We start from the raw sequence: 142,443 nt of genomic DNA on the forward strand, positions 1-142,443 counted from the left end.
GCGTTGCTTACCTAAGCCTTTCCACCAGGAACAGGGGTAGAAGGTTTGCAATTCTAAACAAATCACAGATAGACTCAAACAGACGCACAGTGACCTGGGTATTTTACATGCTGTTTTGGTCGTTGCTTTCTTAATGGACAGGATTTACATTCTTAACCTAGCAGCTTTTCTCACTCCCTCTTTTTCAAGCCATGACAACTCGGGCATCACATCACCACCTGGCTCCAGGTGCTGGGACTTGGCTAGCGGAGACATTTGTGACAAGTTTACCTAGTGTGGGCATGGCTGTCGTGTGGCAGACTGAAGGCTCACCTAACACAGCCTCTGGTTGCTCAAAAACCCCAGAATTTAAGGAACTGTGCAAAAGCAGCGGCAAGCAGTACTTCTCTGATAACCTCTTCCAGTGTGCAGCAAGCTGTGGGTGTGGCATTTCCTGAGTGACACACTGCCCCGGATGCTTGCAGGGGGATTATTTTCTTCCCTGAACTAGTCAGTTTAATTTCTGGGTAACCCTGAGCTGCTGGCTGCCACGCCACTGCCTGGCTGTTCAAGCACGGCGAGTGCAAGGTGCCCCGCTCCTGTGCACACTACTGGGTCTGTGTCAAACCTCCCGCTGACAGCAGCAGGGATCCCCTCTGGTCATCTCTTTTCGGGGTGAGGGATCTCAGCCAACACAGTCACTTTTTCTGCATTAGGCTCTGCCATATCTCTGGTCTCCACCACCTTCCCTGTGTGTTTTGTAAGGCAGCAGAGGCATTTAACCAGGGCTTGTGTTCTGGGCAACTCTCGCCTACCTCTTCCCTCTGCTTCCCCCCTCTGCTGCCTTCACTCAGCTTCCCCGTTTCCACCAACCTGTTGTTTTCACATAATGCTGGTATAACTTTACAGGGATGATGGCCTGGCTCCGCTTCCCCAGGCAAGCAAACTGCCCAAGACCCTGAAGTGGCTGCAAGCTGCAGAAAACCCTGCGCCCAGTCTGGTGTGGACATTTGCAGTCCAGTTACAAAAGCACAGTGCTTGCATTATGCTAATCCCCCGGCTTTGGCTAACGAAGGACCTCCACTGGCCGGGCAGGACCTATCATGGCATGGAGAATGACATCATTTGGAAAAAGGGCTGCTGTGCCAGGCTGCCAGTGATTGTGCAGCAGCCCTCCCCTCTCACAGGGGGAGGCCGCTCCATCTCTGTGTGCACAGGCACCGCTTTATAAATCGGAATAGTTTTAGTTACCACAGAAGTTGTAACTGGAGGGAGTGCAGGACGAGGAGACACGTGTGACCCCCCCCCTCCCCCCCCAACAGGCTGCAATAACGATATAATGCCATAAATCCAGCGATTTTTTCATTAAGCTCTGACATCTAGAGATTAGTTTCCTCTTAACACACGCATTGTTTTTACTTGCCCTAATTTGCCTTTTACAAATAATGGCAAGAAATGCTGGTACCAAGAAAGCATAACCGGTGTGATGCTGCATGCAGGCTCACCCACGTGCTGCTTGTGATCGGCGCAAGGAGCTGCGGAGAAATAAAATGCAAGATGACTGGGCTGCTTTGTGAAACCTTCCAGCTCAGCACTGCTGAAACGCCGTCGGGTGCCCCGCGCTCTGGGACCAGCACACCACCCTCAACATCGCCATTCTGCCCATTTCTTCCCTTATGGACGCGGTTATAATAAACGGCGGCTAAGCACAGATGCTTCCCTGGCATACCGTCAGGCAGCCTTGCTGGAGGAAATTTTTTTTCCCCCCTGCAAGCTGCCAAGGTGGACTCCTTAGCTCCTGCGATAAGACTGAATGAGACTGCAGTTCCCCCATCAGTTTCATAATACTCAGAAAGCATCCATTTACATCATTGTGTGCAGTGCAGGGCAGCAGCTGCCAGGAAATTTGAAACTATTTTGATTCCAGTTGACTAGAACAGCAGCAATTGAATTAGCTGGTATCGCTATAGATAAACTGATGAGCTGTGCATTTTATTTCTTTGACCAATGGGTAACTGCTGGAGCTACAGTAACCTCTGTGAGTAAGGAGACTGTTCAAGCAAATATATCTAATTTCTCGAGCTAGCTTATATATATATATATATATACTGTATAGAGAAAGACACTCACACCATTCTTTTGTAAAATGTACCTGTAAACAAAATGTCTGTCTATGCTTGTAACTTGTGTTTTGCTTCCTAGAATTTCCTTTTTATTATGCTGTAGACAAGCTTGCTTGACATGGAATGGTTATTTACCTATGAAATATCATATCTATGCCTAATTTAAGTCATGAATTCTTTCAACGTCTAGTCATCAGAAAGACTGCCAACTGCTGTTAGGTTATATTTGCCCGGTCTCAGTTTCCTAGCCAGTCACCCCCTTTCTATTTTAGCTTTTTCTCTCTCCGTTTAATTCTTTTTTTTTTTCTTTGTTGAAAGAAGCCACCTTCAATGCAAAGTAGAAATCGGTGTTACCTGAGAGTGTGTGTCCTTTCTTTGTTTGTTTGGTGAAGGGTATTTTTTTTCCCTGCTCATCTTCAGTGCGGTCCTTAAATTTTGTTGTTGCCTTTCTAGCCTTGTTTGTAATGCAGTCATATTGGGGGATGGGGTCGGACAGGATATGCCAGTAGCTGCAGCAAGACATGATGCTGTGGTGGTGGATGGGAATAAGGGAGGAGTTTCCCTTAAAGAGCTCAAGCTCCTGCAAGCTCTGGTACCTGAAAGAGGTCTCCAAGCAAAGGGAAAGGCTTTGCACCTTTTAGGAGCAGGGGGCAATTGGTGGTGGTTTACCGCAAAGAGCGGAGACCTCGGCAGCCGTGTGCATGGTGGTGCCTAATGAAATGGGGACAGACTGCTGCTTTGGTGCCATATGTGATTTTCTTTTTTTATCAGGCAGTGAATTAGGCAATGTTCCGTGAAGGCGAGAATCCTGCTGACTTGTGCTCGGACATGGCAGCGGCAGCAGCAGTCCTTCCAGGGCAGGGCTGCTGGTGCATCACTGTAGAAAAGGCCTTATATTTCTACTGTGAAAGCGCTCCTCTCTTGCCCAGGTGAAACATGGCTTGCTAGCGTGGCGGAGAGGAGTACCTGTGCGCGCGCTCCCTCCTGCACGTCTCTCTGTGCCCATATATGCGTGTATGTGCTCTGTACGTGTACCTCTTCTGGAGTCTGCCAGGCTTTCCAGAGGGTAAAGTTTACTTGGGATGAAGTTCAGGAGGAGAAGTAAATCAGAAACTTGCTCGGGATTGCTTGCTGCCGTCAGCAGCGGCTGTCTGTGGCAGATGGGGACACGCAGCAGTGCATTTAGCATTCACCACCAGATATAAGGTTGCCTCTGTTTCCCTCATGTCAGTTCAGAAGCTAAGATAGCAATTAGCAGAGACGAGCCTGGCGCCTTGGCAGGGTCTGCGTGCGGTGCCTTGGCAGGGCTTGGCCTCCAGCACACGTTGGCTGTATCCCAACCCCATGGGGGGTCAGCTGGAGGGGCGATGCTCTCTCTGGGCTTCCTTCCAACGAGGCGGGGTGTGTGGGTTGGAGGGAGGCACAGGGGGTCCCAGCTCCTGGGGCACTATGCGTTGCCTTCCTTTGGGATGTGGCCAGAGTGTGCGGCCTGGGCAGCAGCATGGCCAAGCGCTGCACCGTGATGCTGGGGGCTTGAGGTGATCCCAGCTGGGGCATGTCCCACTTGCAGGTCTGCAAGCTGAGATTTGCTGTAGGTGGAGCTGTGTCCACCGAGAAGGGTTTATGTTAGCATCTGTAGTGACAGGCTCCCTATCGGGAGTTCTTCTCTCTTAAAAAGATCCCATCTCTGGACATGTCCTGAGAGAGCAGCAAGCACTAACGCCGCTGCATTAGAGCAGACCAGGGCTGCGGGGTGGGGAGCTGGGGCATTTTGCTGGCTTGGGCTGGTCCCAGTGCAGGTGTAGGGATGTTGCAGCCAGACAGCATTGTTCTCATCCATGAGTCCGTCCTGGTGGAAGGGTGTCCCAGTGGCTACCTGGTGCCTGTGCCATGAAGTGGGGTGGTGTGGGATGCACCCAAGCACTGCGTGGCTGAATTGTTCACAAAGGGGGCTGTTTGTTTGGGGCTTCCGGCACTTAGAAAAAGCACCATGCCTGGAAACGCTCATGTGGGGAGAGGGACCTCACTCTCTTCTTCACACTCTCCCAGTGCACCTACACCTCTGTGCTGGAAAACCTGCCTTGAAGGCAGGCTGGTGATGGAGAAGTGGTCAGGGCATCCATGCTCCTCACAGCTCCCTGGGAACTTGCAGCAGGGAAGAGGTCCCTGCTTTGTCTAGTTGCTGTCCTCAACAGCAACCAAGTCATCTAGGTGAAACCTGACCCACTGAAGTTTTATTACGGAGTGATTAAATCAACAGCATGGAGGTATCTAGAGAACCTAGTGGGGAAGAGACTGTGGTTTGGCATGGTCCAAGTCTGTCTCTTTGATCCTGCACCACACACAACGTGTAGTAGTTACCCTGTGGCTAGATATACTGGACAGTGAGCTGGCAGGTGTGAGCTGCTGCTCGTCTTTACAAACCCTGGCAGATAGATAGCTGCATTAGTGCGGTGCTGAGCTTGCGTTAAATTGTCCTCCCTTTCACCTTGAACTCAGCCTGTCATTAACCTAGCAGCTACATGGCTTCCTCCTCAGAAATGGCTTGTGGCCAGCCTGCTCGGAGTGGAGGTGGGGATCGGTTTGCTACGCAGCACCTAGAGATGCGCCTCGAGTGGGGCAAAGTGTCCAAATGCAAGTTGGTGTCTGGTTTCAGAGCTGCCACCCCTGACATTTTTCAGAGTAGGTGTTTGGATCTGGCCCCCCCGGTTGTTTGTTGTAAAGCACTTTTATACTCCAGGCCAGTTTTTTCCAGGAGGGTACAGTGGATGCAGCTGTTGCTGGTTTCTTTGGTTTTTTTTTCTTTTTCAAAAGCTTAGTTCTTCCTTGGGCCATAATGTAAGGTGGCCAAGTGTCTGTCATTGTGTCATCCGTGAGGTCCCTCTGAGGACAGCTGGTTCTCTGTTACACCACAACAATGGGAGCCACTGGGTGCTCAGCGCTTGGAAAGTGGGGCGATCTGTTTTCGCTCCTGCTTTGTTTACATCAGTTGGAAAAGCAGCGCAAGGAGGGGAGGGGTAGCAAGCTTTTTGTGCAGCGGTGAATTGTCTGCAACAGAAAATGTGAAATGCTCGGTATGCGTACATCACTGCAACGTGACCTTCAGTTACCTGAGTTGTTAGAAGAAAAGGGTAGTGCTGGCAGAAGGTTGAATTGCTCATTAATTGCTTTGTAATTTAGCTAATTGGTTTTGTCAAGGCTGTGGAATATACATGGTGTGGCTGATTATCTTCCCAGTGTTTCATCTTTATGAGTTAAAATGACCTAAAACCATTTTTTTTAAATAAAACCAACATGTATGACGCATGCTGTGGATGGATTTCAGACCTCTGAATATCTGCTTTCTTCAGCCTTTGCGCCTGGCCTGTGGCCTCAGACTGTTCATGGGCCACTGAGACCCTTTCTGAAGTGTAGCAGACATTTCTGGCATTCCTTCCTCGGCAGTGCACACTCCCAAAGTAGGGCTGCCCAAAAACTCCTATGTAAAAGGACCAGCTCTGGATAAATGCAGTGTGAGAGCGTGCAGAAGTGAGTTAAACCAAACGGTATTTTCCCTGCAGGGGAGAGCGTAGTTACTCTGTTAGGAGAGGGCTTGGAAGGGAGGTCAGGCTTTTTGCTTATGCATGTGGTAGATAAAGGTACGCTCTCTTTTTTTTCTTTGCAGGTAGTGGCCGTGGAAGCAGCACTTTGCTCCCTCATACCATCATCAATGAATTTCCAGAGTACGGCGCCGTAGAGCCAAGCGGAGACGCGCCGAGGGCTTTGTCGCCGTGCCAGGCAGAGCCTGTGACACGCAGCCCAGAAAGACGGGACGGTCACCACTGGGTACCTGGCGGGCCCCTTCCTCAGCGTGCGGCTCCTGCAGACAGTTCGAGACCTGACGCTGGGGCAGCGCAGCTGCGCGCCCCAGAAGAAGGTTTGCAACCTGCGGGTAACCTGCCAGAGATTATGAAAATCTCTCGACGGCTGGAAGCAACAAAGGTGCAAGAGAGAGCAAATACTTCTCTTGATTCAGAGACGCAAATGGAAAAAAAGAGCGTTACTGGCAGCCAAAACGTGCAGGCAGCCAGAGAACCAGTTCCAGCAGGCCAAGAAAAACCCTCAGACATGCCTCTTCCATCTGAACGAACAGCTGAGGAAAAAATGTATTTGATTGTAGAGAAAGATCTGGCTGCAATATGGGCTGGAGTAAAGCAGTCCGAGTCCTTGCAAGCCATCGGTAATAAAGCCGAGGAGGTCCACGCAGTGCAGGAGACAAGCTGTCATAGACCATCTGTGACAAACCTGGAAGCAGCCAGAAGAGTGGAGGGGTGGGCGCATTTTGAGGAGTTTTCAGCATACAGTCAAGGCAAAATGCAAATGGGTCCTGAGAGGAGGCTCTCTAAAGAGGCAGCTGTGAGCAAACATGTAGAATTTCAAGGGGTGGAGATTTTATGGCTGCAAAAAGCCGAGGAGCAGAGAAGAAAGAAGCACTCGCTGCTGGAGACCGTGTCCGTGGAGAAGAAGGCGTTCCCCAAAACATCCAGCCACCCTGCACCACCGATGGTCTCCCCAGGCTTGGTCTCCTCGCCAGACAGCGCTTGGAGCGAGGTCTGTGAGGACCCGAGGCTGGGACCTGCTGCCTCTGGAGCCACTCCTCTGGCGCTGCTCGATGAAAGCGGGGAGGCTGAAGTTTTTGTGAAGGACAAGAAGAACAGTGGCGAGGAGGAGACGGTTGTGCTAGCGAGAGGCCCCAGCAGGTGAGACGGCGCTTGGGGGGGTGCACGGGGCAGGCGGGGTTTCCCTCATCCCCTTTAGGAGCTAATGACAAACGACGAATGTTTGTCTGCTGCCTGCGGTGTGGTGGCAATGGCAGCAGTTCATGCCTGGTGGTGGCTAGTGCATGAAGTTGGGACTGAACCCCATCCACACCACCCTGCTGAGGTTTGAAGTCCGTCTCAGGTTTGGAAACATAAAGGTGTCTCTTGCTGTTTGCAGAGTAATGGCTGCATGACGGAGCACCTGTAGCAGGTGTAGTTGGGATCTGGACATGGCATGTAATTAACCACAGGCAGCATGCAGGCCTGGCCGTATGTGCCTGGCCAGATTTTCTGGTTTTGGGCAGAGTTTGTGCAAGAATGGTGTGAGCACCTCGAGAGGTTGGGTAATAAAGATGTTTTACCCAGGGCCTTGCATGTTATAAGAGGGTAAATGCTGGGTAATGTGCTTTCCATATTAACTGCCTATCTGCATTTATAGAATTGTAGCTCTATCTATTGCAAAAATTGTGCTCTGCTTTTTACAAGAGCATCCCAATTTGCTCACTTTCTTTCTGGGTGCATGCCTGTAACAAAGCAAAGGGTCCACCGGAGCGCTCTGAGCGAACCATGCCCGCTCTGACCTGGCAGGCTGTTTCCACTGAAACAACAGGATCCCAGTGAGGGAGGCACTCCTGCTTCTGTGGAGTTTTGCTTTGGCTAGCATGTGGGATCGCTCGGGCGGGCAGCCCTGATGCCTGGCACGTGCTCTGAGAAGCCCCGCAGTAGTTGGTGCAGCAGAGGAGAAGATGCTCCGCAGGGGGATGCTACACCTTCCCCTGTGCATCTGCAAGCAGGCCGAATTTTCCCCCTTCAAATCTGGTTCTCCCAGCTCCAGGTTTTTAATTTTATTTGCTTCCCTTTGCGTTTTGGAGGGATTTCCTCCCACCTTTTGCCGAAGACCCCAGCCCTAGGACTGCAGAGCCAGCAAACTGTCCTCCGGGGGCAGAGGCCCCATCTGGGTGCACGTCTCCGAGCTGTGCAGCCTCTGGCATGGCGATGGTGCTAGCGGAGACCATAGGCATTTGTGAGTGCTCCTTTGCACATAACCGGCTGATGTTATCTGTTAGGCAATAGTAGGCTTTCCCTCCGCCCCCCTCTTCTACCCAGAAGACTGTTTCTTTTTATGTCCCTGGAGAGGGAGATGGTGCCAGTCGTGAACAGAGGTGGTGCAAGGAGAAACTAGCATTTTGCCCACAGCGTCCTCTCCTGCACAAAGCCATGTTGACCTTTCTGTTCGCAAAGGTGGAAGGTGAGGAGGTTCACCCAGAGATCTAAACCTTGCCCCTGAGCTGAAACGAGCTGTTTCTGATTAATTTCCAGGATGATGGAGGAGGGGGAAGCAGCCATAGGAGGATATGAAGATATCCTTGGGCAGAGGCACTCCGATGTCTCCACTGATCTGTACAGCTCACAGTTTGAAAACATCCTAGACAATGCATCTTTATACTACAGCGCGGAGTCGCTGGAGACATTGTACTCGGAGCCTGATAGCTACTTCAGCTTTGAGATGCCACTCACTCCCATGATCCAGCAGCGCATGAAGGAGGGAGGCCAGTTTTTAGATCGGACGTCAGCCTCGGGGCAGCCAGATGTCCTGCAGCTTCCCCCTGACGGGGAGGTGAAGGGCTGCGGTGAAGGCATCGCCAATGGCTTAAGGGATGTAAGTGAAACACTCTTCAGAGGAGACGTCACGGAAGTCCCTCGTTTGGAAAGGTAAAAGCAGTGGGTGAGCTTTCTGTGTGCCTGCTGATTTTTCCCCGATGTCTGTTTACTTCAGCGGACTGTTGCAGAGTGTAGTTGTGACTCTTTCAACACTGCATGTTTTCTACACAGAATAATTTCCAGTGTAACAGAGTGAGCTGCAGGAGAGAAGTGAGCTGTCCAAACCTGCCGTTCATTAGAAAAGCGCAGATTTACTTTACGAAGGTTTTGTAGGTGGTACTTGTGTCGATAAAAGGCTGGCCGGTATTGTCGCATCTCTGGGACCTGTCCCTGGAGGAGTTAGTTACCGGTTACAGACGATCCTTTTTCAGCTCTAGTTATACCTGAATTTGTTAGCAGCACTATTTTAGGAACAATAACACCCTGTGCACATGGACGAGTTGTCCAAATGCAGTTTGTGATTTGGATGTTAAAGGTGTGTCTCTGGGCATAGCTTCTCCTCTCTTGAGGTCAGTGGGAGTTTTGCTGTTTAATTCAGCTGGGACGAGGTTTTTCTCCCACCACATTCATGGGATTAGAGACTGTTCGCCGCTTCTTTCGTCTGTGCACTAGTTACTGATTGAGAGAGGAGGCAGCGTTGCAAAAATGTTAATAATTTCCGTTTAGGTAAAGGGAGAGATGAGAAAACGTATTAAGAGAAGAGTCATGTGAGAGGCAAAAACTAGGCTAAGTGGTCAGAAAATACTGTGTAATTGTAGAAACTCACTCTGTGAGCAAACTTTCCTCATCGTGTGTTGTCAGAGAGGGTGGGGAAAGGCAGCGACAGGCAAAGTGGGGGGCCGAGCCAAGAGCAGTGATCTGCAGTGGGATGAGGGACCTTGTTGAGTGACAAAGATGCCTCAGGTCCCCATGCTCCAGGGACAGGACATTATCAAAGAGTCCTTAGATTATTCCCTTAGATGGGACTAGTCTAGTCTGAGCTTTCCTGGGAGTCAGTGGTGGGGGGTCTTTTATCTGTTTTATTCTGTTTATGCTGTTGTGAAAGAAGTCCTCTGAGCTGAAGTAGTTTTGCTAACTTTATGGATTAAGGTACAGTTTGCCCTTAAAAGAACAGGCAGAAGGACTTAGTGGTTTTGAATGTTTTTTCCATCAATCCTACTGGAAAAAAAAGGTGTTTAAATCTTGTACGACCCGGGGCTGCTTGGTGCCAATAGGCAATAAGTGACTGCCAATCTGCTACAGACAGTGCAGAGCCAGAAACGGTCAGTCCTGACACTTGCAGCTCCTTACTTTTACTGAAACTAGAGATTGCCGTAAGTCTGGGCAGTGGAGGACAAGCAGCACATACAGACCCCAATCATGTTACCCCGTAGTTGCAGCATCTTGTATCTAGAAAGTACTGTCAAGTAAGGCCCACATTGGCTCATGAGGATGGAAGTTATCATGGAGACAAGGTGTGCTTAGATAATGCTTAGAGACACATTAGCTGCCTGCCTAGTGTCGATTTCATTAGGGATTAAGTTAATTTTAGTTTAAATTTGCAGCCATAGTGATAAACCAACAGAGGATTTTTAAATTATTCTTTTTTCCACCCTTAATAAAAAAAGAAGAAAGAAGTGTCCCCAACAGCGGGGTTGTTAGGAAGCTCTGCTGTTATAGTCTGCAGGGCTATAGCCCCCGAGGGCTCGCTCTGTTAAGGTGGGTGCCCATAAAGAGTGTAGCTGCAGCAGTGCAGCCAACCACGGATATGCCCAACAGGGTAATCCTCCAGACAATTATTAACCACCTTATTAACCCTCCCCCCCCGCAATGATAGTCTAATATCATGTTGTATTGCACCAGGGTCCAGGTGACTGACAGATTGTGTGTGCTATATTGTTGGAGCCAGGGATGAATCATGGTGTTACATTGTGGGGGTGAAGAGCACTATGTGCATGCTGGGGGCTGCATGGGATTTATTTGCAGAGGGGTCAAGACAGTGTGTCACTGTGATGCTCAGGTGAACCAGAAATAGCTGTCTGAGCTGTGGGTGCTATTTCTAAGAGTTTGCATGCGTGGTTGTGTTGCCTGAAGCAATCCCAGACTTGTTTTTTCAACCGAAAGCCCGCATGTATGGTAAGCGTGCAGTAGCCACTGCGGCACCTTTGTGCCTTCTGCTGTAAATCCTTGTTCCCCAGGGTGCCGCGAACCTGCGGTTGCATTGGGGCCGCAGCATCCCAGGCGCAGCGCCTGCCCGGGGCTGCGGAGCATCAGGGGGCACCGGGTGAAGCGGTCCAGCTCTCCCGGAGAACGAGATGGGGAAGGCAAGCCCACCGCCCTGCCAGATGCAGGCAGCGCTCCCTGCCCCTGCATCCCGCAACCAGCGGCCGGAGCTGGCAGGCAGCAGCTTGCCTGCGATATATCGCAGAGCCACCGGAGGTCTCTGTGCCCTCTGCGGAGCTGCCGGCGCTCCCTGAAGCCAGGGGCTCCCGTAGCTCCCTCTGCCCCCACCCATGACGTGAAGTCACTGGAGGGTGGGTGCAGGCGGGAGGGCAGCGGGAGGACCCCATCCTGTAGGGATGGAGCAGGCGTGGGGTCTCAGCCTGTGAACAGCGGCAAGTGCAAAGCGAAGTGGGGGAATTTGGGATGCCAGGGGCTTGGGAGCAAAGCAACGCAACATTGCTGTGCGGCACGACAAGAAGCATAGCCCCCCCTTTTCTAGAAACTGCGCTGCCAAGCCATGTGAACAAAAACCGAAACCAAAACCTCAGCAATTCCCTGTGCTGTGGTATTTTGGTGACATAAAAAACGCATGGGAAAGTGTGTCGGGAGAGAGTGCACTTCCACCTACCAGGACTAATGTATGGGGTTGTGAAATACTGGCAGTTCTTCAAGGCCCAGTACAGAAGGGGAGGGCAGATGTGAGAGCAAACAGTTAATGATTTACACCTGGAAATTGAAAGCTGTGTGCCAATTAGGAAAGGAGGAGCAGGTGCTCCCCACAGCCGTGCCCTCCAGACAGCAGGTAGATGAGCACCGCAGCACCTTTTGAATCTCTCTGGAGGGATCCTGAGCATAACTGACATGAGGACCCTAGATGGCGTGAGGTTTTAATGTGTAACAGCAAGGAAACCTAATCTTGTAATGAATAAGCGGGAGGGTAACATCCTTCTCCGCTCTTAGGAAATCGCTGGCTCTGGGAGGGGTCAGCTCTGGTATGTGAAGGCCAGTCACATGCCTTCAGAATTGAAAAAAAAAAAGGGAGGAAAAAAAATGATTAGAGGCTTGTAGGCTGCAAGTTTCTATGGGCTCCTGGGTGTCTGGATCTTTCGTCTCTGCTGCCCTCCCTATCAGCTGCTGGCCGTGGTTAAACGCGGTAAGTCCTGGCGAGAGCCGTGTGATGTGCCTGCTCTGACAGCTGCCTGCCGGGCTTCCTTAGGGCAGGGGGACGTCAGCTGGCCCCTGGGTTTTCCTGCAGGATGGGCTGGCTTGCTTTTGCAAGTAGTCCTTTCCTAGCACAGCTCAGGTCAGTGTCTGGCCAGTGGAGGAGGGATGCTTGGGGAGGAGGGCGTGCAGCTTGCCTTTCTTGGGGAATGGTTCCAGCTCTTGGTGTCTTTTGGGGGGTTTAATCTCTTTTCTAGGTATGTAATGATCATCCGTCTGGGGGAAAACAAATTTCTGCAGCTGAAGTAGCCTGAAGTTTCCCCAGGTTGGGGTGGGAGAACTGGAGGACACGAGGGGGAGTGTGTCAGGTTTCGGAGCTGAGGGACAGCCTCGCTGTGTATCGGGGCACCATGGGGTCCCCGTGAAACATGCTGAGCCACAGGTTGCCAGTATAATGAAGCTTTGCAGTGGCAATAGAGACATTGCATGTGGGCTGTGTTTGGTCCCCTTGCCTCCGTGTTACCCCTGGTAACTGCTTGCAAGGTGCTACCCAGATGTTGAGCCTGAGTTTGCATCACCTGAACCAGGTGTAATCATTTGCACCAAATTAGAGTGGGAGGAAGCGGACATATTTCCAAAGCAGCAACATATACCTGAGGGAAAAGTGAGTTATCTTTGCTATGTATACAGTGAGCAACAGAATATCAGTGTGTCTAAAAGTAAAGTATGAAGTTGTCTCGGTGATGATCCCTATCTTTCTTTTCTACTTTCACACTTTAAGAACAGAATTTCTTTTAATCTTTATTTTTTCTGCATTCTTTATAGCAGACTCCCATTCCCTCTTCCTTTGTATGCTACAGTCAGAACAAGAAATTAAACCAAAAAACGTCTGGCATTTCTTTTCCTGAGTTGTCTTGGAAGGTGTGGTCTCTGTTGGTAGGACATCGCCCAAGATTTTTCTAAATCTGGAGAGAAAATTAAAAAATCTGTATTGCAGCTCCTAATCCTCAAAAATGCTAAATATTTGCCACCTACCATCATCTTCAAAGGACTGCTGGTGTTCAGCAAATTCTGCAAATCCTGTTATTTTCTTTTTTTTCCCTAGAGATGCGAACACAAATTTAGTCACGTATATATTCTTTTGTAATTCAAGGGGGGAAGAAAACAAACTTCCTAAAGCAATGTGGTAGTTCTCAGAATAAGTGACAAAAACCTAGACTGCAGTTCCCAGTGACTGCCACGTTACTTTTAATGGTTTGGGCCTCTCATAGTAGTTCCCATAGTTGTTTTCTTTCTTCTGCATATGGGTCATTTCCAGCAGTTTCTTAGTTGGCACTCTGATTATTTTGTCTTTGAGACAATGGACTTTGTTGACAGATAAACCCCATTTTGATCCCTTTCTCCAGATTGATTCTCCAAGTCTCCTCCCAGTTTATCAGTATCCTGCATGCCAGTTCTACTGCTGTTTTTCAGTTCACACTCTGGTATTTTTGTCCAAGGTAGCTTGTATGTGATTTTTAATGTAGATATGAGACTCGGTACTTAAATATCTAACACATAACCTTTATTCATTGATTTTGTTAGTCTGTCCAACAGCAGTCTAATTTCATTATAAATAACCCAGCCACCAAGCCATTAATTGGTTTACTGGTAGATTTGGTAATGTTAGGTTAATGGTTGGACTGGATGATCTTAAAGGTCTTTTCCAACCTAAACGATTCTATGATTCTATGAACTTTTCTCCCCTTTGAAGACTCACCTGGTTGAATTTTTTCGTTTAGTGTGAAATCTGCCTGTGTTCTTAAGGGGACATTGTTTGGCCTTTGGACATGCCTCAGCTCGTGACAGACTTTGGGACCTAGGAGAGGTAGGGCTGTCAGAAGGTGGTACTTCGTATTTTCTGCCATCCATATGCCCAGGATAAGGAAAGTTATTCAGAGGAATGCCACTGGTTGTTGTCCTAGAAGACCGAATGTGTCAAATGCATCTGCAGCCGGTGAGGAAGCAAACACGTGCTGGAGCCCATTTGCCTGCACAGGGGCTACTGCATCTGTCAGTTGTTGAGCCACTAGTAAGCACAATATACTAGCATGGGTATGTTAAATCCAGGTAGAGATGAAGTAGCACAATCTGCAGGGGTAAATTTCTGAAACCAGTGGCATTTTGGCAGCTGAGGATTTTCCCCTTTATCGCACAGTTTAGTAACTTCAAAAATGTTAAGCTACACTGATCACCTTGGTATTCCCTGCAGGAAGGTGGCATCACTTTGTCAAGGTTCTGGAAATACAGCGTGCGAGTTTGCCTTTGTTCTGGCTAACAAGGTGCTTGCAACACCAGTTTAGTGAGAGTTTGTAGAACTGCCTCTAGTTCCTAAATAAACTGTTGGTTTAGGGAAAAAAGGGCTGCTGACTTTTCGCCTCTTCAGTTCCCAGCCTCCTCTGAAAATAAAACAAACAAACCAAAAATCCAGGAGCTGACAGAGACAGAAAAAGAGGAAAAAAGAAAAAAAGAAGTGGAGCAGCTGATCAGTTCGCTGCACAAAGCGCCTCAGTATAAAGCTGTCAGCAGCTCAGCTTCTAAGCTGGCATCTGTTGGCACATCTCCATTAAAGTCAAAGCCATTTAGGTCAGGAAGACTTCATTCACCAAAACTGAGGCATCTCTGCCAGCTCCGAGTGGGTCCCAAAGTGCAGCCTGCCATCTCATCCATTAGCCACGACTGGCTGCCGGTCAAGGCGCCCTCCACGTTATTGCTGGTTAACTCTCTTCTTCCTCCATCTGTCTGTCTGTCGGGATAGAGAGAGGCAGAGGCTGGCGGCTGGCAGGGTGGCGTAGAGGCATGTGTAGCATCGGATGTGATGCAGGAGCACCAGCGGAGAAGATCAGGGCATGTAGCATGCAGACTCCTTGCTAGCATAGCTGGGTGAGCTGTGGGTTGGTTGGTGGTTGTTTTTCCTTTATTGCAGAAGTCTGTCTTTTATTATTAGTAACTATTCTTTTTGAGGACAGGCGGGTCATTTTGCTGCATGTTTGCAACGTAAAGCTGCTGTGCGATACTACTGCCAGTGTTGAAATGCTCCACCGGCACGTCTGCAGGGGGGAGCCTTAACCAAAAGCCGTAAACACACGTATTTTTATGCATCTGTTTTGCTCCCTGCCAGGGAGGACCAGCTGGACCAGCTGCCCTATTAATATGCACTCCCTGGGCTAGTCTCCAAATAGTTAAACTGAGCCTGAGTGAGGGGGGATGTAGTCCGCTGGCTTCTCAGTTTTGCTCGGGTCCCGGAGGACCCTGTGGGAGCCTCGTGGGGAAATGTCACGCTGGCACTGAGCGCGGGGACAGCTCTTGGCACCTGCAGCACGGTGGGGGTGGGTGGGCCCGGGGAGAGCCGAGGGCTCCCGAAACACTCAGGGGCAAGGTTACAGGTGTGCAGTGTATTCTTTGGGTCTGTTTTTTGCTCATGTCTGGGGGCAGGCGGGCTGGATCCTGAGTGTGGGACTATCCTGATGTATCCAAGAGACTGGTCTACACGTCAGTGCCTCTGTCAGAAATACCCATTGCGGGGAGACCCCTTGGACGCCCTCTGTGGCGAGGGGCAGGTTTTTGCTTTCTAGGCATGGGGGCATTAATGTGGTGAGTCCCTTTGCGATTGCTAACCCCTGCCACGGTGCTGTAAGGAGCCTGAGGTCAAAAGGGAGTCAAACCTGAAGTATTTTTAGCAAAACATTTGTACTTCAGGTGGCAATGGGCCAGCGTGTCTGGGTAATAAAGGACACGCTGTCTCTCGGAAGGGCTGCAATCCTGTCCCTGCATGTGGCAGGACTTCTTGTCCTAATGCCGTGATCCCGTAACGATAGTGTTTGCATTTGCTGTAATGCAAGCCCACCAGAAATGGCATTTTCTGAGTGTTTTAGCTGTCAGCTCCCTACTTAGGATTGGCAGGAATTCTTTTAATTGAAGAAAAAGGCAGATGATTACGGGGGCAAGAGGTTATTTTTAAGCAGCAGCATGCACTTCAGCCCCTGAATTTGACTTTGGACGTGCATTTTATTGATAACCAATAGGAGATTGCAGGGGTGGTTTGTTTGTTTTTTACTTTGCTTCTCTCTGTGTGATAGGACAAGGCTGAGGTACCTTTTAATGGATCCTCAGTGGATACTATGGGTTGTGGAAACCATCCTCTCTTCATGTGTCCTGGCTGATGCTGTGCTGGTGAGACACCCACTGAACTGAGTTGCAGCGAAGTGCAGCTGTGTCAGTCCTCAAAGAAGAATCTACTTCAAAGCATGTCTTTGAAGAGAATCCATACGTAGGACTTCAAAGCTGATTAAACCATTCGGAGTAAAATAGCACAGTGAGTCATCTGCTAGGAAAGGGCATTATTTTTATTTTTATTATTTTTCTCCCCTTCCTACAGTTGTATCTTGGAAGAGCTCTGGAGCTGGAGGTAACTGGCAAAGTAAATTGTTGCTTGGCGTGATTTTGTACTCGCTATCTCCTGGCCCTGAAGAAACCGGTTCAGAGCTGCAACAAAGCTGCAGCAGAGCTGTTCCCAGCCTGTCTGTGTGGTCGGTCATTTGTAGCAGGAACTGACTCATCACGTCCCACTGCTGCTGGGATTTTTTCGCTTTCTTTGGTGGGGTTACTCCTTTCCAGATACAGGGTGTTCAAGCACGGCTTTTCAGCTTCCTTGAAACAAAATTCAACCTGTGCCACTGATCGTTTCTGGTCAGCTCTGAAATGCGGAAGGTTATCACTGGCTGAGCATCCACGTCTCTCTGAAAGGTTGTAGGGCAGAGATTCATTCCCTCAGGGCAGGACTTTTTGCAGAGGGAATTCTTCCCCGCACGGCTGCAGTCCAGGCTGGTGTCAGGGGCATCCGAGCGCTTCTGCTTTTCTGATATCCCTGCTATGCTGCGAGGTGAGGGCTTCTGCTGAGGGACTGTTGTTTTAGAAATAGAGTGCGCTTTTCACAGCCAGAGTTGATGGTTGTGATCGAGGGGATGGTGTCCTCCATTTCGGAACCAGGAGGAGAAGAAGGCTTGGAGCGAAGGCATTTAAAACAACAGGGCCAGCACAGTATTGAAGAAGGTGATTATCAGCCCCAGTGTGGTTCCCTGGTTGATACTGTACCTCTGCTGAAAACAACATTTGTTCTGGCCCTAGCTTAGTGCGCCAGAACACCTCTCCACCCTTCCTTATTTTTAATCATTGCTGTGTTTTGCTCTAATGGACTTTGCTGGCAAATGCCTGACTTAGCCTCCCTTGGAGTAAAGCTGATGTTAAAGGCGTGCAGATTTATTTGAGAGAAAAAGTTGTTTTTTCCTCCTGTTTCCTCCTCCTCTCTTTCCAAAAAAACCTGGGAGGGTCCCAGCTCTGCTCATCCAAGCTCCCCGTGAAATCGGTGCATCCAGTGCACTCCCTCTGGACATGCATGCTGGATGGATCAGCATTCCTCAGGGAACGGCCCCATGTGCATCCAGGGGAGATGGTGTGCCACAGAATGTATGCTACGCTTCAGTCCGGTAAGAGCTGCAGGCAGTAGCAAGCTGGGATTGCTGATGCGGCTGGGCTGAGGACAGCACTTAGGCTGAGTTATAGGCTCATACCCTGCTCCTCAGCATCAGCTCCGACATCTCTTTGGTAGCGGCTGGGGCAGTTGCTCCATGGTGGATCTGACCTCTTCTCCCATAAAGCAAAATGCTAACGCTCTTTTTTTCCTTGGGACAAAACAGAGAATTTTTTCCCCCATGGATTTGGTAAAAAATGAAGAGCATCCCAGGGCTTAAAGCACCTGAAACTGCAAGTGCTTATGCCAGGGTTTCCAGTTGCAGCCTAGTAGACTGGGAGAGTGGACTGCTGAGATGCCTGTATCCTTACCATTACGTTACTAGCCTTGCTCTGTTTTTGTCTGGAAGTTGCAGCCATTCCCCACCCATACGTTGCTGTGGAGGGTTTCAATTTTGGTGAAACCCAGGCTGGTGGGGCGGGGAGTACGTGAATCTAGTGTATTCTTAAACAAATCAAGTGTGCTAAGTGCTGAGCACAACATTATTGAGATACCTTGGTATTGGGAGCTAAATCACTGTAGACCTGGTCGATAATGGAATAAGTGAAGAAAACAGTATAAAATGTTTCAGGCTCTGCCTAGCTGTTACGGTGTGTTATGGGAAACCAGCTTTACAGATGTTGCATTCTGCCTGTGTTGCATCTGTGAGCGTGGAGGGATGGCTGCTGCTGTTAGAAGGTATTGAATTTGCCATAGCAGCTGTTTATTGAATTGCTGTAATTTCTGTTGGATGTGGTGGTCACAGCCTCTGTGCATTCACTGTGAATCTGGGGATGCTTTGGCAGAAGGAGGGAGGATGTGTCAGGAGTGCACTGCTGGGGACAGAAATAAGGTCTAAGGATGTGGTTTCTGGCCACCGCTCATGCACTGTGAGACCAAAGGGGTCTGGTTTTTTGTAGCTTCTGTTTTCTGTGTTTTCTGATAGCAGAGATTAATATAAGAGTCTCTGGATGAAAATCAGCAGCCGTTGCTGTACGGGCAATTACCAGTAGTATCGTTACAGTCCCTTTCGGCCCTCAGTCCAGGATTAGGGGCAGTATAATCTATTACATTTTCAGCCTACTTTTGTCAGTGGAGGTTTCTCATTTTTATGTGATAAAGAGTAAAGCTGCGTGAGAAATCCTTGTCCAGTCTTGCTCTGCTTAGCTGGTAATGCTGTGGACTCTTTATGGGTAGAAACTGTAGACTGCAGAAGACAGACCTATTTGCAGCCTTGGTCGCTCCCAGCCCTTCGTTAGAATCCATTATAAGCACTTTACAGAGGCAGGCAAGTATTATTTGTGTTCAGTAGCTGGGGAAGCTGAGGCACGGAAGGAAAATGGTGCACCCGGAGAGACTTGGAGGTAAGAAGAGATGTCAGCCTTTCTCCTGAGTAACACCCCCCACATCCTGCTAAAATGACCTGTCCAGGAGGCAGCTTGCAGTAGTCATGCACAGGGTGTTTGTCTTTGCTAAGCCTGGCACCGAGTCTTCTCACCACCTAAAAAACTTGAGAACTGAAGTCTCACTTTAATGATAACAGTCTAGCATTTTCCCTGAACAGGAGGCTTATGTTACAGACAACCTATACTGTTGATTTGATTGCCTTCTTGTACTTATTAAATAATAAGCTAATTAACTGTTGGAATAACTGAAGGAAGCATCCCTTATGCTTTGACCTGATACATGGGTGGGGACCCCTGTCAGGATGAAGTTTTAAATCAGGAAGGTTGGAAGGTAAGGTTTCTTATGCAGCGCCGCTGGCTAGTTTTGGTGAGCAGGGGAAAGAGCACGCTCTCCTTCTTGCTGGGTGTTCCTTCTTCACATCCCAGCCGCTGCTCTGAGAGGCAAAACAGAAGCTGGGACCTGCTATAGTGTTTATTTCACTAAGTGGCAGATGCTGGCACTTCCTTTCTTTCTAAACTTATGGTGGTTTGTGGTAATGTTGACTCTCGTAGTGCACTGGTTCCTAGCAGGGTGCAAATGTTTCTTGTCAGCTTTGGCCATCTTTCAGGGCTATAAATATTGCCTTTAATAAAGAGCAGTGGTGAAACAAGGCTGTGATTTATGAGCAAGGCTCTGCAAGTCGGCATGGCTTTCGAAGCAGCGTTTCTATGTGGAAGGCTCTGTAGATGTGTTAGCTCACCTGGTTATCCTTTGCTCTTGTCAGTTGTTAGAGCTGGGAGTTTGAAACCAGTCGTGCCTTATTTGAATGGACAAGGCTTGCTTGGGGCATGTGTCAGAGGACTCTGGAATTTGCTTTCTTCACAAGTTTGGAGTGGACCAAATTTAGAGAATTTCAGACATTGGCTAATGCTTTTGGAAAGGGCTGAGGAGGCATTTCCCACAACAACGGTATCAGGAGGGGCTTTTTTTGTTTTCTAGGGTAGCTGGCGGTCAGTGATGTTAATGCTGTTGGAATTGTATTTACAGTATTAATTCCTTACTAGAGTACTGAGGCTGAGCCCCGTTTGTTATAGCACCTTATTACTTACACTGAAATAAATGCAAAATCAGATCCCCAGCCCTTGTAGGAACAGGTTAGATGTCTGTTTTCCCTAGATACTTGATAAAAAAAAGTTGTACCCCCAGTGTGGATGTGTGATACTTTGGTGTTCTAGCAGCACTAGGAGGGTGGAAACAGGTGAAATGGGCAAGTCTCCTTCCTGTAGGAGCACCGCACACCTCCTTCTCTTAAACCATGCGTGGGAAGAGAGGTAGGGCACATGTGTGGAAGGAGGCATGCAGAATAGCAAAGATTTTTATTTTAAGCTCACAGTATCTGCAGATCTCATCTTTAAAGGGTTAAGAAGTGGCTAGCAGTCATTTCGGTAAATGGCTGGATAATTGTTACTGGAGCACAGCAATTGGTTGTTCTAACCATGGCTTGTCAAGCCCGAAGATTACAGTAGTATATGAAACTCTGGTATGTTGAAGTGTTGCGTTTAAAATTATTGTTAACTCATTCCACTCATATCTGCCCCGCGCATGACCCCTGCTGATCATTCATTAGTTCTGTGTAAACGAGGATTTCATGGAAAGAATTTCTGTATAGTATTTTTTTAAATAGAAATACTGTCATGCACACACACACAGAGCTGAGATTTTGCAAGAATTTTCATGCTAGTGTCACAGAAAAGCTTTTCCAAAGTTAAAAGCCTGCCTGTGTGCAGGGGTGTGTATGTGGGGCTGTGCTTTCTGGTGTGGAGGGCTGTTGCCTCTTTGAGGGGAGAAGCAAAGCAGGCACACAGCTCAGCCAGAGCTTTCCTACTGTAGTAGAGGTGGGAGGAATCTATAAATGCATGATTTATGTAAAGTGCCCTGGGATTGCCGTGCTGAACGTCCTGACTTTGAGCAGCTGGTGAGGGAAATTATTGCCACCACGAGGGAGCAGGAGGAAAGCAAGCAGCTCTCCAGGCTGGCCTGGGTGGCTTGTGTCTCTCCTGTTCCCCAGATTGGGTTACTTGCTCCAAGTCATGCTTTTTCTACGGTGCCTCCCCTTGGGATGCCCGCTGCTCATGGGCGGCACGGAAGCCGCTGAGACTTCTGTGGATGTTATTTTAGATTTGGGGAGTTGTATTGTTTCCAGGACAACTGGGGAAGAATGAGGAAGGGACTTGTGCCGAGTCAGCTTGGAGCTACTGAACACCCTGGCTTGCTCACTGCATTTTCCTCTGGAAAACAGCTAATGGCCTACTTTTAGAGGGACCCCTTCAAGCCAAGCAAGCGATTGGGTTAAAAAATACTAGTGCAAGAAGCAAATGAGGAGCCAAACTTGTCAGGTGCAGTTGTAGGCTGATAACAGCAAACAGCTCTCTGAAGTGAGCACAAGCTGTGGACACTCGGCACACTCAGAAGGTGAGTGCAGAGCAGAATGTGTTTCTGGGCTGGAAAGCCCATATTTGGGTCTCTGTATTTAACACTCTTAACCTCTGATGACTGCTAAATAAATGTCCCTGTTCTACACAGCTCCTTCAATTAAGTGGAATTTGCTATATTGTGTAATCTTGCCTCTGTGCTATTAATTGCCTTCTATTCTAAGAGGAATTAAATCCTTCTTGAAACTGTAATGTCATCTTATTTTTCTTCTTTCCATATTCTCCCTGTCTCATAGCAATGCTGAACTGCAGAATATGGTGTTAGACTCCGGTGCTGCCATGGGAAGCAATGAACTTCACGAGAAAGATGCCACCGGAGCCCTTGGCCACGATCTCAGCAATGGCAGCAGCAGCAATTTGGAAGCAGCCAGGCGCCTGGCTAAGCGCCTCTACCATCTGGACAGATTCAAACGCTCTGATGTGGCAAAGCATTTGGGTAAAAAGTACGCACTGATACGAGGCCTTTGGCCACATTGCTGTTCTTGCTGGTTCTGGAGGGGTTCACTCTCAAATGATAACCTTTACTTATTTGTTTGTTTGTTTAAAGCAATGAATTCAGCAAGCTTGTGGCCGAAGAGTACCTTAAGTTTTTTGACTTCACAGGCATGACGCTGGACTACTCGCTCAGGTACACGCCTGTTTGCAGACCTTACGTTCTTGTTTTAGTAGTGGTGCTCTTTGCTGTTTTGTTCTGATTGAAGCGGTTGCCCTGGGGGGCCTTAAGAGGGTGAAGAGAGGGATGTGATGCTTTTCTGGGACGGAGCTTTTCTTTTCTGTTTGGCTTGGTGTGCCGCCATACTCCAGAGTGCTACTGGAGTGGTGGCATTTCCTGGAAAGGGAAATCTTTGGGTGGACCTGCTTAGAGATGGTCCTTGATGCAGAGGAGGTGGAGAAAAATGACCAGTCACTCAGTAAACAAGGGATGTGTAGTCTGCCAGGTGCTGCTGGGGAATGAAGGTGTTGCTCACAGCTGAGCCGCACAGACTTTTTGGCTGATGCCTTTTGGAGCTTGCTCTGCCCAGCTGCAGTGCACAAAGCCAGGGATAGGGTTTGATGTGGCTCGGCAGCCGCCCTCGCCGCGGCCCTCTGAGGCACCCAAAAATGTGCAGAACAGCAAAAGCTTCCACGTGGAAAATGCCATTGAGAGTTTGGTAGCTGCCAGCGTGGGTGTTTGAAAACCCAGCCCTTCAATTTTCCTTCCTTTTAACACTGGAATTAGGCCTCAACAATGTTTGTTTTCAGTATTTTTTTTCTTAGGAGGCAAAACACCAAGTTCGTGTAGCAGTGGCCTGTTAGCACGGTTGCTGGTGTTCTGGTATTTAAAGGGATTTAAAATGAGTTTATATCATCTGGCTGAGGTTACTCAAGTGCGTTACTATATTTTTCTAATGATACAAAACTAGGAGGTCCGCAGGCACTTGCCAGTCCCCTTGCAAATGCATTTCCAGGGGGCTGACTGCAGGAGACCATGGTAGACCCCAGGGAAAGCCCAGAGCCCTGCCTGCCGAAGGTGGTGGAAAGGAAACGTGCCTGCGGAAAAGTGAACTGCCTGCTCCCACAGCAGGGGGATCGGAGCTGAGCCAGAGCACCAGCTTAGCACAGGGCGGGAGCAGCCAGGCTGGTGGGAGGTCTGCTGCTTGTTCCAGGTTTTAGCAGCCCTGTAGTGCAATGCTAAATATACCCGTCTTTTTAATTGTGAAATCCAACACCTAATTGCTTTGTGGCACATTTTTAGGAGGTCTCTGCTCCCGGTAGATCTCCTGTTAATATTAATAGTCATGACCTTCTCTAAAATATGCCCTGGCTCGTGTGGGACTTAGACACATCAGGAGTTTGCTGAGGTTTCAGGAGTAGCTGCAGTGACTGTCGGCTGCATGCCCCGAGCATGCAGCAGAAGCCAGGGACAGAGCATCATCCCGAAGCCTGGGGGAGCAGAGGCGTGCTGCCTCACGCTTGCAGAGAGCAAGAGGTAACCGCCCTGTTGCTGCTGGCTCACTGACAAGCTATGGTTTGTTAAGCATTTTGGAGCCTGTGGCAGCAGCCCAGACCCACACTACCCCTGGGCTGCGGGAGGCCGTTGTGCAGTGCATATCACCATCAGCAGCAAGCCTGGGATGTGGGGAGGGTTGTTCTTTCCTTTCTTGTCCTGCTTTGCTTCCACAGCCTGGACCTACGTCACCCATACCCCTCCTGAGTGGATCTCATGTCCTCTGCAGGACTGCAGGAGGGGAGGAGGTGGGACTGCTGCTCCAGCCCCTCTTAGAGTCCATCCTGGCCCTCCTGGTGGGCAGAAACTCACCCCCGCCCCATGGCCCAAGGCCGCAGCATCGTGCTCTGAGACAGAGGAACCTGCCTTGTTTATTTACCAAATGTTATTTCATCAGTTGCCTCTCTGAAGCAGCTTCCAGAGGGGTAAAGGTGCTGAAGAGGAGGATAGGGTGTAGGTCAGTGGTGCCTGCCATGGGCAGGGGGTGTTGCTGGAAAGAGCCCGAGGAGGAGGACGAAGGATGGCTAGTTGTCATAATGTCCTGTGGGGTCATGGAGTAGGAAGGGAAGAAAAACCCTGTGAAGACTCAGTTGTAACCACTTGTTAATTGGGTTATTTGCAATATATTACATGTGAAATTAAGTTATTACCAGGCAGATCACACTCTGTATGGGTGTGAGATCATTGCAAGTACAGCCTGTCTCTGACCTTACATCAAAGAGAAAAAATTAACGTTTCTTCGTCCAGGCTAGATAGATGTGAATGTTCCAGCAACATATTCCATGCCTCTCAGATTTGCTGTTAGTTTCAGTCTTACAGGATATTTAAAAATCGACTATTAGGCACTCATTTTGTACGCCGTCTTACTTCGGACCTGGAAGGTTTGTGTTTTCAGGCTTTTCTTAGAAGCATCCTGACAAATGAGCGTAGGCTGATACCGCTGAGGTCATCTCTTGGCTCCAGGATGTGGGGATTTTGGGAAGTGCAGAAGTTCTTTGGCTGCGAGGCGAGTTTTTCTAGCAGGAAGAATAGTGGGGTGGTTAAGTGTTGGATGAAGAGTAGAAGATGCGTGCGTGTCCCACATCTTTGCACAGGCTCACTGGCTGTGTCTAATGAGCCTGGGCTGTCACAAGCAGGAACCCAGGAGGGCCAGGTTGCTCCTCCTGCTATGGAAGTTCAGTGGGAGATGTTGTGACTCTTCTGCCCTCTTCCCCAGATGTTTTCTGCAGGTCAGGTAGTCATGCTGCACTCTGCAAGGTGACTGATGTGGCTCTGGCCGCTCTGATAGGCATCCCTCCAGAAGGAGGACCACACATTTGTGTGGGCTCTGAGTCTGCAGTGCACCTGCCTGACTTCACCGCCTGGGGTAGCTCCTTTGATTTGGATGAGAATACTAATAAGTGTAAAGTTAAAAGGTGCAGGGGTGACAGACAATTAGAAAAGGACAGAGAACACCCTGGATATCTGTCATGCATAAACAACACTTGCTCCAGTTCCTTCCCCAAAGAAAAGAAAAATATTAAAAATTAGAACATCTCTTTCAAATGGTGTAATTGCTTATTAGTTTGTATATTCCGTGGCTGAGACAAGTGGCAATTTAACTCCTGCTTCATTTATTATAATCTTGGGATTAACTGCACATGGGATAATAGCCCATTTTCCTAGAAAGGCTTCTTGGAACCAAATGTCTGGCATGTGCTTATGTACTTCTTGCTGTGAAGTATGCTTTGCTCTGTGCGCATGTGAGGCAGAAAGAGATTTATGACTTTAATTTCACCTTTTCTGCTCTTCTTCTAGGAGTTTCTTTAAAGCCTTTTCACTTATCGGAGAAACCCAGGAACGAGAGAGAGTTTTAATCCACTTCTCCAGCAGATACTACCAGTGTAACCCAAACACCATTTCTTCTCAAGGTAACTTTGTTTCTGATCTGAAGGTCTTTGGTTGTCTCCCTCTTCCTTCATATCTCCTTCAATAGCATGTAATTGTGCGTGCCTGGGAACTGAAGGTGTGTAATTGCCATACCACACTTCAGAGACTGCCTGTGGTGAGCATTGAAACCCTCCATGTTCTCCACACATAATTTTGGTAAGGCAGTGAAAAATCTGTATTCATCCCCAGTCAGGAAAGGTGTTTAGGCCTCCTCAGTGTAAATCCTCAGTTGTAGCATCACCAGATTTGAATGTCCTCAGTTGTGGTTTCTGGTCTCGCTGGCTTCCAGCGTGTGTGGGTACCCCTACTCTAGCTACACACATGTGGATGAGAATAGGTCCCATCTCAGGTGGAAGAGAAGCTGTTCGCTTTCCATGCTCCATTCAGTGCTTTTGTCTCTGCATGCACTGGCAGCAGGCATGCCAGTTCTTGCCAGTTGTGGGGGTGAATTTTGGGTGCTGTATCCAGATCCTGGCATGGTTTCATCTTGACTAGCTAACATCAGTCGGAGTGCTGCCTCCTTGCCAATGTTTTCAGTCATTTGGGAAATGGATGGGGGAAACAAACAAGCACACGGATCAAACCTGAGAAAGTTGGCATTGGAGAAGAGGACCAACTGTCCGCTGGCATAGCTGCTGTGTTCAGCCAGCCACACCGGCAGAGGCATGCAGCCCTGTGACTGCAGCGCGGGCTGATCACACACCGAGAAAGGGAGGAGGGTGAGAAAGAAAATAAGCACAGGCTAAGCTGTGCTTTTAGTCTCAAGTGTAAGTGAGAAGGAGCTGCTACGCTTGGAGGTACTTCCACACTTCCTTACCCCTTGCTTTGTGACCTGCCCCCATTGCAGTGAGGTGATGTTTGTCTACTTTCTGCCTGTTCAGCTTTACTGGCCGGCATGCCAGGGAGGGGAACGGGTAGCAGCAACACAGAATCTGCTCCCGTGCTATCTGTGTCCTCTTCCTAATGCCTTTCTTGTTTCAAGACACTGCAGGCAGTCAGGTAAAATAGGTGTGTTGTGTCCGGACTGAAATAATGACTTGCATGTTGATGTGGCGGCCTTACTCTAGTCCAGGGTGCAGGAGGGACAATGCCACTTCTGAGCCTGAGGCATTTAGCTTAAACTGAGTCCTGCAGACTTTGGCCAGGTTTCTACATAATATTGATGCTGTATTTCTGCTGTCAGTAGTCGAGTGCTACACTGCAGAAATCTGGTGGTTGTTCCTTTCAGTGGAAATCCAGGATTGCATTTGCCTTTCTCTTTTCCCTTTTCCATCCTCTGGTTGAATTTGTGGTTTGGAAATGAGACAGCAGGCTACTCTAGAGAAATGTGTAGACCTGAATTGGAGCACCACAGCCCCAGATTCTAGCTGCTTACTACTGCTAGTGATAATAATAATTCTCTCATTTCATGCTCTGCTACAGTTCGGCCGCATTGCTTGGGTGCCAGGGCCTGTACAAATGTCGTAAGAAAACATGGTCCTTACCTTGGGGAACATCTTTTTGTAATGGCTTCATCTTGCACAGGTTTAAGCCTGTGATAGTCACACTGAGTGTGAGATATGTTTATCCTCATCCCCCATTCCTCTTCCTTCACAGCACAGAGGGAACTGTGCATGGTCATTATCTGGACTCAGCTACAAAAGTTTTTACGTACATCTCCCTGCAGTGTGTGCATGTCTCTTAAATGACTCTGTGTCTTTATGACACCCCTGTGAGAAGGGAAGGTGGCACCATGTGTTTATGAACAAGAGAATGTGAAAATATTTTTCCTAATGTGTTTTTAATGTTTGGAAACCGACTAGAGGCATTTGGATTTGCAGAGGTGATAAATGGCACCATGGGCACTATCACCTTTGCCTGGATTTGTCCACAGCCAATACATTTTGGGTTTTGAAAGGGGTGCCTGGAAAATGAGGAATATGAAACTGGTGTCCACTTTTGCAAATGACAGTGTACACTGACTTTCCCAAGTCTGCCACAGTTGACTCCAGGGTTGGAGCTAGGGATAGACTCTGTCTCTTCTGGCTCATTGTTGAGGGCCTTTGCTACAGGACCACCTTAGAAATTGCTGGAGCACTCTCTACCCGATAGGGACCCAAGGCAGTGTAAATAGCTGACAGAAGTTCTCCACAGTTCAGTCTAATTGAGCCCTGAATGAGGAGGAGGCCAGAGGGGGAGGAAGACAGGATACCGTGCTGTATCCACTCTGCACACAAGAATGAGTGTATTTTACTCTTCCCTTTCTGCCCTGAAATAAATGAAGAAGAGGGAGCTGATTCAGGCTGTGGTATTGGTATTAGCAAGCAGAGGGTGACAGCATGGTTTCCTGTCTAGTTTGCCTCATCCATGGGTGCTGCAAGATAGTTTTGACAGTCATTAAAAGATGAAAGAAAGGCTCCTCTGGCTTGGCAGCTGTGGGATGACCTCACTGTTCATTTATTTAATTATGTGTATTGCTTGATAAAACAGATTCTCATTAAGGGAACAGACTCAATTAGGCTATAAGGCTCAGTTTCAGCTGTTCTTAAAGGTCCAGTTGTGGGCTTGCATGTGACTCTGGTTATGTCTCTTTCTGCAGATGGAGTTCACTGTCTCACGTGTGCCATGATGCTGCTGAACACAGACCTGCACGGCCACGTGAGTATGCGCAACTTTGTGTAGACTGCTCCTATTGACACTGCTTGGAGGGGGTGGTCTTCTGGCAGCAGAGTCCCCTGGCTGGTGGCCTGCTCCTAAAGCATCCCTGCAGACAGCAAACAGTGAGAAGGCTGCAATCTCAGGCTGTTGTCCTGGGCAGAGCTTTCCAGCATGCCCAGATCAGTCATGTGTAAGCCTGGCATTGTGCCTGGTTTTGCCATGATGTGTGAGGATACTCCTTGTCCTCAGGCCCCTGTCTGTCTGGTGTGCTTCTCAGCCTTCCCTGGTTACAGCAGCTGGCCCTGGCTGGGAAGCTGTGATAATAGTTGGGATTGGTTTCCCCTTTCCAGTATGCAAAAAAAAATTTGGGAAGGCAGAAGAAAGAAGGGATGTGAAGAGGTAGTGGGAAGGTCAAGAAGGGGAAGGTGTTGTTTGCAGGCATCCAGTTGCAGGGGGGAGATCTGGTGGAACCAGAGTTCTGCTCAGCCAGGGTTATGATGGATGTGCCCAGAACGGAGTGGGGACGTGGGCATCCTGAGTGGGAGCACTGTGTTCCCCCCCTACACACCTCTCCCACCTGCCTGCCTGGGAGGAAACAGTATTCCAGTTTGAGTCCTCTTAGTCACACTGGTACAGGGTGCAGCCCTAGGAGCCCTAGCAGCCCTAGGACATGTATTTCAGCACCTGTGGTGCAATGTGCCTGCTATGCGTGGTATTCCCATGCTGATGGGAAGTGGCTTCTGTCCTGGAGTCGGGAGGGAGATGGTGAAACACAAGGAGCATGGCATGATAGTGTGTAGGAACGGTGGCTTCAGCCAGGTGGCTTTGTGGCTTCCCTCTGGCTGAGACCCTCCACTGCATTGCCAAGGGCTCTTCCAGGACAGCCTCAGTTGGGAGCTCTTATGCAGCAAGGGTGGTGGGTCGGGCAGCAGGAGGTGGAGGCACCCTGGGTCTGTCTCCAAGGGCTGCTTGGCCCCTGTGGGTACAGCTCTGTGGTGGGTGCAGGTAATGAAGCCGACGCTTGTGTGTGCTTCCCCAGGGGTTTTGACGCCCACCTCCTGTTAACTAAATGCCTTTGTCTGAAAATTGTAGAAGTGGAAGGGAGAAGGGAGTTGTGAAGAATTTTTTTTCTCTGAAGGCTGAGCCTTCCCCGACTGAGGAGCACATCAGTCGCACGGGAGGGTAAGTGGAGGTACAGGAACATGTCCTGGTGTGCTTCTTAGCATACACCGCTTCTCTTGAGTGCACCTGAGATTGCCTGTGCAGGTATCCCACTCCCCAGAGCGATGAGCAGCCAGGGCACCTGCTCTCCAGCCTGCCTGGCCTTGCAGTCCAGGGAGGATACTAAATGGTTGTGCATCAGCCTGACAGCATTTCCCCTCACTCCCTGCAATATGTTAGTGGGCCCTACTGTTTTCATTAGGTACTGGAGTAAATGATTTGGCTGTGACCCATCGTTGCTGATGACTATTTGCAGCTGAAGCTAAGATGACTCTGGCTGTTGCAGTGTGTAACTTTGGAGGCTTATCCTACTGGCAGTTGTTGGTGGGTTGTTAAATGTACACAGCTGTAACGTTTGCAGATTCCTGCATGTCTTCTCTCTCTCTCTGCGTTTTCCTTCAATTTTGGTCTTCCTCTTATTGCTTTGCATTTTTCTACACAGGTGGTAAGTTGGGCATTTTTGACTTGGAATGCAGCCCCTTGCAGATATACACTAATTGCCTGTTTTCTAACAAAGATAGTGCTCTGCCCCATCCTTAGCATGATTCTCCTAGAGCAGGAAGCAAATGAGTCACAGGGCTTGTCTACACTGAGCTCCATTTGTTTCTGACATACTGATCATAAGTCTGGACTCTTATTTCACAATAAGCAAAACTGCTTGTAGGGCTGTAGTGCAGCTGCTCTGCCTTCAGTTCACACTTGCCCTTAACTCTTGTAGACAAACTCTTACTTATCCCTTTATTTATCCCTGTCTTGCCACATTTCATTCTCTTTGTAACTAAATCATTTTTGCTAACTGTGTCTTGGAGATGCATGCTTGCTTCTCTGCAGGGAGGTCATCACCCAGACTGTGATGCTAGAGACATTTAGGATATCTCTAGACTGCCAGGCACATCTTCTGGAACCTGTGTGGAGATGTTAGCTTTGGTTGTGGAGCAAAACAGCCATTCCTCTGCTATGCCAATTATCTCACTGGGTGAAATGAGCCACACTGCTATTGATTTTGGTCAGCATGGGGAAGCTGTGAACAAACAGAAGCAGGCTGAAGTCTGTTGCAGGGAGCAAGGGGAGCATTTGCAAGTCTAGTAGAAAAGCTCCAGCCTGCACCCAAAGACTGCAATTACGAGTTGTATTCTGCAAGCTTAGCAACCAGAGAGCCAGGGTTACAGCCAGACTGTGTTGGCGGGAGCCTTCCTTGTGTGGGAAGCAGTGCATTGTGTGTCCTTCCAGAAGTATCTCCTCTCTTGTGGAAGGCAGTTGCCTGCCTTCCTTCTTCTGGTCTGTGCTGACCACAGGCTGTGGGATCTTCCTTTGTGGCTCGATGAGGCTGATGGTCAAGGTTTGCTGGTTTTCCATCTCTCCCTGTTCGTACGTTACAGAAGGGAAGTAGGGGATGTGCAGTCCAAGCTGTCATGTAACTGTAACACAGAATGACCTGTATTACCAACTGGTGCCCTTCTTTGGGCTCCACTCCTGTGTTAATTTGGGCTCTTGCTCCTAACCCAAGTCACTGTGCACAAAGCTTTTCCACTTGTATTTCTGCAGCCATGGCATACCCTGACCATGGAGAAGTCATCTTCACACCCTTCTCCTGACTGGTAGCAGTGGCATCCCCAAAGACACCATGGTCATCAGATGGCCCTGTGTTTTCCCTCTGCCTTTATCATGTCTCACAACTCTTCCCAGGCTGTTTCCCTTTCCTCAGATCTCTCTGGGTTCCTTTTTCACCAACTCAGTGTTGTCATTGCTGCCCACTTACAAGGCTCCTCGCATGCCAGCATGGAACTTCTAGCACCCAGGGGACCAAGCACAGGCACTCTCTCTGAGGGGTGATGGAGACTGGGATCCAAGAACAGTTTAGGGCAGCCTCAAGCCTCCAAATGGAGCAGTTTGTGTCCTACATGAATATAGCTGTTCCTTTCCTGTTTATGGCTCAGTTGGGCAACTTCCAGTCTGAAAATTAGACAAAGCGAGAAAAGAGAGAAATCCCATGGAAATGTCAAGGCGGCCTCAGCCTGTGAATCAGAAAAGGTGATGGCTGCTCCTGGGCATCTTATTGCAACTCAGGGCAGTTGCTACTGGAAGGGAGCATTGGAAATCGTAAGAAAAAGGTCTGGGAAGGGCCTCAGTCGGCTGTTTCCTTATGCCCCACAGCAGGATGAAGTAGAGCTTTTCCATCAGAGGGTGGTAGAGCCTCTGGAGACATGAGGGTATAAGGCACCATGCAGATACCAGGGAGCTTTATCATCACCCTCTTCATTACCCTCCAGTGTTTAGCTGGTTTTCTTTTCGGATGGGAGTGTGGGATTTGGGGTCCAAATGGACCTTCCCTTTTCTAACTATATTCACACAACGATGCTTGTCTCCGAGTAATCTTGGGAATGCTGCCTTAGTGCTGCCTGCCTTGGGCTTAATTAAGAGCAGGGAGATGCAACTCATCTGATGTTGCTTATTTACATAATTTTGGAAAGGAGCTTGAATATGATGCTGTGTTTCTCTGCCATCCCTTTCAGAACATTGGGAAAAAGATGACCTGCCAAGAGTTCGTTGCTAACCTCCAGGGGATGAATGATGGCAAAGACTTCCCGAAAGGGTTGTTGAAGGTAAGGAATGAACTGCAGAACATGGGTTTCATTTTTAGTGAGAGGTTGTTCAAAACAGAACACCCTGCTTGCATTTTCTGAATCTTAATTGTCAAACAGGAGAAGTGATGGACGTTTCTCCTCTGTACAATGTTTATTCTGTTGTTTTCCCTCTTGCCTTCACTTGATTGTGATCAAGACTCTCTGCAGTGTGGAGAGATGAGACTGAACCCTGGGGTGGGCCAGCTCCAGAGCTGTGTGTCTTGTAAGCTCACATGACGCCATGCCAGAGTGCTGCCTCCTGATTAAAGCGGACAGAAGCAGGCAGTTGGTTCTGACTACTGAATACGTAAGAGCTAATCCTGAGCTTTGTGTATCTGGAAGGCGTGTTGTGTTTTTTTCATCAAAGGTGCTTTGGGGTTTTCACATTAGAGCAGGAGATGTAATTTCAGATTAGAATGTGTTGTCTGGCACAGGCTGCTTTGCTTCAGGTTTTCTTCATTAAGTTTGTGCCAGGAGTTAAATCTGAAGAACAGGGAAAGAGGCTGAGCAGGACAAATCTTGTTTCATTGTCAATAATAATGAGAATGTTTCATTTCTCTTTTGTCTGGTTGCTGGCATGAAACAGCAGTCTGTTTGAATGAAGAGAGGAGCGCATACACTAGAGTTCATAATTTTTTTTTTGGGCGATGGAAATAAAAATGAGAGGTTGCTGCATCTGAGAGCTGACCCAAAGCCTACCGAAGTAAATCAAAAGAATTGCTGTCTCTTCTGTGGGTTTTGTGTCAGGTCCATTGTGAAATGTGGATGTACCTGCATAGTTACAGGTAGCAGACTTGGTTTTCTAGTATTGGTAGTTTCTTCAGTTTCTCCAGCCTCTTCGGGGAGCTTTTTGCTGGGCCCTCCTGCCTCAGTTTTTCCTAAGGACTTAGGAATATAAACTCAACCCCCTTGTTTTTAGATTTAATGTCTTTATTTTTTAAATCTGGATACAGAGTATTCATCTGTCAGCAGCAACACTTAAATTTTTTTTTTTCCCAAGGAATCTCATTTCTTGCTCTGCCATAGAGAGATGTGTTGAGATTAATTTGCAGGCTAATTACAGCCCTTATTGAATAAATAGGTCTCCAGACTGTGTTTAAATAACCTTCTGAGTGTACTGATGAGAGAATTCCACTGGTGCTCACCTGCTGTTTATTTTCCTGCTGACAGAATTATGCAGTTGGGCTGTATCTTGGTGTTTAGTGCTGACCTGCTAATACTAAGGCTGCCTGGCTCTTTGCCAGCCCACCCAAAGCAAGGACTGGGGCTCAGGATTTTTTGGTTGTAGTAGGATAGAAGAAACCTGGTGTTGGTGTCCTGCCTCGTTTGAGGCTTTCTGCCCTTTTCTGTGCGCTGCCCTGATGTCTTGGGGACAGAGGTGGCACCCAGCCTCGGTCTCTCATCTGGCTTGTCTGTAGATTTGCTGATGGTCTGCCCCTTGTTGTTTTAATTTACCGGTGGAGGAGTGAGTAGCAGTAACTGTGTTTCTGTAGCTACATTGCTGTGCCCGCAAGCAGCCACCCTGCCACTACATAGGTGATTACAAAGACTTAGCAGAAATTAAATTTGCATTAGTCCCAATAAATTAAATTCACGGAGCCCTCCTGCAGCACAGCGCCAAAGCGTGTACGGCTTGCCGGTGCATTAGCAGTGTAACTAATGCGTGTTGGTGAGGCTGCGAGCCATCTCCCCGCATCCTCCCCAGCCGCCGGGAGCAGAAGGCCTGTTTCCACAGGGTGGCAGTGTCCCCCCGTGGGAGCGAGGTCCTGAGCACCCACTGGTGAACAGTGCAGACCCCTGGGGAAGCTAGTGGGCTTTTCTGCCTCACCAGGCTTTCTGCATTCCCCTCGTGGCTCTGCTGCACCCCTCTATGAAGCTCTCTGACTGTGCCAAGCCCCCAAGCAAAGCTGAGTGCTGCTGGAGGGGGAAGACGACGGAGGGGAGATGTTAGCAAGTGCTTACATCTTTGCAGGTATCATTCGCCCGGGGCTTGGGAAGCTCTCTGCAGCATTTACCGTGGACCCAATTGACAGTGTCAGGGGTGCAAATACTGCTTGGGCTACCCAGGACGGTCAGCAGACAGGCAGAAATCAGAAGTAGCCTTCAGCCAACCCCATTACCCTTAGTGCTACTGAACACAGAGTATGGCCCTGAGCTTTTGTTTTGTCTGGATAGGAAAATAGCATCAGCGTGTGAGGAGGGACACTTCTGTCTTCTGTGTGATCAGCCTCAGAAAACTTCCGACATGAGATCTGATTGCTCCTTTCCACTCCCATCAGGGAGCCATCTCTGTTTTATTAAGTTTTTTCCCAACAATAATGATGCTTTGGTAAACACCATAAGGCCTTTGGGACGTGATTCTCTGTGTGTCACTGATAGTGCTTTGAGAACAGAGATTTTACTCTGGCTAGAGATGGAAATGAGAAATGCTAATATGATCTTGCTCACCTTGTGTCTTTCTGTCTGTTCATTAACACTGAAAAGAGTTTCACTTTTGTACACCCATCTGCACAAAGATCCATCTCTTTTTCCTCTTCCTTGTTCCTTTTGTCAGATCTGAGGTTGCTTTTAAAGTTGGGACCCATAAAGGCAAATATACCAAACCGTGATTAAAAGCGTGGTTCTCCCCATGGGATCTGCTTGCAGTATTCATATATTCAGTACTTTGCCAGGCAGGCAGATATATGTACCTTCCCTTTTATTCCATCTTAGCTCCAGTTCGACCGCCTGTCACACATCCCATTAATCTGCCATCAGCTGCTAGTAAAGACTAGATGTGGAGACAGTAGCCTGATTTCCAGTTATGTATTGTCAGTGCATGCTGACCTGAGAGTGGTAGTTTATACTTAACTGCAGAGTTCCTGTATACCTTCAAACTGGGGCAAATTCCTTGTAAATGAGAACCAGCATCCCAAGCTGTGATTCTCTTCTCCGGTGTAAATCAGAAGCATCTCTCTCTGTGGCTCTGGCTGCTGTAGAAGGTGAGTCAGGTCTGTTAAATCCAGGCAGATTAAGGTTATTGAAAGTGAAATTTTCCAAAGGCAAGAAAACTTTTTGAAACTCTCATCCTTTGACTCTGAGCTGTCACACTCCAAGCACACAAATAATTTTATATTATATCAAGCTGTGATCAGGCAAGGTGATCCTGAATTTCAGCTTTGATCTTATACTTTCCTGTAGTAAAGGTCCCTTTGTCCTGGTGAGTTGAAGCCCTTGAAGGAGTGCTAAAACCAAGAGTTGTGGCTGCCCATGTTCTAGTTAGTGCAGCAGTACTCTGCTGTGGATAGGCTCAGTGCTTGCTCCTGAGACTGATGGTGAATCACACAGTTATCAGCATTTACAGGTGGGGACGAGTGACAGGTTTACTGGGACTGAGAGAGACAAAGGGACCCAGCTGCAGTGCTCGTCCCCTCAGAGTGTAGCTGACATCCTGGATTAGCTGCCACAGATGCTGCTGCTGCTGGTGAGGGAAGCTGGAGGAGACATGCAGCACCACCATGAGTGAGAGAGCACTGACCACATCAGAAATGGTTAAAACAACTAAGTCCAACCTGTGGCTTCTTAGCCTAAGAGAATCACGACCAGACCGTTGTTCTTTTATTCCTATAGATAGAGAGGCCATGGCTAGGGTCTCCCGGCTTGGAAAGAAAACGAAATCAGTCTGGGGCAATGTCAGGAACCTTATGACTACAGTGTAGGAGCAGTTTATCTGTGGTCTGGTTCCTTCCTCCTGTGCTCCCACCAGCTTTAATCTGGTGCAGTGATACCATCTTCACTGATGATACTCTGGGTTTGCATTATGTGACCATAGCCTTCTTCAAAGCTGTGCTTTGTGAGATTGTCTGGAATGAGAAGAGGAGGAGATTGGCTTGGAAAGAGCCTAATTTTGGCCATGCACGCTTGTTTCACTTCAGTGCTGGCCACTGTGTCTTCCTCTTGTCACCTTGTGGCAAGGTGTGTGAGACTCTGCTCAAGCAAGGTGGCAGTGATGAGGCCTTTCTTACGCAAGGAGAGAAAATGTCTGCCCCGGCCCACAGAGAGCCTGCAAGGAGTCACCTCTGAGGAAACGGATCCCTGCTGTTGTTAGGCATGGTCTTGGGAAGGGCACTCTGTCATTAGGCAGTGTGCTAAGTACCACCTGCGCATATTGTCCTGCACAAGTCAATGTCCTCTGCATCTGCAGTCTCCAAGGTACCTCATTCACGGAGTCAAGGGCATCACCCAACCTCTGATGTGGGCTGACTCTGGTGGCTGTGTTGCCCCACGACGTGAACACTGGATGGCGGGGGGGGTCATACCTGGCTGTGTGTCTTCTGGTAGAAGGTGGTAGCTCTTTGCTGACCCATCGTGTTCTCAGGGAGCCTCTCCATCATGCTGAGGGACCTGGGATGCTCTACGGGGACTTGGCTAGAGCCATCCCAGCAGGGGCTGCTGATGGAGATAAGACTCCAATCCTGCAGAAAAGATCTGCTTTTTCTCAAAGGCTGTTTTTTGGCTAGGTCTTATCTCCTGGAGAAGCACTGTAATGAAGTGACCAAATTAAGTGGGAGTTGCTGGTACTGAACTCTTCTGAAGAACCAGTCCCCCTTAATTTCCTAAATGATTTGAAGTCTTGATCAGGATTGCTGGGATATGCAATTTCCTATAGAAGCTGCAAGGTAGGGTTTATCTCATTTTGCTGTCAGTTCCCTGCACTTTAATTAAGGATTTTTTTTTTTTGCCACTGTCTTTCTGCCTCCTCTCTTTTTTTTTCTTTTTTTTCTTTCTTCTTTCCTTTTTTTTTTTTCCTTTTTTTTCCTTTTTTCCCTTTTTTTTCTCCCCCTTTAAAAGCCCTCCAAAACAAACACTCAATTTAAAAAGAATTACTAGCATCTTGCTTCATCCGTTCCAATCATTTCAGGTATGAAAGATACCTGAGAGAGAGAAGGGAGTGAGCATCAGGTGGCTAACTTCCCCCTACCACATTTACGCAGAGGAAATCACACTAACCAGACTGCTGTGTACACCCTAATTGCTCTCATCTGCAGTATCCACACTTCCTCCATTTCATGGCTGAGGCTGTTTGGCAAGGAATTCCCACCTTCCTGCTGTTGCTGAACGGAGATGGGAGCCTGATGCATTTTGGGAGATGGGAGCATATGGCAGCATGCCAGAAGGGCCCCGGGAGGACAGCACTGACTGCTGGAGCACCCTGTGGCTGTGGGCAGTGGAGGGAGGCAGAGGAGACCAAGTGTCTCTGGTCCACTAAAGAAGCCAGAGGTCTGCTCAGCAGGAGCAGAGCTTGCCTCCTTGTTTCTTCCCCAAAATGAAGTTTTTCCTGTTAAAAATACTTCTGTTGGGATAATGTTTCTGGGGCAGCCATTTCTGATCTGTTTGAAATGAAAGATCTGTTACTGAAGGCCCCTTTCAGCTGCTAGGAGACAACAGAGTCTAATCTGGCAGTATAAAAGTCAGGATAAAACCATTAATCCTTGTCTTAAACAGTTGTTTGCGAAAGCATACTTTCCTTTCACTCTCCGAAGCGCCACAGAGCTGTAGTGACTGAAGGGAACACCTGGCTTGTCTTTGCTCTCCTCCATCCTCAGCAAGGACCTTCCTGCTGCAATAACCCTTGTTTTCCTCTGGCTTGTGATTTTTTGGGTGTCATGATTTGTCCTGTCTAAGAGTAACAACCAGTTAAAGCACACCTGTTCAGAACTGTGACTTAAACCAGGTTATGATGGTGGGTGCATTGCTTTGGGTCCCATGAGTAACAGAGATCCTGACACTCCCCTGCCCCTGAAATGCATATGTATTTTCTTTTTGTGTTCCAGGAACTTGCTTTGATGCATATAAAGAGAGAAATCTGAAATCTATGCACTTCGCTCAAGTCAAATAGCCCAGGTATCGTGTCAAGGAAAGCAACATAAGATAATAGCAAAAGCCTAATGCTCTCCACCAACCCTCTGTCCCTGAGCAGGGAAGGCAGAACTTTAGAAAAGTCTTAAATCACAAAATTTTGTAATGGTGATGCAGGAATTCCTCTGCGTGGTCTAGGGGTGGTACTAGGAATTGCTTATGTTGCTAGAAAGCAGCCATTACAGGATGGGCCTGTTTCTGCTTTCATGATCTGCATTTCTCTGAATTATTTTTGCTCCTCCAACCTTTCATCTCTTGCTTTCTGATTGTTATTCAAAAGATCTCACCTAGCCCACCAGGCTTTTGGGTCAGCAGGGAGTGAAACCCAAGCAGGGTCAGCTAAGAATTTCCATTACTACTAGCTGCAATTATGTGGCTCAATACCAAGCTCCTAATGAATGTTTAGGGGTTTAATTTTCACCTGTGGAGGCAAGGTCGCTGTAGTGTCTTGTCCACATTGATCAGGCAAGTGAATCACTTGATTTTTACCTTCTCCAGCCTGTCAGATAGCCAAGGCTGTCAGTAGTCCCCTGGTTTAACTGAAATGCTTAGCAGCTCCTGAGGATGAATGTCGCCGTTCAGAGCTTCCCATTTCTTGTGCTGTCAGTGTGGAGGATACAGACTGGTAGTCTCCAGGAATGACATGCTCTGCCACTTTAAAGGAGGAATTTTGGGCTCTTTTTGAGCTGGGAAATCTCTAATACAATGTCACACATACATTTTGGTCCCGATGACATATTACTCCCACCTCCATGTAGGTAGAAAACAAATTCTGAAAAACATTCTTTGATCTTCCACCCACTGATCTGCTTGAAATTTAAGTTCTGTGCTGCAACTCGAGGGAAGGAGGAGTAGGAATATAATTTATACCATATTTAAAAAAAAAAAAAGAGAGAGAGAAGAGGAGAAAACATTGCTTCCACCAGTTTTAGAATTATTGCTATATAAATCTTCGGTATTCCTTCCTTCTGTTGCCAGCACATTTTTCAAATGACATTGGACTGTTGTCTCTCTGACCCAGTTACACTGTTTTCTTTCAAGAAAGAGCGCTGGGTTACTCCTTAAATCTTGATTTATTTTTTCTTCCTCCTTTCCTGTGTTGTTAAATGGAACATTTAGATTCCTTCCAAGGTCATGCTTCCTTGGGTGATGAAGTATTTGTAAGATCCTGGTACAAACATGGGGCAAATCAAGCCACCTATTTTCTGCCCTGCTGACAGATGGTTTCTGGCAGGAGTCACGAGGGTTAGGAAGGATTTCTCCTGCTTTTGGGGCAAGACAGCTGTCCATCACTCCATAGGTACGTGCATTTGTGGAGGAAAGGGATGTCAAAGGTTATGCCTGTTTTCCCCCCAGTGCTGCTCCTTCCATGCTGCAATGCTTGCAAGTGCAGGTGGCACCCATGTGAAATGTGTGGTTCTCAGAGTGACCTGGACCCCCTTTCCCCCTTACTGTGTTTGCTGTCTGAATCAGAGGGAAGCATTGAAGGGTGGTTGTTTTTCCCTTTTTTACACACATCTCTGGAGGAGTGCCGGGTGGTGAGGGGTTTATTTCAGTGTCATTGACTCTAAGCATGCTCACTGCAGGGACAGAGGCAGGGGTTGTTTGCAGCTCATGCAAGAGAGTGCTTGGTTCACCTCCCTGTGGGTTTCTCTCACAGCCTTGCAGAATTTTAGGTTTTTGGTGCTTTTATGGATTTGTTCGAGGTGCTGCTGTTTTCTGTAGCTATATTTGGCAGCTTTAACTTGAGGAACTTGGTGGTCTGTGTTAGTTGGTGCCTATGTGGCTCACTTAATTTCTGTCAGCCCTGTTGGCAGTAGACGATAGTTCCTAAAAAGAGAAATGCAAGAGGAGAAACTTTTTTCCCCTGGAGACTATAGTGCTTTGCCAGGAAACGCAACAGCTAGTCTGTGACACAGAGCTGTTTTCAGATATGCTGCGAGGAAAATGAGATGGGTAATGGCATCTTTTCACTTGCAATGCCATCCAGGATAGAGGGGGCACAGTTTCTTTGCACCCCTGTTGTTATCAAAGAGCTTGTTTTCATCAAACCTGTGGTCTCCCACCATTCTCAGCAGGGCACTTATCTTAGGAGTGGTTTCTTTTGGCTCAAGATGCAGCATGGATCCCAGTGAGGTACAGTGATACCAGGATTGATTTGGTCTTCCATCAGCCAATATGGTTTTGTCACTCCACTCACTTTTAGAGGCTTACTGATATAAAACGTCAGTCATAAAGGCTTGTGTCTGTGACCACAAGCCAGCTCTTTGTGGATGTGCTTTTAGACCGTTTCTCCTGTAAAGTAAAACATACAGATTTCAGTTGCCCTCAAGGGGTCATAGGTGCAATGCTTGTGTTTTCCTGGTGCTATGAGTTGATGTGCTTTGCTTTATGGTTGAGGTGATCTGAAAGCACATGCTTATGCAGCTACAATAGCCTAGTTGACACGGGATAGCTTTCTGGGCTGTAGTAATTTGACCGCTTTCCATTGTAAGGATTACTTTCCATATTGTAAGAGAAATCAGAGTCATCCCCAGGGATTCCTTCAGAGCCTATAGCACAGGTGTATGCACTGCAATATAAACCATAAGAAAATGAAAGATTCTTTCTTGAAGACATCAACAGATGCTTTTGCTGGTAAATTCAACGGGGGTAAAACTCAGCATCTCTGTAAATGCCTGGTAATACTGTACTGTGGTTGGTGGAGAATAGGAGTCTCTCACGGGGAAAGCTAGGTGGATAATTTTGGTTAATAATTTTGAAATTTTCTGTCAATATCCGTCATTCTCCCACCATACCTGCTGTTACGGTGTTAGGGTTCCTGCTGACCTGGTTGCTTATGCATGTAGAAATGCAGTGGTTGCTCTAGTATTTCTGCTGTTGACAGGGATGGCAGTTGGAGATGTTTAGATTTAATCTTAATTGTCAGCTCCCCCTGGTCAGCAGACCTCAGAAATCATTATTTTAATATCACAGGAATGTCGGTTCAATAACGTTACTGTTGATCAGTTGTTGAGCTCTAGTTCTGTAGCTGTCATGTATGAGTAGAATCCAGCAGAATTAACTTTCCCGACCCTGTCCATTTTGGGGAGAAGAAAAAACCAAGGATGAGGGAAGAAGGAGAGTAATCTTATGAAAGATTTAATGTTGTTTATTTAACAAACAGTATTGAATAGCAGCATTAAATAGTGCCACTTTTTTATGCTAGACAAATATGTTACTGGCTCTTGAGAGTATATTTCAGGTAATTGATACATGTGTGTTTATGTAGTTTGTTGGCTTTGGTGTTGGTATTTTTGTCACTGGAATCAGGCTTGAATGATGCTAATGGATTCTTGCGGCTTTGTATGAGGACACTGGAGTTCTTCAGAGACAGTAATGTTGTCCTTGGGTTTGGTCCCTAAAAAGCCAGTATTGATTTCACTTTGAATTCCACAGTTTTTCATCTTGTGTTTGTTCATTTGCTGAATGACGTTAGGAGGACCAAGCAAGGACTGAGTATGTTTGGCCTCCTAGGGAAACTTGACCGGTGGGAGGAAGAGAAGGGAAGGAGCTTATTGCACAGTAAGTTGGAACAGCTGCCTGTTTCCTCTGTGGCTGATGTAGTCTGCCATAGTGCCTGTGACACTGTGACAAGTGAAAAGCTTTCAGGTTGCTTTAAAAGGGTGAGATGGAAGGAATAGTAGAGACTCTGGTTTTCCCATCCTGCATCTGTTTTGGCCCAAAGTTTCGAATTCTACTGCTGGTTTATGGTTTTCTCCTCAGAGGTGCAGGTAGGGAAGGTTCATAAAATAGGGTCACCATCCTTTCGGTCACGCCGGTGGTGTCACTCGGCTGTTCAGACGAAATGCTGACTGAATATCTGCATTCTGCCCCTTTCCCACCACCTCTTTGCTGGCCTCTGATCATGACTTCTCAACACACCTGGAGGGTCCCCTGGGTGTGAACAGCTTTTATTTTTCTGGTATTGCACAGCCATATCAGCCCCTCTTTAAAAAAAAATCCCTTCTATCCCTCTATTGATGTTAACAACCCACTTCTCCCTCAGAAATCCCTGTTGCTCAGTTACAGACAGAAATCAGTCCTGTGTGCATGCTAATTTCTAAAATGGTGGGACTTCTCTAATGCTTGAGAATGGTCTTTCCCCAGAAGAAGACAGTCACTGTGTACACAGGGCTACTGGCTCAGTCAGGAGTACAAGATTGTATTATCACTTGCAGATGAAAATCAGGGGCACTGATGAAATCTGAGACGAATCCCTAAGCTGAAGACATTTAAAGCTTCAAAAGCGTGATCTCAAGAGACTCTCTCTTTTGGAGAGTGTGAGCTGAGAGAAGTGTTTTCCATGCTCCACTGGAAAAAAGAAAAAAAAAATTGAACAAGATGCAGCCTGTCACCCTTGGCATTTTGGACTGCTGTGTGGTTACAGCTGAACCAGACCTGTTCCCTTATGAATTAAGGTTCCTGTCCTGCCTGAGGATCTGCTAACCTCAGGTCAGAGGATGCTAGGTGGAGAACTGCTGCACTTAGGCAGCAGCGATGGTGGTGTGCTGTGGGCAACAGAAGAGAAATGTTGCTGTGATTCAGTCTAGCTTGTGTTTAATAATCAAATTGGTCTGCGTAATTCACATTGGCCTAGGTCTGTGTGTGATATTTAGGGAATATAATTATTTCAGATGTGTTGAGGGTGCTTGGGGAGGTGGCCTTATAAATCCAAGAGCAAGAATAATCTGCTAGGCAGGGGGCTGGTAGGATACGGAGTGATTTGTGGCCATTTACGTAGCACCTGTCGAGACCTGCTGCTTAGCTCATCTGGAGCTGTTTGATTGCAGTGAAAATTTCCTCTAAGAAGAGATTTTCTTTGAAAAGCTTTTCCACTAGCAGTGGATAATTTCAGGCAGGTTAAGTAACATAAAACCTTTTCTAGGAAGTGGCACAAGTAACTTAGAGCATGCAATTGCTTGTTGCCAGAGAAAAAGGGCCCTCTGTTCCTTCAGGTAGCCCCTAGCAATGACAGATGTGTGTAAAAAGGATGGAACACGTCTAGGATTTGATTTTAATGTCTGAGGTTGGGGTGGGCTTGCTAGAGGCAACTGTTGTGGAAATGAGAATGCATTTTGCTTGTTTGCCAGGTGGGAAGAAGTCTGTACCTCAGCCAGGACAAAGGCAGGATCTGTGGGGAATCAGAGGTTTGTCACCCCAGGAACAGTTTTTATATTGGTATTTAGGTCCCTTGTTCTCTGTTCCACTGAGCGTTGTCCTTCAGCGTGGTCCACACCAATTGCAATCTGTCACAGGATTTGCATCTGTTGCATCCTTAGGGGTAACGCAATCAAAGGGTGACTGCTGACTGACGGGCTGCCACATACTGGGGAGGCAGGAACGTCTTTTACAAGCAAAAATGCACTACGACAATAATGTAGTTGTCTAGCCATTTGCCCACTAAGGATGTAAATCCCTGATTGCAAGAGAGGGAACCAGGGGGAAAGACCACTCAATTCATCTGCTTCTTATCTACTCCAGGGTGCTGTCACGCATCTGACGTAGGGTGAGCAAACTGTCGCTCTGCCTTAACGTGTCTCAGCTGAACTCAGGTGTGAACGGGGGCCGGAGCCCCTTCACCCGGCCTTCAGCTGCCCAGTGTGTTTCAGTGTGGGATGTTCGTGTCGGTGAGCCAGGGCAGCAGCCCCTCGTCCCTGGCTGCACGTGCTGACTTGCAGCTGCCTGTGCATCATGGTGGGAGGGGGACAAGAGGCTCTGGTGTCCTCCCAGACCGCGACCCTGCTGCTGCTGGCCTTGCCCTGCCTGGTGGGCTGGCAGCACGGGTTGGGTTGCTGAACCTGGTGTCAGCCCGCAGTGAGGTCCCCTTGCCACACGGTCTTCCAGCTCCTCGTGCTCCCTCTGCACAAGCTCTTTGCCTCTTGAGTTCGGGATGATGTCCCCATTGTCCACTTCTGCCTTGGCGCTTGCACGAACTGCTCCACCTGCCCTGGCGTGTGCTGGCAGCTGCCACGACCCCGTGCAGAGCAGAGATCTCTCTCTCTCATCGGAGCGGGTTGCCATGGCAATGCAGTCTGCTGCGCTCTGGGTCTCCAGGAGCCAGAAATGATGGTGCTTTTGCAACATTGAGGTAAACATCTCTCTTTTCCCTTATATAGCGTATCCACCCCTGGTAGGAGCGCCGGCTGCCATTGGTGCCGGCCTCCCCTCGCCCCCTGCGCGGGGGAGAGCGGCTCCAGGCGCCGGGAGTGCGCCTGACCCGCGGAGCCGGGCTTGCGTGGGTGGGAGCGGTGCCTCCGGCATGTGTGGGCCATGGCAGTGGCCCTCCTGTCACTGGGTGGTGTGGGTTTCCCACTGGGGAGGAATAGGGTACCGCTCGGGAGTGGCACTGCTCACGGGGTCAGCCGCCTGAGCGTGCCGTTTGCTTGCGGAGGGGTACGGCTAAGCTCTCCTGGATGCCGAGGGGGGAGATGGGTCCCCAGCTGCTTGCTCACAGCTCTGCCACTGGTTTGCTCTGGTCACCTTGGGAAAGTCACCTCTTTTCCCCTAAGCCCCTCTTAGAGCATGAAAGTACTCTTGGTATCCCTTGGCCCCCTGGGAAGGCACCTCAAGGACTCTGGCTAATGAATGCAAATGCTTAGAGTTGTGGGAATTTGCTGGGGCATCGGCCTGGGGCTTGCCAGAACTTTGTTATGGTGTTGTGGGCTTTCACTCGTTTCTCCAGTGCTTTGGGAATCCATTGGTATTTCTCACATCCAGAAGCCTGTAGCTGGCAGGTGATTGAAGACTCTTTTTACAGTGTCCTTTGTTATTTCAGGCAGTAATGAGCATGGCAGGCTGTTGCAGGCAGGGAAGTGTGGCCGTGTGAACTGAAAATGAATCTCTTGCTTGATCTGCTGGCATTTGTTCTAGCATCTTTCTCTCCACCTCTCTCCCTCTCGCTGTTGGTGTGTGTATGAAGGGGGAGTCGATGCTGGAGAGGGGAGTGGAGCAGGGGAGGAGTTTCTATCAGCCTCTTCTTTTTCTTTTTTTTTTCCTTTTTTTTTTTTTTTTTTTTTTTTTTTTCCTTCCCCGTCCAGTGACGTGAGCAATGCCTGGAACAATCAGGCTGGCTCCAAACAGTGTGCCTGAAGATGCTGGAGAAAACAGCCTAGTGTGCTTTAAGCAAACATTGATTGCTTGAGCCTGGGCTCTCCACACATAACCTTTTCCAGGTCCTCTGCAGGGGATTGGGAAGTGCCATTAGCTTTCTTCTCCCCCATCCCATACGCTCACTTTTGGAAATGATTGGAGTTAACAGTGTTCAGAGCACCAGCAAAGTCCGGGTGAGAGCCACAGGTTCGGTGAAATACTCCCGAGAAGAATCTCTCTGGCGGCAGTCCCATCGGTCAAAATCTATGAAAATCTCCAACTCCTCTGAGTTTTCTACTAAAGAAAGCAAGGTAAATAACTAAATATTCATAGTGTTTCTCTTTGCTAGGAGTGGAGGTGGTGGTGTTGAAAAGGTTACGCTCTGCAGGAATTAAGGGCACTGGATGATCTGCAGTGATCACAGAATTGTTGTCAGGTCAGAAAAAAAGTCTCTAGGCTTGAGGAGAGACTTGAAGGTGAAAGAGGTCTGGTGTGTGATAGTGATTGGGTCTTAGAGGAATGCCCTGTCACTGAGCTTGGTGCAATAGTAAACAGTGAAAACTTGCTTGTGAGAATGCTAATCGGAGCTCTGCTCTCGGGAAAGGTGCCGGAGTTGGGAAGTGATGTCCTTGGGACTATCTGTTTAATGGGAATGATTTTCCGTAGAAAAAATAGTTTTGCTCCTTCTCTACAGCTCTGTGGTTTAGTAGGTGTGGATGCTAGGTAAAAATATCGTCTCACTTGCATGCATGATTAAATATTGCCATCAAGTATTTATTAGGAAGGCATCACTTGTGCATTTATAGGAATACATTAGTGTCTTATAGCAGTCGGTAGCACAGGCATGCCCAGCTGCTACAGTGGCTGTGTGCAGCATCTCCTCACCCAGCCCAGCCCAGTTGTACAGTTCCTAGGCGAACAATCCCCACTCCCACTCCATGCAGTATCGCTTCTTTCCTCATTTCTCACTCCTGCTCAATAACTGAGAGGCACCTGGAAACCCCTGGCAAGAGCTTTAATAGCTGTCTCCCTCCCAAAGGTGCTCCGTGTCTCCAAGGGTTGGATGAACTTTATGCAGTGACTGACTATGCCTCTAATTCCATTCCTGCTGCAAATTGATTCTGTCTTGGGATTAGAAGATATAACCATTTGCAAAGGTGTGTTGAGTGAGGCTGAAATATTTCAGAGCATCAGCCAGAGGCATTTAACCATGTCTTGTGTCCGTGTGCATGCAAACAAGCAGGCACATGCATGGATCTTCCTGTACTGTCCCTTCCCTAAATCTTGGATCTGTCCTGAAAGAAACCTCCTCTGCTATGAGGAAAAGATCCCAATGCTGCACAGTAGTTCCTAGCAGATCACTCTCTGCTGGCTTACAGATTGTATGGTATTTCAGAGCCTCAGCTGCAGAGCTTTAATCACAAAGTAATGCAGATAGAAATAAATGTAGTATTTTATTCAGTCCAGTTTCAGGAACCTCCATTTTGAGGGCCTTACTGACCATAACTAAGAAATAGCGTACTGCTAAGGTTGTGGCAGAGAAATAGCATGGCCATCGTTCTCAGGCTGTTGCTGATGCAGTATCTGCTACTCCAGCAAATGCCAAAGTAAAGGCTGCATCTTGCAGGTGCTCTGGGACCCTGCTCTTGCGATCATTTTCACCCTAGGCATGGGAATAATTGCATGGTATTCAGTGGGAGGATTTATGTGTGAAAAGTCTCTGCATATGGCAGAAACTTGGGTCTTTTGACATCAGGTGAATCACTTAATCTCTGTACCTCTGTTGCTTCTCCCAGGCTTTGTGTCCTCTGTGTATGCATGGTGAAATGTCCTCAGGGCAGGGACTTTCTCCCAGGAATGGTATCTGACACAGTTAGTTAGCTACTGCAGTAATGAACACTCTGTGTTCATCCCTCTGTGGGATTTACATATCTGCCTCCTGAGTGCTGTAGGTCATTGTGTGAGAGATACCCACTTCTCCTCCTGCCTAGCTCAGTAAGTTGGGAAGCATACTGCAGCTGTTTTTGTTTGTAGTGCTGTTTCCTTATTTCATACAAAGGTATTTGGGTCTGTAGAACATCTAAGACCTGTAAAAGCTGTGTTATGGAGGGCTGAGAAGATCCCTACATGCCCATCAGTGACGCCTGCCTAATTTGCAAGATGACAAGTGGCTCTGCCACTGATTGGTCTTGTGATTTTGGGCAATCCTATTCTCTCCATATGTCTGTTCCCCCTTCTGTTCTTTGTCTGCCCATCTATTTTGCTAAGATGTCACCGATTTAGAGAACAGATTTATATTTGAGCTTTAGCTCTTCTGTTATGTTGGTGGAAGAGACCTGGAAGTTGTTGCCAATGTGTAGCGTTACAAAGGAGATCTTTTTATCAGTGTACATTGTGTGCATGTGCTTGTACATCACCTCTCACAAAATGTCTTCATTTCTAGGCTGGGCTTTCTGGACAGCGGTGCTATGTAGATGCCCTTGGTCTCAAGCAGGGCTTGATTTGTAGACTTGTCCTCTTCCATGTTTCTGTGGGTGTGTTTCCCGCTTTGTGTCTGGACTGCCTTGTATTTTGTCTGCTCCCCATACAAAGTAATTATAATGCTCAAGACCTGTTTCTGTGACTACTTCAGCTGGCTTAGGGCAGGAGACAGATTTAACCCGTTAGTGCCTCAGAAACATACTCCTCTGATACTTAGCACTTACGTGACTCAGCCTGTTTTGCTGAGCTAGAGAGTATTATCTATCCTCATACTCTAGCCAGTGTGAACAAGGCACCAGCATGGTGCCTGCATATGAGATCTGCCTGCTGCTAGTGTCAAAGAAGCTAGGTAGCCCAAGAACCCATCATCTCCGTGAAAAACATCAGGTAGTGCTTCTGTGCACACGTACGTATACAGGCTCCACTGGGTGATGCATCCTGTGCGTGTATTATAGGCAGGTATCATGGCCTCAGGCCAGCAGGAAAACCTGCAAAAAGGATACTGTGGATTGGTGTAGTGTTGTTCTTGGGAGAGTAGACTCAAACCCAGGCTGCATGCAAGGTGAGTCAGAGGACCGTAGGATCATCCGTGTGACCCAGCATGCTCAGCAGACTCTCCTCCCGACAGACTCTGTTTTCCCCGCAGCCATGGACTGAATTGCAGAGTGCCTGTGCCTGTCCTGCCTGCAAATGCACAGGGCCAATAAAACAATTTCTGAAATAGCCTGTGCAGGTGCTCCATTGTCAAGAAACACTTTTCTAGCCTTTTCTCTGTTCACCCATAATAATTCAGTATGCTGCCTTTACCAGTAACGCTGATGAAACACTCCAGCAAGTACAGAACAAATCTTTTCTAGCAACCCCGATGTATCAATTTTACAGAGGATGCATTTCTTGTGTGGCATTAATTTCTTGGCCCTCAGGAGCCCGAGCTAACTATCCTTTTCTGTTTTATGATGATATATCTGGCACAATCTTTCCTTCCTTTTTTCTTTCTCCCCCTCCCCCCCTTCTCCATACAAACCAGATTTTTAACAGAGGAGTTTCTCTTAGAAATGTTCTCCTCCAGTTGGTGACGCACTTGAAATTCCCTGGGTGAAATGATCTCCTTTCCTTCCCCCTAAAACATTCCTATCAACCCTATCTCCACCCACACCAAAACAACATTCATCGGTTCCATATGCTGCTGAACAGCTCTGTGCTGTTTTATGAATAATGTATGCTGGCTTGTTAGAAGAATGTTTGTTGTACAAACCAGTGGAATTTGAAATTGAGAGTGATATCGGCAGACATGCCATGCCGTGCACTAACCCACTGGCTTCTTGGGGTACTACTCTGGCATCCTTGCTGCATCCTTGTCAGAAGGTGGAAAATGCGTGAGACATCAGGGGCATGTGGGCTTTGAGCCTGGCAAGGAGCTACAGGCACTCAGTGATCAGAGCCCTTATCCTTGCCTCGCCAGGTGTTACAGATCCATGCATGAAGAGAGGAGAAAATGTCAAGATCTGGATTTTGGGGGAGGGTGGCAAATGGGAGATGGTGAAGTAGTGTAGATCTGTATGCAAGCAACAATTCCAGGGAAGGGTCAACCTTCAGGTAATCACCTAAACAGCAAACTGGGAGCGGTATATAGCAATGTGTCGCACCCCATCCAAACCTGGCAGAAGGCAATGACACAGAGACACACCTGGGTCTAAAGCACAGGCACATTAACACCTATCAGGACTGCATGCAGACACCTGTGATGTCTGGCATCTGTTGCCTCTGTAACCTCTTTTATTTTTGTAGGGTTCTGCTACTTCTGTTGTTTTTCCTCCCTCCAATACACCGCATACGGTGGGAGCCAGAGCTGGTGCCTGGCTGACTGCTGTGGTCCCAGGGGCAGAGCTGGTGGACCGGTGCTGAGTGACTGGGGAGATGCTGAACTTCTGACTGAGCACTTCTGACTGCAAAGACTGAGCACGTCTTTGCCCGGAGGTGTGACTGGGGTTTCCTTGGCTACCTGGGATCAACTGTGCTGCTACCAGAGGTGAAGAAATGTCTTCAGGCAGGGTTGCTTCTGACAGTGGCTGCAGGAGAGGATGGCAGGGGCCTGGGTCAGAAAGCACAAGTGCATCCTGGTCCTGGGGGTTGCAAAAGCTGCACAGGGTATCTCCTGTAATGGTCAGATGGTCATTCCCCCAACGACGACTCCAGAAATCAGGTGGAACTGGCTGTGAGCAGAGAGCCTGGCAAACAAAGACTGGAGAAGACAATCTGCATCATCCCTGCTGGCCTTCTGAATTCAGTTGGTTTTGCCTGTTTACCTGCTCACAGCAGGCATTTCTGGCTCCTTCTCTTTTGTGCATGGAGCAGGTATAAGAAATACCTGTGGTATATTCCTTTCCCACTTGGCAGGCTTTTCTGGATGGGCTAGTGTGTACAGAAAGTCAGAGCCAGCCCTATGTTGCCTTTTGAGGGAAGGGCTCGCACAGTGCCCCAAGACCTCTTGCACCCTGCTGGCGAGGCTTTGGGGTCTGTGTGCCTAGCTGTTACCTAGATGATTTACGGAGATGAGTATCTGGGTAATTCGTTACATCTTTGTCCCTTTGTGCACACCTGGTTGTGCCTTTCTTTTGTTCACGGCTTCTGCATGCAGAGGCTGAGTCACAGCACAGTCGGCAGGTGCCGAGAGCAGCCTGTTTAAATGGGTCCAATGGTTCGTGCATGTGACAAGGTTTTGAGGGAGGTGAGGATGGCGAGTGACCTTTTTTTCTTGGCAGCTCTGTAAAATAAACAGGAGTTTTCAGAAGCACTCCCTGCATAGTTTTGCTTCTCTTTCCAATTGTAATAAAAGTACCAACTGGTGAGAGCTTGTGAAAATCTGGATTTTTAGTTGACCTACCTGCTTACCAAAGGGAAAATGGGGCTGGAATTCAGCAGCTTCTTACAGAGTTACAGGCTTCCACTTACAAAAGAAAGTGTAAGTTTCTTGCCCAGTTAATGAACAAATAGAAACAAATCTGACAAATACATAACAAATCCCCCTCTTTTTTTTTTTTTTTTTTATACTGCAGTCTGCTAAGGGTCAAATTAGAGCTGTAGGAAACAGCATTAGAGTTAAAATAAGGAAGACATCTAGGATGTTGCCTGTTACTCTGTTTTATGCAGCAGTTAATTTCTTTTATTCTCCCTTCAAAACTGCATTTATTTTCTCCAGGGAGCTTAGGGCAGTGCTGGGCCTCAGGTGTGGTGCACCCAGAGATCAGCAATTCTCAGAAAAGGGAAAGCTGTGAGGAATAGGTTTTTGCGGTCTGGGTAATAGAGCTTAAGAGTTGAAGTGGTGAAGTTGGATACTGCCAAGTAGTTGGTAGCTGGGGGTTTGGATCCTGCCTACAGTAGCCTTGGGTGCCAAAAGAGATAGAAAGTCTCTCCCCTTTCCAAGTGGTATTGGTCCACCTTGGAAGATGAGACCCGTGCAGTATTCATTCTGGCATTCCGTGCTGTGGTCCAGCTTCCAGTTTTCTGGCTTAGAGAGCAAATTTGCCAAGCACTTCTCAGGCTAGCAGGTGAGAAGCTGTGATTCTTGTCAAACTGTAAGAGAGCTTTAAATAAGAGCTTTTTTTTAGTATTATTATTTCCCAGAGAGAAACCCTGAGTTAATAAAACCTGTCCTTGCAGCTAGTTAAGTATGGTGAAAGTCATGTCCCTGCCATAATCTTTGATCAGCTTTGTTGCAATTTAGTGAAGCATTTAAGTGCTTGTCTCCAAGTTTGTTTGATTTAATCATACTCTGGAGAAATGTCTGCTGAAAAGAGCTGCTATCTGAATCAGGGCCTTGGGAAACAGACATGAAATAAATGATAGAGCAGGTGCTGGGTTGTACACCTCTGCTACTGGTTGCAAAACATGGGAGGAGGAAAATTTTCTTCTCCAGATCATGCAAGAGCCCAGTAGACATCAGGAAAATGTTAAAGCATAAATTGTTTTGGAGAAGGAATGTAAAGCAGTTCTAAAAGGCTGGTGAGTATGGCGGCAAGCACGCAGCCCAGCAGCAGTCTCTGCCAGCGAGGTGAGTCGGGGGGCAGGCATGAGAACTCATGTATCTCCATCCCTTGGGAGGTCTGTTTACTGAGGTCTTGCTGAACCTGCTCAGTAGACACACCTAACATGCCCTGAATGCAGTTGCCCAGGCTGTGGATGCTCTCTAGGGTTTTCTCTTTCACTTTTGTAAATAGTAGAGACTTTCTGAGAGGCTATTATTTGATGCTGTATGGGGGACACTGTGTCCTTCATCAGATGTATGCCATATGACTGGGTTGGTGTCTGTTACTCCTTAAAGAAGGAAGATGGACTCTAGCTCATTAGTAAAGATCAGGACAAACACATGTCACTTTTCACAAGGCAAAAGCCTGGGGCATTTGTTGTTCCCGCACCAATCTGGAGTGCTGCTTTTGTATGTCCTGCTCTTTGGCTGTAGTGATCCTTAGAGACTTCCTTAGAATCAAAATCCCATAAAAGCAGTAGTGCACAGGGCAGGTGTTCCATTTTCAGAGGTCGTGACCCAGTCTTGTAGGCATTTGGGCCAGAGAGCAGCAAAAGGCATTTCTGATACCCCAACCCAGGTTTTTGCTACGTTTCAAAAGCTCATCCAACCAGCTGGGGAAAAAATGTTGCGTCTGAAAAAAACGGGGGGCAACCGGGGAAACCGGGGAAAAAATCTTATATGTGGAAGTAGTTTTCTGGCTCAAAATGTAAGAGAATATTTTAATCACAGTAGGAAGAAAAAGACAAGTCAAAGAATGAGAGGGGGGCTTTGGCCAAATCGTTAGAAACGTAGTGGCTTCTAATAGAAAATATTGGGTGACCCAAGGGAATCAGTGTCAGCATCAGCTTGTGCAGAAAATGGAGGTGCTTCTAATTCTGCTGGATGGCTGGCTGCATGGTAAGAGAAATGTCAGCCCTTTCTCTTGCTTTCTTCATGTAGGGTGGTCTTACAATCTCTTGATAGCTCTAACCTGAAAATTAAGCAAAGTGCATACAAACTGCCAGCAATGCCCTTTCCTTCACCTTTGTCTGGCTGTTTGCCTTTGGATCAGAGCTTGGAGTTTGGAGAAGATACAGGATAAATAGATATAGACAGTGAAAAATCCAGAGTCGGAAATACTTCATCATATTGCTGTCAGTAGTGCAGCAAAGCCCTGTTAGTGGTGGGGACCTCTCTCTGCTAGCTCAGTGTAAGGAGGATGTGGGGTGATTCCTCCTGGTGGTCATACCTGTTCCGTTGCTCTGAGAAACCTACTTTTATGGTACACTGTGCCTAAAATTTGCTGCATGTGTAGCATCAGCGTGAGGCGAGTTGTACCAGTATATTTGACCTGCTTGTGTATGGTTCAGTCAAGCCAGATTTTCACAGAGCTGAGTATTAAGGATCTTCAAATAGCCCATGCAAGATTCAGAAAGGAGCCAGTGGATCACAGGATGAGCAGTGGGATATGTTCATGGGATTCTCACTCAGTTGTGGCATATGCACAAGACTAGTTTCAACTCTTCAGTTTTCCAAATTATTTTTGTTTTGGGTCAGAGTTAAGGCTATTTAAATGCTAATGTTTCTGTTGAGCATGTCACAGCTATTATAGTATGTGATTTTCAGGCTTGTTCATACTTGATGTGCTACTTTTTGATAATCATGTGCATCAACAGTTCTTCTACACGTTAACATATTTTGAGGCTGTGTAGGAGTTATGTGCCAGAGGGAGTAAATCTAGCTATGTATATAAGGTAAATTACAAATGTGGATTATAAGTGCGAGAATCAGGGACATTCCATACCAAAATACTTTACTTGAGTCAAGTGGCCTATTTGAAGAACTCCATTAGCTTGTAGTAATAGCAGGCATTTATCCATCGTATGCATCAGCTACTGGAGGGCTGAAATCAGACACACGTATCCAAGTGATGTACCTACTTCCTCTCAAAATAAATCCATCCCAACTGTCTGATATCCACCCAGGCGTAAGTCAGCCTCCAGACCCTTTTCTTTGCAGGCTGGTATCAACAACAGAATTGTGACCTTTGGGTGTCAAACCTACTGGCATCTTTCCTATGAATTGAAAGAGTAACGAGTTAGCAGGCAGCAGCCCAAGACATTGATCTTCAAGCACGAAAGCTGCTTACTGTTCATTTTCTGTTTTGCACATAGAAACCGAATGTGTTTATGTTTGGGTGTGTGATTAGGGAAGCATTCAGGTGTCTGTGAGGCTCAGGGGCTTTGGATAGCTATTCTGGCATAGCTTTATGGGTAAGTGCATATGGTGAAATCTTGGCCCCATTAAAGTCAGTGACAAAAAAATCTCACTGACTGTATCAGGAATTAATTTCAAGGCTGTAGTCTTGTGGCTTTTGCAAACTTAACAGGGCTATTTTAAAAAACCCCAAACCACAAAACCAAAAACCTGCTTGAGAAAATGATTGTAATGTTAAACCCTGCATTCTGGTATTTTTTCCTTCGATGAGATTTCTGCTCAAGTCTTTTGTGTTGCCATGAGCAGATATGGTACTTCCTTGATCAGAGACAGCTCACTTGCTAGTATTAGTTAGGTAATTTTCCTCAGCATATTAATGTACATGTAGCAGGGGTCAAACAATAATGCCATCTCATTTCTCTCCCTTTGCAGGCCCTCTACAATTCAATCAAGAATGAGAAGCTGGAATGGGCAGTGTAAGTATACTGTGTAGAAAATAGGAGTTTAAAAATAGTACCTGTGTAGTAATCTGTTTATACGTCCTATGTCACCATCTGAGTGGGCTCCAAAGCCTGGAGAAGATAGCCAGTGTACGTAATGAGTTTGCTTTTCTGTTAATGAATGACCTGGCAATACTGCCTCATCTGTTTCTCCAGCAAGGGGAGTTGTTAATGATAGGAGCCAACTCCATTTGTAAGGAAAGAGGACATGTCATTTAGTAGGGAACTTCAGCCTGAAAAGAGAAATTAAATCCTCCATTGTTCTATGACTGCATAAATAAAACAGAAGTTGACTTCTCCCTTTATCTTTCGGTACATTGTGTCAGAACCACTGAATAGAAACACACATCTTGGATTGAGTTTCCTGCTGTTGGTTTATTGTCTTGCTTTGTCTCCTGATTAACTATGGATAACTTGACAACAGCCTAATATGAAAGATGATAAATTGGACAAAGTCTGATATCCCCTGTCCTTAGCTGCTTTCGACAGGCTAACACTTCTTAACTATGGAAATACTGCAGACAATAAAGAGCTTCAATTTCTGATTGTGTTAAATTGACATTTCTCTGTGCTTAGGTTTTATGTGGTCTAGGTATGCCAGCAAAGAGTAGAAGGGTCTGCTTTACATTTTGCCGCTTGCAGAACAGTGGCAAGTTTTTGGTGTAAAATAAAAGAATGGTGTCTGCTATCTATTTTGGCTGTACGAGATGTTTACCTGCATGGATTTACATATCTGAAACCTCACCTTCTTGAGAACAATGGGTGTCTGGGAGGCATGCTCCTGCACCTTTTGTGTTCAAAGTTCTAACAACTGCCATAGGTCTTGCAGGCCTGATGGGTTCTTATCTTCCTCGTTTTAAGTTCATCATCTGCAAATGAATTTCTTGTCAGGGTGTGTATCCTCACTTACAAGGGCTGCTGGTCCCAACTGGGATTGCAGCCCACATTCAGTCGTGTGTTAGATAATGTCAGAGTAGTGAGGAAAGTGTGCTGGTAAGGGGAATCACCAAGAAGTGCCACCTCTGATGAGCCTCATAAGAAGCACAGAGGGAGACATTTTCCCAGACCATGTCTTGGACCTGGAATACACTGTGTGAATCTTACATGTCACAACACCAGAGCTGTTTGCAAGACACTCTCTCACAGGTACTTTAGACCCAGCAGAATCCATTATGTGACTTTCTCGATGTCAGAATTTTCTTCCAGCTCTTGGCAAGGGACCATACAGTGTCTAATACACTTGGGCAGCCTCCAGGTAGGAACTGGCTCATGCCTGGCTCTACTCCCATGAGCTTCAGTCAAGGTGATTTATGAGATAGCTTGCTCCTGTATAGATAGTAACTACTTTGGCATTTACATAGTCTAGTCCATATCCTTTGCTGATGAATTGTTTGGGGAAAAAATTGCAAGCAGGCTGGGAAAGGGAGAAATCAGAATCCTCCTTAAACAGGGCTTTGGGATGTGGGTGTAAAGCTACCTTCTCGCAGCAGAATGCTCAAAGTGGCCAATTGTCCATTCCAATCTGAAACTCGGACAGATAGCGGGGACTGATGTGACAATTACTTTCCATGCTGTGAATCAAAGCTCATTCTGGGCATAGTTGTGCCTTTACCTTTAGGGCTGAGAGTGGTGGCTGGAAAAGGGAGTGTAAAGATGTCTCTCCTCACTTTTATAGAGATGTGTGGTTGGTTTAATCACCCCAAGGAGCCCTAGGACTCCCTGAGCAGGAGGGAGGAGGCACATCACTCTCATGTTCTGCTGTCATGATCTCTAGAGAAGGGTGGATAGGAAGTGGACAGGGTTGGTTTTGCTATGATGGAACTGAGGAAGATCCTCTATCCTTTCCAAAGACTATCCCTTTGCTTTCTTGATGCAGCTGGCAGGGGAAGAAGTGGGAGGTAAGGCAAAGGTGGAAATAGGGCTGCAAAACCCAGTATAAGCTCCCTCGTGATGCTGGCATGTTGAAGGAATGCCTTTCCTCAAGCCAGAATCCCTTTGAGGACCTAAGACTCTCTCTTATGAGCTAAGCAACAGTCTAAGAGCTTCCCTGGCTGTACGTTATTTGGTGGATTAATGACTGTCAGTAAGTTCATAAGCAGGGGAGGGTAACAGCGATATGTAAGATGGGGAAAGACTGCTACATGATCCTTATCTTACTAGTTGCGAGCTAGGTGTGTCATCATCCTAAATGGTTTGCTGTCCATTTCCAGTAGAATCGGACTCTAGTCTGATCCAAAGCCCACAGAAAGAAAAAGCTACCATTGATTCCAATTATGTAGTCCAGAGAAGTGGCACCTTAATCAGTAGATGTGCTGTAGAGACTTACAGTAGGAGATTCATTTATCCTTCATGAACAGAGAAACACGAGTACAGCTCTGGAAGAGAGAATTGCATTACAGTTCTTTTTGTGCAGCAGTTCCAGGTTCAAGTTCTCCAAAAGGTTAAAAGTGAATCACATACCATGATCTGTAAAATAAACAGATCTGACCTTGAATTTACCCTGAACTGGTGCATGTGGGATCCTGAATGCACACTCCTACTCTGTACTGCACCCCTCTAATTTTTTGGTTACTTTTCACAATAGAACTGCCAGAAAATGATGTGCCATTTACTTGGCATGCCATTTACTTTGCTTGCCATTTCCTCTTGCCTGCCTTGTTCTTCAGTGTCCTGGGAGAAAAGAGAAAAGCAGTATGGGAAAACTAACCATCAGCAATACGATTATTCTGTCTTTTGTCCCATTCCATATTTCCTCTCTGCTGCTTACAGTTCTAGATCTCTCCTGTCTGTTGGACTGTAGTTCATTTCTTTGAACAGCAAGTGAAGCACTAAGTAGGAATCAAACCTCACTGATGTCACTGGCAGAAGTTCCTACTGACTGCAGTGAAGCCACATACTGTTTCAGTTAGTCCAGTGCATCCTGTTTTCAGTGTGCTGAGGTCACCGGAACCACCCCAGGAGTGCATGTAGCTCCAATAATTGTGTCATAGTTTCTCATTCTGCTTAAATTTCCCCAAGGGACTTGATATTTCCATGAGATTTGTTCATACTCGACATTTGTTCTTCAACCCTGACATCACTCATAAGATGAATTCAAGATTCTGTGAACTTGAGTGGTGAGATTAAAAGAGTAGGGTTTGTTTAGGTGGAAAAGGGAGCAATGAGGAGAGGGATCTGAGTGTATTTTTTCAGTGTGTAAAGGCTGTCACAGAGAAGAAGGGTGTGAATTATTCTTCACACCCATTGTGGGTGGCCTTAAATTTGAAACAACGGAAGTTTGGGTTAAACATTAAAAAAAGTTTTCTAGCAATAAGCCTTTTAAACCAGGGCATGGGTTTGCCTGGATGAACTATGGAAGTGCTTTCACTGGAGTTTTTTGTGAACTGGTTATTCTGTCCAGAATGGGTTAAGAAGAGTGGATCCAGCCTTAGATGTAAAGAGATGGATTAGCTGACCTCTTAACATCCCTTCAGTCCTGTTGTCTCTAATATTATGGCCCAGGTTTTGTAGATAGTTCTCATCCCTTGGCTTTTGCGCCTATAGTTGTCAGCTTTAAGCTGAAGAAAAATTAATTTGATTTCAAAGGTGCCAGAGCTAAATATGTTTTGTTTGCATGATGTCTACATGGAAATGTGGTGGTGAACATTATTGTTCTCAGTTATTTGTAATACCATGTCTACTTCCTGTTGAAGGTGATAGGAATAATAAAATCATCATCTTAAAATAGGCTGAATGATGATATAGAATTAATATATGAAATCCCAAAGTGCTGCTTACAAAATTGCAAAAACCAAATGGCTGCATTTGAGCCAGTTGTATCCTGAAAGCTTTCTCTCAGCAGGACAGTGTAGTTTTCAGGGGAATCACTTGGGTTTTGACTAGTTGATGATACGATTTTCTTTCCAGAGAGGTTTAGACATGGACGCAGTATATTCTTTTTGTTTTTTCTGGACTGCACTGAAAAATCCTCTCCTTCCCACCAAACCAAAATAGGTTTTTGATACAGTGATGGTGGGAAAGGGCGCTGCCAAATCCTTTCTGTGTTTCTTGTGGCAAACTGTGGCACTGAAACCAGGGTGTTTATAAAGATGTCCATGCTGAAGCTCACCTTTTTCTAGGTCAAACCCAGAAATCTTTCCCCGTTATAATTAACTCTTTGTCTCCCAAGTTCTAGGATGTTTCCTGTTTGCAACTTCATGATTGGTTTTAGAAGAGGGGTCAGGTGGTACTCACGTGGCTGTCCTTTCTTCTCCCCTCCCTTTGGGAAAGATGCCAAAACTTCTGCTTCACTGGTTTCTCAAGTCAATTTCCTAGTACGCATAATACCAGTTCCACAGATTCATATAATTATATGTTACAAATCTGAATATTTTTTTACATGCCAATGTTTAAATGGATAAACCCAGCCTTTTGCCATGTCATGGAAGTTTTGTATTTGAAGAAACGCAGAGAGGAAGCAGACTTTTAAAAATGAAGGGCTTGACCCTGTCTTTCCAGCTTAATGACTTCAAGTTTTCCAAGGCAGAGTCTCAAATCAGACTGTAGAGTGTACAGAAGTGTTTTTGGTACTGAAAGAACTGGATGGTGGTTTTCTCCCAGAAGACAAAAATGGGACTTTCTTGTATAGGGTCTTTCTGGGGAGAGACAAAAATATATTTCTTCATGAAAATGGCAACATCTGCATTTTTGCATGTGTTTCAAATCTGTGTGTTTAAGAATAAGAGGCAAACTCTTTCTGGTTGTCAGTGATCATGTATTTGGGAAGGAAAACATTGCTGTTTCAATGCTGTGTCTTGAAGTGATTAGGGCAAGCAGATTCTGGCTTTGGTGTGCTGGTTCTCAAGGGCAGCCGGTGCCCTGGTTACTGCTCTGTCTGCAGGTCCTTTTCCAAAGAGACAAGCTAAAGGAGGTGGAACTGAAGCTCCTTCTTTCGGGAAACCTTGCAAATACAACGTGCCATAAGCAGAGACTTGGAGAATCTCTGCAGGTCTTTTCCTGCCACCAGTACCCTGCAGAGAGGAGACTGTAGTAAGTCCAACTTTCTGTGGATGGCAGGTGGGACCTACAAGAGGGTTCACAGCCATTGGCCCCTTTCAGTTGTCAGAGGGGGATCACCAGAGGAATCACTTCCAGCCCTAAAGCTAGGAATGATGTCACTCTTCTGATCAAAGACAGAGAATCTCTTAAGACTTCTTAAAAAAGTCTTAGCAAAGCTAAGTGGACTCTCATGAAATGTGTGTGGGAACCAATGTGGGTTTTTTCCCCGAAGGCACAAGGATTGTGCTATTTCCTGGACCAAATGGAAAGGGGAGCCACCTTGCCCCTGACAAGGACCTGAGCTCTGTCTGTGTGACACTAGAACCATGACTCTGGACATACTTGCACAGAGACACCACCCACTGACTCTTACCTCTGCATCACTGAAGGCCTTCATGCTGGGGATGTTACAGGACTTGAATCATCTGTGAGAGCCATCTGAGGATGAGGAAGTAGTTGCACCCCCCACAGGCTAGGGTTTCAAACAAAGATCAGTTTTCAGGCGTATGTATCCAGAGGCCAGGTGAATTTTCTGCAGCTCTTCCTTCTTGCAACTGCAACTGCACCCTAAAGGCTAAAGGCTAGTGAGGAGTAAGCTCAAATTGTTACATCCTTGATAAAGCCTGTCCAGGACCTATTCAGCCAACTTTGCAGGGTACATAAGCAAAGGCTAATATCTGAACTGTTTTGCTACTTTGAAACTCCTCATAATCATCCTGCTTTCTTCTTATGCTTCACCATTGAAGCAACATGGAGTATTTGAAGAAGTGGGTCCCAGATCCCCTGGTTTTATTTCCACTTGTGTTTCATATTCAAGATCAGAGGGAGATAGAAGCTCCTTTTAGTTCTGTTTTCTCAGCTGTTCATCCATTTTTTGTTCTCTGTAATGAGTCCCCCTTGCCTCTCTGGTTCCCTTCATTGCATCTTACAGACTGGCTCATGCATCTTGTCAGAGCACTCAGCTCTCACAAATGCCTGAGGCTTCAGAGTCTCAAGGAAGTCCCATTTTCAATGACAGGTTAAAGGATCAATTAAAGGTTTGTTCAATGCTACCAGTAGTCATGACAGCAAATGCCATTTTGTCCTTGTCTGCCCTGTGTGCATTTGTCTGCTGAAGAATTCCTGTTTAATAGCTGCCACAGAGATGCCGAGTTTGAGAGCACTGCCCCCAGCACTAGTGGTGTCCAGGATCCCCAGGATTGCTCATCACAACACCTGTGGCTGCTTGGGTAAGGGCACTGGTACATTCCCATGGGACAGTTGATCAGTATAAGATAATTCGCTCCCACAGCTCCAAAGGAAATAGCTTATTCCAAAAAATATGCTAAGCCATTTACCGCAGTAGGTCTCTGCTGACAAGGAGAAATCCACTGTGTCCTTGGCTGAGATCCCAGAATTCACAAGGCACTTCTGTGTGACAAATCAACCCGAGTGCTTGGGCACTATGAGAGATTTTAGTCTGGATTAGGAACCACAGACTTGTGTTGAGAGAATTTGCGCCTGGGATGGACACATATCTAAGAAACATGTGTCACACAATGGTCCAAACTTGCCAGACACAGGAAGGGTGGGGACAGTCAAAATTATCAGAAGTTCCTAGTCTTTTTCAGTTGGGAGAGGGCTTCAACCAAAGCATGCATGAAGAAATCCTTATTGCTTTGACCAACAAAGTTTTTTGCAGATCTCTGTTCTGCAATGGAAAAACATGTATCAATAGGCTGAAAGATGCAAGGACTGCGCTCCTTTGCAGGAATCAGGTCTTCAGGTAAAAGTTTTGTTCCTCTTAATCAGGAGGCCTTGCCAGACAACACCATGATGGTATGGTTCACCACCTTGGCTATATCTCTAAAACTAAATTAAATGCCTCACACCTTTGTGTGACTCTCAGGCCAAATGTCAATGTGTAGCATCCGCATCTATACTGTTGAAAAGTCTTACCCTCCAAAGGAAGATGCTTGTCTCTATACTGCCTGTTGGGGTGGTCCTTGACTGTACTGATTCCTAAATGGTGTCTGGAAACTGTTTGGGAGTGTGCTGGGCTGAGACCATGCCAAGAACAAAGTAATATGAGGTGATCAAAGTCAAATGCCTGGGAACATTCCTTGGCACTGCTGAGTTCACTAATACAGCCTCCATGTCTCTCGATTTGGTTTCCTTGTTGTCAGATCAGTCTATTATCCTTGTATCTCCTCAGACTAAGTTATTCCACAGAAGCCCATTTCAGCAGAGGTCAGGATAACACAGATTGTCACTCTAACCTGCAGTTCGTGGAGGACATTTCTTTGGATGGTCGTTCCCATAAACAGACATGGTTGCATTGTGCCCAAAAGGAGATTCTTGGACTGACATATGCCTTGTTAATCCTCATCTGATACATGCTTTTGAACAATGCGTGTGATTGGAAGGTCTGCCTAAGCTTGCTGTCTCTGCTGATCATCTGGGTCCAGTGAGATGCAGTAGCTTGAAGTCCATGCCCCCTATTAGCCATCATTACACTCAAGTGATAATGAGTTGGTTTGTTTTTTTTTTTTTAAGCAGGAGCTGGTCTTAGGAGAAGCATTGCTATCATGACTTTCCAATGACAGCCTTCATCCTCCCTGACACACCTTTCCCAGTCACCTGAAGGGGAATGTGTGGGGACTTCAAGGGCACAAGGCTGCTCTGTAATCTGACGCTGACTGTGGTTCCTCCAGACACACCATCCCCCTGATTCAGTGGTCTGTTCTCTGAAAACCATCATCGTACTCTTGTGATGGACACCCTTTGTTTTCTAGGTTGCCTGGTCCTTTTTGCCTTTGGCTGTGATGAGCAAAAAGGCATTTATTAGTCAGGCAATGTTTGTGACTTGCTGAAGTGGGTTGCATTGTTGTCCCCAAGAGCTGTGATGAATACATTGCCCTAATAAGCAACATTTTGAGCAACATTTTGTTTCTAAAATACAGATAACATAATTCACCTAGTGTAGTTTTTATTTTTAAATTACTACTTTTACGCTAGTCTGCGGAGGAAAATAAAGAAAAGGAGGTAGAGTCTGTGTTTCATATGCTAAGTTAAGGGGTAAGCTACAGTGATCTGTAGTAATCTAATTCTTTTCATCTACATGTGAAGTCATGAAGAAATTGGAGATTTTTCAGGAGAGCCCAGCAGGCAAATATTTCCCATTTTAGCACTCAAATAAGTGGAATTAAAAATAGGTGAAGTTGGAGGACACAGAACACTCTTGAAATCTTGCCTTTTGAGACTGTAAAAGGGAAACTTGGGCTTTTTTTAAAATCCAGCTCCTATGTCCTGTACTGATGAAGCAGGTGAACTGAAGCTTTGTATAATCAGACTATGTTTTGGTACATGTCTGGGTTTCTCTCTAAATAGGTCCCCCTAGAAAGAGGGGGGTATGTTTTAACAAGGAGTGTGCAAGAATTACTGAAATGAAACTTTGCTCATCAGTCCCTTGTTCATGCTTGGTTTTCACTGCTTTTTAAGGGATGAAGAAGAGAAAAAAAAGTCTCACTCAGATGGTACAGATGAAAAGGATAATGGGAGCCAGACGAAGGCTGTCAGTCGAATTGGCAACTCAAATAACCCATTCCTGGACATCCCTCATGACCCCAATGCTGCTGTGTATAAAACTGGATTTCTGGCTCGGAAAAGCCATGCAGATATGGACGGAAAGAAAAGTGAGTATCTTTCACTCTTAATGTCTCATTTTCTTGTTATATCTGCACAGTGCTACTTACGATGAGCCCATGTGCTTCTCGAGGCAAATAGTGCTGCTTCATTAGGGGAAATTGCAGCAATAACAAACAACGTAGCAATTGGATTATCGCGCTCTCACTATTAGGCCAGGATTTACAATGTTCAGTCCCATTTGCAGCAGCTCTAGTGCATGAACATAATGACTAATGTGATACAGCAAAGCAATGTGAATCTTTTGTGCTAAAAGAAAATGAATCTCACGGTTTACAGAAGAGAAAACAATTTCAAGTGAATTAGAGTAGCTGTTCCGTAGTAGTTTAGTAATTCTCCTTTTCCTTATGTGACACCTGTTTGTTTCAAATCTCCCCTCCCTTCTGGGTCTGTCTTTAAAGAAAGTCTGTTCTTCAGCTCTGCTTGGAAGATGCTGTAACTGTTCCTTTCCCTATTTTCCCAGCCTTGGGTCACATACCCAATGAAGTTTAGCAGCTTTTGGTAACAGCCAGGTTTATGTCATGCAGTTCCTCCCTGCCCCTTCTTTGTAATAACCCTGCTCTGTCTCTTACTTCAATTATCCTCCTTCCTTCTTGTCCTGCTTCCATTTGTGGTGCACTAATTATCGAAGGCTTCTGATTCACCTGTGTGTGTTTTGTTGTTTGGACATCTTCATTTGTTTTCTATTGATATTCTTGGAAACAGCAGAGGCTACTCAGAGCATTTGTATTTTCCCTGATCATTGCTGATGATCACCTACTCATGGTTCACGCTATTGGGCTGAATCCTGAAGGCAAAGTCTGACTTTGTGATGGGTTTCTAGTAACTGCAACTCTCTCCTAGCTGGGCTAAGCTCTTTGGTGTTCACATGTTTTACTAGTATATTTTAGAAGGTACAATTGGAGGTCAGTGTTTTCAAGCTGGAGGCTGACAGCTGGAGAACTAAATCGAAACAGAGATGTTGAAATCAAACTGACCTCATTCTTTGTGATGACTGGATGCTCTGAATAGGTTCCTCTTTATTAAAATTGTTTATTTAACCTTAATAAATAATAGTATCTAGTTGCCGTTATTAAATTATTTCTTTAATTATAAGTAATCAGAATTGCTCATTATTCAGTACACTGGATGGTGGCATTTTGGGGATAATCCTTTTATGAGTAATGTAATTAGGGCCATGTTTTCAGAAGTTTCTGTGCATCTTAGAGGTCTGTCTTTCATTGTCATGCAGCTCTTAAAAAAGTTATATTCTGACTTTCCAGTTGCAAATAAGATGAAACTTATTTTTTTAAAGTTAGACCTTTTCATATTTCATTTCCTAATGGAGTTGTTGCAGGGCAGAGATCAGCTTATGCAGGATTGCTAATGAAGTGATGTGCTAGCATGCTATATGTATTTTCTCAGGAAAGGAGTACTGAGGGCTAAAGCACTTAGGCAGTCTAGAGGAGAAGGATGTAACAGGGGCCAATGGCTGGAAGCTGAACCAAACAAATACCAATTAGAAATAAGGTCCGTTGTATGAGATGAGACTGATTAACCTCTGGAGCAAGAGACTAATAACCTCTTTATCATCACTTGCTGTCTTCAGATCAGAATGGGATGCCTTTCTGAGGGTGATGCTTTAGTCGTGCACAGGTTATTGATTTCAGTATCGAGGCAAGTGGATGCTGGTCAGTGGTGCATGCTTGGTTGAGAGTGAGATTAGATGCAGGCTTCTGGTCTCTGCCACTGTGACCTTATAGCCTGTGCCTTCTCTCCCTCTATTGCACTGAATTTCAAACTGGAGCCTTCATGCTGAATCTATTCTCTCTCCCCCCCCCCCTTTTTTTTTTCTTCTTTTCTTCCTCCCCCGTTTGTTTCTAGGAATTTGTGGACTGGATATGTTGTCTCTGTTACGTTCTTCAACCTCTGACTGACTTCAGGTTCCTTGAGGGGTGATTTTTTTTTTTTTCCTTAGGATTTTGTTTGGCTCCCCTCTCCTTTCTCTTCTTTGGCTTCCTCTGTGGCTGCAGGAGGAGGGGAAGGGACCAAGAAGCCATCTGACTACTCAGTGCCAAGTCAGGTGTGCAGCAGCAGCAAGGGGGAAGGGTGCTCTTGAGAGGCACTGCCTTCTAAGCAGTGTCCCATTGGTCATGAGCAGGGCCTGCCAGCCTGCTGTGGCATGGAGAAAGGGTGTTTCCTTCTGAAAACTCTACCACAGCACAGAGCTCAGACCTAGCTGTGTAGGGGCAGTATATGCCTACCTGCAAGAGCATGGAGACTGGATCTCTCTGGCCTGCTTACTGTTCCCTTCTGATCCAGTCCAGGGCTGTCGTCAGGGTTGTTTTATTACTCTCTCACACAGGAGGTATGTGCAGGCACTGTGCTGAGTTGCATTGTCCTTTGAAAAGGAGAGTACAAAGGAGGTTTAACATAGGACTAATGTAGCTCTCCTGTTGCCTAGACAAAGTGTAAAAATGGATCCGAGTTAAATGGGTTTTCATTTGTTTTCTTTGCAGCTCCCCGGGGAAAGCGAGGCTGGAAAACCTTTTATGCTGTGCTGAAGGGAACAGTCCTGTACTTGCAGAAGGTAGGGGAAATCACTGTCTTTTGGAAACTAATTAGAGAGGGATAAAGCAGCAGGCATCCTCTCCGCTCTCACAGCCCACCTCCAGGCTCCTTTCCCTCCAACACACAGTGTAGCTGCTCTCTCCCCCACCCTGTTTACACACACATTCAGGCATGAATCCTTTCATTGACACCCTCCCCCTTTTCACACTTTCAAGTTCAGTTCCATTGTCCCCCATCCACATGTGCACCTCATCAATTCCAGCTTATACCATTGCTGTCACTCACGGCTGAAAAAATAGCCAGCTTCACCAGCAAAGACAGCAGCATCACTCTGTGTCTTGCATGCATTCCTCTGGGCTGCTTTTAACATTGCATTTTATATGTATGACTTCCCCTCCTGTAAGTCTGTCCTCCTTTCCCAGCTTTTCATAGTATACTTTTCTGCAGTGCCTGCAAGACCAGCTGCAGAACAACTGAACAGCAGCTTGGCCCTGGTAGGAATATGCAGCTTCTGCTCCATAGAACAATTGAAGGATAAAAGGATACCTCTTTTTTTTCCCACAAAGCAAGATGAGACACTGGTTTATAACAAACTTTGCTCCCTGACCGCAAAAAGTCTAAAGAAAATGTCAGCTGAAACCCTTCAGGTCTCTTGGCACGAGCTTATATATATTATAATACAGTTTTAACTATTCTCTTGTAACGTGAAATGCAACAGATGAGTGAGAACTGTCAAAATCAAATAAATGGTAGCAGCTAAGTAGATTGTTAAGGCTTTTTGTCCCCCAGCATAGGTGAAATATTAATGAAATAGGTGGTGTTTGTCCAGACTGCCCTGTATTGTAGAATTATGCTGCTTTGAAAGCCTTTTTACATTTCCACTGTGTTTTGCAACTATCAGGAGCATAATTTCAAGTGCATACTGCTGTTTCCTCCTCCCCTGCTGTGGCTTTCTGAAGTTGTTGGTTTCACTGGAGCCAACCTGGATAGTTTCTGAGAAGAGAGTGGTTTGGATCAAATTCTTACAGCATGAGGTTTACAAGGTGGATGCTCTGGCTGCAGTACCCTTTTTGAAAGGGCTGAAATCCTGAAGGAGACAAAACAATCTGCAGTTAGGAGGGAAGATTTGGGCTGAAAGTTGGATGTGGCATGCTCAAAGCCAGTGCAAGAGACTAGAAACAAATCTGCTGAATCGCAGGTGAGCCTTCCCTCTGGTCCTCTTGCTGGCAGCAGGTTCAGATTTTACTAAAGTGGCCTTTATGGCAGGTTTGTACTTGTCCTTTCCTGGCTGAAATAGAGTTACCTGCTTTGATTCCTGAAATAAGTCATCTTTAGTGTTCACCTGAAGAGACTGTGTCGTTCCCTAGGTAGGAAGGCTCCTTGTCCATAACACACTAATTAATTTCTTATTTGATCTTTGAGGGGGAATTAATAAGCTTTCAAAGGAAAGAAATGGAGATGCTGTTTATTTTAGAGTCTTAATTAAATACTTTTATGAGTATCACTGGCATGTTAGTTTAAAAAGCTTTCTGTTTGACAAAATGTAGAGATGCTGATGTAGCATGCAAGTTTTCTATAGAATGTTGCTCTTCCCACTCTCACCCTCCATCCTTTGGAGAGCAAGAGAGTAATTTCACATCTGACTGCATTTTTGCAGAACGAAGTGCATTGCTGGAGTTCTTGTTCTTATTTGTTTGTTATTCATGTGTCTTGGACTTGTCACAGCACTTGAATTCAGTGATTACAGGGTGGTTACTCTGCGAAGCTGCACTCTCCCACTTGGTCCTGAAGACACTTGCACTGAAGCCATCTTACTGTGGCACAGTGACAAGCAAGACTTTTAACTTCAGTGCTGTGAATAGGTTGACAGAGGGTCCTCATGGGAAGTGACTCATTCCCAGCGTGATGGGGCAGCTGTGAGCCTCCCCAGGGTGCCTCTGGCCCCTGCTCAGCCACAGTGCCTTATGCTGCAGCTGTGAAACATTCTCTGATTTCTCTTCAGCTCCAGAAGGTCCAGGAGGGCTTTGCTTCAGCCTTGAAATAAACTTTGCTCTGTTAGGGATGTGGTATCGCAGAAGTTGAGGGTACCAGGGTTTTAAAATACACAGCTAGACCAAGCTGTTATAGTAAAAGTTGCTGAACTTTTGTTTCCTTTTGCAATATACCAGGAGACTGAAATTATCCTAATTTCAGAAAGTTCAGCAGCATTTTAGAACAGCTTGATTTCTTTGTAGAAATGCATATCTCTAGCAGTAGTCATGGGCAAAGGATTTCCTTGCCTGCATTTGCCTTCTCTCCTGGTTATGGAGTGCTGTAGGACAGGGTGCATTCACATACACACACACACATATTGTCCCTTTCTCTCTCATTATCTGTATTATCATATATATATCTGTGGAGGTAACATCTGTGATGATGGTTTCATTGCACTGAGTGCTATTCAAGCAGGGGAGAAAGAAGTCTCACTGGTCTAGGTGCTGTATACACACAAACACATGTACAAACCTCTGCACTATTGCTTTCTGTGTTTATCTGTAACTCAGCTGTTCCCTCAAGACACTACCGTAATATAAATATTGTTTGTAGCAGCTGTGATTCCCCCAGTGCGAAGTGTGATCCCAATTCTGCTGTCATTCTGTTTGCATACCAGTCCAGTTCTCCTTGTTTTGATGTCAAAGTCCATGTATGAGAGTGGTTTGTAAATGGTGGTCACTTGAGATTTACTGGGGAGTTTATCTGGGCAGTCTTGTCTCCATGCCTACATTTTTTTTTTCCATTGGAACCATTCCAGTGCTAATTCCTGTGCTGCATATTGTTTTATTTTTAAATGAGTGGTTTAAGTGAGATGGTTTCTGAACTAGTGAGCACAGAGGCCACTGGAGGGGCTCAGTGGAAGCATTCACAATTAGCCAACTAAACATGCCTACACAGTATTATATAAAACGAGAGGTTTGACATGTTTGAGATGTTGGCCCTGTCTCTGGGCATCCTCAGGCCAAGGTTAATTTCCTGCCCTCTGTTCATAGCAAGAGGAAATTGCAAAGTAGGAGCTTGACAGAATGTCTGTTCACTAGACTGACATGGGATGTGATGTGCATACAGAAGAGAGGTTTATAAGGAGAGGATGTAAGGCTGACCTCGCTTCCTTGCTAGAAATTGCTTCTGGACAAGCAGTGCAGGACATGAACCTTCACGTTTTGTTCGGACTCTTCTGTGAGATTTGCAACATCTTTGCTCTTTGATGTGGCACTTTATAATCCTGCAGGCTTTCAGGTGTTTTTATATAACTTTCCTCAAATGTATTTCCTCTATTAACATATAAAAAAAAAGAGAGAAAGGCCAGAATGATGTAAAGTGTTCAGTGGCGAGGCTTTCTGAGAGAATTTTGCAGCATTCACATGCAACTGAGCGGAGATACCCACCCACAGTACATTGACTGATAAAAAGCCAAATGCCATTCTCTGGTCTATCAAAAATGGATTTAGAAACATGCTGACTCCAGGTCAGCAGGATGTGGGAAAGTCATTCTCCAGAAGTCTGAGAAAGATGAATTCGGCATGTCATCGTGTTGTGCGCAAACACTCACATCAGCCTTCAGCTGATAAGAGAGGTCACAGTTCCTTTCCAGCTCCTCATATATTTCTTGCCACTGTCTTGGTCTAACTTTAGTAAGCTGCCTTCCATTTCAGCTCAACCTCCATGCTGACACCAGCACATCAGAGCACGTGCTGTCCTTGATGGCATAGGAGATACGGATGTTCCTGCTCCCCTAGCATTCCCTGCCAGTTGAAAAGAGTTGGAGGCCTTAGAGGAGGAATTCTGACAGCACATTCACAGCCTTCCAGCTTTCTCTGAGGCTGGCCAACTACATGGAGACATTTCCGGTATGCTGATCGGTGCCTTTGGAGAAGCTGGCAGAGCCCCAGCTGTCAAGGTAGATTGCACCCAGCTGATCCGGTGGGATTAGCAAGGATTATCATGAATGCTCTCTGTCAGTAAGGAGAGGTGCTCAGCCAGGACTGCTTCTGGGACTGCCCAAATGTGGAGTTCTTCTGGAACAGGTTTAGACACCAGAGAGGGTTGTGGACGTTGGATTCATCTCACAGAGGAAGCTGGAAGGCAACAGGCAAGGCAATAGCTGACACTGTCTGTAGGCAGTAACTTGAGGATAGCCAGAATATCGTGTTTCTGAGGCCTGCCTAAGTTCATTTCCTGGCCCTAAAGTTTTCCCAGTCTCCTTGGCAGTGGAGCCAGTCATTTTCCCCAAAACTACCACCAAATAAATCAGCTTTTGAACCCGTGAGGGAAGGGGCTTGACATGAGGGCTTGCTTCCTCCATCTTCAAGATGGGGCTGGGCCAGACAATGGACAGCCTCCTCTAGTCCTTGTCCTTCGGCTAGGGACTTTAATGGGAGTGGGCAAAGTCCATCATGTGGAGATCCCTCCAAAGCTTGCTGGGCTCAAGCTATGAGAGAGGAAGGATGCTTGGCTTCGCTCGCTACCAGACCTGGAAAACCCCTTATGTCACAGATATGTAGGTTGAATGCTACCATTTGGTCATCTGTGCAGCAGTGCTCTGCCCTTCTGCTAGGCCTGCCAGATCTGTGGTGGGTTTTGCCTTTGTCTGTCTACAAGTAGGGGTGGTGCTGCGACAGCATTGCTGGTTAGCTGCATCTCCTCTGGTGAAGGGTCTGAGCAGCAGCAAGTTCTGGGCCTGCCCTAGCTGGACCTCTCTGAGGAAGGATGAGATGTGACAGAGGAGAAGGACATTTTGTCCTCCCTTCTGGGAGGTGGTCACCACAGCTGGTGACTCCCCATCCATTGAAACTTGCCTGGGAGAGCCCCAACCAAACCCAGCCTGGCTGAGAGCACAGATGCCTTCAGCAGCGGTGTAGTTGCTTCTGGCTGCGGCTCTGGTCTGTGTGCTGCCAGAGAAGCCGTGTAAACCAATTCATGCACGTTAACCAGCTCTTCTTCAGCGTGGGTGCCTCTCTGGGTGTTTAAGCTGGTGCTGTCCCTGCACATGCTCTGCATCCTGCACTCTGTTGCCTGCTAAACCCCATCTCATAACTCTTAGGTTCAAGTGGAGGTAGCTTTCAGGCCTGTAGGGAATTATTCCTCTGTTTTGCAGCTGTCACACCTGCTCCCTTGGTGGGTGTTTCAGATGAGACTGATTGCTATGATGTACTAAGGGGGAGAAATGGAGTCAATTGCAGACTGCTTTGGCCTCTTCTTCAGAAACTTTGTGTATGCAGCATTGCTGGCAAGTGACTTCCTTGAAAAGGCTCCTGGCTTTCCCAAGCCATTTATAGTCAGCTGGGCTTTAAACTGAACTTGTGGTTACACCATGATTGTGCCCTCATCCAGCTTCTGTCACTCAGGAGATCAAAGACTGCTCCAGGCTGATGCTTGCAACAAAGAGGAGCTTGACTCCCTGCTTTTGTCATTTGGTGTTAGGAGTGGTACTGTTGTATCAAAAACCTGGATGGTGATGTGCTTGCCATTTGCAGACCCTGAGCAGAGAGATTTAAAGGAGGTTGCTATATTTTCTTTGTGGAGACTGGTAAGGAGGCTTCTCCACTGTGTGAGGGCCTGCCTAGGAGGACGTACAAAGGTAGTTGTTTGAGAAAAATAAAAACCGAGCGGTGGAGGCTGAGAACCCAAGCAGGAACCGGCAGCTGAGCAGTAGAGGTGGGGAGCTGGCCATGAAGGATTCCTGAAATGAAGACAAATAGCCCACAGCTGTTCTGATAGTCAAATACTCCCTGTTTACCCCTCTTCCTGTCAAGTGGAACTACTTCTCTACCTTGCAAAGAGATCAAAAAAGAGAAAGAAAGAGAAAGGAAAAGATGTTAAAGGTAGTGGAAACCAGAAGTGCTCAAGTCAGGTTGCATTCAGTTCATATACTTTAATACTATTCATTACTGTGGAACAAGGTTTTTCCCTAGGTTAAGAAAAAAGGAGTAGCACGTGGAGAAATAAGATGCCGTTTTTCCCCTGTTAACTCCTGCAGGACGAATATAAGCCAGAAAAGGCTTTGTCAGAGGAAGATCTGAAGAATGCAGTTAGTGTGCATCATGCGCTAGCATCCAAGGCAACAGACTATGAGAAGAAACCCAATGTCCTCAAGCTTAAAACAGCAGATTGGAGGGTCCTGCTTTTCCAAGCCCAGTAAGTGCTTTCTTGTGCTTTGTGCCAATCGTTGAGGAACGAAAGCAGTGCTGAAGGATGGGTAAATTCATGCCTGGACAGGTTAAAGCAGAGGCTTAAAAGGTTCAATCTGTTTATTTGATCAGAAATAAGATTAAGTAGTGATTTGATTAGAGTGCACAAGTAGTTCATGAGAAAGAAACATCAGGTTTTAAGAGGCTTTTTAATCTAGCTGAGAAAAGCATAACAAGATGCAGCAGCTGGAAGCTGAAGCTGCAGGAAATTCAATTTGGAAACAAGGCACAAACTTTTAACAGGGTGATTAATCGTTGAAACAAATGACCAAAGGCAGTCTTTGAGTTCTCTGTCTCCTGATGACATCAGGATCTAGCTGGGTGTCTTTCTAGAAGATATGCTTTGGTAAGAAACAAAGTTACTACTTAATACAAGAATAATTTGCTTAAGTTCTTCAGCCTGTGATACCCAGAAAGAACAGATGACCTGCCTTTGCTTCTGACATTAAAAACCTATGCATCAGGCTTGTGCATGAGCCCTTTTCTATTGAGACCCATGTGAAACCTCCTAGAGGTCTGTGGTGTCCAGCACAGCTGAGATCTTAGGACATGTCTGAATCAGGGCATTGGTTTTCTCTGTTGCTTGTGTCATTTGGATTGGATTAGGAAAAGATGCATGCTAGGGTGAGTTATGGACCTAATCACGAGCCAGCCTGTGACTGAGATACCTGACACTAACCACTTGCAAAGATAGACCAGAAGACTGAGCAGACTCAAAGACTTGTCCAGTTCTGGTTATTCTCACTTTTAAAATGCCATTGAAGGGGTGGGAAAGAGGTAGAGGAGGCTGAGTCAACAGGTGCTTTATATGTGTTTCTTCCCCAGGAGCCAAGAAGAAATGCAGACCTGGATCAACAAAATTAACTGTGTGGCTGCTGTCTTCTCTGCACCGCCATTTCCAGCGGCAATTGGCTCTCAGAAGAAGTTCAGTCGCCCACTCCTGCCAGCCACCACAACGAAGCTATCTCAGGTGAGCTTTTTTTATATAGAGGGTAGGTGATGGCAATTTCTCTGGCTGGCTGGAGACTGGCTGGTGGTCCTTGCCATTGTTTTGTGGCTGTCGCCAGTAGCGTTCCTAGGAGAAGGAGTCTTGCACAGTAAATCTCTGCACATTTCCTGATGCAAGATTTGAAGTGGGGGGAGAGAAGGAGCAGACTTTAATATAATTTATATTTTTGAGGAAAAGAAACAATCACCAGTGTTCCTAGTACCAGATATAGAATTTTCATCCTGCTGTTATGGCTCTGCAGAGGACATTTAAAATACTGTCTGACTGGTGTTGTTTTTTTTAATTTGAGTGTTTATTGCTACTCATTTCAGAAGAAATGGACATACTCCTGGTCTTTGGCTTATTGGGGTGATGAAAGGTGAAAGCTGATGCATCAGGCAAGCATCAGTTATATTTCTCCCACAGTACTTTTCCAGACTCCAACCCTTATCAGCTCAGGGATTTCCTGTTTAATGTATATTTATAAACTGTTTCTTACATGAACGTCTTTGGTCTCCCCTTGTGATCACATAAGCTTTCAGCTTCCACAACATCCTGTGGCAGGGAGTTTCACAGCTCTACTACTTCTTGCACGAAAAACACCTACTTCTGCTTGTTTCAGGCTGGCTGTGTCTGATGCTTGCGCCCATAGCTCTGTGTACTTTGAGAGCTGTGATGCATGCCTGCAATTCCTCCTGCACTGGCAGGAACATGATATTGAACACATTGATCAGACTGACAGAGTGGCAGAGGTGATAGATCCCAATCCTAGGTGTATACTTTATGAGTAACCTCCTGTAGCTTTTAAAGTCATCTGCCCATGCTGAATTGCTTTATAAATGCATTTTTTGCCATCTTCATAGCTTAGCAACACTCCTTAGAAACCACTGTCTCATAATCTGCATTTCTCTAAGGAGGTGGGTTTTTTAATGTCGCCCCTGCTTTTTCCCTCTCTGTGGCAGTAGCCATTCTTCTTACAATGTGGTGACCGACTTTCTATCTTCTATTCTGGGTTAAAGTTTAAAACATGGCTCATACAGAATAATACTAACTTGTCTCATCCTTGTGGTTTTACCTTTTGCTCACGCATACCTTTTTTAAAATACTGTATGGGGCTTCAGTAATTTACCCCCAGTCACCAAAAAAGCTTTTTTAACTCATCGTTGTTCTGTGTGATTGTTCCATTTAGCACGTTGTTTCCTAGCCTCTTTGTTTCCATTTAATCTGGAAAGGAAAAAAATAGAACACAGCCCTGTGGTTCATGTCTCGAAGAAGAGGAGACACGAAAAGTGGAATAAGATAAGCTGTTTTAGCTAAAGGCAGAAGAATGTTAAGTGTTCAAAGCAGATAAATTCAAAGGCAAGCAGAAACATGTCTGCTTTTATCTGTCAGTGTGGAAAAGCTGCCAGCAGGCTGCTTCTCATTTGGCAGACAAAAAAATCTGAATTGTCAAATCCCTGTTGGTTGCTGTTTAGGATTTTGTGGGCTGAATCATGATGGACAGTACTTCTTCAAAGGGCCTGTTCCTGGTCTGGCAGAAGTTGGGATGCAGTGAGGACCTAACATGGACAAGGGAGAGAGGTTGGACATGACAGGTTGTGCAAGATCATTGTACCAAGTTTGCTTTCAAAAGCAGATCAGTGTCTGATCTTGGTTAGTCCAGCCAAAGAGGGATGTGACAAAGCTATATATAAAGGAACACCCAGTCTAGAAAAGATCTACTAGGGAGGGGGGTTTTATCTTTTTTCTGAGAATGTGCATGCACGCACAAAAGCTCTAAAGGGCTGCTGCCCTGGAAATTACAAGTGCCAAATTGAAACCTGCTCAAAGACCTCCTGTTATCAGCCTGTAGAACTCACTGCAACAGGATGTCACTGGGACGAGGGATTCAGCACAACGTAAAGAGTGATTGGACACTAATAGAGACAGCAAGCAGATCCAGGGTAGTTAGTTATTAACAGCAGCAAGAATTTTTGGCAGCCAATAGCGAGTGGTTTGAGCCCTACCATGTATAGGCGGAGGCAAATTATCCCACGTTTCTTTCTTCAGTTCTCTTGCAAAAGAGTTGAAACCCAAGATTAGCTGGGGCTCAATTATCAGCCTCTGCAGAAGCTTTCCCCCTTTCTGCTCTTCTCCGCAGCCCCAGGTCAGTGAGCGGAGAGGCTCTGTCCCTGGTTGTGACTCATAGTGCAGTGCAGGCATGTCCGAGCTAGGCTTGAAGCGTCAAGCTGCGCAGCCACACCACTGGGGGACAATACTGGCAACTATCCCCTCCTCTGAGGCTAGGTACCTAAGGGGGAGCTGAGCTAGGCACTACCTGCTGTTACGACTCTGGCTAAGTCACTGAGATCTGCATGATCATGTCTATATTTTGGACTTACCTAATTCAAACAGAATTTCAGATCCAAGCCTAGAAATGGCCAGAAGGCCATGCTGCAGGAGCTGGAAACCTTCTGAGCTGAGGGAAGGTTAGCTGACAGATGGACTGGAGGAAGTGAGTGGGCCTGGGATTATGATAAAGGAAATTGCCTAGAAAGGGGGAGTAGCAGCTCCTCACTTTCTCCAAATGCACAGTGGGATAAAAGCTGGTAGCAGCATAGCAATATGAGATACCTTTTGGGGATTGGACAGCCCTTCCTCTTCTGGATGCAGTGTATTGTTCTGAACAAATGGAAGCTGCAGACCAGAGAGCATTTGGTAGTGCAGAAATGGAAGGGCGGGCCCTGACTCTATGTCCTTTTCGTCCTGGAAGGAGCTACTTTTACATTGCAAAGACCTGAGGTAGGGTCTTCGCCTGTCTCATTCTGCCCTTGGTCTGACTGCATACACAACAGCCTTAATTAATTTGCCAGAAAATGTATTAGAGCAGAAGTGTCATGTTGTCAGTAATTCTCTGCAGCAAACTGCTTCCGTTGCTCTCAGCAAGGCGAGGGATGACAGGTTTGCTATTCTTCCTGGTGGCATCTGCTAGCTGCTGAGTTTTTCTGCAAACTTGGCCACTTCGCTTGGGTACCTTTGAGGGGGCTGTTGGGGACAGAGCTCTGGGATAACAGGCCTTGTCAATCTAATTAAAATTAGTTAAAGGAAAGGAGAGAAAGAAAAAGAAACTACTTGGTATTATTGTACAGGGATCTCTCTATTTTCCTTTGCTTATCAAATATTTTAGATTCTGTCACTTAAGTACCTAATGTATTTCTGAAGGATGAACAGCTGAAGTCCCATGAAGCTAAGCTGAAGCAGATCTCCACTGAGCTTGCCGAACATCGCTCCTATCCTCCTGACAAGAAGCTCAAAGGCAAGGAAGTAGATGATTACAAACTGAAGGACCACTATCTGGAGTTTGAGGTATGTTTGGGAAACATTATTACTTTAACTTTTTGGGTGTGGATGGGGCAGGTGGTCTTATACTTGGGGTACAGTCCTAAAGTTCTGCATTTTTCACCTTAGTTCACCAAGGAGTATGTTCTTGTTAGACAGATATGTCACAGCAATCCGAGAAACTGCGATGTGCCTCCGCTTTCTGATAAGAACTTCCTGTGACCTTAGCCATGAATTTAGCTCCTCATCTGTTAAATGGAGGATAAAAATGTAACGCTCTGTCCTTGCGAGATGTGTCTGAAGAGTTGATGAAGTCTTCAGGCAGGAACTGTCTTGTGTTGTAAGACTATGTGTTTGTTGCCCAGTGTGTTGGCACCTCAATCTTTATGGAATGACTGCATTCTGCAGTAATGCAGATCATGATAATTGTCTTCCATTGGTATGTTCTGAAGGAACTGCTCTTCCAAAATTATTGTCATAGGCATGCCTCATCAGAGCCATTTGTGTTACGCACCAGTGAGCTGCATGTCAGGACGAGCAGGAAAAGGTTAGAATTAAAGATCACAGGACTGAGTGATGCAACTTGGGCAGCTGCATTAGAAAATTGTTCTGAGTATCTGACAGCAGCTTTTATCCATCATGGTGTCTGCCACATTGTAGGGCTATGTGGGAGGGGTTCGGCAACCCAGCAGATGCCTGGTATTTTTCATGGCTGCACCTTTGAGCTTTTCCCCCAGAACTGCGAGTCAGTGTTGCCTTGGGTCTGAAAGGATCCTACTCTAGATAGCCACTGCCTGGCAAGGAAAATCCATAGTCTGAAGGAGAGAAAGAGCAGATAAGACAAAAGTCAGAGAGACCACCAGAGGAGAAGCTGGAGGCAACACAAGCCTCCAGAACTGAAGTAAGCCTTCTGCCATGTGTTATATGAGTTTCTTTTGGAGGAGCTCTTTTTACTCCTGGGCTTGAGTGGTTGTGTACTTCTGCAGAAGGTTGTAACCGCTGTGTTGGGTTTGACTTTGCAGTAGCCCTGGGCTGCATTGCGTACTTGAGATGTTTTGCACAGATGTTTTGCTACTGTTTGGTATAGGGAACACAGCTGGCCAGTTTGTTCTCCCACATACCTGAAGTGATCTGACCAACAATCAAATGAGGAAGTGGTGGACAGGGCTGGCAAGCAAAGGGTACACAATGATGTGAACAGGAGAGACTACATAATCAATAAAACAGGTCTGAAGTGAGGTGATGGGATAGCTCATATGACTGGAGTGCTGCCATGAATGGATACAGGCTTTTTAGAAAGGACAGACAGGGATGGCAAGGAGGGGGAATCACCCTTTATGTGAGTAAGTAGCCAGCACACACCAAACTTTGCCTAAGGAAGGGTGATGAGATTGTTGCGGTGGCTGACTGCTAGGCCTTTTTCAAAAAACTGGAACAAACCTTGTGTTTGCAGTCCCTGGTCCTCATGGGGAACTTCAACTACCCCTCTATCTGCTGAAGGGACAACACAGCAGGGCACAAGCAATCCAGGATGTTTCTGGAGTGCATTGACAACAACTTCCTAACACAGGTGACTGAGCAGACAAGGAGAGGCACTTTGCTGGACCTCTCACTTATAAACTAGGAAGAACTGATAAGGGGACATGAAGGTCAGGGGCAACTGTGGCAACAGTGATCACGAGATGCAGGACTTCGTGATCCTGAAAGGAGGGGTCAAAGTAAAAAGTAGGATCACAACCTTGGGCTTCAGGAGAGCTGACTTTGGCTTGTTCAAGGGAACTGCTTGGAAGAATCCCATTAGATAAGACCCTGGGGGGAAGAGGGCTTTGGGAGATCCTTTTCAAGGACCACCTCCTTTAAGCTCAGGAATGGTTCACCCTGACAAGCAAGAAACCAAGCAAAGATGACTGAAGGCCTTCATGGATGAACAAGTTGCTCCTGGCAAAACTCCACCATATAAAGGAAGTGTGCAGGAGGTGGAAGCAGTGACAGGTGACACAGGAGGAATAGAGATACATTAACAGCAGGAGAGCTAGGGAAAATATGGGCCCTAGGGGGGCAGGGGACTGGGTCGCAAAAAACAGGGAAAGGCCAGGGTACTCAATGTCTTCTTTGTTTGGGTCTGTACTGGTAAAACCAGCCTTCAGCAGTCTCAAATACATGAGCCCAGTGGGAAAATCTGGAGCAAGGAAGACTTATGCTTGGTGAAGGATGATAAAGTTAGGGAATATTTAAACTGGACATATGCAAGTCCATGGGATCTGATGGGATGCAACCATGAGTGCTGAGAAAGCTGCAAGGCCACTCTTGATTACCTTTGAAAGGTCATGGTGATCAGAGGAGGTTTCTGAGGACTGGAGGAAAGCAAATGTCATTCCTGTCTTCAAGAAAGGCAAGGAGGAAGGTCCCGGTAACTACAGGCTGGTCAGCAGCTTCTCTGTCTGTGGGAAGGGGATGGAGCAAATTCTCCCAGAAATCACTTCCAAACACATTAAAGACAAGAAGGTGATTGTGAGTAATCATCATGTCTTTATGAAGGGGAAATCATGCCTGACCAACATGGTAGCCTTTTGCAATGAGATGTCTGGTGTGATGGATGAGGGGAGAGCAGTGGATGTTGTTTGTTCTTGACTCTAGCAAGGATTTGGACATTGTCTCCTCTAACATCCTTGTAGACAAGCTGATAAAGTGTGGACTAGGAAATCGACAGTAAGGTGGTTTGGAAACTGGCTGAACGATTGAAATCAAATGGTTGTGATCAATGGCACAATGTCAGTTTTGAACACAGCACTCGGATGTACAGAGCAAGCCACATACTTTCACTCTGTAGGGGGTCTTGTGCAACTTGGGAGAGCAGCGAGTTTCTTGGCTTTGGGTCCCTGACACACAGTTTATTTTCTATGACTTCCAGAAGCATGATGAGTTAGGATGAAATGTAGGCTGGAGTGTTAGATGATTTTAGAAAGATTGATGGAAGAGGAGACTGTTGTGCATTTTTTCTGTTTTCTTTCAATTTTATCATGGTGGTCTTTAGAGAAATATTTCTCAGGTACCTCAGTACAAAGCAGAACCAGTACAGCCCAGGAAGCAAAAGACGTCTTCTTCCCTAAGTGAGAGCCTTGAGCAGCAATTGTGGTGGCAGGCAAGTGGTGGCACCAACTTCAGTTGTGTGCGAGAGATGGTGATTCAAGGGGCTGCTGTGCAATGTTGTGTTACTTCACATTTGGCACAAATTTCACAGGCCATGTTGAACTGTCAATAGGCATTAAAAAAAAAAAAAGTCAGCTATATGAAAATCCTGAATGGAAAGTTTACCCTGGTTTTGAGGTTTCCTCACCTTCCCTTCAGAACAAAGTCCTGTCAGGGTCAGGCAGGAGCTGGTGGCAGACCTTGCTGCGTGGGGTCAAAGCAAAAGGGCAGGAGGCAGATGAGGCAGTATTTTGTACTTGGCTCTTTCAGGCTGAGACTGCAGACCAGACCTTGCATCTGCGTACAAGGGGCCATGCTGATACATCTCCAGAAGCACACCAGAAAGGCCTGTGAGTCCCAAAGGAAGCAGCATAGTCCCATTAGGAAGGAAGAAGCCAGACTCCTTTTCTGTAGGCCCTTGTAATTCCTTTTTCCAGCATTCCCTTCATTCTTGTTCCTGATGAAAGACAAGTGAGGTGGTATTTCTTTCTGAGGGGAGGTGAGCCAGGAAGTGCCTGGTCCTTGTTCAGGGATGCAGCCAGGAGCGTTTCTTCTTGCCGGTGTCTTTGCCTGTAGACACCAAGGAAGGAACATGTCCTCTTTGCTTGCTTTCTGAGGAAGTGCTGGTCCAGATGATGGTTGCTCATTGCAGCAAATTTATGGTTTGAGATCTTTTGTGTACTGTCAGGTGAGAGGTGAAGCCAGAAATTTGATGGGTGGCTGCCTCATCTCCTCTTTATTATGTGCATTCAGTCTTCAGAGATAATGTTGCAGAAACTTTTTAATGGTTTTTAACTTTTGTGGTTTTACTTTCTTGACAGCATCTTCCAGATTAATTTCTTTTAAGGAAAAATTTCCACCAGCTTTAATACCTAGCTTCAAATGTCAAAAGTGCAAGTTTGTTCCAGTTGAAATCGAAATAGAAACTTCCAAATGCATTGCTTAATTACGATAGAAATTGTGGGCCCACAAAGTCCAAGGCAAAATGGCCACTGGCTGACATGCAGGGCAGGAACTGGTCCTGGGTTTCCATTCTGATTGATGGGTCTTGTGACCCTGGTGGTGTTTACTGGACCAACAAGAATCAGAAGTCCATATGGCAGTAAAGTCCCTCTGTCCCTTGATGAATATTACGCTGATCCCAGGCTTAAGAGCACTGGCTTGCCTTCTGTTTTGCAGAGGTGTCCCGTTCGTTGTGTGATGAATCATTCATCAGCCCAGTGCATCATCGTCAGGGTTCTGCTTGCTGTTTCTCCATTTCCTTTTTTATTGAATGACACATCTTACCTATTTCATGTGTTTGTGTCTCGCGTTGTGGAGCTGGAGCTCCAGATATAGAAGTGATAAGAATGCTTTTTTATTTAATTTTTAGGTGGATTCTTTTATGATCGTCTTCTGTGAGGTTTTGTTTATTCAAAGGACTCTTCCTCTGAATAAACAAAACCTCATAGAAGAGGATCATAAAAACCCAGTCACGTTCTCTCCTTTTGCCTTTATTTCCACACTTCAAAGCAGTTACCAAGCTTCTTGACTTCCTGCCCTCGAATAAGTGTTATTACCAGAACTTTATTATTTTATTATAAATTGGAAGAATTTTTCTTAAACACTTTTTCCTCTCTCAGGAACATAGTTTGGCGACTGTTTTGCCACTTTGAAATATAAATTAACAATCAGTACGGATGTTTGCATCCTCCTTCCCTGGGCCCCAGTCTACTGAGATCACCTTAATTACAATGCCTGCACCACATCTTTAGTGGATACATCACAGGCAGGTTATTAAATAAATCCCGGGAGGTGGGTTGCTGTGTTCTCAGGACCTCCTGCCCCAGCTTCTGGTTTTGAGGCCCTGCAGGGATCTTCTGTTAATGTACCCTCGTTTTGTTGGTTGCTGAGATGCTCTGTGCAGAAAGAAGTTATTGTGGCACACAGAGCAAAATCTTCCCATTGGAGAGGGAAAGCTCTGCTCCAGACAAGGAACAGAACAAGTGGGCATGGGGCAGAGTAAAGTAATTTTTTTCCAGTTGAAAAATACAAGTGTCTGGACAGAGAGCAACCTTCATCATTCACCATGAATGGCCCTGTCAGGGGAACACACTGTGCTGCTGTCATACCCCTCTCTTCTGCTCCTTTTTGTTAAGGTCTGGCCTTGCAGAGCATCCTCTCATGAGCTCAGTGGTGGCCAAGCTGATACAGTCTGAGCTTAGCAGGACCCTGCTTTGGTTTCTCCCCTGTGGGCTGAGGCAAGGAAAGCAGGACCTGCTGGCAGGGGTGGAGAGCCTCAGGGGAGAGCTGTAGCCAAGCAGAGCAGGATTTTTGTTGTCCCTTAGTTTGCTGCACTTTATCTCCATGCCTGCGTGGGGCACATAACATCTCAATATGTGTGAGCACAGAATATGACTCAGCATGACTAAGGTCAGTGAGCTCTCGCTTGGTGGTGTTACTTGGAAATCACCATGCTCTCCAACTAGCTGGGAGCCACTGTTCAGCAGAGCACTGGGATTTGTGTGCTGCAGAACTGAGTGCCTCTAATTGCACAGCACCCCCGGGCTCAGCCTGCCTGAAATCCTTTTTGTACAGTGTAATTTACATTAGCCACCATTGTTCATGTCCGCATCAGGCACCATTGTTCGCATCCATATGAGGCTCCTGGCTTTCAAGGACAGCAGAAATCATTAAGTTACCCAGACGGTCTCTCAAGTGCTTCTGCAGAATTTCTTCCAGACTGATTCAGGCCTTTCTTTTCATTTCCCAGAAAAATCGCTATGAGATTTACGTTGGCCTTCTGAAAGAAGGGGTGAAGGAGCTGCTGAGTGGAGGAGAGAACGATGCGCCAGGACTGAAGAAATCCCACTCGAGTCCCTCATTGAATCAGGAGTCTCCAGTTAGTGCCAAGGTGAAACGCAATGTCTCGGAGAGGAAGGACTACAGGCCAGAAACACCCAGCATTAAGCAGAAGGTCACTTAGGGTGGAAATGTCAACTAGGGGAACAGCCATGCAGCAAAATACCGGTGGTCAAAATTTTTTCATTTGATAACCTGTCATTCACAAAAAATAAGTGCATCTGCCTGAATGGGGTGTTAGTGACATTTTCTATTGTATATTTTGCTGTTTCTGTGCAGATTGTGGGAGATGTCTTTGCTCCTGCTTTGCTTTGCTTTGTTAATTTATCATTTAGCAACTGAAGCATCAGGACTTTTTTGTGTTGTTCTGTTTCTAAAGGAGCTGGGGGAGGGGTAGAGCGCTGTGACGTATATTCTGTCTCTTCCCCCTTTATCTCCTCCCATCGGCACGTGGCTTTCATCTCTCAAGTCACTTGTCACTTTATTTACGTGGTGGGTGGGAAAGTAACTGGACAAATGCTGTGAATGCGAGCTGTAGCTGTGAGAAAAGCTGTGCAAACGGGCAGCTGCAGAAGGTTGGCTAGAGCCTAGGGTGCTGGGAACACTAGTTTCCTGACAATGCAGAGCATGTTGGTATCGGTACTTAGCAGCAGGTGCTACAGTACATAGTCACTGTTGCTTATCATTATTGCGTTGACCCTGGACCCACGAGTGCAAAGGAGTGAAACCTGGAAACCTCTGGCAATGCTGGGATGACAGCATTGGAATAATTTGTTTGCTTTTTTCCAAGCAAAGAGTCTTCTCCAGAGTTAGCAGGCTGGGGAGTATCCAAACCCATGCTGTCTCTGCAGTCAGGGAGATGAGGGATTACCCAGTCGGAATGAACCTGGGCTTTACATTTATTTGCGGAGGAGGCTGCTGTAGATGTCAGCCATTAGCATTGTATTTTAAAGACAAAAGGCCTCTGTGTAGTTTTTAACTATACGCTCTCACTTAGCTGCTATATAGAGCCTTATGATATATTGTGCCCCGACGCTCCCCCTTCCAGGAGTTTCCTTGTTGGTGTGCACAGATAGGTGTTTGCAATTTCTCTGCTAGTGACAAAGCACTTTGCCTTTTCTCTTCAGGAAGGGATTCTCCTCAGCTCTCCATTTTCCTGCTTTAGCTCACATATAGGTGGAAGAAGCTTGTGCAGACTGGAGAATGGGACAGACCTGTCCTCGCTGTGGGCCAGGCTTTGATGCCATCCTGGCTACTCTACGCCTGGAGGCCAGCACAAGGCAGCTTCAGGTTTGGCAGATCCTACCGTCCACCCTCAGGGAACTGGCCCCACTTGCAGCTCCTGCATACACTGCATCAGACTTTCAGAGGGTAGCACAGAACAGGGAGAGACCACCGTGCGTAATACCTGAAAGCCCCCTGTTTGTGCTACAGACCCTCAGGGTGGCCGGCAGTCTTCAGGCATAGGGAGTAGAAAGATGATGTAGAAATCATTTTCCTGCTTCCTAGCCCCTCTTGCCTGGGTGGCATCATGGCTCTGCAGAGAGCGCTGGCTCACCTGTTACTTAACACCCTGGGGTTTAATCTCAAGTTTGATACTGGCCTGCTGGGTGAGCATGGACAGGTCTCTCCCATTTTGCCTTGCCCTTCCCCTATGTGGACTAGTACAGCCAAACTGGCCTTTCATGCAGAGCACCTTGGGAGGTAACGTTGAGGGCCAGTTGAAAATTGTTTGTTGCTGTTATTTTTGTTGTGCCTGGCACAGGGCAGCCTTCCTGATGGATGTAATTCTTAATGCATAAAGAAACATCAAGATCAATGCAAGGACTGTTTAGAAATGTGCTGGTGTTTCCAGCCTAAGTAGTCGAAGGGCCACACATCAAAAAATTTACCACCTGAGTGGATTTGTGCTCTGCCAGACTTCCTGAAGGGTCCAAGTCAATTAATCTAGCTTATTGAACTGCCAGTTCAGTGGGCAGGACAGGGAGTGATCAAAGAGAGAATGACCTTAACAGGCACCTCATGACTTACGTCCCCCACTGAGGACCGCCATACAACAGCTTTCCCAGTGTTGTGCTCACTGTTGGCTGTTAACGAAGATGTTGCACTCTCAGAGGCTGGGAGGCGTTGGAGCAAATTGATCCTTGCAGTTGCAGCTTAGCAGCAAAACCAGATGGGACTGTTTCCACATGTGATGTTGGGATGCACACACATCTGGCACCTGCCACTGAGAGTGGCTGTTCCATGCTCAAAGTGAGGAGGTCAGCCTCTAACCCTGGCAACATTGCTAAAAACTGCAGAGTCCTGAATGGAAACTGTCAGCACTTCCCAAGAGCTGGCGCTTTAGAAGTTGTGCATGCTTACAGTGGAGCAAATGATCAGTCCTCTTCCCGAAGAAAAGAGATGCCTTCTGCTGCTGGAGCCAAAGTGATGTGGTGCAGCATGCTGTGTTAGGAGACTCAGTGTAGACAGGTGCATGACAGTGCTTATTGGGAGTGACTGAATTAATCAAGGGTGGTAGATCAACAGCTTGTGGAGGGGAAACAAAGCCAGGAGATCCCTGCAGCTGTTTATCATGCTCTGGTGGTTTAAAACAAACAAGCAGAAAAGAGAAAAGAATAAATTCATTTGGGGAATGCCAAATGCATATTTGAGAAGAAAACTTGTCCTGTCTTAGATACACAGTGTTAGGAAGCATGCAGCAGAAACAAAAAAAAGGTGCAGATTTGTAAATGGGCCCTGCTTGGCTGTCAGGCTGGGGTTGTCTAGACGAGCTTTTTGAAGGCACGCTGGAACATGCCCAGCAAACCTCTTGTGATTATGGAGTGCAGTGCTTTAAAAGGCAAAGAGGTGACATTTAACTTCTTTTCCTGGCTTTTAAAATATTCTGGTTGCTGTAGACTGCAGTTAAATTGCTGAGCTCAAAAAGAAATTATTCCTGTAAAATACGTTTCCCAGCTTTGACACAGAAACTGGATAATTCCTCTTCAAAGTCATTGCAGAGGAGATGATTTGAAGCAATAGGAAAAGTCAAAAAGTGAACTGCAAAAATAATTTTTTTTTTTTTCATTTTTCATTATTTATTCTGTATTTCCATGTGTACTTGTAAACGGATTAGGGTATATTTTTTAAGTCTTATCTGGGCTTAGCAAGTGCAGTTTTTCACTGCATTTTTTTTTAGCCATTAAACATTTGTTGAGCTTGGAGCACTCTTGGTGAGACTGCTGAGGCGTGCAGATTAGTTTACTGAGAATTTGTCAGGTTCTGCTCAAGTTTTAATTAATGCCATTTTGCTCCGTTGCTTTACAAATTCTAGGCATCCCAGACACCCATGTGAAAATGCACATTTCAGAGGCCAAGAGAAAAAGGTGATCCTGTTGTGAATGCCTAAGGCTCCTGGACTCCGTTGGGAATCGGATCATCTGCTAAGCAGTACTGTAATTTGCTTTTTATTTCCCCCCAATGCTATTGTAAAGGGTGGGGGCAGGTTCTCCAGAGGTCTCAGCAGTGTGTCTTCTTGGCTGGCACCACTGAGAGTCTGGCCAGGTAGCTTTGCATGGTACCCGGTACCCTGCCTTTCTTTGCTGAAATGTTTGCCTTTAGCAGATCAGTGCTCAACCTTAGTGACTCAGGAGTCTCAACTGCAATATGTAAGGATCCTCTGCTGATTTCCAGCCCTCTTCTGGGAGCCATCACGCACCTGTATCAGTGGAGCAACCTGCAGCTTTCTGGGGGTGCTCAGTGCAAGCTGGAGTTACTGGCATACACCGCAAGCATGTGTGTGTGCAAGACAGCTGTTGCATCGGTGCTGCAGGGGGGTGTCATCCTTCCTTGGCATCCTGCTGCAGCAGGCAGCTGTCGCTCGGGCAAAGCCTCTGCCTGCCTGTTGAGAGGGGGGATGCAAGGAGGAGAGCAGGATGGGGCCAATAGCTCCTTGCATCCTCCCTCTCAAGATGCAGACAGAGGTCCCAGAGGGACCCATCCTGCTCTGAAGCATTGCTGGTTGTTCCCCCTCCAGGGGCTGGACCATCTCATCTCCCTAGCCAAGGGATGAGAGGCAGGATTGGACCTCACTGGGCCTGCACCTGACAGCAGAGAGGCGAGGGAGAAGAAGAAAATACCTTCCCTTCTCCCCAGTCAGCAAATGAACAGGTGAGATACTCTCCTGAAGCCAAAACCGGACTCTTCTCTGTGAGCCAGCAGGATGCAGGGGTCTGTTTGAGATGGTTGTCATTCGCAGCGGCTGCGAAAGAGACTCTCTGGGCTGGCTGTGTGTTTGTGTGCGTCTTGCAGATAAATCACGCATGGACCAGTGAACATGACTACAGCTTTTTAATCCAGTATTTATGTTGTGTCTTTAATTGATGTAGAGAGATAAGTCAGCCAGCAGAGTGATTAATGCAGCGTTGCTGTGGGGGAATGCTGTTCAGCTGCGACGCCGACTCAAGACAGTTTTTCATCTATAGCCAGCCACTTGGAAATGGTTACCAGAAGCTTTCTAAGGGCTTGTAACAGCTCATCCCTTAAGTGCTTTCCCTCTGATCCCACCTGCTCCCAGGGTGCGATCTGTCCCTGTTTGGGGGCTCTACTGGAGAGCGGTGCTCAGCAGAGCCCTGCTTTGAGCAGAAGCTTGGACTAGCAGACCTCCAGAGACCAGAATTGTTTGGTGACTTTTCACAGCTCCAGTGCCTTCCGGTAACAAGGCTGGTTGTTCTTTTGGCTTGAAACAGCCAGTATTTTTGCCTTTCTCCGGTGGGGGAGCGAGGTTCTTGCTTGATTAGAGCAGCCCCTGAAGTGAAGAGGTGGTTGTGGCAGTGGAGAAAGTCAAAGGGTTATCACTGGGCTTCCAGAGGCACTGTGTGGCCATGTTCTTCTTGAAAGTGGGGAAGGCTTTTCTTGGCAGACAGCGTACTGCTTACCGTGTCTGCATTCTCCATCCCTAAATCAATTTTTGCCTTATCACAGTTAGTCTGACAGCTCCTCCTCCTTTTCTGTCAAGCTGCTCCTGTCTGTCATCTTAGCACCTCAGCTGCTTCTGTATAACAGGTCTCTTTCCTTCCATGCTTGCAGAAATCCAGAAAATTTGACTGTCCCATCTTGCCTTGAGAAAACCTGCTCTGAAGCAGTGCTGCGTTGAATGGATAACCCTGTGAACAGCTTTTTCATTCTGCTTGTTGGTAGCCTACGTTTCAGCCACAGTTATAGCTGGCAGGTGTGAGACGGAGTTCCAGACTGCCATGATCCTCTACCCTTACACTGCAGGGATGCAAGGTCCCCCCTCCCACACTCAGACCAGACACTTGTGACATTCCTAGTCTCCTTTCCAAAAGTCTTGGAGGCAGAGACAACCTGTGGTGTGGGGAAACTTTGAAACACTGTTCTGCAAGGAGTTGGGTACTTTCCAAATCAGGCCATACATTTTGCAGCCTTCTGGGGAGCTGTGTTAAAAAAAAAAAAAAAAAGCCATTTTCAACCAGTGCCCCCCAAGGACAGAGAGATGGTATCCAGGTTGTCAGAAACACCAGCTGCTCTCCAAAAGGAGAGGCAGAGGCAGTATACACACCTTATCTCAAACAATCTTCCAGGTTGCTGCTTGTTTAAACTTTCCCCAGTGTTGCTCTCCCCAGGCTCTGGGATGTTGCATGTGCTCTGAGAGGGCGGTTATGAAGTCCACATTTCTCCCCAGAGCATGACCAGAGCTCCCCAGTGTGTGTTCCCAGCATCCAATATCTAGGCTGCCTACAGGGGTGAGCCAAAGAAGCTGTCTCAGAAATTTCTTTGAAAGAGCTGGTCTCCAGCTTGTGCTTTTTAGAGGATATTTTTAGTGCATATAGAAGCAGTATGCCTGGCCTCTCCTCTCCCTGAGAGCTCTCCCAGCAGCATGCATGTGGTATATAGTGAACTGCTTCACTTGGAGCTTCACCGTGTGGGACCTGAACATTTGCTCCAGCAAGAAGAGGCTTTGTCAGCCTCCAGAGAAATGATACCACCTAAGCTGAGCAACAGTGCACAGGACAACGATACTGTAGGAGGACAGTCAGAAAGACAGTGCCACCCTCCATGGCTGGTCACCTGCTGGGAACTGTGCGCTCGGAGCATTACCTTCAGTGCTGGGGGTAATTAGAAATGCTGCCTTCCTTTTCCACCTACGCTGTGCTGCTTGACAAACTGTCCCTACCACCTGCTGCTTTTCTCCCTTGTGACAGCAGCACTCTCATCCAGGGGTGCCTCAGTCCCCTTGTTAGGAGGCTGGTTTAAATACGAGCAAGGAGTACAAGTCCTGGGGAAATGTGTCCAAATGCCCTCTGGGAGTATCTGCTCTCCTGTTGGCAGCATCCAGTTGCACAGTGAAAGGAGGCAGGCTCAGCCCTGCCCGAGAGAAGGTACCTTGCTTGTCCATTTTGTTAGCTGCATTGAGGCTGTATTTTAATTATTTATTAGAGCACTTCCCTTAGCAAATGCAAGCAACAGCTTTTCCAAAGGTCATGCCATTGACCTGACTTTGCTCCTGTGCTCAGAAAGAGCAAATTTAGGCCAGCCCAAAGCTTTCTCTGTCCTCCCCTTTGAACAATGAACTACTCTGTAAAAATTATAAATGTTTAAACAATGAGGGACCTCCAGTGGCATCTGCTGTTAAATCTGTGCCAGCAATCAGCTGGAGTACAGGCCAGAGTTTATTTGGACCAAGAAAAAGGACGTCACGTAGCAATGCAAGGATTGAAAGTGCTGCAAACTACAAGGACGGGATTTTTCTCTAACATAAACCATTGTAATTAGTAGCTACTCTATAGCAGTGGTCCTCTATGTAACTCACCTAAATGAGACCAGCAAAACAAGACACTTTTCTGTGTAAGCAGGCAAGGTTTCAGCTTTGCCTTGGGCCAAGTGAATATCCTGGTATAACCACACAGCAGCTAGCTAAGCTGCCATGGAGACTTGTGTGACACAAAGTCCTCTGACTCCCGTGAGCCTCTTGCGGGGAGAAGGGAGATTGATGATATCCAGTCTGTGTCACTGCACAGGGCAAACTCTATCGGTGATACAAGTCTTAAATCACTTACACGCTTATGAAAACCTCATGCTCAGTGCTGTCAAATTCTGAAAGGCTGTAGGATGAGAACAGGGGTGGGTTGTGTGGGGTTTTTTTAATTTGTACATATTCATGACAACTATGTCCTCTTACTCGAGGCTGGGATTATAACTTGGCTGAAAGAACAGGTTTTTGGCAGTTTGAAAACTTAAAAATCACTACTCTTTGCGTGAGGTACAATCTGAGGCTTACATTACTTCGTGAACGTGTTTAAGTGATGCCTATAGATGTATGTATGTATTTCATAGGTATAGTATGGCTTCTGTGGCTCAGGACTCCAAAGCCTGCTATTCTTTTCTGAGGCTTATTTTGGTCAAAGCACTTAAGCAGCTGCAAACTTTGTTAGGATGCTTGTTGTTCTAGTTGTTCTCAAGTTAGGTTAAACAGTCATCAGAGCTTTTGCAGATTTAGGGTATCCCCTGAGCTGCCTTGATCTCCATGTGTTTGTCCACCAGTGGCTGCCTGTTGTTCTGCATGTCGAAAGCAAAGGCATATATTTGAGAGTCTAAGCAAGGATTACTGGGTGGGATTTTCTGCTAGCTCAGCACTGGGCTAACTCTCTCCTGTTGATGTCAGCCGATGCCTGTGCTGGGAGCATCTGTGCTGACTTCTTCTGAAAATCACACTCTGGGGATCTAATACACAGCTTTACTTCTGAAAATGTTGACCTCGCTCTGTGAAAATTCAGCAAGGGGACATCATGTCCAAAAGTGTCCAAGTGGGACAGGTGCCTGTGATGTCTCCTGCAGATACAGCTGTACAGCAGTAGTGAGGGTTTCTTTCTGCAACTGTACAGATTTCCAGAAGAATTGTCTGGCTCATCAGCAGGGAAAAGAAGAGCAGCAGGGCTGAAATATCTCTCTTGAGCATCTTGTATGCCTCCCAGAGGTCTCCCTTGGGAGGTCTAAACAACCTTTTAACAGGTTGCTGGTCTAAGAAAAAAGACATAAGGAAACCCAGTGGGTTTTCCTATTGCGCTCTAGTCAGGACAACACTAGCATTATCTGCATTATCTCTAGAAAGGGAGAGCAAAGCCTGAGGGTGGGATTCTTACCTGGAGTCATAAAACTCTTATCATGCAGTTACCTTGAAGCATTTGAGCAACCTCAGTGAAACCATGCCTTTGTGCTTCACTGGACCGTGGTCAGAGTGATCGTGTCTTGCAGGACTGAGATGAGTGGACTGCAGCTCAGGATGAAATGAAGAGGGACATCCCCATCCCCTTGCTTTGGGTGAGCTGTAATCCTTTTTCAGGCACTGAGTTTCGCCTTTGGGTTACCCGCCTCCCATGGTGATATAGCAGGAAGATGAGGGTGAGCACTGTTGCACTCAGAGTCGCAGTTAGGAAGTGTCATTTGCCCTCCACCTGAGCTTTTGCAGAGTTGTTTTCCCTTAGGCCGAGAAAGGGGTCTGAATTTTCAGTGGTTGTTGCATAGTACCCATATGGGAAGAGTAACTCTTGATAGTGGTAGTGCAGAAAAACATTTTGCACGTGCATGTACACACACCTTGTGCATCTCTTCTGTGCAGACCTAATCTCACAGGGCCTGACAGCAGTCCTTGCAAGACCTTTCCTCTGGGTGGCCTCCTATCCCTTTTGCCAAGTGTAGGAACCTTCTTTCTGATAACCTTGATCTCAGTTTACTCTGATCACTGAATCGCTGGAGTGTTTTTCATGCAACACACTAGAGAAGCAGTCCTGCTCTCACTGCTTTGTGGTAACTTCTTAGTCTGCTGTGAGGCGGCATTGAGGTAATCATTAAATCTTTTCCAGCAGCGTGAAACTTGCTGCTCTGAATCTTGGGGCGGTCATTGTCTCAGGTTTGAGGCTGTCCTACCACCAGGGCACCCTGTTTTGTCCCTGGGAACACACATGGCCAGAAAAGCATACGCCTCAGTGGTCAGAGTCAGAGCTGTGCAGACTTAAGTCAAGCCCTGGTTCATGGGAGGTGTTTCCACGTGCTGCTGATGTCCATAAGGACTCAAACATATACTTGCTTACACAGAGATGCTTTCCTGAAGCAGAGTTGTCACTCTTTTCTACAGGTACCACAGGATGCCCTCCCTTATTCTGCTTCATGTAACTGGTACTAGAATGATCATTTCCTGATAAATGAAGGCACTTAATCAGTCCTCTTCCTCTTGGAAGAAGGACTTTTGGGGATATTGTTATATCATTTAAAATAATATTTTGGAATTTAAGTTTACATTGCTTTATTTTTCACTTGAGGTGACTGTATATAAATATTTTCCTCTATTTTATCATTGCTGATAAAGTAAGCCTACGGTATACAGACAAATAATTTGCCTTTGATGTATTGAAACTGTGAGATATAAAGTAGACTTCTCTCTTGTGTCCATGTTCCTGACTATAACTCTGTTCCTCTGTGTTTTTATAAGTTGGAATAAATGTTGCTTATGGGCAACAGAGAGCCTGCAAGCTTCCCAATAATTTTTATGTAATTGAAATCAAGCAACCCTAGTGAAGAATCTCACATATGTATAATGATATATGTATATGTACAAACTTTAGAAAGAAATAAACCAAATGTATTTCATCTGCTGCAGTTGAATGTTTTTTTATTGGAGCCTTTGCTGTTGCTTCCTCTGAGTAACAGGGCAAATGAAGAGGATGTGTCCAATAGCAGGTTGGGCATGGAGGAGCTTCACAACAGGGCTGGGAGCTTGTATTTGGAGACAACAGTAGCAAAGACATATTTTTTCTTCTTTTTCTCTGTGAATGTTTGACCATCTTGAGATTATTATTTCTTTGTAGTTTTTCTTCCTAGAGACTCAGCATGTTGCCTTTAAAAGAATGGCAAGACATCCAGCACTTGAGATAGTTATGCACCTTTTTTTTTCACACTGTGCCATGGGATGTCAGATTTTTGCATTGCTGTTCCATCCTGGTTACTTCAGAGCACTCAGGGTTTTTGGTTCCAATGCATGCTGCTGGATTAGTACATCTTTTATGAAAAGACTAAACAAAGTGGTGGTGAGGATGGGTGGGAGTATTTTACAAAGATGTATTAAATGCCTCCTCTAAGCCCAAATGAATGTTTTAACTGTGTCTGAATGTTCATGTCAGTGCTGCTCACCACATCTTTTCCTGTTTTGTCTTCCTAGCTGACAAACTCAACACTGAGCTTTTTCTGGTGATCCCTTTCTGCGTAGAATCATTAGTCGCGTCACGTTGCTCACAATGCATTAAACTAGAACAAAATGACAGAACAGGTGCAAAGTGAAAGACAGATGCATTTATATTCTCTCCGTTGTCCGTTTTCAGTTCAAGTTTCCAAGTACAGAATATAATTATCAAGGGAGACGGAAATGGCTAGCTTGGGTATGCAGGTGAAACCTCCAGTCCACGGAAGCTACAGCTCTCTGGCTATTTACAAATAATGTAGCATGAGGGAGTGACTTAGCCCAAAAGTAAAGCACAACTTGGTCTGAAATTGTCACGGGCATCTCTAGATTAGAAATGCAAAGAAAGTTCTTACCCAGAAGAGCACTGACATACTGCAGTGGCCTCCTAAACAGCAAGGAAAGGGCAAAAATACCCAGTATTAAGGTGGAAGGGGAATGAGAGGATGATGACCCAGGTTTTCATCTGTCAGGCCATCGCATGTTACAGCTCTTTCCATGTTTGCTGCTAAATCGACGTTTCTCAAAAGAAATTATGCCAGCTGATATACTAGCCGTTTCTCTCAGAAAAAGGGCCATCCTAGAAAACATGAACTACATGAACATGCACAACAGCTAGCCACCATGCCAGGTTTGCTGTCATGTTCATTTTAGGGCATCTCTTCTGGTCCCATTCCACAGCTAGTTTTTGGGTGGATCAGGTACATAGATGTGGGTCTTTGTTTTGCTGGTCTGCTCTTGACAACAAGACACAAAAACCAGGAGCTTAACTGGCACGAGGTGGAAGAATCAAGGCTAAGTAGACTGATTTTCCTCAGATAGTATGTATTGTGTGTTGCTATTATGAACCAGAAATTTGTCGGGAGGTTTTTGGCCCCCTGTACCTAGTCAGGGTGTATCTGTAATACTGTATAAGGCTGAGATTGCCTCAGTAACAGCTTTGGAAACACCAGACTTCAGTACAGATGTTGCTGAATTGGGCCAGCAAGGAAAAAGTAACGAGGGACGTGTCATGTCTCTAGGGAGGAGTTTGGGCAGAGAAAGTGAGGTACAAGGGTGGCAAAAAAGTTGTTCCAGAAATAGAAACAATGATGAATAAGGTAGCAAATCAGGTAAAGAACAAAGGACAGGGGAACCTTCTGAAAGGAGGGGTGCAGGTGCCTACAGATGACAGTGATGCTGACTTGCAAACCTGAGCCGGCGGGACTCCCTGTTGGGGTTTTCCACCAGGTCTGTGTCTGAAAAACTCAGTGTGAGAGGATCGGCTGCAGAGGGATAGATTTCCACCCTGGTGATAGGCCATGTAGGGAGGGAAAGGTGGTGGATTTGTAACTGAAGAGTGATATGTGTGATTCATAAGATTTAAGAGTGTTACGTTAACAGCTTTCTAATTGTGTGTAATAGGGTGGAACATAGTATAATTACTGATTAGCAATAGTGGTGTGTTTATTTGATAATCAGTATATTGATTACTTAATAGATTGACTGGTTTCTTAGTAATGTGTTGCTTAATCACCGAACTGTAGTTTCCTAAAATGAGTTACATCTTGATCTTGCAGACTAAATGGAGGGAGTTGCTTCCTGAAATAAGTTACATGAGGAGAAAGTCTCCAGCACAGTTCCTACCAAGTCTTAACTTGCTTCAGCCACAACAAGTTTAATGACTTAGACAACTCCAAGGATGTTTGTAGGAATATTTGAAAATGTTTGAATTATGCAGGAGCTCTGCCAGTGACCACAAGCCACAAGCTAAAAAGGATGAGTCTTGAGAATGTAAAAATAACAGTAAAAAGGACATATTGGGAAAGCAAGGTCTGTGAATTAAAATCTCAGGGACAGATTTTTATAGTGCATAAGCATTGTGTTTTCTCAAAGAACAAACGCTACTTGTCTGCATGTATGAAGGCACTGGTGGGCCTTTGTCTGTGCGGTCTTGAATGTAGGTGAAAGGTACTATACAGACGGCTAGAAGACTGCAGAAGAAAGCAGAATATAGCACTAGGGACTGAAAACTGTGCAAAAGAAGATGGGAAGGAGGGTTTGCCCAAGGGGAAAGCAACCAGGAACTGTTTGAAAGCTGGAGGCAAGAAGAAAACTGAACAAAACTGTGAAGAAAAAGCATGGGAGGCAACTGAACAGTACACAGATTCAGTTATCACTTGGAAAAGGCAATCCATTAATAAGAAAGGCACAGCCACCTGTGAAGGTTGCCTAACACCTCCCTTTGTCCATGTGCTCTTTTGGTGAAAAGTTCTCATTCCCCCATTGTTTGCAGAGGCACTTTGAACACTGTCAGGGCTGCCATGGGGTCAGGAGAGCATGCTGTGTGCTGGCCTTTAGGGAAAACTGCTCAGAATTACCCAAGATAAATATTCTTTCCTGTGCTTTGTAGCTTGGAAGACAGCAGCATCCCTGGGTCTGTGCACTGTCTGCTGGATGGGCAATGGCTTTGCTGGAAAGGACAGGAAAAAAGAAAAAAAAAGCTGAAGCCCATTTTCCCCTCACCACTATACAGAGATTGTTCAAAATATGTGGGTCTGGGGGGGTAGGTGGTTGATTGTTTACTTCCCCCAAAGAAAATGTCTTTGTTCAGCCAGAAGTCATCTTTCCGATCTGCCTCACCTTTTGATGCTGAGCTCAGAAGTGCGCAGTGAAGATGCTCTGTCACCTCTTTGGGAAGGTGAATATTTTCAGTCAGCTTGAGCAACCTTCTACTCTCTGCCCAGGTGTCCAGTGTAAAAAAGCACACTTTCTGTTTTCAGGGTAGTTCCAGCCAGGACTTGTTAACCAAGACGTGTGTCTCTGGACAATTCTTGTGGGTACAGACACATCCCCTGTCATTTGAGAAGAAATGGTTTTGATCGAGGTGGTGACCGGGATGCTGCTGTGAGGGTGGGTGTGAAGAATGCTCCTGTCAAGCTAGAAGTGCACGTGTGATACCCAGCTCTTGGTGCACACTGCTTCCTTTCCTGTGCCATCCCATCTGGGGCTGAACTGTGCTGGGCACCCTTGTAAGTACAAGTACTGAGACTGGGGTGGATGGAGCCAGGGCCATTACCAGCATAATTAAGACACTAATTGCTGCACCCTTGGCTTCTCCCAAAGAGATGCTCACCATAGCAGGAACTTGCAGTGGGCTGTGCCTGAGGCGGGAATACTCTCCATGTCTGGGCTAAAACATCCTGCTGGGACAGTTTTGAGGGGGCATTGCAGCCAGCCAATGGTAGCAAGCATGGTGTAAAACCCGAGTCCCTATTACCACAGCCATACCCACGCTGCGTTTCTCAGGCAACTGCGGTGTGGGCGGCAGTTAGAGGTTGTAATTGTTTCGGGGGGGAAGAAAACCCATACACACACACACACACACAAAACCACCCCAAAAAACACAAAAAAAGAAGTGCTCTTGCTGTTTAGCTGCAATTTCTGACTGCACTTCAGACAAATTGTCAGAATCCGCATTCCCATTGGCAGGGAGCCAGGTTCCCCAGCACGCTGATTAAACTGTGTGTGGGCAAAATGTAGGCAGATGATGGGGACCGGTACATTGAAACCTTGGAGAGCTTTGTTTTCCTTTGCTGCTGCTTTCTTTTTCTCTCCAAATTCCTTGCAGGCTAGTTTTCTGACCATCCCTCATTGGATCTGCTTTGGGGCCTGAACCTCCAACTTTGGGAGCTGAGAAGAACCATGAAGCCACAGAGGCAGCTGCTTATGGTGCATAACCCCTAGCTGCTCATTGACCTGCAGGTGAGCAGGTAACCCTCTGAGTGCAGTGAAGATACTGGAGAGACCGAAACTGTTGGGCTACAGCAATATAAAGGGAATTTTTGCAGGTGGATGGGAAACCTCCTTCTGCGAAGGGCCCAGCCAGCAAGGCACATGCTCCTGGTCCAGCTTCAGCCTCTGCCGGGAGCTCCATCTGCAATGGTTCCTCTGAGGAGCATGGCTTTGCTTCAGTGAGTTACCATGCCATTCTCCAGCCTGGGGCACTGGGCTCCCTTGGGCTGACACCAAAGGCAGTTGCCCAGGAAGCAGTGGAGTTGGGAAGTTTGCGACATCAGCTTTCTAGTCAATCTGCTGCTTAAATCATGCAGCCGTAGCATTTCTACTGCCTTGTGTGTGAAGACTGGGGACCATTGCATCGTTCCCAGGATATGTGTCTGCATGTCATGGTGGGCACCCTTGGTTTATACTGACTTGCTTGTTCGCTAACTTTTCATTTGGTCTCTCATCATTTCTCTTCGGGCTTGTCAGCACACAGTCAGGAAGGTGAGTTGACCAACCTTTAGAGCCACAGCACGCATTGGGTGGAGACACTTTTCAGGAACATAATGGCTGAGCTCCACTGTGACTCAGGGTCACTCCACTTCCACATGGGAGCTGATGCCACCAACAAAGGGCTTGAGGGGATAGCTATACCTACACTCTGATTTGAAATGGGTGAGCTGCACTGCACTGAACACCTGTGTGGGCATCCCGATTCAGAGGCAGGGTGGCCTCCATGCAGCCTAGCTTCTGGAGCGAGGCGAGCTGAATCCCTTTTTAAAATCTGAACATGCAAGCTGAATTCCTTTTTTAAATCCCACAGCAATTTGATTCATATCTTTAGCTAATTCCTCATGAACTTTCTAAGAGATCTGGCACAAACAAGTCCCTAGAGGTATTTTGCAGTCCTCTGGGCTCTTGCTGTGCTTGTGATTCATCAGATGTGTCTTGATGTTTAGCTCAGTGTGCAGTCTGACTGACGGGGCCTCCTTGCCAAGTGTTAGGAGCTGCAGAAGTCCTGCAGTGGCTCACGTGTGCCGACCGTGCAGTCTAGGGCTCAGCCTCTCATGATTACAGAGAAGGGCATGGTCCTTCAGGTAGGAGCTGCCTGGAGGCTGAGGTGCTGGCTCCAGCACACCCCTGCCATGATCTGCCTCTGTGCCCAGGAGCCAGGGAGGTTTCACCTTCAGCTTCCCCAGGAGCAGACTAAGGCCAGAGCTGCACGTGTGCACACCAGTTCTGTCTATACTACTTAAACTGCAAACTTTCCAGGGCAGGGGCTTCAGCCATGTACATACAATAGTAATAAATATTAATCCGTACAATTTGCAAACTGCTTGGCTTTCAGAAACTGGTATGACTTTAATGCAAAACACAAAAGGCCTCGCACAGTGTTTTATGAGCCCTGGGGACAGTTTAACTTGTTCGAATGTGTACTTGGCTTTGAGTCACAGATGTCATCAATCAAAGGAGTAGTCTTTTCCCTCTGACTCACCAAGGCTGATTCCTTGAATTTGAGGAGTTTAAATATCCACTTGATTCAAGCATTAAGGAGTTTGACTTGAAAACTTCTCAATGCTGGAACCACGGTGGAGGCAACTGACCTCAGCTCCGGCAAGGTCAAGAAAAGATCACTCAGAGGCTAAAGGCAGAGGACATCTACTGGCTTTCATCATCTGAGAATTAAGCTTTGTGGGCAATGAACTGTAGATTCACTGGGATGCCAAACCTAGAAAACTTCCCCTGTAAATTTGCTCTGATCTGTCTCTCATATAAATGGCTTTAAAAAAATGAAGAAAACCAAATCCACCCCCATGTAATGGGATTTTCAGGTTTGTCATTCCATTCCTGGGAAACCTGATTTTGCCAAAGGACATTAAAATGAGAAGGGAGAAAAAAACCTGGACCCCTCCTTGTCCATTCAGGTACCTCCTGTTGAAGTACAATTTTTACTCCACGTTTCCTCAGCAGGTATGCCTTGAGCTTGTTGAGTTTCTGCAGTCCTTGCACTGTCCCTTGCACTTGAATGGTGAAATGCCACTACAGTTATTGCTGTTCCTCTTTTGGCTGTGATGGGTGAGAGAAAACACCAAATTTGTTTGGCTGTTGGTATTACTCATAGCATTGTTTCATTGGAGTGTGTCATCCCTTGCTTATCTGAGGGGCACCTCAGTGCTTTTATTGTTGTGCTAACTGACCACATCATATTGTATCCTCTCCCCATGCTGTTGTCCTGTAGGTGGAAAATGAAGTACAAGAGCCTAAGTAACTCAGTCACCCAGGAATTTGTGAGCACATATGGAAGGTGAATTCCCCTCTCCCAGAAAAGACAGTGTATCACTTTGTGTCATGCTCCTTTTTTAGCTGTGTAGAGTACTTCAACAGCTTCACCTCTTTCATGAAGATCATTCCTTCTTGGTCTTATCCTTCATTCTTGCTCTCAGCTTGTTTAGTTCTGAATTGCCGTTAGAGAAAACTTCACAACTGGCTGAATCTCTGCAATTAAGACTAACACCTCTAGCATATGTGCTGCTCTTTTAGCTCAGTGCAGAACCCCAGTTTCTGCAAGGTAACTGCAAGGAGTAGAACTGGGCAGATGTATTTGTGGTCACTTGTGCTACAGTCATCACCTGAATTCAGAGTACTGCTATGCTAAGCAATGTGTAAGCCTACCACACCTCCAGACTGTGGCTTTGATCCAAAGGTTTATACCCAAGCTGCAATTCAGACTAAGAGGTTTATTGGACATTTTGCCATTAAATACTAATAGGGTCAGGACGCACTGGCTGGCTGCACAGCATGAAGATTAGCAGACAAAATAGTTAGGAAAGACAGATAAACAAAAATAAATAAACAGGCACACTGTGGTCATTTGCCCATGGTCAGAACATTGTTACTGTTAACTGTTCTTAAAGCTGTTGTTATGCACAATAAACAGAAACAGGTCCTGCTTGGATGGAGGGTGGAGGTTAGCTCTGCCCTGGCAGTGGCTTCCATCCTGCCAGGTGAGAAAAGGAAGGCACAACTTCAATCAAATCTAAGCACTAGTCTCTGTTTCCCTGCTTAAGCACAGCATAAATTATACAGCACTGGCCACGTCTCCTTATTAATTTCACTCTGTAAGCAAGCATAAAACATTTAGTTTTAATATGAAATATTCAAGTTGTTCTCTGATTGTTTTTGAATTCTTTATGTATAATTTAAAGAATTCACTAACACAGAAATTATTAAACATGGACATGTCAGATTACAACAAATCTAAAGAGGAGGGACAAGGATACTGAAAACCGAAGGATTTACCAAAACTATAACAAAGTCTTTTGAGTGCAAGATTTTTCCTTGGGTAATGAAAACAAGAAACTGTCCCCGATTTTAAGGCTAGAAATGACCTTGTTGATAATGTGCTAGAGCCAGCACTGCTCAGTCTGCAAAGCACTGGATATTATTACTGGCACTAAGCTGTCATCACACCAGATGAGTTGCCTGACTTCGCTGTGTGCTTTAGTGAGGTGAGTCCCAGCTTTTGGAAAGGGTGCTCCAGAAAACATCACCCTGTGGTTCCCACACGTTTGAGCTAGGAAAGCCCTGGTGGAAGGATTTCAAGGGATCCGCCTTATGCCTAGGTAAACTGCTTTTCACTTGAAAAAAATGTGCCATATTTGCTGTGATGTTGTATGCTCAACATGTGCTGTGTAGCCGTAAGGTGTTTGTACCATGGTCAAAAACAACACAAGAACTCCAACAGGATGAAAGTGCATTGTTCTGGTCTCTGCCAGTGCTATACACTTACTGGCTTTCTACGTGCGTCCCCAGCCTGCCTCCCTTGAAAGTGAAGGATGGGGAGGTGGGGGTGCAGAGGGAGAACTGTCAAGCTGAAAGCCCTCCTTGCTCCTTCATGGAGCTGAGCTATGTCTGAAACCCACTAACTTCTCCAAGTCAGATTTCCTCTCTGACTCTTTCCAAAATGCTATTGCCCCCAGCTCTGTGCATGCATCCTCCCAAGAACATCCAGGTCCTGCGTGCTTCTGCTGCCCCACAGCATGCTAGTGTGTAGTGCTTTGCTCCGAAACCTGGAGCGTCAACAGGGTGCAGTGCCTCTTTGCTGCCACACTCCTCACTGTTTGCCTGCTGACTTTCCTGGCTACCTGGACAGCAGCAATGCTCTCTTGCCAAGGTGCTGTCTAGTCTCATCTGAGCCCAGGTTATCAGGGTACATCCTTCTTGATTCTCCAGCTATCAGTCTCCACATTGCTCCCTGTTAGCTCTCCCACTAGCAGCACCCTCCCAGCTGCCCAGAGCTGTGTAGTGCTGTTGGGAAATCTCCACCATACTCAGCTGCGGTGCAGGAAGGGGGTGCATGACCTGCACCATGCACAGAGCCCAGCAAGTCCCCTGCCAGGCGCCTCCCTGCGCTGCTTTGCCCGTGCTGGTAGAGGAGTCGGAGGGGTCACAGCAGCAGTGAGCAATGCTCCCCAGAGGCAGAGGACCAGCTCACGTCCTGTCTGGGCGGTCGCACAGGCCTGTCTGGCATGGCAGGGATGAGGCATCAGTGGCTGTGGCCATGGATACCCTTGGGGAGGGAGAGGAAAAGGCGGGAGCCCCACAAATGTGCCAGAGCAAAGCTCAAAACGCGCTGCCAGCCGTGCAAAAGCCCCTGTCACAGCCCAAGGGATGGTGCTCTGGGAGAGAGGCAAGGGAAATCTGCCACAGGAGGGCTTGAAAGACAGAATGGGCTTAAGGGTTGAGAAGTGGGGAAGAGTTGAAGCTTGGTGCTGTGAAGAAGTCTGGCTCAGAGGAACCTGGCAAGTGCTCCTGGCTATTAGAGGACAGGGGAGCAGGCAGCAGGGGAAGCTCACGAAGAGTGCGGGGACAAGGGCAACCAGGGGATGCAAGGGAGAAACACTGGCATCTCCGTCCTTTGCTCCAAGCATTAGCCTCGAGGTCTTTTGCTGGTGTCAGTGTCAGCAGACCATGAATCATTACTCAGAGCCTGGAAACAGATCCTGCATCACTTCAGGCTTCCCGCCTGATTATCTGAGTTGTGCCGCAGGGTGGTGATGGGGTTGGCAAGATAAGAGAGGGGGCAGAACTTGCTAGATGGAGCTTGATGTTCCTCTTTGGCCAAAAAAAGTTTCTGCTGTGATTATTCACCCTTTCCAAGGCTATTAGTGGGGTGTAGGCGTATAGGGTTTCAAGAAAAGTGTTATCCATTTAAAAGCCAGATAAAAAAATCAGCAACCAACTATGTTTCTGAATAGAAATACGAATTTCTGGAGAGCCAAACACCTATTTATTATTACTGAGAAGCCAAGTACTTCTGAAAAACCTGGCTCTTCATTGCTTCTTGTAGTTTCAAATCTGATGCAGTTGCAGGTGGGGACAGTTCAGTGGTGGGAGCTTTCACATGTATTAGTAGCACAATAAGTGCAGGAGCAGAGGGAACAGTTTGTGCATTGCATCACAGCAGCTAAGAAAGGCATATGTGAAATATCACCCTCCCATCAGGCACGCAGGCATACATCTCAATTCTTTCTTCCCCAACTGGCTCCCGCTTCAGGGGGCAATGAGGAATGGAGCACTGTGTCGGGAATGCAATCACTGATTGCAGAGGAAAGGGCAGTCCTTGGTGAAGTGGTTATCATTCAAGCCTTGTGCCTGCTCCAGAAGAGCCAGGACTTAACATTCTTCCTGAGCAAAGGGAAAAGAAGGATGGAGTGGGGCAAACCACTGTGCATTTTAAACAGCTTTGATTCTGAGTTGGAGTTTTATGTTAAATACCATGATTCATCTCTATTTATTTTGTTAAGCAGTGAGCAAGCAGAAAGTCTAGCAGCTGAAATGATGTGCCTGAAAGACTCCTGGCAGGCAATCCATCAAACAAGTATTGATTAGTACTGCCACAGGAGCCATTTTGCACAGTAAGACCTTTATTCTTTACTCTGACAAATGCTCACTTAGATGTAAATTAGCTGAAGGTGTCCTTCTCTCACACTGTAGGGCTGAACTGGGAATGAAGGTTTGCTCTCTTAAGAGCAGAAGTGTAGAAAGCATACCAAGATCTATGAGGAAAAAAAAATATGGCTAAGATTCCAGGGTTCCAGGAGGTGTTTTTTCCTTTTAAGAAAGGAGGAGAGAAGATAAAACCAAAAATTCCTCTGGGGGAGATGGCATGGTATGATTGAAAAGTCCTCTAGTGGGCTGAAATGGCCAAACAGAGGCTTGCTGGTAACCGTGCTACTGAACAGCCTAGCCTCACTCACCTCCCATGGAGCACAATGTGAAGGAAATCAAAGGTGAGAAAAGTACAGTGGAGGTGCTATTATACCATTTAGTCTTGCATTATAGGTGGAAGCTTCCCTGCATTGCCCCAATAGTGTGCATGTCAGTACAATGGATGAACCAAGATTTGCTCTCCCAGAAGATATCTAAAGATGCTGCCCTTGATACCTCCCACCAAATGGTTAATTCCTCCTTAATTTTACAAATATGTCTAAACTCATTGTAAACATCTGACTTCAATTTCCATGCATTGGTTCCCATTGTACCTTTCTCTGCTTGATTAAACAGCCTTTCAGGATCCAAAATTTTCTCTCCTGCAGAGGTGGTTTTGCACTGCAATCATGGCCTATTTAGTTACTTCTTGAAGACCTAAATAGATTGAGCCCTCCACTTGTCTCAGTACCAGGCATCTGCTCTGATCCTAGCCTCAAATGCCCATTCTAGTTTCCTCAATGTTCCTACTCATGGGCATTTCAAATACCATTACAGACAGTGTGCTCAGACACAGTATTACATCTTTGGTTTCCTTCACATAGGGTGCAGAAACACAAGCACGCCTCTTGTCCTGCCTCTTGTCTCTCTGCAGAAACTTTGCAGAGGCACTGCTCATAATAGCTGGTGCTGATAGCCAGAACAGAGCATTGCATTTTTTCTGGGCTCCACAGTGGTCTCTGGATGAATTTGCTCAGGATGGATGACCTGTTGGGCTTTCAGCTTCCTGAGCTTCTTTTTGCCCACAGCTATGAAAATAGGTGGTGACATTAGTTCTGCTGGCACCATGTTGAACTAATTGTTCACTGTTTTCCCCAAAGAACTGAGGTATGCAGGTCTCATTCTTGCATCATAACTGAAGCCTTCTCCCAAACTCATGAAAAACACATGGTGGTGAAACCATCAGTATAAGCCTGTGCTTGGCTGTTTGTAAAGGCTAGATGAGAGGCACTTTGCTGGTTGTGCCTGGAGAGATCCCTACATGCATGATTTTCAGTCTCTCTGTGGGTGACGTAGCCTTGGTAGCTTGCAGCTAATGCCATCTCCCTCCTGGAATTAATTAGATGTTGCCAGATCAACAGCAAGTTCCTACACTGGGTAGAACTGCAGATGATTGCAGTGGGTGCCGTGCTCAGTCTGTCAGCAGCTCAACATACCCATAAACATCAACCGAACAAGGCAGTATATTGGAAAGCCTCACAGGTGAACAGGAGTTAGCAGGCTGTTGAGTACAACAGCTAGGCAGAGGTAATACCTGGGGAATGTCCTGGGTTTTCATCCCCATAATGCTATAATGAAGCAGACAATGCTTAAATGTCTGCAGCTTGTGGCTAAATGCTGACAAGAGTCACTACCTGCCCTGGGGACAGGTGCATGGCAGGTAAATCGCCCCAGGGCCTGGATGGTGACTCTGAGTGGAGGGTCTGCTTGCAGCTCAGGTGAGCAACAGCCCTGCTAGGTTGCCACATGGGCAGTAAAAAGGGGAATCTTTCTGCTCCTCTTCCCCCTGCATCCAGGGAGAGCTTTTGGCTCTTTCTCAGATGTAATGCTGTCTCTGTTGCCCATGAAGGTCTTTGTCTGAGGCTCCTCCTGTACTGTACAACCTTAGTTCTCATCCTGGCAATATGCAAACACCTTGCTAAACCACAGTCTCTGTATGATACGGGTTTAGATTAGGTTTAGGTGACTTAAGACATTCTTGTAGACAGATGCCCAGCCCATCTCTTGGGAAGGTGTTACTGGACCTGAAATTAAGCAGTACATCCATGTTTCACCTAACCATGGTTCAGCTTGCACCACCAATGCACCTGAAGTTGCATTAACGCAACTAGGCTATGAGGTACACATCCTATTATGTCCCGGAGTGTTAGATCATGCAGGAAATAATGTGGCAGACAAGGAAAATGAACCACTTTCTTCCCAACCACTGCCTAAATCCACTTTCTATCTTGGAGAAAATTTTTTATTACAATGCTTTCGCTGCACTGATTCTGGATGACTTCAACTCCTTTGGCTTCAATGCAATTTTAGCCCTGGCCAAAGCTAAAACTGTATCAAGCCTGTGCCTAAATGCATTTTGAACTGAGGCTGGTGTGAAATATAACAATCTTAGTAAAGCTGTGACTTGTACTCTTTCAGTTTTTATGGGTTTTGTTTGTTTGTTACTTTTTTTTTTTCTTTGCAACTAATTATTTCAGGAACAGGTGGCAGGGAAGAGGGTGAATGCATCTACAGAGATGTGTTCCATATCTCAGTCATTTAAACAGCAATTAGTTGTAATCTTGTCTAATTTATTAACTTGTACAGGGTGTGGTATCACAAAACATTAATAAGAGTTGGACAGGGAATTCAGCAGCAATAAACTATCTGTATGCATTTAATTGAGTGTTCAGCTTATTAAATTGTAGCAATAGGACAATTTGAAGACACTCCACTGTGTCAACTGATGTGACCTCACCTATTTTACTCTGTGTTTATAGTCACTGGGGACTCTCAGTACTTCTCTGTTTTTGGGGACCATTTTTACTTCACAGCTCAGGTATTGATTTCTCCTATTAGGGGCAGGCAGAAAAAATCATGGAGAAGCACAGGACAGGATCTAGACGGGGCACTGGAAGAGGAAGACCTGTAACTATGAACCATTGGTGTCTAATTCCATCTTGTCTAATTTTGCAGGAAAGGAGTCAGAAGGGACACCAGCAGTCAGATGTACACACCAGCTGCAAGGACTGACAGCAGCTGGTAGGGTCTCATGCACCACATGCTGCTCTGCTTTACCTCCATGGTACTACCTCTTCACCACTGCTCAGTGCCGTTCTTTGCTATATGCATTTCTGGGCTTCCTCCTTGCAACACCTCAGGTTTTTTCCTGCTACATGTGGATGCCAGCAACCATTAGCAAGATGCTGGAGGGCTGGTTCTTCTATACAGTTGTCTAAAATGCAACAGGAAGGCTTTTCCAAGGACCTAGCTGCACCTTTACTGATTTTTCTATCTGTTCAATGGGTCAGCCCACAAAAATGGGGCAAGGAGGGTGTTGGGGGAAGCCAACACAAAAGATGGAGCAGCCCTTAAGGGTATATGATCATATGCTTCACCAGCAGTGCCATTCAGGCTGTGAGCTCTCTGCTCACCATATGGAAGCCTTTCAGGAAGCAAGACCCCACACCTGGTGGTGGTAGTACATTATTGTTGGCTGCTGCCTTAGTCCAGCTGTTTTAGACATCTCTGACAATGTCACCCTGCTGGTGACAGCAACAGAAGGCAATGGGACCCAGATGGCAGCCACCTGAAGGGCTCATTGGGAGTAAGGAACTCCAGCGTGCTGTGGCCAGTGCTGATGAGCCTCCGAGAGAGGCAAATGCAAGCCCATCCTCTTGGGAGCTGGCAGGCACTGCTCTGCTCTGTGTTCACCTCTGCAACAGCCCAGCTGCAGCTCCAGGGTCACTGCAGCCCCTTGACCTGTCTGCCTCCAGCTGTCTTGGACGTTTGCAACCTGCATGGGGCTGCCTGCCTCTGTTTGAGGCTAGGGCAGAGACAGAAGGTATGTCTGGGCAGCACGAATATCCTTTGTTTTAAGCCACCCACTGAAAGCCCTGCTCTATGATGACACTGAATGAAGGAGACGGAGAGCAGCATCTCCTGGCAGATGGGAAATAGGCAAGGAAGAAGCCCCCTTTCTAGACCTGACACTGATTTTCTTGCATTAAAAACTGGCCAGATATCTGCGTGCTTTCACCCAAGCTTGATGCCAGAAGCGAGAAGTAAGAATGCAGGAGCTGGCCAAGACCCATGGTACACTGAGCCTTATGTCTGACTCCAGCTGTGACAAGGAGTGAATGCTGCAAAGAAAGGTCTAAGAATCCTCCAGTGGTTTCTGGCTCGGTTGGAGATTCCTGGAGTCTGTAAGGCCAGCCCTGGGCTGTGGCACACTTCTGCTGCCACCATGCTCCTTCTCTCCTGCAGCACTTGTCCAGAGAAGCCCAGGAGCAAAGCAGAGGCAGTAAAGTTTGTCTCATTTAGTTTGTGCAGCAAGTGTGACTGCCAACACCTTTGGCAGGACCCATCCTGGTCCTATGCCCACATACTTACTTTGTGTATGTCCCTGTTACAACTCGACTATCCCTGCCCTGGGGCATGAAGGAGGACAGGAAAGCAAACCTTGGCTAACCAAGGGGAAAGGGGAAAGCCCTTCTCAGGTGCAGCCAGGGACGCAGGGCTGGCTCTGGGGTGACTGCCTGGGGCATTACCTGTGCTTGCAAGAACATGGGCTGACAAAATGGCCACAGCTACCCTTTACAGGGTCCGGGAAAGGCAGGCTAGTGGCTGCTGAGGGAAGAGCAGAGAGTCTGGTGCAATGCCAGCTCTGGCACCCTCCTTCACCCTGCCAGGGGACACAGCTGGCCTTCTCTGGCTTGGCTCCTGACAGTGATCTCTCAGGATTTTGTTTCCCCTGCTCCTTGGAGGCCAGCATGCTCTCTGAAGCAGGATCTGCTTTGCAGATGCATGCCACAGTACCCTACGTCCCTCTCGTGACTTCAGAGAGAGCAGGGCTGGAAAGTAATCAACACCCTGGAAATGCTCTTCACTGATGCATTAACTCTTGTGTAAGTGCTTATCTCAGTGCACTCGACCTCTGGAGATGGGATGGGGGTACCCACACAAACAGTGGTAGTTGTGTCAAGAATATCCTGTACTAGGGACTTCCTTAGCTTAGTTACAGGCTTTTGTATTTCTCCTCGTGTGTTTTAAGCCTATTATTTGCAAATGTTTCCGCATCCATGTATTATTATGAGAGTGGAATTACCTAGCTGCCCATCCACCAAGCCATTCAGTATTTGAGGCATAGCCTTAAATTTCCATTCATGACTTCTCCTTCTGAAATGAAGTCCTGGTCCTTCAGTCCCTGAAGCTGCATGAGATTCTTGCCTACCTCAGAGGCTTTTCCTACACCCAGTTTGCACTCACCCATAAATATTGCTGGGCAAGGGTGTAATTTTCCCTAATCACTACATGTTCACCTTCTGAGGAAGTTCAGGGGCTGCCACAGCATGCAAGCTGTGCATCAACACCAGGTCTAGTTACTGCTTTCCCCACTATTAATTCTCAAATGGTAAAAGCAAGTGAGTCAGCTGCTAAATGTTTCCTACAGAGCTTAACCGAGTAACACTTGTGAGGAGAAAAGCTCCTGTTTGCCTCCACCTCGCTATCAGCTGCAAAAGACCATCTGAAGAATAGTGACAGCCTTCTCCTTTGTGATCTTTCCATCTCACCAACCCACTAGAGTAGTTAAATCTTCCATTTTAGTGCCAGTAGGTGGCATTGCTTACTCTCTGAAATGCCTGAAAGCTAAGCACAACGTTTGGTCTTGCCTTTAGAGGTACCCTGCTGGAAAGTCTCACAACCTTTCCCAACACTGCAACAGCATCCAAATCCAGTGTCTAAATATAGGCTGGAAATTAGTCTGGTTTCTAACCACCAGAGGAATTAAGTTGTGTGAGTACTTCCCTGCTGGAATTACAGGGGCAGAAAAACTAGGTAGTTTTATGCTGTAACGTGATAAATTTGTGAACGGGGTGGCATGGTGTGGTTACCTGTGATATTAAAGAACTGCAGTCCATGACCTTGTAATTTCTACAGTGGTGTGCTAATGCAATCTGCTCAGTGGAACAGGGCCACTGGCAATTACAGCAACATCTTGCGTTGGATTGCAATCATGATTACAATCATGTTGTGTCACTCCGTGGCACAGACTGCCAAAGACGTGGCTGTGCCATCTCTCTTCCCAATGGATAGCCATTTCCTGTCCTGGAAATAAAGCACATGGGACACCATCTCTCTCTCATAAAAAGACGAGAGAGGGTTTTCCAACTGGATGTTGAAAGTTCCTGGGTTTGGCACTGCAAATGCAAATTTGCTTTGGAATCAGCACTCCAAGAAAGGGAACTTGGCAGGCTAGGGATGGCTATGGTGCCATCACAGGAGACAACTGCCTACAGGCTACTGGGAGAGGAGGGGTATATGAGGAGAAAGGCAAGCAGCACAAAGGCAATTGGAAGTCTAAGTGGTGACACCCCACCCCACCCCCAGTGTTGTCCTGTACCCAGGAAAAAATACACAGACACATACAGGACTGCAGGGAAGACCTCAGGGTCTCTTGACTCTTTGTGGGCAAGGAGTCTCCTGGAGGACTCTCCCAACATCAGCATCACTGGATTAGACTTATGAGCAGAAGATGTATCCTTGGTCCACTCATGTGGGGACTACTGAAATGGACAGGATGCATTAAAATGACATGCCCAAGATCACCCTGGACACCTGTCTCTGAAGCAAGGGGCTAACTGTCATGCCGCTCATCCTGACAGAGGAAAGTGGAGGTCCAAGCACAACTATTTATCCAACCATCTCTGTGTCATCACATCCCAGATCAATGGCAGAAGGTGTCCCATTGCAACACCTAATGTGGTATGCTTTGAGCATGATGATGAGAGACTGCGTGATTCATCTGCTTCCTCTGAGGGGATGCTCTGGGCACAGGACAGCCTGTACAAAAATGTTGAGCAGCTCTCTGAAGGAGAATTAGGTCCAAGTCAGCCCTGGACCACTGCACAGCACAATCACGGAGCATAGGGAAAGTTTTATGAGTTGGCCAAAGCCCATTGTTTTGCCCTCTGTCAGGTCAGTCTGCTTCTTGCTCTCAGGATGATATACTGCACATGCCGGTGCTCTAGCTCCAGTACCCAAGATGACTCTGCCTTTCTTTGCACAGCAGGTGGACCAGTATTTTCTCAGCTATGCATGGCATCTGACACAAATACGGGATGCATGTGAGGCATCATGCAAGCTGCCCATGGCAAACATCACTGTCTCTATGGTGATCATCTTCTACCATGTGCTGTCCCCATCTTCCAATTAGGAAAGGCTTGTTAGAGTGCACTTCTGCTCTTTCAGGAGTTGAAATAGCCCTAATGGACTAGGCCCTACATGGTCTTTTCCTGTGCAGCTGGGATCCTTGATCTACCCTAGGCCTTGATGGAGTAGGAGTGGGGCTCCGCTGGCACAGGAATCTGAGCCATGTAGCAGATGCCCCATCAGCAAGACCTCCAGGACACAGGCAGTGACTTTAGGCCCTTTTCCTTTTCACTCATACCTGAAAAGTCCTATGTTCTACCTCATGCCTCAAACTGCTGACCAGAGCTGATGATTTTGGCCCCTGAATACCAGCTGTACAGCAAGAGGAAGGCCTGGAGAATACATTTCCTTATCAGATGACCATTATTAAATACCTTTCAGTTTGTATCATAATATTCCTTTGTCCCAGACTGAAGACTCCTGAATGAAGAATATAATTAGCATCAGATGATGTTCACTGTGAATTAAAAGACTTTCAATTCTATTGTATATTAATTCTATGGAGCCTACTTAGATTACACTTTCATGATTTATTTTTAAATTGCAGCAAAGCACCGGAGTCTATTCTTCTTGGAAAGTGACGTATGACAAGCTGTGGGATGTTCTTCTAGGTGGAGTCAGATTGCCTTCTCACATAGTGACTTTACCATTTTTGGTTGCAGACTTTTACAGAAAATTTAAGAGTGATTCAGGTTCCTAAATACATGTATCCAGCAACATTTTACAAATTCCTGGGATGTCCAAACCCTCCACCCAGAATAGGCAGAGCTGGTATGGCACCTGCAGGCCCACAGGGTTCACAGACTATTGACTGCAAGGTACAACTTTGGTAGCTGGCCCCTTTGTTATGCAATATGGATTGTTTCTTGCATATTCACACGTCAGTGGAAAAATAGAGTTGTTCTCTAACACTGGAGGAGTTATAGGAGAATTAGCCTCTTGGGCTAATAGTCAGCTCATCACTTGCTTATTCTATGTCATGCCCAGAGCATCTGAGCCAGAATGGACTTGCATAAGGAGGGGAAAAGAGAAGAAGAAGGGCTTCTATGGTAGAAAATCATGGGTTAAAATAAATCAGTGAATGTACAGCTTGTCCACTTCGACAATAAGAAATCACATATGCCTCTCTTTCATTTGTGCAATCAAGGAGCTGACAGCCAAGTAGAAGGCAGTCCATGCTTCAGCAGAGCAATTTTTTTGGTAAAAGATGCCTCTGCTTTCTTTTCTTCTGCAGTTAGGAAATCCCACTCCTCCACCTGTGGCTATCATGGCCTTGGCTGCAAATTTCGTAGGTCAGGCTGACCCAGACTGGCCTGTTCCTTTGATCAAGAGAGTCCTGCAGAGGCAGCAGGGGCACAAAACATGTGGTGTCTCCTCAGACTTGGCTGGACCCCTGCTTTGCTGTTGGCAGTCCTTCCTCATCTCTGCTTTTTGTCTTGCAGGGTATATCATCACTGCCATGATATCCACTCATTGGGACAAAATTAGCCCTGAAGCAGCCTGCTTGGGTACATAGTGTGGCATTGCTGTGGTATCCAAGAGCTGAGAATGGTTCAGCTGCCTGAGCATAAGTGACTGGTGAATGTTGAGGTCCTGGTCCTTGCAGTTGGCCACTCACCCCCAGAGTGTGCTGCTTCTAGTAGTGTTTCAGGCTGTTTTACAAGAGCCACATTAGTTGTGTTGACTATGGTATGGGAAGGAGAACAACAACAAAGGAAGAAAATATGACTCCTCACTTGCTCACACTGCACATACCTGCGTGTCTTGACTTCAGAGAAGAAGGATCTTTCCTGAATAATACAAAAATAACTTTTTTAAAGAAAATGACATTATGTTGTCTTTCCTGCTACTCAGGACAAGCAAAGCCAAGGATTTAGTATGAAAATGGATCACCTGTCCAGAAACTTTTGGGAGATTTTGGATGCTGTCGCTGGCACGGGTGTAGCATGCTACTCTCTGGAAAGGGTGGGCCACGGTGGAGGAAGTGGAGATGCAAAGCCTCTGAAGGATGACAGTGCTGGAGAGGCATGTTGGCACTTCCCTCTAGCACAGGCATCCAGAGGGAATGAGAAGGCATGTAAGCAAGTGTCAGGGTCTTTATTTGTTTCTAAGCATCTGTAGGGCCTGCAAAGCCCCATCAGCAAGGGGAGGATATGCCCCCGGATATACAGCTCCTTAGGCCTGCTTTTGGGGCCTGAAAGCTAACCAAACAACCCAGGAGCACAAGAGGGCGTAAAATGACAAATTGTTCTGACATTGCATGTGTCCCTGAAAGGCCACGTGACTATTGGATTAGCAGCCAACGGATATCTCTTCATTAACAAGGAGACAGAGTAATAAGCTGGTAGGAACATGCCACAGACAGAGTGGCCTCGTGTTTCCTTGCATTCTAGTCAATGAATCCCAGAGCTCTTTTCTTCTATTTATACCCTGTTAGCAAGCACCGGCGTCGACCTGAGGTGTGCCGGATGCTGCTAGTTGTGTTAGACTGGAACGTGGAGGCGCCGTCTGAGACCAGGGTCCTGCTTTCTAGGACTTTCATGTCCCAGGCACATAGTGAAAGAGTTTTTCAACCTCCATAAGGTCCAGTGTTACTTGAGCACAGAACCAGCTACCAGACACCCAGCTTCTTATCAAACCACTCCATGAGCAGGTTTGAACTGGGTTTCAGGGATTTTCTCCTCCAGTTCAGGAGCAAGTCCTTCCAAGGCCATATCAGTTATTGGTAAGGAGTTGCCATGGCTGTGTTTGGCAGGGAGCTGTGCACTTTTGGAGCAGTGCAAGAGTGCACATTGAATATGCCTGTGATTGCTCTTCTACTAGAAATACCAATTGGCCAAGATCCTCAGCTGCATGGTGCTGTGGACCTCAATGTGTCTCCTGCAGAGTTTGGCAGATGAAAGACCCAAGGGAGGAAACTGAGGCATAGTAAAGTGTTTAGGCTCTTTTGATGGTATCTGTGGTCCCAGAGTGGGAGAAAGCATTACAAGATCTTTTGTCCATGACAAAGGTTAGCTGACCTCCATGTGCCAGGATTTTGAGTGACCAATGTCTTTTGGATGAAATTTGAAATTGGGATTTGCCCTATGCCTTCCTTTTTGCTTCCAGGGATCATATCATCACCTCTTTAGGACTACATAATTGTGTTTCAAATCTTGGGGGGGTGTCACAACTTCTTTAACAGCTCACCACAAAAAGGTATTGACTCACAGGCCACATCTTTTCCTGCCTGCAGACCTGAAATGCCCATGCCTGAGGCCTGCAGGGGATGCATCTGAGAAAAGATATGAGACAAAATTACTCCAGAGAGTTTTACAATCTCAATATTGAACATGATATCTGGACAGAAGGTAGGAATGGGGATTACTTGCTTTAGGACAGGGATTACTTGCTTCAAGTATTTTTAAGATTTAAAACTGTGTTTTATCTGCAGTGTAATAAGCCATCTATGGTCAGTTTGCTGATGGTGAGAACCTGGTATCTGAAAGAGAGCTACAGGTTAAAGGTATTGATCATCCCCATTGGCATAAATTCTCCTGCAGCAAGTGACCTTTCCTGAGGCAAAAGCATATTAAGAAATATTTCTGGACTTCTTAGCTTGCATTTAATTTCAGTAAATAATGAAGAAAATTTAAAATAGCTCAGGAATAGCAATATGTTTCATAATTTGCGTAATACTGTCTTTTTCCTAACTGTACACTAGGGATGAATGGTAGGAGTTTATGTCCTATTGCATAATTAACCAATTCATGCTGTTCTTTACTGATTTTGCACAACAGTTTGGATACTTCTGTAGCAAAATGATGGTCTTCTGTCTGGAGATTTTTATTCCTTCTTTTGCATTTCACTGCTTGTGATACAGATTTGTGGGAATACCCCTACTCCCCTTTAACTTTCTCTGTCTCAGTAGTCCCAAAGAGGTTTCCTATTTTATCTTTTGTATCTAATGATATGTGCATTAGAGCTGCAAATTCTTTCTCCCTTTTTCAGTATTTCCCCTGCCCTCACCTGATGTACCAGAAATGTCCTTGGGCTTCCTGCTGAGGGCACAGAAAACCAGTAACGGATCTTCCGGAACTGTGTGTATTTTTAACTCTCATGTCTGAAGACCCAACCTGGAACACATAGGAACTCCCATACTTTTCCTGCAGACAGTTCCCTCTGTAATGGCTTGCTGTCTGCTTTTGATACTGTCTACTAATGCCAAGTTCTTCCAGAATAGTTAATGCATTTGGGTGCCCAGTTTAGAAATAAATGGGTGTCAAGTGTTCCTCTAAGAAACTTCAAAATCTGTTGGCCACAGCATGAGATCTATGTCTTGACATCCTTTTTTCAGACAGCATGCAGTGCGAGCACTCTCTGAGTTGGATCAGGCCCTAAAACTGTTTTGTTTTCTTGTTCATCAATTCCTGTATGTCATCCAAGAAAAACAACTGGAACTTTCCTCCGGCTGCATTAGCTGAACAGCTTTTAGAGCTTGTGTTTGACTTTCTGGGGGTTGAATTGTATTCTTGAGGGATAAGGAGCAGGGGAAAAATGTAGAAAGTGACTGCCAAAAGTTGGTGGTAGGGACTTGAGTAGGTGGAGGGATAGCAACAGCATCATCTTTGTCCCAGAGAATTGTTCCAGTTGACTCTCTCTTGGGGTTTACAAGGCTGAACATGTGAGTGGGAAGGGCTGTGATCTCGGCTGTTTGCCATGGCACTCCGGGGCTTGGAGGGGCTTAAAGTGGTGGCTGCTGCCCCTTTACCGGGGGACAGGGGGCAAAACATGCAACACATGATACTTAGACTCTCTTTTTCTGCTTATTTCTCAGCAGACTGAGAAATCTCTGTGCTGGGTCTTCAATCAACTGAAGTCTTATGAAGGTGATGTGTTTCCAGTTAGGATGCACCTAAATGCTTCAGCATGCTAGCTCTGCTGGATTAGTGCATTTCTGTGTTAGGGCTTAATGCACCTTGGAGGGCCTGCTTGAAATCCTTGACAAGGTTTCACAGGGAAGGTATCAGATAATGAAGTCAGTTTCCAGGATAACACCCTCTTTCTTTTGTATTTTCATATGACAGATGCAAACACTTGATATAACCAAAATGCACAAACCCAAGTAATGAATGAGAAGTCTCAGAAGGTTGTGAGGACATGCCACAGCTGTATTCAAGAAGTAGTTTTACAATGGTGTGTTTTCAGTCCTCAGTGTGCACATCAACCTCACATTAAATATCTGTCCCCAAAGCTGCACCAAGCCCCACATTCACCACAGAGAGATGGTGCTTGCAGGTTGTAGATAAGGAATTGCTGTGGATGTTGAGTTGCATTTAGCAATCACTTGGCTGGGCTGGTTGCAAGGCAAGCTCAGTTCATGCAATTTCAGCTGTGTACTCCCTCCAGGGCATTGTGTCAGACAGGAAAGGCCTCTAACTTTTAAAAAGGTCATGGCTGGACTCCCAAGGGACTTAGATTGCCCTTCTCTATCCTTGGGGAAGATGTTAATTTTCCAGTGGGTGTGGGTATAGAGAGAGAAAGGATGGTGTAAGGTCTTGGAACAAAACATCAGGCTGGAGTTTAAGCAAGTTTGAGGCTAGAGGGGAATAGGCCTGATTCTCCTCTTGGGTTGTAAGGCAGTGATTTACTGAGATGGTTTACCCATGTGCAAGGACCCTTAAGCTCAAGTTTGATTTCAGTGGGTTGAAAGAGAAAGAAAGCCATGTTCTCAAGTGAGAACAAGGCAGAAGAATGATCAACACAGGAAAAGATTTAGAGAAGGGGTGTATTATGCATTATAGACCTGTATGAGGAGAGCTGAAAGAAGGGGCTTGCCACATGAGATCTTATCAGTAGACAAGCACTAGCAGCATGTACTTCAGCTCTACAGTTTGCCAATTTGTTTGGTAGGCTGGGTAGCAGTGTGAGAATGAATAGCCACCAAAAAAAGAGGACTAGTCAGAAAAATAAATTAATAACTGAGTTCACAATGTATGCACTTTTATTCATAGCAGGATCTTTAATTTCAGGAAGAAATAAAGTTTTTTCATGAAAACACTGTTTCCTGGTTTGACCACATATCCTAAATGTTTTAAAAGGCCAGAAGTCTTTCCAGCTGTGCAGTCATAGCACACCAAGCTAGTGAACTGATCTTACTTGAATTCATGGCGGGTAGATGGGAGACCTCCTTTGTGCTATCCAGAGGTTGCAAGAATTACTTGGCATCAAAGTAGCAAACTTCTGCATGAATTTTTGCAGAGCTAGTGGGGCCCTGGGGTTGCTGGAACTTCAGAATCTCTTTTCATGACACGTCTCACAAGGGCTGGTGTATACTCCTTGGTACTTTGAATTTTGGGTTGGATGTTACAGGAGTGCTATGAGCAACACGGACCGGTGGGCGGACCAGGCTACACCATTATCTGGCCAGCCCAAAACTTTGCCTCAAGAACAGGTGCTTAAGGGAAGGCTGGCAGATACACCAGTCCCCATGACTAACGCTAGTTAGCTGGCTGACACAAAGGAATACGTGCCTCCAGGCACCACGTACCGGATTCATCAGCTGTTACACAATTCACACGTTCCTGGAGGCCATGCCTTCCTAGGGGTTTGTCCGTGTGAATTTCACATGCAATTTTGGGATGCAAGAGTCCTCTTCCGCCAAACTGTTTCCTTTCTCCAGTGCCTGGGGCAACCCAGCCTATAGAGGTTTTGGAAACTTAGCTTTTGCAATGCATGCTGTGATCATTGGGTGACAGGTGGGAAGGCAATATATCATTGCTGTAAGTCTCTCACTCTCTATGCCAGCATCCAACCATGGTAAAAAGTTTGGGGAAAGGGATTTCTCACTGAGTATCAGAGAGCACAGCAGAACGAGTAACTAGGCACAGATACACACACTGACATATTTCAGCAGGCCCCCAGTAGGAAACTAATACTGCCCCCTGCTCAAGTCAATCAATGCTCCCAGCCCTGTGCTTCAACAGGACCAAAATATGCCGTCAGGTTGGACTGGGAGGAATGAGCCAGTTCCTTTGCAAACCCTACCAGGATAAGCAGTGATTCTCCTCTTTGAGGAGGTACCAAATTTTATTTCCACATGGGTAAACCCTTTGTTGCAGAAGGAAAGTCATCTGGCCAGGAAAAAGGCCATCTAGTAAAAGGTCTTGTTTCACTATAGGGAAACCTTAGACTTCACTGCCAGATATTGCAAAGTTACTAGTAGCTGATCAGAGCTGATTTACTGTATCTAGTGTGTTATTCCAAAACAAATGTGACAATTGCACAAATGCCAAATTATGAAAAATCATTTATGTTTTTCCTATATTTGCATTTTCAGATTCCGTTTCCAGATTTTTGAATTTATGCTGCTATTATAACGCTCTGGAAATTACTTTTTGGGGATAGAAATGTTTCATTTTTGACAAAAAATATCATTTAAAAATGCTATGGGTTTTTTTTCTTCAGGAAAATGAGAATTGGAAAGTGAAAGGGAATTGGAAGCTCAGAGGCAGAAATTTAAAATGTCTGGGTAAATTTAAGGCTAAATATGTCTTATACATACAGACCTGTTCTTGCCTCACTCTATAGGAAAGTGGACGACTGACCACTTTTTGTTCTAATGCACTGCAAGGCTAATTGGAAGGGCTGGTCCTGCAGCGTTCATTCAGAGCATGAATCATGCACCTATATGCATATATCTGTTTGCAGAGACCTGCCAGTGTGGGCAAGGCCAAAAGCAACAGCCCCGAAGTGCCCTGTCTGCAGCAAGTCCCAGATATCTGGGAGCATGTCTGATTAATGGTGTTTGTGATCCTAAGTGTCTCTGCACAAGCACAAGTGATCTTCTGCAGAGATCCCAGAAACACAGACCAAGAAGTATGGCAGTGGGTTACCATTAAGAGTGATATTTTTCTGCCAGGATCTGGGAAGCTGGCATGTTTGTAGTATACTTCTTTGGCTAGTACTGTTCCAGGAAAAGGAAAGGAGACATGTGTCTTACCCTGCCAGGTGGACTGAGTTTATAGCTGCTTAGCACCTCTGAGACTGGCACTTGCACAGGGCACAGAGAAGCTGAATTGGTCTTTGTGGATTTACGTGGGATATTTGAATGGAAAGTAGTTGGATGAAGGAGGAGATTCAGTGAAACAAAAAAATTTACAGCTGAAATACCTGTCTGAGGCCAAACACAACTACTCATTAAGACCATCAGTGATCAATAACTACTCATTAAATAAAAAAATCTTCAATATTCAAATTTGATTTCAAGCACTGGGTGGTCATTTCCTTTTTGTACTTTTTAAAAACAAATTTAAAAGGAGGTTCCAAACCAGAAAGTTTTAAAAAGCAGTGTTTAGCTTTAAAAAAAATGTTTAAAAAAGGAGTTTGGGTGGCATTATTTTTTGATCTAGAGCAATTTAGTTAATTCAGCACAAAACTGCAAAATCCTGTGATTGAGTCATAAGTTTTCAAAGCCAAGAACTATGAAGGTTGAAAATACATTGCTGAGCTCTACTTCTGCCTCGAAAGGGAAGCCTGCAGCTGTTTCATCGTGAATTATCCATGGAGCACTGACTCCTTCCTTTACCGTGCCTAATCAGCTCCAAATTTGCCTTAATCCATTAGCTTTGTTTGCTCTGTTGTCTGTCTCTGCTTTATCTTGGGAAGGAATAAAGGTGACAGCCCAGAACCAAACAGGGCAGCGACTGTCCTCTTCAATTGCCTGCAAAGCAACTCACAGGGTGGTTCTCCCCTCTAATCAGGGTCCTGTAATGTCCCTAAAACACAAGGAAAGAATTTTTTTAGATCTCCCTTGTGAAAGGAAAAATTTTATATAGGAACCATTTTTTTCCATGTCCACAGGTGGAAGCTCCTTTGAGGCGCATTCTTTCTTTTACAAAGATTTCTTCTCTCCAGGCTGTTAAGGAAAAGAAATACACAGGCCAAATCAACAACAACAAAAAATCCCTGCTTGGCTGAGATGACAAACCACAATACTCAGATATGAGCCGTTGAGTCAGAGGGTGGCTTTCCACTAGTTTGCTGGCAAACATAAATAAATGATAAAAGAATTATTCAGTAAATCTGGTTGGAGATTAATAAGCAAAAGAAAACCAGAGGCAGCTTGTGAACTGTTCACTAATCCTAAAAGAGGTTGAAGCTCTCAGGAATGACGGCAAGTCTTGTGGAAGCAGGTAGTTTATGTAAGACTCCTATTCCAGTCCTGTAATTACTTACGACTCACAGCTTGCATTACAGCAGAGTAAATGTTTAGCCTTCATGGCCACAGAGAAGAGTTTGACACCAAGAATGGTAAACCTCAAAGACCAGAAGGCAAATAAAAAATACCCCAGCATTTGTCTTTTGAAACAAAACAAAGAAAGCCTAGCAGTTTTTAAGCTAGACTGAGTAGCGTTCAGTCTTTCTGCTATGTGTATTTTCTACAGCTTCTTCTCAGGCCTGTCGGTTCAACCCTATACCTCAACCACAACATTTGTAGAAAACCACAGGGTTAAAACATATGCATGCAATTGGATGCACCCCTGCTTCTCCACGTGCTGGAACAGGCATGCATCGTCTAAGTTCATGCACAGCCCACCTCTCCTGTGGGGAAGGGCAGTGTCATCCCATTCCCAGCATCTCCTCACATCTTCTGCAGTGGCACTTATGATGGGTTTAGGTAGCATTTCTAAGACCTGAATTCAAGATCATGTCTAGGTCAGGATTGCTGCTGAAGAGAGTCCTGCATTTTGTCCTCCCAGGTGCCTAAGCATCACGCAGCCAAGCATCTCCAGACGTAGCCCATGACTGGTAAATGCAGATGTCCTCGGAAAAAGCCATCTCTATTAGGAGCAGTCTGAGCATGCAGAAGAGATAGAAACTGCCTTTTGCATAACAACCCATGCTACAGCTGCTAGAAGGGAACGTGCTGTTTGGTCCTCAGCTGGAGACACGCTGAGGCATCCAGCAGGAGCTGAGTGGCAAGGCTGAGCACCAAGAAGACTGAGGCCTGTTGGTGGTCTGTGGGAAATCTTGTGTAAACCAAAATTTTGTCAGGTTTACATCAAAATGGCCTCAGGAAAGCCTCAATGCTTGGAGGAAAATGTAGAACAGCAGTGGAGAGTTAATAATTTCTTCTCCTGGAGAGGAAAAGCCTAGCTCCAGCAATGAAGGCCTGGGTGCAGCATGGACATGCTGTCGGAGGTGGCACCCAGCCGGCGGTGTGCTCCCCTGCCCAGGGAAAGCTCAGGCCATCCTGCAGTCCGGAGGGCTGGTGGGCAGCTGGCGCAGGGGTCCGCTGCCACTAGAAAAGCGGAAGCGTTCCTGAGACCTTCCTGCTTGTCAGAGGGAGTTTTCACTGTATCCGCAACCACACCTCAGCTGGGTGAGTCCACAGTGCTCTATGCACTAGGAAATTCTCTGGCTGATTTTATTTTCCCAAGGTTTTTAGGTCTAAAAAACTTTTTAGGTTTATCTTAGGTCAAAAAACCTTTTTATGTTTCCACATGCAAGGACCTGGAAGCCTTAGTTCTTACTCCAGTATAAAATAATACCTGAGGATGTGAATGACTTTAAAAATCATGACCCTAGAAAATTTGAGGAAGAAGTTCACTCAACAACAAAGGAACCAATATTCCTTAAAAAAGCTGCATTCCCAGAGTTCTCATGGCATCAGACCACTGGAAATCAAATTCACATGTCCTTAATGATTTAACAGGAATTCTTAAAATTCCCACAGGATAAGTAATTTGAAACAACCCACAGAGCTATTTTGCTTGTTTCCTGGGGCAAATTTGTGTCATAGTTTGGTTAGTTACAATGTTATCAGCTGCCTCAGAAAAACAGGCTATGCTAATACCACCATTACCTAATTCATGCCTGGAGTCTGATCCTCGGAGATTTCTAAGCCTTTTAGTGATCCCTTGAATGGCCTCTTTATAACTTTAAACACAGGGACATTTACTGAGGTAGCTGCCATAGTAAGTAAACGGGAAGGTTAGTAAGAATAGCCATTTTTGTTTGGTGTTCTACCATCTACAGAACTGCAGACTTGTGTATAAACACACGACTACTTTCTCACCACTAGACATGAAAACAAAAATTCCCCAATGGAATTCAAGGACATGCTGGGAGATGTGAATGTGGAGGAGGCAAAGGCACTGGTGGAGCCTGATATCACTGGCGTCAAGAAGAGACAGAGGCAGCAAATATTTTTCTTGCTTTTCATTATTTATTCTGCTTTTAATACCCCTTAGGAAGGCCAGTGGGTGGGGAGCCTGCCCTGCCGAAGGCAGTCTGGGCCCTGGGTCTCTGTCTGCTCCTGACTTTGTACACGGCCTTGGGGCAGGCCATTCCAATCTTTGGTGCCTCATCTTCCTACTCTCTCTGTAAAGTGCTTACATGTGGCCTTAGGAGCTGCAGAGGACAAGAGCTGCTGCCGGTGGTTTCCTCTTGAGCACCAACAGGGTCTCACTGATGTCTGCTGTGGCCCCAGGGAAGTACTGGGACACAGCAGGAGTGAGTCAGGAGGAAGATGGTGGCAGAGACCATCAAACCAGCCAAATTTCCTTCTGCTCTGTGTATGCTCTGGCTGGTGGAGAGGACCTTGATGTGGACTGGCTGTACTTTCTGCTTCTGGGGCTGCCCTTGACACCCGGGGCTGGTGCTCCTGGACTCCAGCAGGACCTGGAACATGCCTCTTCTCTGGCATGCTGCGGGGCAGTGCCTCCAGTGACAGGCACGTGCCTTTCACATTAAAAGTGCCTGACTGAGCACTTTGGGACTTTAAAACCAGAAAAAATCTTCCCCAGATTTGTGGCTGCCATGAGCAGATTACAGTGATGGCATCATTTGGTGCCCTGAAGGCCAAGTTGACGTACTTCCCTCACAGGGTCTCTCTGAATGAAGGCCCCCCAGGGAAAATGTAATTTTCTAACTTGGAGAATCCTGTCTACGGGATCTGAAACCCTCCATGACCAAGGAATCAGGTCTGCTGTTTTTGAAGCTCCTCCCATAGTTTGCATAGTGATTTGGGTTGACTGACAAATGGTGGGATCTTGTTGCTGCAGCCCTTGCCCTCCCTCTCCCCTTCCCCTCTTGGTTATATGTCCTCATTGTTGCCATGTCCTAATTTTGGCAGGAATATCTCTGGGACAGGGACCACAGCTGTACGTGTTCCTACAAAGTGTCAGCATATTTGTGAAGACAGTGAAGTAATGCAAATAAAGAAGTGGGTGGAAAGAAATTCTATTTATTGATTATTTACATGTGGCAAGTAGAATAGATCAGACAAGGAAATTTTACTGTGCATATGCAAACTTGGCCTGTTTCCTGTTCATAGTTTGAAGACAGCTCACTGAGTTCAAGCGTTGCTTGAAATCTTTTTAATCTCTGTGAGATCTAAAAATTGATGCACATAGAAGTTAGGAGCACAAAATCACTGCAGGATCCCTCTGTAGTCCTTGGAGGCACTGCACGAGTGTGCTTTGACCACAGGCAGGCTGAACTGTCCTTTGGGAGCACACTCCTCACTCCATGAGTACTTGGGTTGGATGTCCACAGCAGGAGTGTTGAGCCAGGAGGGAGTTTTTACTTACCAGTTGCAAAATCCCAGAGCAGAAATGCTAACTCAGCCTAAACTTTAAATGAAAATTAAAACAAATCCCCTTTGGGATGAGATGGAAATGTCAGCCCAAGGAGGAATCTGTTCTCAGTAAGTTGCGAGCGACTGAAGGAGATACAAGTTGGAATCCAGCCTTGGCTGCACCACACACCATCTGTCAGCTTTGCAGAGCAAAATAAAGGAAAAGCAGAAAGCGTGCAATTATCCTCTCCTTCACTGGAGAGCCCAGAGGCCAGAGAAGCGGCTTCTCTTCCCTGATACATTTCTCAAGATGGAAATGACACATACATTTTCCCACACTGGCCATGCCGTGCATTGCTCTCTTGTCCTACTCGCTCTCCCCTTAGCAAGCAGGGATGCAGACTGCCAGGCTGGGACCTGAGTGAGAAGACTCTGTTCCCATGGTTAGAGAGATGGGTTTAGCAAATCACAGGAGAAGAACAAGGGAAAGCAGGGGACACTGAAGTTTCTCCACCAGGCACCCTGCTGGCAAGATGCAAGGGCTTGCTCCTGCCACTACGGGTGCCCAAGCACTGCTGGGAATGAGCACTATCAGTCAGGCAAGGGCTCTTCTCTCTCCTTCTCCCCGCTGCCCTTGCACATTTTCATAACCTTGCAAAAGTTTCAGACAACGTCATCTTTAACCTACTGCAGGCAGGGCTTGGGAGCCACGTGAGGGACAGCGAGGGGGACCACACTTGATTGGCACACCAGCCCCATGGCCAATGAATGGGGAGCTGGACTACACTCCCCAACCGGTCACCCCAAAAAGGGTGCAGGAATGTGTCTCCCCCAGCATTGCATTTTGAAAGATGTGTCTGGCGAAACAGCTAGCTGTCTTTGGCACGCACTACCGGCAGCGTGATAATTAATTAAAGCACGGCTGAGAAAATCATAGCGCAAGCTTACTCCACAGCCAGATCTGCAGCTCACTAGCAGAGCAGGGCATCCTGCTTTAGCCCATATCTCTTTATTTGAAGGAGCAGGCAGCTTGCATTTTGCACTGAAAATAAAAGAGCGGGATGAAGAGGAATGAATCCTTGTGCTAATCAGTGAGAGAGGACCTTGTCTGCAAGATAAGGCAACCTGGGAACAGAACAGCAAGTCATGCCACAGCAATAGAAAGGATAAGCAAGGCAAGACGGCTAACAGCTATTTTACACGAGGAGGATCCCCTCCTCCTGTTGCCTGTGTGGCACTGAAGACTGAAGGAAAAAAAAAAAGCAAAACAGAAAAGCGGGCAGGAGAAACAGGTGCCCTGTTTATTGCAGTCAGAGATGCAGCTGCTGTACAGCTCCCCATATTTCTGTGCCTTCAGCTGAGCTCTTCCAGGTACCAACAATGAAGCTGCATGGATTGCGTTGCTAAACAGACACCCAGGTGGTGCCTGCTGTCACCTTGCCCACCACTGTGCATTTAGGGAGATTCAAGATAACCATGACAAGCAGACTTCCCTGCAACTGTAGCTCTCGCCTGCCTGCGTGTCTGCCTGTCATTGGGCTGCCCCTATTGACACATACCTGCGCCCCACGCTCGCTGCCAGTGTGGAAAGGCAGGCAATAACTGTGCCACAAAAAGGGCTTGTAGATCAGTGTTGGTGGGACAGGCTTGCCACAGCTCACCCTCAAGCCCCTGGATGGCTTGATGCCATGTTGCTCCTAACTCAGGGCATATCAAAGAGGCTCAGCCCAGGACGGGAGGACCTCCACTGCATGTGAAGCTGTTGCTGTAGCCCAAGTAGTCATTAACAGACACAGGCAGGGAAGTGTAATTTTTTATCCCCAAACTGGGGTTTCATTAAAAATGTCTGGTTTTCACAAAAAGAGAGTTAAAAAAATATTTCACTGATATCTTTGAACAAACCTAAAGTAGGAGAAAAGGATTCCTTTTTTGTTTGTTTGAACTTATTAGCACAGAAATCACCTGGAAGCTCACTGCAACTTTTTGGATTCAGTTTCACTGTTTCTCTTCTGAGGGGGAAGAGAAAATTTAAATATTTATAGGGAGAAAAAAGACTTCTTACTTACTTGCATTTCCTAGTTGGAAGGAGAGCAGAACACGTTTTTTGCTTGTTTCTAAGCAGATACTTTTGTTGGAAGACCTCTCCTCCTGGAAGACCTCTCATCCTGGAAGGCATCTCACCCTCAGCTATCAAATCTTTTATATGAATAGAATTAAAGCAGCACAGGAATTTTCAAAGTTAGTGTTAGTCTCTCTCTCTCTCTTTCCCTCCTCCCCTTTTGCCCTGTGTTTCAAGCTCTCTTTGGAGGATTGCTGTGGAAATGAAATTTTGGGGTTGATTCTCCTCTTGCTTGCTGTTGTGTGAGGCCAGCGAATTTCCTTGGGGTTTAGCACAGCTGCACCACACAAACTCATGCTGCCCACGTTGCATTGCAGGCACTTATGGGCTTGTTTTGACTTTAACCTTCCACATGGTCTGTGGGTGCAAGTACCAGCCTAGTTATGCAACTCCTGTCTCCATTCCTGCAGACTTTCCCCCCTCCTCCTTGTTAGAAGTAATGTATTTTAGCTCTCACTCTATTACCTTCCACCCACTTTGGAATCCCTGAGTACTATATAAATCAGGCTCTGTTTTACAGGCAGAGCTTTGCTTTCCCCTATAGTATTATGTATTTTACAGAAGAAGCAAAAGTCAAATCCAGTTAATGATTGCACTGAAGCACATTGAGTTGAAGCTTCTTCTCCATCCGATCATGATTATCTGCAAGGGAAAGGAAGTTTTTAAATGTTGGAAAATCCGCGGTGTCAGACCGGTGCAACTGCACATTGTTTAGTGTTCAGGGACACGTTCTGCCTTCATGAAGTCCCATCGATTTCAGATTATTTTGCAGCTGCGTTTCCAACAGACTTAGGCAACTTGTTCAAGATCCGAGAAAACAGAATTATACCCACCCCCCGCCACCCCTGGCCTGTCTTTCTTCACTTGAAAGTTTTCTTTCAGTGTTTTGTTTTAATTTTCCTTCTTTGTTAGGTGAAGACTTTGCAAAACATAACATTCAGATTATGTCTTAAAATGAGGCATGAGCATTAGAAGGAACAAAAAATTATGCAAAGGAGCATTTTCAGTGTAACAAATTAGATTTTACTCTGAGTAGTTTGTAAATCTGCTGCCTGCCCTTGCTATTGATGGGTTTCACGATCTGTATTGGGAATGAACGGAAAGACTGATTACAGCCTGTGCATTAGCAGAGGTTAGTGGGTCCAGCAGCCTACCCAGGGCTGGCCTGCCAAGCGTTGCCACTGCTCTTTTCCACCTGCTTAATCTGATTCTATCATCACTTAAAACTACACTAGTTGTCTTTCCACAGTCATATTGTAACATAAGGTTTTGCGGCATAGCCACTGATGTAGCTGTGCGAAACAGGAGTCTCCATGCTCTGTTTTGCTCTGACTGGGTTGGTAGCATCACCTGTGATTAAGGTGGCCTGACAGTCTCCATTACAGCAGCTTGCTTTAAATTGTTTGTTCTTTTAGTTTGCCAAATGCTGCCTGCAGGGACTGGAATTTTCTAGGAAGGATGTCTGAACCTAGATAGAGTCAGGCTGATTTCTAGGGGGGAAATTACACTATAGAGTTTCAACTAAATTAGATCAAGAGAAAATGCATTGTTTAGTCCGCACTTGGGAAAAGACATGAGAAAATTCTTGCTATTGTTTTGCTGAGAGGGTCCCAAACACTGATCAGAGAATATGCTTGATACTTAGCAAGCTGCAGTGCAAACCATATTTTTCCCTGCTCACACCACCACCATCCTCTGGTGAGGAAGACTGGTCTCTCTCGTTACCCCCAACCTCTTCACCTCCTATCTTCCGCCTCTGACTCCCACGCTCCTTGCTCACTGCTTTAGCCCCCTTCCCTGACCTGGCCGCCCCGGTTGTCTCAGTTGGAAAGAAAGTCTCAGCACGATCAGTTTGCACCCTCATTAAATTCTTCCAATGCCTTTTGGATATAAATAGGGGCTGGCGGTGGAGGAACTTCAAGTTGTGTCCTGGGGGACATGTATTGTCACTTACAGACCTTACTGGTCTTTTAATGAAATCTAATGTTGCAAAGGTGACCCAGTTCTGCTACGTTTGAGCAACTCTTATTGAGTAGCCTCGCTAATATGAACCAGGTATATTTTAATCTCCTAAGGTGCCTGGTCTGAGAAGAATCAGTTACCCTCAAAGTGAATGCTTCACGTTGCAAAACCCAGGGAGTCCTCATTCCCTCTAAGTGTCATAAGCTTCTTTATGAAGCTGGGCTTTTGACAACACACTGCACAGCGACATGAAAACCAGCCTCGTTATTAATTTAATATTTCTCTATTACATGTCCTTACATAACTGATCTTTCACCCACCGACGCAAAGCTGCTTGCAAACCTTATTGCTGAGACGAGGGCAGAGAGAGTTGAAAAACTCAAAGAGGCAACTTTGCGTTTCTCCAGAGTACAGATGCAATCTCCAGTGAATTAATTTACGCTTCAAACTTGTACCCCCTTGAGTGCTGGCAAAAGAAGGTTTCGGCAAAGGTTTTTCAAGGGCACAGCAGGAGGCCCCTTGCAGGCATTGAACTGAAAATGCTGGTAGCAGTTGGTTCCTGGTGCAAAGGCGTGGGTGAGAAGGAAGATCTCATTCGAGGCACAGCAGAGCTGGGTTGCCAAAGGCGGGGAGGACCAAGGGGAGAGCGGCGTGCCCGCACCCCGGCTGTGCGGGCAGGGCTGGCGAGGCTCAGCGCGGCGGGGAGAGGGCAGAGCTGGGGCAGATGCGGGGGGCAGAGGGGGCCAGACCCGAGGGAGGGCTCGGAGCCGAGGGGTCTGTGCACGCCGATGCACGCTGCCTGAGCTCCCGGCTCTCGGCCGTGCCATGCCGAGCCGTGCCATGCCGTGCTGAGCCCGGGGCCGTGCCGTGCCGGGGTCCGGGCTGTCCCGGGGGCCGTGGTGGGGCCGTGCCGGGGGCCGTGCCGGGGTCCGGGCTGTCCCGGGGGCCGTGCCGGGGGCCGTGCCGGGGGCCGTGCCGGGGTCCGGGCTGTCCCGGGGGCCGTGGTGGGGCCGTGCCGGGGGCCGTGGCGGGGTCCGGGCTGTCCCGGGGGCCGTGCCGGGGGCCGTGCCGGGGGCCGGGCTGTCCCGGGGGTCGTGGCGGGGCCGTGCCGTGGCGGGGGCCGCGCCGCCCCGGGGCCGACCGGGGTCTCAGCGCCCCGCGGGAGGGGCTCGCCCCCCCCCCCCCCCCAACCCCGCCCGCTCTCGGGCAGCGCCGGCCCCGCCCCGCGGCGCGCGCCCAATGGGTGTGTGGGGCTCATTTGCATATTTGCATATTGGCGGGGACATAAGGGCCTGGGGCAGGAGCGGCAGTGGCAGAGGGTTGGCTTGCCGGTGTTTTCCGGGGCTGCCGGCTGCTCCCAGAGTGCTTCATTGGCGTTGCATTATTTTTGCGCTGCAGTTGTGTTTTAAAAAGAAAAAAAAAAAAAAAAACCTAAAAACTTTTTTTTTTTTAAATTTTTTGCACCGAAACTTTTCTGCCGTGGCAGAGCGCGGGGAGAGAGGAGGCGAGATGGGGAGGAAGGCGTTTGTGGTGGCCCTCTGCCTCTGCCTGCTCCGGGTGGCTGCTCCGGGAGCCGCCGGCGGTGAGTCCCCGGCCCGGGGAGGGGGCGGCGGGGGGTGGGGGTGGGGGGCCTGGACGGAGCCCGCAGCACGCACGCGGCGGGGGGTGTAGGGGAGCTGCCGGGCATGCCTGTTGCATTCGGATGGCGGGTGCGTGCCGGCGTGGCGGGAAAGGGGAGTCTGCAAGTTAGCTTTGTGAGGCTCTCCCGGGGTGCTGGGGATGCTGCGGGAGCTGGGTGGCGTGGGGTGGCCTTGGAAGGCTCTGGAGAGCCACGCTGGGGGGACCTACATCCTGTTGGGACAGACCCGGGGCTGGTTCCCTGTCCGGAGCGCAGGCACAACCTGCCGGGCTGATGGCACGGGCTGTGGAGGTTTGGGATGTGGGGTTTTTTTTATTCCCCCCCGGCCCCGGAGGAAGGTGGCTCCCACGAGTCCCTTGCTGGAGGTGGATTGGCACAGCGGTAGCACCACGGTGGGGTCCCTCGGCTCCCTGCAGGGCCAGGATCCCTCGTTGTGCATGGGACTTGCCCATTCCGTGGGTGCCCTGCATCCCAGCTTCCTACCGTTCTTGGTCCGGATTGTCTAAGGCAAAGCTGAGTTTCATCATTGTCATGATGATGTGTTTGGGTTGTAGTTAATGTAGCAGAATCCATTAGAGAAAAAGTGAACAGAGGGGTATACTCTCACAGTGTCTGCGTATACATATATGACTGTACTTGCACTACACCTATTGTACCTGCATTTGTGTACAGGCACCCTACAGGCTAGAGAAAGTGCAACATGTGCGAGTGTTGGCTACTAGATGTTCACTAATGCTCTCTCAGTTAATCACAACATGATTACAGCTTTAATGAGCAAAGAGGTTAGTTTTAGGAGACCAGTACACCTGAAATTCATGTTAGCAGTGCCCTGTTACAGTCTGTCTTTATTACACTAGTCTCCCACGCATAATGTCTATCTTTAAAAGTCCACAGCCTTAGAAGAAAATGTGACTGTAGCTTTTAAAGCTATTGTGTGATACTAAAATGGAATATGGAAACTTCTTTTTTCACTGCAGGTGCTTTTGTATTTCTTTTGTGTACAAGGAAGCTGAAGGGAAGTATTCAAAAGAAAGAGGATGGGGTGCTAGGGCACAGCCAAAGGAATGTGTTCTTGCTTTGCATCCAATGTTTTGCCATTAGAGACAATCAAAAGTAGTTTTCATCGCAGTATCCAGGTTTCATACAGTATTTCCATTTCTGTGTACATAATGCTAGGAAACTGTTGTTTATCAAAGATTCCCTTTTTAAAACTGTAGTTCAGGTGCACTGATTCTGGCAAATGCATTGTTATATTTGGCATCCTGTGCCTCATGTGGGCAGTTTAACTTTTGATTGATATTCCAGATGCTGTTACTTCCTCGAAACTTGCATTCTCCACCCAGCTGACCAGTGATAAGCAGTTTTCTTCATCAAAATCGGTTGCCTTGGGCTTCCCATGAAGGAAGCTTGAAGCTGGATTCTCTTGATTAGTGTGTAAACTTGTATTTGTACTGTCTCAAAATGCTTAAAGTCAGTGGGATGCTTCCAAAATTCATAGGAGTCCCTAACTGAATGGAGTTTCATAAATTGCAAGTCCAAAGTCTCATGAGGTTTAAACAGGAAAATGAAACTACTGACTTTTCCCAGTTTCTAAGCATTTTTTGGACTTTCTTCTGAGTGCTATGATATTCTCTATACCTTGACATACAGGACAGCTTTTTTAAAATATTAAAACTGAGATTATGTGAGTGGAGGTGTAAGAAAAGCATCAGAAAGTTTGCAGAGCATGATAAAATGATGGAGTTTGGCAATGCAGCCTGTAGGCTGTTAGAAAAGCCAGCTCGGGTCTGAAATTGGTGGCTTAATTCTTAATTCTGCTCCCATTTCCAGTTGCCTAATCCCTTTGTAGGTCTCCTTGTTAACTGTAAGCACATAGCAGTAGCCAGAAAACTTTATTTTGTAACAGAAGCTTGTATTTTCAAGTGTGTACCTGGAAGCTTTTGCAATACAGAACACATGCCTTTATACCTCTGCTGAACTAAGCCTGGGAAAGTGTAGTTTTTAGCAAAAGCATGGTTTCACTTCCATGTCTGCTTTTCTTCAAGGCATTGTTTAGAAATGGACTTGGAATTTCTTGTCACTAAAAACTATTTCAGTGTCTCGGTACGGATGCACATGAATTTCTTTATATCTAATTTCTGTATCTACATTATGTAAAACCTGAGGCAAACTCAGGTAAATTTCTATCCATCTTTCAGAAACATGCTGAAGAATCCCCATTTCTGGGTTTTCCCTGGTTTAATTAATTTGGGTTGAAACACATAATTAGCTAACCAGTGGTGAGTGTGTATGTTGACTGTCTCTGCATTTCTGTGCCTTTGTGTAAGGCTGTGAGACCCAACTGTTTGACTGGCTCAGTTAGGATGTGATTCAAGGAGACTTCTCACTTTAAATCTATGAGGAAAAGGTCTGTGACAAAAGTCTACATATGGGAAAGTTTGGTTTTGAAAAATTTTTTTGAATAGACCAAGGTACTTTGAGGTACAAAAGTATAAGTGGGAAATGCTAGCTTTCTGAAGTGATACACTTTGTAGCTGCAGTTTTAAAGCATGGCACATACAGACGTCAGTATGTGTGGTGAGTGGGTACATACTATTATGTACCTCTGTACTGTATTTCTAAAATTTAATCTGCAGAAGGTGGGAGATGAGGCGGTACTGCAGTGTGTGTGCAGCACAACGTGAGGCGCAGACAAGTTATCTTGTGCTCTGAGCCATACAGAATTCGCAAAGCCAAACTCGGGCAACTTTTGAGGGTAGCTTCTTAATGAGCACATCATTAAGAAGTTGGTAACAAACCCCACCACACACACTTCCTCCTCCAGAGGGTATCTTGCTGCTGGGAACTGAGCATATGTGGACATTAGACAATGTGACACTTTTTGTGAGCATAAAAGATGTTAATTGCTTCTTCTGACTTTTTAACTCCATGTACAACATAGTTAAATGACCAGAGTGGCATTCTGCTATTTCCCTAACTCAGGGGCTGTTGCTTTGCAGGTGCTGCTTTCCTGGTAGTGACTGCATCTCAGTGCTCCAATGTCCTTAAATCCCACCCAAAGATTTTTAGGCTGAAACACATGAATATTTGTGAAGCACTTTGCACATCTTCAGTGGTAGGTGCCACTGTACTGCAATCTTTCTAAGTTTGGTGCACTTTTCTAAATGCACCTTTAAGTACAGTGCACTTAGAATTGTAAATTTAGTTTATCACAAGCTTATTCCAAAAGAGATGTGGTCTGAACTTGTATGCAAATTCTAGCATGCGTCTGTAATTGAAAACACACTACAAGACAGGATATAAATTTATTTTAGATTTTGGCTGATTATCAGATAGATATAATTTTGGACTTAAACCTAAGTATTAAAGGAAGCACTATTAACTAGTGAGCAGGTGGACTATTCTTGTTCACCTTCCTGTGCTGGGCAGGAATATACATAATTGAAAGTCCTTGCATTGTATGCCTTACAGTTGAAAGCTGTTCTTGGTCCTTTCAAGGTTTTACTGATTCACTGCTGAGTGAATAGTTATAGTTGATATTTAACAAATCAGCCTTTGGGACTTTTTCTGGCTAGAAAGTAAATAGTGTAAGTCTAAAGATTTGTTTCAGAAAGGGGTTATGTACTCTTGGTGAGAAAATGAAGTTTTGAATGTGCAAAAATACGAGAAAGGGGCAACTTCTGAGAAAGATCAACATTTGCTTAGTCTGGTAAATTCTGCTTTCAGTATGTAAAGTCTTATATTCAGTTATGTGAATACATCTGGTTTGGAGAAGGGTGTTTTTCATAAACTTGATCCCTTCTTTAGGGGGAAGGAGGCAGGAAGGGGGCCCTCAGTGTAATTATCCTGGATTAGCTAGCCAGCCTAGTGTAGTCAAGGTCAAAACCTAAAGCTGAGCACTGCCTCTGTTCAGTGAACAGTTCTTGTTACTTCCCTGCATGTGCTTTGCTTTCGGCAGGTGAGCAGTCCTGATGACCTCAGACAATGTTAAGCTGTTGATTGCAGATGACAGCAGTCTCTCCAAGGCTTGTACATAAGCATTTGTTGCCAGCCTGTGTGCTGGTTTTACACCTCATGCAACAGGTTAGACCCTGATTCCTGTGCCCCTTCAAGCACAGCGGGAACCTCCCAGACTTTATACAGCTACTTGAGGGCTGAGTGAGGTCAGGTGTAAGTCAGTGCCCTGCTGAGTATGGTAGCTTGAATGAGAAGACCAGAAAAACTAAGTTTTAGAAAAAAAATTAATAGTTCATTATTTATTGCCTCTGAGTGGTGCTTTATGGAGAAATACAAATCTACCAGTTATCATAGAATACCTCTTCTGCAGTGGGAGAAAGAGGAGGAGTGGAAATCTGTTTTGCATGTTTGGCATGAGGTCATCACCGTGTCCCTTTGCATTCCCTATGGTGGCTTGGAGCCATCCATTAACATGTGCTTAGGAGTTTGTGAAAGCTTGGTGGTCATGATGCCAGGAAACACAACACTGAACAGGACAGAGTTGGCCTGAGTTCAGCTGCACTTGGAAAACAGGCAATGAATATTTACTAAATGCAAGTTGCCAAAGTAGGGCCCAGTGTTCAAAAAGCATTGGAGTTTAAGTCCACAGTTAATTACAAGGTCTGCTGGATACAGAAGTACTTAAGTGTTGAATCAGATGTAAAAAAGAGGAGGCATTTCAGTTTCTTCCAAGACAAAGGAAGTAGTGAGCACGAAGCCTGAAGTCACTTCTCTGCCTTGGCAGGAATGAAAGGAACGCTATGAAGCTGGAGGGAGTTCTCTAAGAAGTGATCTTTTCAGGCCATCACATGCTTCCTTACCACCAGTACATGATCTTGATGTGTTGTCCTATCACCCCCACCCCCGGATTCAAAATAGCTTCAGGCAGAGGAAGGTTTTTTCTGCAGTGTTGGTTATCAGATGATCTGAAAAAATACAGCCTTCAGAATATAGGCTTCTGCTTTGCTAGTTCAGTTTCCTTAATGGGTGTCTAATCGTCTCACCTGCTGTTTTTCTCTGTTGGTAGAAAGTTAAAGCTAGCATTTTGTAAAACAGTGGTGACTTTGCAGGTCTAATTTTTAATGCACTGCAGCTACTGGGTGCTATGAAGAGCCTTGTTGGGCAGTGATTATTGGTGAAGTGATGTTGAAGATGGACCACCAAAATATGTAATAGTACGGTAGGAACTTGCTGCTTTCCTGCATGCACTGTCTGACTGTCCTGTGCAGTTTTTTGCACTGCTGTGGGAATTCAGAGGTTTCCTATTAATAAAGTAATGGGGAAAATACTGACTCCTAAAAGGAATTGGTACCTCTGACAGCTGGCCAGATTCTCACTGTTTTAGCAGGACCTTGGAGGGGGAGCAATTTTCACTCTTTGATTTCCTCTTTAAATGGCTGTTGTGGTGCAAAAGGAGCGCTGTAGGAAATGAAAAACACATGTCCTGTTTCTTGACTTTTCCTGATACCTCTCTGACATCATACCTGTGATTTCTGAATTGTTTGTCCTAATAGTCCTAAAACACTGCTGTACGTTTTCTGTGCTCTTGCACAGCAGAAGCTGAGACCAATTTCGAGGGAATTGAGAGCAAGTTTTCCTTACGGACACCTGCAGAGCCCGATGAGGATGTCTGCTACCTGGTTCCTGGGCAGGTGGACAGCCTGGCACGGTGCAACTTCAATCATACCAGTAAAACCTTTGTGGTGATCCATGGGTGGACGGTAAGAAGAAAGGGGAGGAATCTCCCTTTTAACCACACTCCTGATAAACTGCTACATATGTCAGTACAGACATACACCACAGATAATATTAAGAGATCTCCTTTTTTAATTAAAAACACCCTCCACAGGTGACAGGAATGTATGAAAGTTGGGTCCCGAAGCTGGTGGATGCTCTGTACAAGAGGGAACCCGATTCAAATGTCATTGTGGTGGACTGGCTAATTCGAGCTCAGCAGCACTACCCAGTGTCTGCTGCATACACTAAGCTGGTGGGAAAGGATGTTGCTATGTTTATTGACTGGATGGAGGTAAGACATGTAGTCACATATCTCATGTTGTACATAATGTCCTAGGAGACACAACAGCAATGATGCAGCCATGTTAATCATCTCCTGTTGGGTACATGGAGTTAAGCTGTTGCAGACAGTACTTTTGCTGGACGGGTAAAATCCCAGCTTTAATTTAATGGTTATCTCTTATACAAGGAGGCCTTTTATAGGGCATTCCAGAAGCTTCACCCTGTGGTCTGTGGAGTCCTATGAGTCCACAGTATTTCTGAAGGCTCTGTGAGAGGTAGCTATGAAAGACAGGTTCCTATGTAATATACAGCAGCCAGTCCTTGAGAAACAGAAATCTGCCCTGCCTTTGGGAAATACTTAGGAGATCCAGAAACTGGTGGGGAGGGGGTGGCTGAAAACCTTTGATATAATATGCAGTCCTGTGTTCTGTTCTGTCCTTCATCCTGCATTCCCCTCTGATTAGATTTTTGCCTTAGGTTAGTTAACTCAGGCAACCTGGTATGGCACAAATTTATGTTAATTGTATTTAGTGTTTCTTCTATTATTCATGGCTCAGAGAGAAATCCCAGTGTTTACAAAACATTTTCCCTTGTGTCTTCTGATGTTTTCCCATTTGACTTCAAACAAATTGCTCTATTCTACAGGAGCAATTCAATTATCCTCTCAACAATGTCCACTTGCTGGGGTACAGTCTAGGTGCTCATGCTGCTGGGATTGCTGGGAGCCTGACCAAGAAGAAGGTGAACAGAATTACTGGTAAGAAAACCTGTGGTTGTAGAGTGGAGAGGTCTGTCTCTTTGATGCTGAAGTATTATGTTCCTCTGGAAAATCACCAGAATAATTGTTGCTTGTTGGCAGTACTTAGGTTATGTGTTCATTCTTTATTGAATCAGCAGGGCTGATATTTCTGTAGCAGAACTGGAAAAGCTTAAGAAAAGAACAACAAAGGGTGGTGGGTGAGAAGCCTTGATCTGCTTCTGCACAAGGAATGAGTGAGCAGGCAGGGATTCATTGGCTATGAAAAGAGACTAGTTGGGAGGGGGATGTGATTGAGACTGGCCAAATCAAATCCAGGGCTTGCAGAAGGTCACAGTATCTCTTGCAGCACAAGAATTTCAGCTGGTTGTCTTCGTCCTGGTGATCATCCCTTGCAGCTGGTGGGAGCTGTTCAAAAAACAGGAGGTAGATCCTCCTGCAGTGGGTGTAGTACCTGCAGAGCTCTTTGCCATGGGATGCCGTGGATGCAAAAAGTTTATACAGGCTTAAAGGGAGATTGGACAGATAATCAGAAGATATGGACTATGGGTTACTAAAAAAAATTAATCCTAACAGGCTCAAGTAATATTCTAGGCTGAAATAACACTGGGAGAGTTTTGGGAAGGGAGAGAAGTATATGCTTGCTCTGTTCCTATGCATGCTTAAATGTCTGCTTAGGGTGACTTTTGGAGGCTGAGAAGTGTGCTGGACAAGGTGGAGAGCACGGCCACTCTGGGGCTCGTTTATAGTCCAGCACCTGGAGAGCCGAGCCCCTAGCACTGATCTTGGTGACAAAGGAAATGCCAACATCAGCAAATGAGGCTGGAAAAAAAAAATCACTCATCTGTGGTGTTTTCACTGCTGAGAGAGCTTGGGAGTGGCATTCAAATGGGAGCCTAGCTCCCTTCCTTGTGGCACCCTTTGCTCTCTTACCTGAGCCTGTCTATGACCCCAGATCCACAGTTGTGCTGGGGGGTGGGCTAGGCAGCAGTTGTGTCAGGAAAGGCTGACTCCTAGGAGGTGGTAGATGAAAATCAGGAGGCCAAAGTGCTAGTCCCTCTACCCTTCCTTTCTCTCAGCTGTGGCTTTGTTGCTTTCACTGAGGCTGCCAAGCCACTCAAATATCTGTAGCCCTCTGTTATACCCCCACGGTTGCCCTTGGTGCCCAGGGTGAACCTTTCCCTGGGAAAGCAGCATCACCTGTGAGCACAAGGAGTGATGGGGTGTGGTCCCTGAAGTCCTCACAGCAGGGGGAGGCAGCTCAGACTGGGTGAGGCTAAGCAGGGGTGGGCAGCCCAGGTGGTTGTCCCTGGCTGAAGGCTGCAGAAAAGGCATGTCCTGTCAGCTCTGCCTTCAGCCATCTCTCAAGTAGTTGTCTGGATTCAAGAGATAGTACTTGTTCACTGGCAGAATAGTTCTGGGTGTTTTTGATGTCAGTGTTGCTGCAGCTTGACGGTTTACCATAATAATCTCCTTCCCCGTAGGCATGTAGACAGTGAAGCTCTTGTTTGTTTCCCACTTGTTCCCCTAGCAGGGAGTTAGCAGCAAGACATTTTCCACACTTCAGACACTTCAAATAGAAATTTTACAATTCTTCTGTTTCTTGACAAGAGAGGAAGACATTGAGAAAATACTTACTAGCTTATTTCTTCCATCCACTGGAAATGCTACAGCTGTGAGGAAGTTATCTGGGCTTCTTTACATATGTGTACATACACCTTATTTTTTTAAAGAGTGACAGCACTTCAAGGTAGTGTATTTGATTCTCCTGTATACATGAATGCTACTTAAATGATCCCACTGTAATGTCTGCAGTGACACAGGCACCATATGCCATACTCCAGCCCAATGTGGTGGCTGAGTTTGGCATTTGTTATCACTGTCAGTGTCTTGGGCAGATGATAGTCTCAGTTTTTCTTTATGGTTTGCCCCATAAAGGGCTGGATCCAGCTGGTCCTACCTTTGAGTATGCTGATGCCCTTACCCGCCTCTCCCCGGATGATGCTGACTTTGTGGATGTCCTACACACCTACACTCGAGGCTCTCCAGACCGCAGCATTGGGATCCAGAAGCCTGTTGGACACATTGATATTTATCCTAATGGTGGAGGCTTCCAGCCAGGTTGCAACCTGGGAGAAGCACTCCGTCTGATTGCTGAAAAAGGCTTTTCAGGTGAGGCTGCTCTGAAACAAACAGTGTAACATCCAAAGGGAGATTTTCAGTAGCCTGCAGGTTTTCTGCAAGCAAAGACCTCTTTGAGAGGCACAGGAACTTGTTCTTTTAAGTGCTTTTAAGTCACCCTATAAAGCCCAGCTCTGGCATAGTGGATTGTGCCTGTTGACAGCATCACTTAGGGGTTTCATCCCTTAGGGGTTTATATCATTATATGCATGTGTGTATACATATTACACATCTTCTTTCTTTAAGATGTGGATCAGCTGGTGAAATGCTCTCATGAAAGATCCATCCACCTCTTCATTGACTCCCTCCTCTATGAAGAAAAGCCCAGCATGGCCTACCGCTGCAACACAAAGGAGGCCTTTGAGAAGGGTCTCTGCCTGAGCTGCCGGAAGAACCGGTGCAACAATTTGGGTTATAAGGTCAATAGAGTGAGGACTAAGAGAAACACCAAAATGTACTTGAAAACCCGTGCTCAGATGCCCTATAAAGGTAAGTTTGCTTAGTGGTGAGCAAGACCGGTACTTTTGCTCAGCTGTGTGTCAGGGTGGGTGCATGCTCCAGATGACAAAATTGCTGCTTTGGTACCTGTGCTGAGCAGGGGTGAAGCTTGCCTGCAATTTGCCATTAAGTGCAAGCTAAAGTGCAGTCACAGAAGAACACTGTCATCTTACTCAAGGTGTGGAGGTGGCGGGTAGAATACAAAAAGGAAAGTATTTTGTAACAATTTTCTAAGTAGCAAAATTAAGAGACTTACTCTGTGGCCTGGTCACTTGGAACAACTGACTCTTCTAAATTTTTTCAGTATTTTTCATCCAAATGAATTTGTCCTACTGCTGGGAAAATAATCAGCAGAGCTCAGCCTGATGAGCAACTTCTTCAAAGATGTGCAACCATCAGACTTGTGCCTTTTATAGTGCCTTTGCCAGGGGAGCACAGCCCTCATTAAAATATCACAGCACTTCTTGATACCCATTGCTGCAGTGGTAGGTCTGAGAAGGACATTGCCAGAAAGAACTGGAAGGCTTTCAGCTAGGGAAAAGGCTTCCGAGTTGAATTTTACTACTTTATTTTTTTCCTCCCTAGCTTTGACTGTGCCACATGGTATGCTCACTGTGTGCATTGTGTGATGGACCAGCAATCAGAGGGCACATTCCTGCAGTGTTAGAACAGCTGCAAGGCTAGTGTTTTGTTGGCATTTGGTGCTTAATCTGCAGTGTCAGTGGGTTGAATTTTTTTTACCAAGGCTCCTGGATGAGAAGGGCACAGCTCACTTGTTTCAAGTCAAGGATGGCAAGTCTTACACACTTAAAACAGGTTTGAAGGCAATACTGCAGATTCTGGTGTTATTATAGTGGCAATCAACTTAAATGCAGAGTTTAGTTGCAATAACTGCAAAAGTGTTTTTTAAAGTGTGATTCCTTTGAATCCTAGTCTTTACTTACTCACAAAAATAGTTCCCTGGATACCTGCAGGGAACTAAACTCCTCTGTTTAGTGATGTTGGTGTATTGCAGGCTAGGATTTGCACGGGAATTTTGGGGTGGTTTTGTCACCAGCAGCCTCTTTGGAGGTTGAGTTTTCCTAATGGCCTTTTCTTTTGTGTTCTTCCAGTCTTTCATTACCAGGTCAAGATCCATTTCTTTGGAAAGACTAATACGACAAAGACAAACCAGCCATTCCTGATCTCTCTCTATGGCACTCTAGATCAGAGTGAGAACATTGCTTTCACACTGTGAGTAGCTACAGAAACAACTGCAGTGTACTGTTGAGTCTACTTACATCTGTTAAAGCCCGAGCTGAAAAACTTGTTCTAGCTCCAGCTACAGAAATCTTACAGGGTCCCAGCATGTGCTCTAGCTTCAGCAGTGGATGCATCCCCTTGATCAAGGGCAAATGATCTAAGCTCTATAGGAGCTGTTCTTGATAAGAGATCTGAAATATGGAAATGTGAAGTCTGACCTGTGGCTCAGCCTAATAAGAATTTTTCTGGTGTGGCAGGTTTCTTGTTTTCTTTTCTTTTCAGTATCTTTATGCCATGTTACAGCTGTGTTAAAGCTCCTTAAAAGCAGTCTGCAACCTGGAATTAATTGTCTGATGGGTCTGAAGGCCTCGGTGCAGATGCTGAGGGAGACATGGGATTTGCTTCCACAACTCTGCAAATAAGCAGAAGTCTGTGCTTACATCCCTGCACCTGGGCAGGCAGGGAACCAGGCTGGAAAGCACCAAAGTCTGTTTTCTACTCTGAGGAACCTAAACTGTTCCTGGCTGGTGCTTGCCTGGCTTCTCTGAGAGCCACCAGCACTGGAGAAGACACCCCTTGCCTGGCAGTCTGTCCCAGGGTTTTACCAGCCTTGCTGCAGAAAGCTTTTCCTTGTGCCTCTACAAAAGCTTAGGGTAGTTTTCCTTCATCCATCAGAACTATGGAGAAGGTTGCTTCCTTCTGTGAAGTACATAGAATCATAGCACCATGCTCTAACCAACTGAGCTAACCCGGCTGGTCGTAAGTCCTGGATCTGTGTTTCCCCCTAATTTTCTTTCTGTCCAATAGTTCCCATTTTTTTTTTCCCCTTATTCCCCTCCCAACAGGCCTGAAGTCTCCTCAAACAAGACCTTCTCCTTCCTGATTTACACAGAAGTGGACATTGGTGACCTGCTTATGCTGAAGCTGCAGTGGGAGAAAGACACCTTCTTCAGCTGGTCAGACTGGTGGACTCCTTTTACATTTGACATCCAGAGAGTCAGAGTGAAGTCAGGAGAAACTCAGAAAAAGTAACTTGTTCTGATTGTTATAAGCTATATTAGTTTTAATTGACAGTGTTTCCTGATTCCTGGTATCTTGCAGGGTGGGACAAAACATGGAAAGCAGTTACAAATGGGTGCAGCACTGATAATCAGGGCTCCAGTGGCACCAAACTGGCATTTATGTCAGCCAAGTTCAGTTGTTTTGCTTCCACTGGGATCTGCAATCTGTAGTTTTACTCCCACACAACTAATTTGCATACCACTATCTCATGTGCCTCAGGTTAGTTATAATATGCTGGAGACGATCTCCATGAACCAGCATCTCTGTATTTGTAGTTCTTTTCTCTTTCTAGACATGGTGCACAGGTTTTCTTGTGAAGAGCATGCTTAGGAGGAGATTTTTAGAAATGCTTTGAGAAGTGCGTTTGCACAAGAAATCATTGCTTCGATTTTCTTAGGGGTTGGGAATACCTAAATGGTGGGTGAAAACTGAAAACACATGACTGCAGGATGTTGCTAATGCATGAATGTTAAAACATCAAAGTCTGAACAGAACTGCTTTGACCTGAACCTTTTGAAATAGTCATATTCACTCAGCATGAGATCTTGTAACAGAAAATGGACCCAGAACAGAGTATGCATGTCATATGTACAGTACTGTGAATAATATGTTCCTTCTTTGAATAAACAAGGCAGTCACTTTATCAAAGAACAGTTATCAGAGCTGAACAAATATAGGGGTGGGGAAAGTACTGATAAATAGAAAAGCAACTGCTCAGGTTTGCTGGAATTGGCAACCTACTTTGTTTGCACATGCTTGAGGGAGTAAGGCTTGCTTCCAAGATCATTCACCTGACAAGTCACACAAGGACTGGTGTAAATAAAGATCCAAGGGACTTTGAGATAGAGTTTCTGCTCTTAGCCACAAGAAGATTTTATGCAAAGAACCAGCAGAAGTTATGGCTACAGTTTGAGGTCCATGCATAACGCATTTACCAGTTTTTCTTGCATAGCGTTTCTTTTGTCACAGAATTCTTTTAAAAATAATTTTCTTACAGGCTTGTAAAGTAGTAGTGCCCCACATGACAAAGTATAAAGACTGCTTCCAAGCACCAGTCCTGTTCCTATGGTTAAAAAGAGACTTACGGCTCATGTGATTGTCCAATATTTATTCCACAGGGTGGTGTTCTGTTCTCGAGAAGGCACCTCACGTCTCAGTAAGGGAGAAGAGGCAGCAATATTTGTGAAATGCTTGGAGCAGCCCGTCAACAGGAAGAGAGGAGGGTATGAGTGATCACTGGGTTTTTTTGGGTTGGGGGAAACTTGAGTGGTAGCAGGAGGATCTAATAAAACTTCCTGATGTAGTTGACTTGTGCATTAGTCCTCTCAAGGCTTCAGAGGCATCACAACTCAGACTAACCTGAGGTTTGCTTATGGCAGCTTAAAAACCCCTAATTTGGTTCTCTGCTAACCACTCCTTGTGTGGTTGTTGGCATGTCTGAAAAGCAAGTACAAGTCACTGCCTCTCACATTCACATGGTGGCCAAGTATAAATGACTGTCAGAGAGGGTTTACAGACAAGACAGTAACACAAAGAGGAAAGCACGCATCTATCTAAAGATGCCCTACATTCACCCTTAATTGAAGAACATCCAAACATCCATACTGAGTCAGTCCAGAGCCTGCCCTCCCTCACTGGCCAGCAGCAGATTCGGAGGCTGGTACAGAAACTGAGCAGGCATATGCAGGTGCTCTTCCTGTCATACTGCTTTCTGCTGGCAACTGCCAGGTCAGTGACTTCCTGAGATTTGCATCTCTGATTTGGATCAGAGATTGAGTCTTTGTGTTTAATAGCCCTTTAATTTTTTGATCAATAATGTTTCTGCCACAGAGTAAACTTTCAAATGTGGGGCCAGATTTATTTGGACTTTATCCAGTAAAGTTTGAGCTGGAGAAGTGGTTATATTTATTTTAGTGCAGTTGCTGTGTGTGAAAGGTCTCATGGGGACACTTCTAGACTGAGATCTAGTTCTACGTAAAAAGGCATATGTGCTGACCTTTACTCCAGGGCAATGACCTGAGGAGGCCTTGAGAGTGCTGTGTGTATTTGATGTGTAAAATAAAGCCGCAGCCAGGAAAAGCCCAAGCTTATAATTTATTTGCTGGTTAAGTAGTATTTTTTTAATCTTGAGTCTCAAAAATAAGTCAAAAAGGAACAAGTATCTTATGTCTTCCTCTTCACCTTACCTGTCTTTCCCCTCACAGTGCCAAGAAAGCCTCTAAAGAAAATTCTGCTCATGAATCTGCTTAAGTGACAAGAATGAAGATTTTCCACACTGGGGAGGAGGAGAGTCTGTTCATCCCTGTGGACTGGATGTTCAGAACCAAATATATAGAAATATTTATCTGCTGCTGGCTTTTTGCCTGCTATTCCTAGCTATCTTAGGAGGCTTCTTGTAAGGAAGTCTCAGCATACAAAGTTACTAACAATAAAAATACATTATCCAAATAGTTAAAAAGAAACCCACAAAACAACTTGCCGAAGGCTTGAGTGCTGGGAAGGAATAAGTAATTTTGCTTAATCATGGTGCCTTGTGACAAGGTTTCTTGACATTAAATCCTCCATAGCAATTTTCTAGTATTTATTGAAAAGAAGCAAAGCCCTGTACCTGGCTTTTCTTCCTTTTCAGGAGTCTTCTGAAACTGGACAGGTTTTTCAGGCTTGGCTAACTGAATTTGCAGACAGTTCAGTGGCTAGAGTTCATTGTCTTCAAGTGTGTGTTTAGCAAATGAGTAGGTTTCTCATGTGAAAAAACACCTTTGCTGTGTGTATTACTAAAAGGTGTCAGGGACTGACTTAATATGGGGATGAATTTTCTGGTTTGTGGTTATGAATGTGTTTTACTGGGGGTAGATGCCAGTGCTCCTTAGCAATAGGTATGATCTGTTAAACTATATACTTCTATGCAGCTTACCCTGGAATAAACAGCAGTTGTAGGAGAAGGTGGCAATACTAGTGTCCTATGCAGACATTCAACTTTTCATCTAGCCTTCAACACTGTGTGAATAAGGAACTGCAAATGAATTGAGCTACGAAACTGCGGGAAATGGATTTTTCCCGCCCCCTTCCCACCCCCCCACTTGCTTGCATGCCAAAACTGTGACAGTTTCTCTGCTCTCTGACACCAAATGTCAGTCACACAGCTGAGTGGCTGCTGTATGCAGTCTTTAGTGCAAGTCAATCTACTTGACAGGTGACAAGCATGCTCATGCTTCCCTGTACTGGAATTGTGACTGCCAGTGACCCACCTTGGTTTGCTTGGCTGTGATACAGTGCTAGATCCTAGGAGCTGCTTGGTTTTCTGACATGAGGTGGAATTCAGCAGGGAGCAGGAGCTGTGACAGTTAAAAGGAGCCTCATTGTGTGATGCACAAGAATGAATGCTCTGAAAAACACTTGAAGTAGCCATGCTGC

General features: G+C 46.2%; 2 protein-coding genes across 3 annotated transcripts; both read left to right on the top strand.

The window, feature by feature from the left end:
- The first annotated feature begins 1,986 nt into the window (after positions 1-1,986).
- Positions 1,987-81,938, top strand: PSD3 (pleckstrin and Sec7 domain containing 3). Its single transcript, XM_075727103.1, has 15 exons — positions 1,987-2,021; positions 5,771-6,841; positions 8,222-8,614; positions 21,589-21,795; positions 21,900-21,980; positions 25,137-25,249; positions 27,847-27,905; positions 31,640-31,729; positions 53,916-53,959; positions 62,501-62,694; positions 65,203-65,273; positions 71,268-71,425; positions 72,304-72,448; positions 75,668-75,811; positions 81,726-81,938. The coding sequence occupies exons 1-15, from the start codon at positions 1,987-1,989 to the stop codon at positions 81,936-81,938; spliced, it is 3,018 nt and encodes a 1,005-aa protein (XP_075583218.1).
- A 45,206-nt stretch (positions 81,939-127,144) lies between these two features.
- LPL (lipoprotein lipase) lies at positions 127,145-141,279 on the top strand. 2 transcript variants are annotated; one of them, XM_075726350.1, is made up of 10 exons: positions 127,145-127,217; positions 132,825-132,991; positions 133,120-133,299; positions 133,935-134,046; positions 135,985-136,218; positions 136,474-136,716; positions 137,838-137,958; positions 138,813-138,995; positions 140,148-140,252; positions 141,234-141,279. In XM_075726350.1, the coding sequence occupies exons 1-10, from the start codon at positions 127,145-127,147 to the stop codon at positions 141,277-141,279; spliced, it is 1,464 nt and encodes a 487-aa protein (XP_075582465.1). The 2 variants fall into 2 exon arrangements, with proteins under 2 accessions (XP_075582465.1, XP_075582467.1); XM_075726352.1 differs by having other exon boundaries at positions 132,828-132,991.
- The last annotated feature ends 1,164 nt before the right edge of the window (positions 141,280-142,443 follow it).

The sequence above is a fragment of the Pelecanus crispus genome, chromosome Z (genome assembly GCF_030463565.1).
Source record: "Pelecanus crispus isolate bPelCri1 chromosome Z, bPelCri1.pri, whole genome shotgun sequence".
NCBI classification, from domain to species: domain Eukaryota; kingdom Metazoa; phylum Chordata; class Aves; order Pelecaniformes; family Pelecanidae; genus Pelecanus; species Pelecanus crispus.

Bases quoted from the DNA above. Each gene is read 5' to 3' on its own strand.
- PSD3 (XM_075727103.1), top strand. From the start codon at position 1,987: ATGGGTAACTGCTGGAGCTACAGTAACCTCTGTGA. The intron at 62,695-65,202 runs GTGAGTATCTTT...TTTTCTTTGCAG, and splicing joins AGATATGGACGGAAAGAAAA to CTCCCCGGGGAAAGCGAGGC. The intron at 65,274-71,267 runs GTAGGGGAAATC...TAACTCCTGCAG, and splicing joins CAGTCCTGTACTTGCAGAAG to GACGAATATAAGCCAGAAAA.
- LPL (XM_075726350.1), top strand. From the start codon at position 127,145: ATGGGGAGGAAGGCGTTTGTGGTGGCCCTCTGCCTCTGCCTGCTCCGG. The intron at 127,218-132,824 runs GTGAGTCCCCGG...GCTCTTGCACAG, and splicing joins TGCTCCGGGAGCCGCCGGCG to CAGAAGCTGAGACCAATTTC. The intron at 132,992-133,119 runs GTAAGAAGAAAG...CACCCTCCACAG, and splicing joins TGGTGATCCATGGGTGGACG to GTGACAGGAATGTATGAAAG.